The following is a 144,179-nucleotide window of genomic DNA, read 5'->3' as shown; positions in this document are numbered from 1 at the left end:
GGGCCTTTCTGCTTGCCAAGTTTCTGGAGTCTGGAGCAAGGAAGATGTATGGTCCTCTCGCAGGGTGCTCCGCCAGCAATCGGTTAGTGGGTGAATCTGTGTGTCTTTCTATGTCCTCAGCTTTCTCTATTTATGCATATGGTAAAGGGGTGTGTGTGCTGGATTATCCTAAGTGCGCCCCCTAGGCAGACAATTGGCTAGAGTCTCTTCTCCCCCTTGATTGGCGAAGAAAACAGGGTGTCACCATGATGATGTGGGTTTATGAGTCAGAGAATCCTCCCCTTGTTCTTTTGAACATAAAATCTTCTTTTGGTACAATACATATATACATGTGTACAATCTTTATAACAATCATATATATACACTTTACATATTTTGTGGAGCATCTACTCTTCCAATCCCCATTGTTGTAGGATCTTGTGTTTGCTTTTGACAGAATTCTGCCCTTTTTGTCCGGAACACAATATCTAGTTTATCCTAAATGTAGTGCAAATGTGCGCATTGCATATGGGCATAAGAGTATGAAGTTTCGTGCTTTTGGCATATATACATTTGGAGTAAAACCATATTTTCCGCTACTACTTGCCAGAACATCTTACAGAGTTCTGGCATCTCTTAAAACGTGAATCCAGAAATCACATTCACAAGTCTGTTGTTGACATATTTTTTACAATTATACACAGTAATTTATCAGTCTTTTTAAAAATGTACTTTTTCCTTTGTTAAACAGCAAATGGTAATTTGTCTCCTCCTCCTTCTGGCAGCTCAGAAGCAATCTCCACCCCCTTCCTTCTGGGAGAGGCCGTTTATGACTCTTCACACTCTGCATATCTTTTCAGCCAGAGGAAGTCCATTATCCCCTTCCCACAGCAGCCCAAATTCTCCTCCCACCCCTTAATCATCACATTGGTGTGAGTTCCTGGTGGAAAGAGAGGCCTGGCTTATTGGAGGAAGTTGTTATACTGGTTTAGTGGCTTTGAGTCCAGATTAAATTCAATGTCATTTTGTTACATTCTTTTCTTGGTTTAAAACAAACTTGCTATTTCAAAGCAAGCAGCTAGAACACTGATTCCAGATTCTAAACCATGGGATTTAAATAGTTACAACCTAGCTTACTCTCAATAACATGCCACTTAGTTTTCAGACATTAGATTTCAGTTGCACAAGTTTAAATCTCATGATTCAAGCTAGAGTCAGCTGTAATACAGGCGGCCACGAGTACTGCACCCAGATTTTGACATATTTCACAGGCAGGCCCATTTTTGCTGTGAATGTTTTGATGACAAATTCAGCTTTTCTGGACATTGTCTGTTTATAATGATTTCTTGAATGAAGTGACGTGTAACACCCAGCAAGAATATTGGATGTTTTATGGTGTTTTGGACCGGCATTCTGCAGTTTCAGCAACCAAGAAAAAGATTTGAAAACAAGATTCTGGGTTCCTTTCAGCAAAACACTGCTTTTAATGCAGTCTCCATTTGTACTTGTTGTGAAGCACTGTTACATGCTTCAGTGAGGTCTCCATTCCACCACTGACAACATGCATGGTAGATTTGGCAGCCATCTTTTCGTGTTGCAAAGTGCGATTTCCATAGGTTTTGGCGCGCATAGGGGTTTTGCGGCCATTTTGATAATTCTGGCACCATCAGCACACAGGGATGCCGCAGGGCAGAGCATAACTGGGTTAATACATCCCACAGGACTTATTGCACATCAAATTAATTGAGCTAAAACCCACAGCATGTAGTCTCCTTTTTAACCCTACTTGGTTACTGGAATTACTTCATCTCATCCTGGATCTGTGCACTATTTCCTCTAAAGACATACAAAAGCTTGAACTAACCACCGTTGAGAGTTCTTCTAATTGGGCATTGGCAACATTTGTTTCTCCCATAGTAGTGGAACGCATATGCAAAAATGCAAAGTTATTGCTGGAACTGGGATTTCAGATTTTAGTGTTCCAACCTTCACTGCAACATGACTCAGTACATGCTCATTCTCAGTATATTCTGTCCACATTAGGGCCAAAGCCGAATGCAGCTAAACAGGTGCTGCAGAGGCAGCAAGGGCATTGGTCTCAGGTGATGCAATTGCTATGCTGACCGACTCCCCCGGTGGAGGCCAGTCCTATACATCTGTTATCATGGAATTCCAGGGGCCACCGTTCGTTTCTAAACATCCTTGATGTGTTAATAAGGGCACAGTTCTTGTGTTTACAGGAAACTTGGCTAACCACTTCCTTTGATCTGGATGGCTATACTGTACTGTTTCACCCATCTATGCGTCTACAAAAGGGACACCCGAAAGGTGGGCTATGTGTTGGCGCCAAATCGGTCTACAACATATCCAAATGCTCGGTCACCAGATCTCATAGGATTTTTTTGTGGGCCCACACCAGCAATTTATTGTTTGGCCCGGGGGTTACCCTGGTGGCAACCCTGTATGATCTGCCAGGAGCTGGCTTTACAGCAGAACTGATTGAAGATGTGGTAGAGACTTTTAGAAATTGGCAAACTTTATTCCCTCAAGGTGGTATTATCCTCACAGGAGATTTCTATATAGATTGTGTCCATAATTTACAAAAGAATATGTGGGGTGGTATACAATTCTCTCAGGGACCAAGGGTAAAGAATGGCGGGTGGCCATGCCGGAGTTTGAGCTTACCCCTTTGATTGTAAAAGAGGGAGAATAACAAACTAAGTGGTCCACACGATAGTACAACAGCTGCATTGATTTCATGTTTATCAACTCTCTCTTTGCCAAGCATCGTCCTGAGCTAGGGACCAGTCCTAAAGCCTGTAGCGACCATGTCATTCTTTCTATGCACTGATCGGGGCCCTTTCCAAAACCCTGCCCTATTCTGAGCAGTAAACTGACAGTTAATATTCAGGGAAACAGGTTATGTTGGACATCAGCTAATATACGAACATTTAAATTTGCCTTAAAGGCTGTGATTTTAATGAGGAGGAAATTATGAGGAAATGTAATTGGGATTTTGAGAAGCTGCAGGAACTATATTGTCCATTGGAAAATAGTGTCAAGTAAACGTATGGGCAAGTCAGAAGTAAGTTTTGATCTTGGTATAGATAAAAAGAAAAAAGAGCTTAACTCGGTAGTGAGGAGAACCAAGTGAAGCTCTACACTGCCCGTGAGTGACAAAATAAAAATGATTGCTGCTGCTAGGTCTAGATATAAGGTATGGTTGCAGGGTTATAAATTCACATAGAATACTTCTGTCTGGAAACGTTTTAATCATCTAATCAGGACTCATGACATTAAGACATTTTGACACCTCATACGTAGCTATGGGGCTGGCAATGCTGCTCAGGAAATTTGTTGCATTTCAGAGGAGCTTTGGGGTATCTTCACTGAGCATTTGTATTGGTGGGACTCTGAACCCAGCTTTATGGAGAAGACCACGAATGCATGACTCGTTGGTTTGCACATATATAAGGGAGGTGGTCTTGGTGGCCATCATTGCTAAGGCCAAGGCTTCTGGTGCCAACCACCTTGATGGTCTTTGCAATACTGTCATCAAGGATGATCCCCAGTTTTGGGCCTCATTGTTTCAATGTTTATTTTTGCAACTCTGTTAAACTGGGATTATCTCTCGTTCCTGAAAATGCTTGATTCTGATACCAGTGCACAAGAAAGGTCCATGCGACCAACCGTCAAATTACAGGCTCTTGGCCATGTTGGACTGCAGCTCTAAGCTATTTGCTAATATATTATTGTATCTTCTTTCTTCCTGGGTGGCGGAGAGGGGCTTGTTGAATTTCCAACAGACAGGATTTAAAAAGGGTTGTGGGACCACTCATTCCATCTGGGTCCTCCTAACCTTAATTTCAGACATAGAGTGCTACCTTGGCACTGCATTATACCTGTGTTTTGTAGACTATTCTGCCGCGTTCAACAGTGTTTTAAGATCTAAACTCTGGGAAAAATCGGCAAGATGGGGAATAGACCCCTCGTTATTATACTTTATTAAAGTATTATGTAATGATACACAGGTTGGGGTTAGAATGTCTCAAGAGGGGGTTCTCTCTCAACCCTTTAGTAATAATAGAGGGCTTAAGCAAGGCTGCGTGCCCAAACCCCTGCTATTCAATCTCTATATAGCTGAGCTAGCCCTTGTGCTGAAGGCCGTCAATAACCACACGCCTCGTTATGGGAGTGAATTTGTCACTTGCCTGACGTACGCGATGACACTGTTATATTAGATTGTACAACTGTCGGTCTTCAACGATCTTTTGATGCTCTATACGAATTTGCTCATGAGCATGGTCTCAGCCCGAACGCTATAAAAACGAAGACTATGATGATCAGTAAAAGGGCATATGGCTCTGACATTTTTCTGGATCTTTGGGGGTGTCAAGCCAGAGAAGATTGTTGAATATAAATATCTTGACATCTGCATTAGGTCAACTATCTCGCCAACTCATTTGGCTGATGGGATTTCACTTGAGGCATGGAAGAATTGGCTGACAATTAAAAAGATCATTGATGCCTATGGGGGTCATACCATCGAGGCAAACATTAATGCTTATAGGATTTCCATTATTCTGGGCATACTGTACTGTAAGAGGATTCAATTCAGCACTACAGCCAAGTTAACGCCTAGTCTAGAATACTGAATGAAAACCCTTATTGATATATCTTTAGGTCCAGTTCATGCGTTCTGGATGACTACCCTTGTATAACACCCCTCTCTTGGAATCCCCCTGACCCCACTGAGCCAAGAAGTAATTCTGTTTTGCAAGTTTAAAAGGTTTATTTGATAAATTAAAATATATATCACACTTTTTAATAAATTAATAATTGAATATCACGCTTAATCTGATATGGTAAATATTAACAACGGAGAATCTGGCACTAGCACACTTCTTTAATCACTAATGAGTTGACATGAAATGGATAAGGTAGCACACTGGTAAATAGGAACAAAAGTATAATGTGGTAGAGGATGCTTTATGTAGGCTCAGGTGGATGCAATATTCAATGAATGCAGTACAGAAAATACGCAATATGATTTCAACCAAACAATGTAATCACTTTTCTCTGGCTACTCCCCTCCCCCCCTTGATGCAAGGCAAGGAAATGGAAGGAAAACACACAGTTCTCAGAAATTGAATCAACTGTAATTCAGTTCAATCCAGCAAGCTTAAACAGAAGTTTGAAAACACAGGCAAATGCTTTGATAGGTGCTAGCAATGAATGAGAAATATGCTGGAAACGCTCTTAATTCCCTTTTAGAGGTTCAGGATGAGTGGTATCTAGTTAATATTAGTCCAGGCTCACACTAGCAATGATGCAGGGATAGTTAGCAGGTTAAACGAATTTCTGGCAAATGAAATCAGGCAGCAGCAGTTTTTTTTACATGTGAAGAAATTGCAAATCGCGGCAAAATTCGCGGATGCGCCGAGCGCTATTACAAAGGAACCGCAAGGACTATCTCTACCGTTTTGGGGTCCTAGGAAAGCCTGGGATCTCAGCTTCCAAATGAAAGTTATTGCAAGTCTCTAGCCCAAACGGTTGCGGAGATATGAGTAATTTAGTAAAGGTCGTTTTTGGTTTTGTAAATTTTAAACGCACACTTTTTCAAAATGACAAATTTTACTAGAAATGACAGGTGACAGATAGGAGGCAGTTCTACTTAGGTTAAATAGATTGAATTAGATGAATTTAAACTAAGAGATGTGTTCTGAGTTTTGCTAAGTACTCACAAGAGATTTTGAACAGGAAAGCGACTTGGTCACGATCTTCAGTCTGGTCAGGTCTTTCCGGATTCTGCTCACAGCGCCTGGTCTGGTCTCGGCGAGGCACAGCACTGCTTTCTCTCTGGTCTGGTCTCTGCTAGGCACAGCACTGCTTTCTCTCTGGTCTGGTCTCTGCTAGGCACAGCACTGCTTTCTCTCTGGTCTGGTCTCTGCTCTGGATAGATTGAAGTCTCTAGTTTGGCTTTCTGGAGTTTGATGGAGGTAAGTATGGATTTTTCCGGCAGGGCTTCCAGCGGCAGATGAAATTGAATGTCTCTATGTGTCCTGACTCTCTGCTTTTATCTGTTTCTTGAGAATGGGTGTGTGTGTTGCATCACTAGACTTGCCCCTCTCATTCGTCATTGGTCAGGCTTCCATTCCTCCGCTTGATTGGCAAACTGAACTGTGAGTCAGATTGATGTCATTTTACAGCCTGCAGAAAGTCCACTCCTCCTGTCAACTTACACACAAATCTAGATTTGAAACAAATACATATTTGCAGAGGTACATATTGTTTTAAAATCATATGCACCCATCATGCATTACAGGATGTATCCCCTGTTCAAACTCTGCTCTTCCTGGGAGCTTGCATTCAGAACTGGCACATATTTCACTTTTTAACTGATTTTGCAATTTCTGACATGGACCCAACTTTACATACATGTGTGCAGGGAGTAGGGACATTAACTGATGAAGTTTCAGATTTTTAACATGCATACATTTAGAGTTATATCCACTTTTCCGCTAAAACCCCCCTGAACATACCACCGGTTCCTACCACGTCTTAAACTGTGGGCAGAAAAATCACAAGAATTATGGTATCATTTATAAAATTTTCACATGTCCGCACTATGAATTATCCCCCTTTTTATAAAACCATATCCTTGCTGCAGGGGTGTGTCTTTTCAGGTCACATGGTACAGAAACCAGTCTTTCCAGTTTCTGCCAAGCCAGCTTGCTTCTCACAGGCAGTGCCCCTCCCAGCTTCTCCAGGAGGAAGCCACTTTTTACGACGTCTGTAATAAAAACCTTTGCCTGAGTGGAGAGGGCTTTGTTCACTCTCTGGCAGAGCACAGGAAATTCAATTATCAGATAGATGGCATATCCTTAATGTGGGCAGCAAAAGGAACATTGGCCTGGGAACATAGTTGTGACTCAAGTTTCACTCCTGATGGGATCCGTTGCTAGGCAAAATCAAGTTCCTTAAGCCAGACCTTCAGCTAACTTTTTGTTGCTTTTAAAATAACTTGTAATTTTACACATGCAGCTAGAATGCTGATTCTAAGTGCAAAACTATGACATTTCAACAGTTACAAAGGCATGTGACACCAAACATAGGTCACTCATTTAATTTAACATTTTCGATTTTGGTGGTTTTAAATCCAGTTGCAGTTAGGCTTAAGCTGCTGACTCCATAGCATTTTTGTTATAAGCATTGTTTTTGGGCTCTTCATTTCCCAGATTTTGTAGGCACACAAAACTCCATTCTGCCAAATGTCTGCTGGTGTTCAGTGAATATTTTGCACATGTTGCAAGGTTTGAAATAGGCATTTTGCTTGCCTTCAGAAAAACACACAGTGGGTTTTAAAACGCCGGCTTTTGGATAGTGGTGAGTACTGGTACTGCACCCATTTTTGGGATTTTCTTGGATTAATGCATTCTAAACAGGAATGGTTCTTACATGGTAGTAAATCCTTGCTTAACATTGTTTTGATGGGGCTCCTTACAGTAAGATGGTTATGTGGAACCCCACAAAAAGGGTTGAATCTTTAAAGTGGTCCAATGAGTTACGATTTCAGCAACTTTTTGACATCAGTAAAAGTGGATTTTGTTAACAAAGACCTTTCTTTACCCTGGTGGGTGGCAAGTTAGGTAACCATTTTGGTGTGCGCACAACTGCGCAGCTTTCCTGGATTTCGGCGCACATGTGGGTTTTCCGCCATCTTGAATTTCCTAAGCCCACAGCACCAAATGTTGTAGCAGGGTAGCTTAAACGTGGGTCAGGACACCCTACAAGCCCCCCCACGTGACTGCACTTTGAGTTTGGGTCGATGGGGAGTCGCGTGCCCAAGGGTTTTGACCCACGCACCGGTCTGTCCGCATAATCTTCTTCCTCTTCTGTAGATGGCACAGTTCAGCATCTTCTTCTCCATCCGGTCAGATCGATCAGTTCTCCTCGCCGGTCCTGATGGGAAGATTGGGCGGTACCCCGGGCCCGTTGTGTCTTTGCTCCCGGTCTCCGGATCGTCCTTCTTGGTCATCCTTCATGGTTTCATCTCTCCTAGGATGATAAAGGAAGAGCGGCAATATCTACTCATAGACGATTTTTTTTTCCACCACTGTTGAGATAGTGGGGCAGCATATGCATTTCATCGTAACGAAATATTACATTCTTATTTTGAAAAAAAAAAAAACAGCATCACTAGAGACAGTTTCATGTAAATCACAATATTTTAGAGACTAGATGTGGTAGGTTTTATGATTGGAACTGAATTAGTCTGATACAGTACCCGCTAGGATTCCAGAGGATTCCTCCAGTTGTTGCAGAGTGTGCCTGGGATGGCAACATTTCAACTGGTTTATGTGGACCCACTTGTCTTCCCCCTCTGCCGAACCACCTTTGGGGATGCGGATCTTGTAGGCCACAGGGGAGATCTTATCGACGATCTCAAAGGGTCCCTTCCATGTAGGCAAAAATTTGCGCTGCTTGGCCTGGTTCCTTTGGAAGTTGTATAGATAGACCCGGTCTCCCACCTGATATTCCTTCCTGGAAGTTTTCAGGTCATAATGGGTCTTCATGCTATCAGCTGATCTTTCTAGATTCCGCTGAGCATAAGCAAAAGCATGTTGGAGGTGTTTCCTTAAATTCTCTACATACTCATGAGTAGTGGAGGCATTTATCAGTGTCTGCTCTTGGGTCCTGTAGAGCAAATGCTGCGGAAGCACCATCTTGCGCCCAGTCATCAACTCAAATGGTGACATTTTGGTTGCAGATGAAGGGGTAGATCTGATGGCCATTAGGACCAGAGGTAATCGGATATCCCAACTTGGCCCAGAATCTGCCACAAACTTCTTTAATATGCTCACAATTGTCCGGTTATATCTCTCTACTGCCCCAGAAGAAGCTGGTCTATAAGCAATATGCAGCTTTCTCTTGACCCCCAGTATCTCCCACATCTTTGTCATTACTTCACTGGTGAAGTGGCTACCTCTGTCTGACTCAATCCTTTGAGGTAGACCAAAACGGGAAAAGATGTGGTTAATCATCAAGGCCGCTGCAGTTTCTGCCTTGCAATTTGGGGCTGGGAGACATTCCACCCACTTGGTAAACAAGCATGTCACGGTCAACATGTACTTATTCCCCCTAGCCGAGCGAATCACAGGGCCTACAAAGTCGATTTGTAAATCTGACCATGGCAGTGTCATCCCCCGCTTTTGTAAAGGTGCCCGGTGTGTGAGGGATGTCGGCTGAAATTGTGCACACACAAGACAACCCTTCAAATATTGGTTGAGGTCCTGGCCCATGTGTGGCCAGTATGCAACCTCTCTTAAGATTTCCAATGTTGTGTGAAACCCCCTGTGACCGGCAGTGGCCGCATCATGGGCGTGACTTAACATCAGGCTTCGGAATGAGGTAGGAACCACCCACTGATCGTGGCCAGCTTTGGATTTCCTTACCAACAAACCGTCTTGGATCCGGAACATTTTTGGACATTTCATCAACACTCTTAGGTCCTCTTTCCCAATGTAATCGGTATCCGTCAGGGGAAAGTTCTCAGGGTCCTCAAGGTGCTGGTAAAATTTACCAATCATTGGATCCCCCTTCTGAGCAGTAATCAAATCATCATCAGGGGTCTCCTTACTCCATTGTGCAATTGAAAGGTCGTTGTGAGCATTTGTCTGGGACCTAGTGATAGCAGTGACCGGGATTTCCCCCAACAGGGACTCAATCTCAATTAGATCCCCTTGGATGGCCCCGGTTTTGGCCAGCTGATCAGCTAAGTCATTTCCAGTTTTGTCTGGTCCCTCTACTTTGGAATGACCCTTGATCTTTTTCCAGTAGATGGTCATCCCATTCGAGGTGACCAGATCATCAATGTTTTGGATCAACTTCCCATGTTTCAAGGGTTTGTTGTTAGCACATACCATGCCTCTGGTTTTCCAATTAACCAGGTGCTCCACGAACCCGTTCCGTACATAATCCGAATCTGTGATTATGACCAGTTCGTGGAGTTGATGCTGGACAGCAGTGAGGATGGCCTGATGCACAGCCATCAATTCTGCCACCTGACTACTTCGGGGACCAATTTTGTATCCAGCGGAGGGTTCTGGGGACTCATTCACCCATGCATTCCCTACGCCGGCCACCAGTTCTTTCTCCCCGTTGTTGTCGACATGGTAAGAGCATCCATCCACATACACAGTGGGCATTCCCTCACACTTGTCTTCTTCAAAGACTTTGTGGGGGGAATTAAGGTATGCCTCCATGTTGTCCTTTATTTTTAGACTTTCGTCCTCGAGACAGTTTTCTCTGGCACAATCATGCAAGTCAGCCAGACCTTGCGCGAGGGGACTCTTCTTGTTTTGGCCATATCTGACCTCCACAGGAAAGCCTTGCATTGACAGAATCCAGGAAGTAATTCGGGAATTACTCACATTTCCGGCCCGGATTCTGTCACTTTGGAGATATTGCAGAGGCTGGTGTGGAGTCTCCACTATGATGTGTTCCCCCTGGATAAACGGGCGGTAATTCTTCAATGCCCACACCGTTGCCAGGAGTGCCTTCTCACAATCGTTGAATTTTTCCTCCACAGAGGATAAAGTTTTGCTCGCATAGGAGATTACTTTATTGACCTTGTCATGCTTTTGATATAATACTGCCGTCAAGCACGTATTAGAGAACCCCGTCTCCAGGAAGAACTCCTTGTTTCTGACAGGGTAAGCTAGGCAAGGTGCTTGTGAGAGGCTTCTTTTGAGTTGTTTTACTGCCTCGGCTTGTTCTGGACCCCATTCCCACTTGACCCCCCCCTTCAGGAGATGAATCAGGGGTCTGGTGATCTCTGCGTAGCCCTCAATGAACTTTCTGCTGTAATTAGTCAGTCCAAGGAGGCTCCTTAGTTCCCGCAGAGTTGTGGGGTCTTTCAGTTTCTGAAGTGCTTCCACTTTCTTTTCCTGGGGACAAAGACCCTGAGGAGTAATCTCATGCCCCAAGAAATTAACACGGGTTCTACACCACTGTGCTTTCTGAAAGGAAAGTTTTGCTCCGGCGGCCCTCAACTGTGTCAGAACATAACGGATCTCCGCTATATGTTCCTCCACAGATGAACTTTTGATGAGGACATCATCTACATAAGCCAGGTTACCCCTTGCACCCAGGTCGGGCATGGCCTTATGTAGGAAAATATTGAACTCATTACCGGAGTTAAGGTATCCGAAAGGAGTCCGGGTCCATGTGTACTGCTGGCCCCCAAAGGTAAAAGCCAGCTTGTATTGGTCCTCCTTACTGACAGGCACAGTCCAGTATCCATTGGTCAGGTCTATTGCAGTGAATACCTGTGACCCCTGGATCTGGGCCAGCCCTTGGTCAATGTAGGGCAGAGGCCATCGGGAAGTATGGACCCGTTTGTTGAGCTCCCTGAGGTCGGCGCAGAGTCTCCACTGGCCGTTTGGCTTCAATATTCCCAGCACCGGATTATTGAAGGTGCTGTGGACTGGACGGATTATTCCCCGGGACTCAAGGTTCTTAATTATTTCAGTAAGGGACTCCATTGATGCGAGAGGCAAGCGATATTGCTTCACAAACACTGGAGTCATGCCAGGGTCCGTGGGGATTGTTGTGGTGTGGATGTCGGTGCGACCACAGTCTACCGCAAAGAGATCTTGGAAATCCAAGAAAACTTGTTTCAACTTTTGCTTTTGTTCCAGAGTCACACAGGCATCAGCTAGGTTGACTCTCTCTTCCACCATCTGCCTGAAGCCTGGAAAGACTTCTGGTTTGGCTATCTCCGCGGCCTCCTCCAGCTGGGTGGAGAAGTCCCTGGTCAGAGTGCTGATTTGGACCGGAGGCTTCAGGTGGGAAAGGCAGCCCTCATGGACCTGGAAAATCACCTCATCCCTCCTGAAGTCACAGGTCACATCTTCCTTACCATAGGGGCAGGAAGTGTACACCAGGAGGTTCCCCCCATGCCGGGTAAAAATCCTGTCTGGTGTTGTATTGTCCTCACTGTCACTGTCAAAACAGTCCTTAGGGATTGGTCCTAACAGTTCATTTCTAAGATCAATGGAGAAATGTCGGTCATCAACCGCCATTCCAATAATGGTGCCTGCGGCTAGAGTAATACTCTTTAAGTCGCTGTTATCCACCTCTATTAGAATGGGGTCATGTTCTATGTTGACTAATGGAGTCGGGTTTACCCCCAACCCTTGCTGTTGGAGAGAAGCATTTAGATGTATGTAAGCATCAGGGTTTTTCAACTCTTGTCCCCTTTTAACTTTCACTTCCAGGGAGAATTGTCGGGTCCTTTCTGGGATGGTGACTTCCTCTTTAACCTGAATTTCAACTGCATAAGGTAGCAATTGAGCTGACCTAATTGCTTTTTCTGGATCATCAAAGCCCATGGGATTATCCGCTAATCGGGACCAAGCTTTGAAGTTTATTAGGTCCAAACTAATGGCAAAGCGATTGAGAATGTCACTGCCTAAGTAAAAGGCGGCAGTGACGTCTCGCACGACCCAACAATTATGGACTATGCTCTTGTTGCCAATGGAGATTTTGAGCATACACCTGCTTGGCAGGAGATGTTTGGAGTCAGGTGCTTCCAGGTCCATTTCCCATTTGTCTATCAGTTTGAAGGTGGGAATGGCTGGATCTTTTGGGAGTTGGCGGAACATGGCTTCGCTGATGAAGCTCTTACCGTTGTTCACACACACTCGAGCGAGAACAGAGTCCTTCCCATCATTTAACTGAACAGGGATGAACAACTGCTCTCCAATTTGCTGAATATCAGCCAGGCTTTGAGCTGATTTCACATCTTTCTGGACTATAGGAGTGGGGGTTTCTGATTGTGGATTAGTATAGAATTTCAGAGTGTTTCCTTCCAGCGTGGAATACCACTTTAGACTGGAAGGAAGGTTGATTTTCAGAAATAGAGAGGACCCCCCATCACCAGTCTGTTGTCCTACTGCTATTACCGTCACGTCTGGAATTTGGTTGTTCTGGAAGTGAAATTCTACTTGGTCAGATTTTTGTTCAACCATGTGGCATGTGCCGTTTAAACTAACATGGTTGACACTCTGTTTTAATTTTATGGGTCGGCTAGTCTGAGTCCAGAGGACCTTGTTTACGCAATCTATTAGGGGTGACAACCTTCTCAGGAGGTCATTCCCTAGTAAACAAGGGGTGCCCTCTGGGGTCACAACTATGACCGGGTGTTTCAACTTATGTCGCCCGATCTTAATGTCCAAGTCTGCCGTCCCCTCGACGGGAATTTCCTTCCCATCAAAGTTCTGCAGTTGTCCAGGAAGAGAGGTGAGAGGAATTTGGTAATTCTCTCCCCTTCCTGCATTCAGTTCGTCAAAGGCCCTTCTGGACAGAAGGGTAGCTTGAGATCCAGTGTCCACCAGTGCTGAGATTGTACCCTGCCCCTGTACTTGTACCGGGGCATAATATCTTCCCTCCTTCTCCTCAAGGGGGCACAGATAATGTACATTTTTGGACAACTGGTGGGCTAACTTTCTGGTTTTGGACATCGCTAGCGAAGAGATTTGGGCAGAATTCTGTGGAGAGTCTTGGGAATCTGAAAGAAAAAGTTGGCAACTGGAGATCAGAGCCATTGTGGGTTCCCCTGGCTCCGGTTCTGGGCCGCCCCCCTCTTTTTGGAGGCAGTCACCAGGATGGGTTTGAACCAGGGGATTTTCTTGCTGTTGGTTCTGGGATGAGATGGTGGGCGGCGGTAGCTCAGTCTCCACATCTCCCCAGTCTGGATTTGCATCCCTAGGGACCCATTTTTCTTTGGGAGGAGTTCCCCCCTCTCTGAAGGAGAAGATCCTTTTCCCAGGATCCTCTGAGGATCCCTCTCCCTCAAATTGGAAGATCTGTACCTCCTCCTCAAACTGAGTCTGTTTGGGTCTTTTGTTTCTCCTACCCCCCCTCTGCTCCTTAGGAGGCAGACTTTCAGGGGCAAGAGATTTTGTTTCCGGTTCCTGGGTTTCCAGGGGCTGTTTACAAGTGAGGAAGGAAGCTTCCTCCAAGGCTTTACACCCCCCTTCCCTTTGTGCCTCCTCGCTGGGAACCGGTGAGTTATCGGGGTGCTGCCCCCGTCATTGTTCTGGGGCACCAGGTCCAGAGTTGGGTGCGTTCTGCGCCGGCATGCCGATCTGAGGGTTCTGCTGAGCCCTCAGTATGTGACCCAGATCCCGCGCCATGTTTTGAACCTGGCGCTCTAACTGGGAAACCCGCTCAGGCTGATACGGGGCCCTGTTTTCTCCCCTGGGCTGATCCCGGGAAGGGTAGCTGTCCCTCCTCTGGTAATACCCCGGGTTGGGAAGATTTGGGTACCCCTCCACCCTTGGCCTCCCCTCTCCCGGATTCAGTGGTCTGGGCTCAGGGAATTGGGGAAAGAAGGATGGATGGTTTTGGGGCTGAAAGTTGGGTGGATACCTGGGGAAAAAGTTCTGCCCAGGATTTGGAGAGTTTCTGCCCTCCGGTGGGAAGTTAGGAGGGAAGTTCCCTGGGTTAGGTGCTTGGCTGGATCCCCCCCCTTGGGCTGGAGGAGTCCACACATAACCCAGGATGGGTCTGTTTCCCTTGTAACGGGGACTTACATAGTCAGGAGAGCGAGGGACCCCATTTGTGGGGCTGCCTCCCTGGCTCCCTGTCTGCGACTGGCCCGAGGACCTTCTGGGCCTAGCATTATTAGGTGCAGGTAGGTTTTTAGGCCCCCCCATCTCCAAATCCAAAACGGGGGTGACCTTTACCTCTGCCACCTTGGCAGCAGCAGGGGTGCTGTTGGCTTTGGGGTTTTTCTGGGCATTGCTTTTATTTTCTATGGGCTTCTGCACCTCATAGATGCGGGTAGCCTGTTCAATGACCCAGTCTAAAGATCTTTTCTCGTGAAAATCCCTCACGAGCTGGGTCATGATATATTTGGGCAAGGCATGGAAAAACGTGTTTATAAATTCACGGCTATCCGTGCGTACCCTTCTTGTGGTCTGTGCAAAAGCCCGCTTTAACTCCTGCACAAATTCTTGTGGGGCCTGATCCTCCCCACATTGCAAATTGTAGGCTGCCTTGCGAGCCTCTTGAGGATTTCTGTGAACAGAAAAATGTTTCAGGATGGCCGCCTTATAGGTGGACCATCTTAAATGATTTTGGTCCTCCAGCCCCGCAAAGAAACTGGAGTATTCCGGGGAGAAGGTCCACTTTACATATTGAATGCAGCTTTGGCTGTCCTTCAAATGGAAAGTCTCCATCATTTGTTCAAACAACTCTAAGTGCTCCCAAACAGAATACTTAGCGTTCTTATGGTAAGGCGTGATGACGCTCCTGATCGCCTTAATCTGCTTTAAGGGGTCCTTGAGCAAGGCCCTTTTTGCCTTATTGGCCTTTTTGGTTCGGGTAACCCTTGTCCATTCTTCGTCGGACTCAGAGGCACTGCTCCCAGAGGTTCCCGTCTGTTCTTCCAGGTTTTCCCGGATTCTGCGAGCCTGGGAATGGCTGGCAGAATGTGGGGACCTGGTCTCCTGTGTCCTGCGCAGTTCAGAGGAGTCTTCAGATTCCTCCTTGCTGTCAGGATTTGATGGGTACCCCCTCCACTGACCTAACTGGGCAGAGGTTTTCAGGATGCCCTTAATGGGCCTACTCTCCTGGGGTTCCCCACTGAACTGTATTGTACTTGGGTGCCCATACCCGGATGCCCACCCCTCCATTCCTGGATGGTACTGGCCTATGAGCCCCATGCTTCTGGCTGGATAGTAATCTGCCATCCCTGTGGCCCTGTGCTCATGTGCGCCAGGGGACATGGGGGTGGCAGAGTCCAGGGACTGAGAGGTATGAGGGCCTCTGGTACTAGGGCTCCTGAGGTTATGCTCCGGAGTTTCCATTTCCCAGCGAACCTCATCTCTATCCGCCCCTGCTCCCTGTTGCAATGCAAGAGCCTGCATTTGTGCCTTCAGTTCCTCAGTTAAGGCCTTACTCGACTCTATCAGTCTCTCCTGCATCGCTACCTGCTGTTGGAGCCTATCATTGTGTTGACATAGGGCCTCATTTTCCCTCTGTGCTTCCTGGTTGGTCCTGGAGAACTGGGCCAGTCTTTGCTGCAGGAGGGTTACCTCCTGAGCTGTGTCCCTATTGGCCTGCTCCTTTCTTGCTAGAGCATCCTCCACCCTCCTGGTGTGCTCTAGCAAGTTCTGGTTTTCTTTTTGGAGGTCACCCAGTCCCTGGTGGGCCAGGTGATTTTCTTCCATTTTCCTTTTTAAATGGCAGACTTCCTGGCCTAAGGCGTCTCTTTCCTGACTAAGAGCCTGCATTTGTGCCGCCAGGTCGTCCCTTTGCCTTTGGAAGGCACCAGCTTTCTGGCGCTCCTGATCAAACTCTGCCTGGGTATCCAGGTCTTTCAGGATCAGTTTATTGCTCTCCTCTTTCTCTCTGTCTAGTTGGATTTGCAGGGTGGCTACCTGCTCTGTGCATGCCCTGTTGAAATTGATCTGTTGCTCCAGCTTTTTCTGGCTCTGCAGTAAGGAGTCCAAACTGTCTTGGTGCTCCTTCTGCAGGGCCAGAAATCTAGTATCCTGTTCTGACTTTTCCTTTTGCAGCACATCCATATCCTCCTTTATTTTAGTAATGTACAGTCTGCTGTCATTTTCTGACTCCTGGCTCCTCTGCAGCCTCTGCTCAGAAGAGTCCAGATCAGATTGGACCTTCTGTAATGCCATCTGTTGCCTATTTGCCAGATTTTGGCTTTCAGCACATCTATCCTGCATGTCTCCCATATATAGGTACAGGTATGCTGCTATCCTGGCGATCTTATTGTGTTCCTCTTTGGCTTTAGGAGCCATATATAGTTCACTCAGGGCCACATGTAAGGGACCCTGATCTCTATATATATCTGACCCTGTTTCAGTGACCTGTTGTGTGATGGCCTGCAACCACACATCCTGGCCCTGTTCGGTCCATTCACCTCTCACAAATAGCTTATGCAAGAGGTGCTCTCTGGCTATTTTCATGTCTACTAAGGTCGTCATTCTAGAGATTGGTCTCTGTCCTGACTTACAGAAGTTAGTATTTTATTTTTTCAGAACAGAACTTTTCTTGGAGTGTCCCTTTTGAGGAATGCTTCACAGCGTAATGCAGCGTGGTGATCCGACCGGGTGTATGTATCCCGTCAGTTAGCACACTGTATTAAGCTGCACAACTGGTAAATCTAACCCAACGTCTCGCCTCGAGCCCCCACTTTGTAAGAGGATTCAATTCAGCACTACAGCCAAGTTAACGCCTAGTCTAGAATACTGAATGAAAACCCTTATTGATATATCTTTAGGTCCAGTTCATGTGTTCTGGATGACTACCCTTGTATAACACCCCTCTCTTGGAATCCCCCTGACCCCACTGAGCCAAGAAGTAATTCTGTTTTGCAAGTTTAAAAGGTTTATTTGATAAATTAAAATATATATCACACTTTTTAATAAATTAATAATTGAATATCACGCTTAATCTGATATGGTAAATATTAACAACGGAGAATCTGGCACTAGCACACTTCTTTAATCACTAATGAGTTGACATGAAATGGATAAGGTAGCACACTGGTAAATAGGAACAAAAGTATAATGTGGTAGAGGATGCTTTATGTAGGCTCAGGTGGATGCAATATTCAATGAATGCAGTACAGAAAATACGCAATATGATTTCAACCAAACAATGTAATCACTTTTCTCTGGCTACTCCCCTCCCCCCCTTGATGCAAGGCAAGGAAATGGAAGGAAAACACACAGTTCTCAGAAATGCAATCAACTGTAATTCAGTTCAATCCAGCAAGCTTAAACAGAAGTTTGAAAACACAGGCAAATGCTTTGATAGGTGCTAGCAATGAATGAGAAATATGCTGGAAACGCTCTTAATTCCCTTTTAGAGGTTCAGGATGAGTGGTATCTAGTTAATATTAGTCCAGGCTCACACTAGCAATGATGCAGGGATAGTTAGCAGGTTAAACGAATTTCTGGCAAATGAAATCAGGCAGCAGCAGTTTTTTTTACATGTGAAGAAATTGCAAATCGCGGCAAAATTCGCGGATGCGCCGAGCGCTATTACAAAGGAACCGCAAGGACTATCTCTACCGTTTTGGGGTCCTAGGAAAGCCTGGGATCTCAGCTTCCAAATGAAAGTTATTGCAAGTCTCTAGCCCAAACGGTTGCGGAGATATGAGTAATTTAGTAAAGGTCGTTTTTGGTTTTGTAAATTTTAAACGCACACTTTTTCAAAATGACAAATTTTACTAGAAATGACAGGTGACAGATAGGAGGCAGTTCTACTTAGGTTAAATAGATTGAATTAGATGAATTTAAACTAAGAGATGTGTTCTGAGTTTTGCTAAGTACTCACAAGAGATTTTGAACAGGAAAGCGACTTGGTCACGATCTTCAGTCTGGTCAGGTCTTTCCGGATTCTGCTCACAGCGCCTGGTCTAGTCTCGGCTAGGCACAGCACTGCTTTCTCTCTGGTCTGGTCTCTGCTAGGCACAGCACTGCTTTCTCTCTGGTCTGGTCTCTGCTAGGCACAGCACTGCTTTCTCTCTGGTCTGGTCTCTGCTCTGGATAGATTGAAGTCTCTAGTTTGGCTTTCTGGAGTTTGATGGAGGTAAGTATGGATTTTTCCGGCAGGGCTTCCAGCGGCAGATGAAATTGAATGTCTCTATGTGTCCTGACTCTCTGCTTTTATCTGTTTCTTGAGAATGGGTGTGTGTGTTGCATCACTAGACTTGCCCCTCTCATTCGTCATTGGTCAGGCTTCCATTCCTCCGCTTGATTGGCAAACTGAACTGTGAGTCAGATTGATGTCATTTTACAGCCTGCAGAAAGTCCACTCCTCCTGTCAACTTACACACAAATCTAGATTTGAAACAAATACATATTTGCAGAGGTACATATTGTTTTAAAATCATATGCACCCATCATGCATTACAGGATGTATCCCCTGTTCAAACTCTGCTCTTCCTGGGAGCTTGCATTCAGAACTGGCACATATTTCACTTTTTAACTGATTTTGCAATTTCTGACATGGACCCAACTTTACATACATGTGTGCAGGGAGTAGGGACATTAACTGATGAAGTTTCAGATTTTTAACATGCATACATTTAGAGTTATATCCACTTTTCCTCTAAAACCCCCCTGAACATACCACCGGTTCCTACCACGTCTTAAACTGTGGGCAGAAAAATCACAAGAATTATGGTATCATTTATAAAATTTTCACATGTCCGCACTATGAATTATCCCCCTTTTTATAAAACCATATCCTTGCTGCAGGGGTGTGTCTTTTCAGGTCACATGGTACAGAAACCAGTCTTTCCAGTTTCTGCCAAGCCAGCTTGCTTCTCACAGGCAGTGCCCCTCCCAGCTTCTCCAGGAGGAAGCCACTTTTTACGACGTCTGTAATAAAAACCTTTGCCTGAGTGGAGAGGGCTTTGTTCACTCTCTGGCAGAGCACAGGAAATTCAATTATCAGATAGATGGCATATCCTTAATGTGGGCAGCAAAAGGAACATTGGCCTGGGAACATAGTTGTGACTCAAGTTTCACTCCTGATGGGATCCGTTGCTAGGCAAAATCAAGTTCCTTAAGCCAGACCTTCAGCTAACTTTTTGTTGCTTTTAAAATAACTTGTAATTTTACACATGCAGCTAGAATGCTGATTCTAAGTGCAAAACTATGACATTTCAACAGTTACAAAGGCATGTGACACCAAACATAGGTCACTCATTTAATTTAACATTTTCGATTTTGGTGGTTTTAAATCCAGTTGCAGTTAGGCTTAAGCTGCTGACTCCATAGCATTTTTGTTATAAGCATTGTTTTTGGGCTCTTCATTTCCCAGATTTTGTAGGCACACAAAACTCCATTCTGCCAAATGTCTGCTGGTGTTCAGTGAATATTTTGCACATGTTGCAAGGTTTGAAATAGGCATTTTGCTTGCCTTCAGAAAAACACACAGTGGGTTTTAAAACGCCGGCTTTTGGATAGTGGTGAGTACTGGTACTGCACCCATTTTTGGGATTTTCTTGGATTAATGCATTCTAAACAGGAATGGTTCTTACATGGTAGTAAATCCTTGCTTAACATTGTTTTGATGGGGCTCCTTACAGTAAGATGGTTATGTGGAACCCCACAAAAAGGGTTGAATCTTTAAAGTGGTCCAATGAGTCACGATTTCAGCAACTTTTTGACATCAGTAAAAGTGGATTTTGTTAACAAAGACCTTTCTTTACCCTGGTGGGTGGCAAGTTAGGTAACCATTTTGGTGTGCGCACAACTGCGCAGCTTTCCTGGATTTCGGCGCACATGTGGGTTTTCCGCCATCTTGAATTTCCTAAGCCCACAGCACCAAATGTTGTAGCAGGGTAGCTTAAACGTGGGTCAGGACACCCTACAGTACGCCCTAAAAGTTTTTCCGGAGATGGCAATCGCTCGGCTTCCCAGGCTAGAAGCCAACATTTTGCTGTCTTTACTTGGCCTACCAGGGATGGAGCCTGTGGAAGCTATACGACTTGAAGTAGGATTGCCTTTTTATTTTTTTTCATTATGGAAAACCTCTACTTGCAAGTTCTGGGTAGAAATGCATTATGTTTGCCTGGAGAAAGACAATTTATTAAGCCTGACGGTCAACCACTCTGGCAGATTCTGTAAAAGTGTATGGTGCAGGTAATTTGTGCGTATGGTATCTCAACATTTTACTGAAATTCGTTTGCACATTGTCCCGGAGTCGTGGCTGGACTTCAATTAATCTAAATTAGAAAAGAAATCCAGATTTGATGACTCTTCCCAGGCATTGGACCACTTGGTTTCCTACGCAGGTACACACTTTATTCACACCAAGGCTTCTGCATAGATCGACTATTGAGCTATCTCACTAAACTCTGTTTACCTGCACTGATTAGATTTATTTTATCTGTCTGTCTCTACTCTCTTCCTGTTTTAGAAAATACGGGTGCTTGGTTGGGTATTGCCTGGGGAAAGCGAGGAGACCCTGCAAATATTTTCACCCCTGTTCTCACCCAGTGCACAGAACTTAGCCCGGAAGGGGCACAATGAAGGGGGTTGTTGCAAATTTAAGCTTTATTCTGCTGGTCAATTTTGGAGTATGATTTCTAGTGCTGAGTCGCTGTTGGCTGCTGTGGCTGCCTATCACATATGACTATTTGCCGCCGATAGGCTTTTAGCCTTTTCTCAATTTTAATACCAGATTAATTATTATTTAATTGAAATGTATTTATCATAGTATGCACGGATTTTAAAACAGGAAGTTGAAGCTTGAAATGTATTCTGAAATTGACATTTCTCTATTTGATGTTGTTTGATTTTAAATACAGTGTGAAAGGTTTGACAATGTTCAACCAAAAGCACATAAATACAATTAAATAAATAAATAAATACATACATAAATAAGGCGTTCACTGATGGGCTGGACCAGGTGCTAACAGATTTCCGCTCAAGCTAATATCAAGGGCATGTGGTGGACCATTACCACCCTGATTTAGCCGGTGACAAAAGACATTATTTGCATTAGCATCCTGAGGTAACGTCCGGGTTGAATATGGCACTTTGCCTTTCTTTGGCATAAATGTAGTTTACATGAAAAGCAAGTGATTTTTCCTGTAAAACTGTAAAAAAACACACAAGCAGGTCACTAAAGAAATAGCAAAGAGGGCTGCCAGTGGAGTGCCTTTCCCATTACATGTATACGGCAAATGATGTGGTCTACATGAACAGCGTTTCATTTCCAGCTCTATGTGACGTGGCTGACATCTGTTCTTCACTGAAATACTCTATCTCTATAGAAAGCACGCACAGCCCGACTCATGGACGTTTTTGCACGGTTCAAGCTGACTTGCACAGCAAAAATACACTTTGCATAGTTCCATGAATCAGGGTTTGTGTCGGCAGTGCAAAGTCACTTTTCAGCAGTTTTGAACCGTGTAATAAATTCCATGAATCGGGACCATGATGTACCTCTCTACAGGATGAGAATAGACACTCTAAGAGCCTATTTGTATGTCAAGATTAGTGGTTTTGTAATTTAACAATGAGATTTCAAGAAAGGATTTCATAGTTGTGAACAATTGTTGTAAGGTATTTATTGTGGATTGCACTATATTCCACTTCGTGCACTTTGATACGATGGTAATAAGTTGATATGTATATAGCACTTTGATCAAAATCACTTTAAGTAGCACATATCTACATACATTTGTATTACCCAATCGAAATTGGTGCTACTTTATCAACCTCAGAAGGTTAAATGGCTTGGCTCGACCTTGCCGGGATTTGAACCTGCGACCTGCCGATCAAACACATATAACAACAACCAGCGCTTAACCCTCTGAGTTATCGTATCAACATTTACTGGATAAAAATACTTTATCTGTTGCACTTTATTCAAATGTTTGTCCATATGTATGGTCTATATCTTTTAGGAGGGTTACTGTGCATTGCTGTACAATGTTGTAATAACTGATTAAAAATATTGTAAATATGCATTAAAATCCTATGTAATGTAAAGAAATGCATTATTTATTTACTATAGAGTGGGTTAAAGGTTAAGAAACGTCTGGTTATTTAATGAAGTAAAGGGATGGTGTCAGCATAAATGAATTACTCAGAGCCAATACAGATGTTGCAGAGCCTAGGCGCTGGTATGCCTCCATCTGTAGGCACTTAACACTGCTTGGCACTGCCTCCTTTTTCACTCCTCTTAACCACTCCCCTTTCTCATTTATACACCCCCTATAGCACTTGCCGATTTAAGAGTCCCAGTGGAGGTTAAGACACACACATACAACTACCAGTGTTTCAAAATGCTATGGGGGCAATTCCTAAGGATCTGCTTTACAGAGGTGCATAGGCACTTGAACTTGACACTTCTGTGCCCACAGACCTCGCCTCACAAGTCCTCGATTCACGTAGGTAGCTTGCGAGGGCAAGGAGGGGCTGAGTGCAGGTGCAAGGGACCCTGCGCCATATTCTTTTGCATCCCTTGAGTTTGCACTGACCACTCGCCCTTGACGGGTAGGAGCTGGATCACAGCCCATCCACGTGGCGACAGTGACTGCATTTGCAGTGACAGACCTTATAGAACCGATCAATGTCAGTGTATTCTTGACATTTCTACCTCTGTTCGGAAGGTAGAACTAAACCGGGCATAGAAATGCTCATGTAAATCATGAGCGTTTCAGTTGAGTGCAGTGCGACCATTGAGTCTTTTGGGGCCCTGAAGCAGGGAGACTAATCACAGGGAAAACAGGGCTACATCTGCTTTGATGTGTGGCACACCTGCCTCTGCCTGCACTCTGACTTAGACTTGAGTTGCACAGGTGAACCTGAGCGTGCAATAGAAGTGACTTGCATGGGATGATCCCCTTAGGGACTCAGCCGAAACCCAGAATGTGTGATTATTCTTCACTTCCGTTTGCCCTGCCAGCAACACACTGGGGAAAGCATAGTGTTTTGTGAATCTTTTACCTTGCAATGCAGTTCATGTATGTGGGCGCCATGCCCCCTTCTCGCCCTTCTGCACCCGGATTCCACTGCCACGCCTGCTGGACATGTTTTGCAATCATTATTCCTACGCGTTTTCTGTTCAAATAACTGGCGTGTGCCAATTCAGACCATTATACCATTATAGGATAATCAGCACCAATACATCAGCATTAAAGCGGAAATGTCAAAGAGAACACGTGTGTAGCCAACAATATTTCCTACACACCTCAGGCAAAACAACAAAGTGTAGAGATCCTATGTGAAAATGTCGCCAGTAAGGCGTTTTTTTTTTTTGTTGCTGGTCCTTAAAAAGCCTTCCCAACATATTCGAAGACTGGTGTTATTTAGTATTTTAAACTTCAGTCCTAGAATTTTTGATTAAAGTCCTTGATTTCCTTAAGGGTGCAAATTTGTTGAAATGTGGTCCCCTGGCGACCATTTCCTTGTCGACAATAGCACTGGCTGCCAGTGTAGATAGCTCAGCAGGTAAAGTGTTTGGTTCAGTGTTGTGTATGTTTCTTGCAGTCCGAGGTTTGAGATCCAGCAGGTCTGACTGAATCTTTCATACTGCCCAGGCCATAACTTTAGCGTCGGAGAGTTGGCTAGCAGTAACACCTATTATTAACAGCGCTTAGACGCATAAGGAGAATACGTCATGCCCTACCAGAGAACTGCATCCTATCACATTGTTCTCTGTTTGTCTTCTTGATGACATAGGGCCCTATTCATGGAACTTTTTGCACTGTTCAAAGTGACTTTGCACTGCTGAAAAGTGACTCTGCACTGCTGACATAAACCCTGATTCATAGAACTGTGCAAAGTGTATTTATGCAATGCAAAGTCATTTTTGCAGTACAAAATTAACTATGAGCTGACTTTGCACTGTAAAAATACACTTTGCACAGTTCCACGAATCAAGGTTTGTGTCGGCAGTGTAAAGTCACTTTTCAGCAGTATAAAGTGACTTTGAACCCTGCAAAAAATTCCATGAATCGGGCCCTATAGTGTTCCTGGAGTAAAGTACTGCTGACTGTGTTTTCCCACACACTGGAGCAATGTGCGTTTACTTTCCCTGCATCGTGCCCATCGTGGAAACACAGCGAAGCTTTTGGCACAAACCACCTAGTCATAAGATCATACCTATTCTCAGGCTTTCGCTTTAAACACCTTCCTGACCTCCAGCATGATGTGCTTTGTTCCTTAAGAGAAAGGGTTGTGCAGAGTGAAATATACCCTGCTTGAAAATGCAATTCCCAGGTCCCGGATGGAAAACTTTTTGTCGCATCAGAGAAAAGGTAATAAATTGCAGAAAGCGAGCACCACTGAACCCAAGGAAAAGGTCGGATTCTCTCCTTGGCAAGCTTGCAAGCAGAAGTTAAGAGTGCTTGCCTTGTGGAAAACCATGCAAATAGATGTCAAAGCAAATCCCATCCAGGGATACGGTGGCAACATGAAGCATAACTGAGACTCACGAGCAATGAAACATTTCCTGTAACCTCTGGTATTGACACAATCCTGCTGTTAAAGATGGATGTCGGCCAGAACAAAACTCCCAAGTACTTGCTTCCCGAAATCCCTTGCAAATGCAATAGGCTTGCTGCCTGAATAGCTTGTTTTCTATAATAACGAATACTTAATGCCAATTTAAATCAATAGAGAAAATTAAACTGCATAAATGCCTCACAGAGCAAGTGACTAACAGTATAAAAGTGATATAATCACAAACACAAAACAACCAAATGCAAAAAAGGAAAAATAAGGGTAATATTTATTGCAAACACACACACACACGTTAAATCATTTATGGCACACAGTACTTCTCATTGACATATGTAATCTCAACTGAGATACGGTGAGAACTTTACTGTGATTCGATTGGTTGCATACTTCTTACAACGCAATAACTTTCTTTTTTGACTCACGCTGCTATGCTGAAGTAGAAACGATAGTCTTGGCTTCTGTGAATGGCAATTTCAACCATTAATTTGTACATCACATCCAGGGTTGGATTGGGACAAGAAATAGGCCCGGTCACCCAAAAAATGTGGCCCACCCCTTGCCTCAAAAAAGCAGCCCACCCCTCGCCTCACGACCCTTGACCCCGATGACATCGACCCCACCCCAAAGTGACATCCCGGGAAGCGATGAAACACGACCTTTCACCCTTTGACAAAACAGCAAGTGGCATCAAATGGCATTGTTCCTAAGTACACTAAATTACTGTGAATCCAAGCAGACGTCCAAGGCCAAATGATATGTTCTTGTATAGAACTTACGCTTAAGCTCTTTTTTTATAGAACAAATATGCATACAATATCACTCAACCTGTGCTGGTACTCATTTATCGACCTAAGAAGGATGAAAGGCTTTTTGAAAGTGCATTTTTTATTTCTTCAAAACCAGCCCAGGGATTGCGAGAAATGAGTTTATTGCTATTCGTAGCGGTACTAAAAGCATTTTTTTCAGTTGCGAAACGTTCTGGCGTTGTCCCGTCTTCCTTTCCATGGTGGCGTGTTTCAGATCGGGAGCGGAAGCGCTGGGGACAGGAGGGTTCCCAGCGCGTCTGCTCCCGAAAAGGAACCAAAAAGAAGCTAATTGGCGGGGAATGAAATCTGTGGGTGGGGTTGGAGGGGGGAGGGAGCACTTACCTCGTTCCATCTGGTAATCCCCCTGTTCTGAGCCTCCCAATTGGCTGGGAGGCTGCCACACCCGCCAACTCCCGCGGGGTACTAATTTTTGTTAGGCAATCTTTCCAAGATAGACAATCTGGTACACTCCTGTTGTACTGTTTGAAATGCTGGTTTGCATAAAATCAAAGAGCACTTAGGGAACATAAGAATGACCACAAATCTTACATTTGACAAATATGTCTGTGGTAAAATGGTTGTAAAGTACACAATGCATATTGGGCATGGTGTTCATTTTATTTTTCACAACGCTCTCCCTAACATTGAAATGTGTATAACCATCTTGAATGATAAGTAGTCATTTGAACAACCTTATGATTTGAATGTGAGATGAGAATGGCTGTTACATCTATCACCGAGTGGTATTTTCTCTCCTAAAACCTGCTGCATCACAGACTTTTTATAAATAAGGGTCGTGCCCAGTCCTAATGAACAGGCATCCTTAGAGAACTATATACCATATTCTATATTAATGGCATTTACACAGCACATGAATGCTGTTTGCAAGGTCTTCAGGTGCTGTTTAGGATATAAACGAGAGTGTGGTTGGGAAAGGTTCATGTGGTGAGAGGGAAAATCCAAGAGACTCATGCTGCGGTCTTGATGTGTGCAGTTCAAAAGTACCAATGTACTGTGTATGAGTCTGTTCCTAGGTGGTCTGTATCAAGGGCATGAAGACATTTGTGTCCAGATGGGAGCCTCAAGTGCCTGTGGTGTTAGGATGCATGGACGTGGTAGGGTAAGTACATTAGTGTCAGAGTTGTAGTGCTCTGTTGTTCTATTTCTGTAGTCGGGAGGGATTTTAAATTGGTTTGTGCGAGTGGTACAGCTGGTCTAAGTAAAGTGCGTTTGGGTGTGAAGCAGACAGGGACGTTGATTCACCAAAATTCTAGGGGTAGCAGAAGTGACATTACAGGCCTTATGACCTCAAAATAAGTGATGTCAATTGAACTTTTGACCCAGACAGCCTACGTTCCTCCTTAACCCTGGTGACATTACTGGAAATGGCTTGCCGGCGTAAAAAAGTATGTAAACATTTTAAAATACCGAATACGTTCTGAAGCAGACAAGAATATTTTAGATACCAACCACATTTTAACATGGGTGCTGCCTTCATATGGCATGGGATATTGTAAGGGTAGACCCTTTAGTACAACATAGGCAGAGGCAATATTGGTTCCACCGTCTGATTCGCTAGTTGAAGATTTGAATATATCTTTAAACAATAATTATGACGAAGCATTGAGTAATTTTGGGGAGTGCTGTGATTCAATTCTTGCAGAAACGGACCAAGACAAACTTACATTGATGGAAAGCCAGTTGAAGATGTACAACAAAATGAAAATTGTAAAATTGTGAAAGCTATGCAGGTAATATCATTGTATAAACTACAAAGGGAGCTAACCACACACCTGATGACATATAAGGAGATACAGCCGTCATGATGAGATTCCCAGGGCCGAAATATTTTTACATTTTAATGAGCTATTGTCTTAACTTACTAGGCTCCCTACAATGATTGGGTCCCATAAGAGGGATCCCTTGGCAAGAAAGAAATTGTCGGCTCTGTAAAAAGCCAGAGGAGGCAGAAAAGCTAAACATTGCCTGGTTGGCGGTAGCGCAACACTAGGGTCGAGGAAAATGTGGTTGTGAAAGTTTGAGGGGAGATTAGAGGATTTAAACAGTGAGGTCATGTGGGATAGGCTCTTCTATGGCTACTCTATCTGAATGACGATTGCTTTCGATATTTTAATAGTGATACACAAAAAGTTGGGAGAAAATGTTTTACTCAGTTAGTCCACATTAATTAAGTAGGGAAGGGAGTAATTTGTCAGATAGGTGGAAAATGTAATCTTGGGTGTTAGAAAGGTAGAGACTTGATAGTTATATAGTATATGATATTATACTGTACTGAATGGCTTAATGCCTGTAATGTTTTTTTCAGAATGTTGTGTCTGAAGTAATGTGTTGCCATTTGTAATGAACTAAAAGTTGTAAAGTATAAAGTTTGTAATAATCTAAAAACACAAAAGAAAATAGGCTGAGGCACTGCCATAGATATGCCACTTCAGCACTGTATGGCCAGTTAATTCCAGATTATGCCAATGATAGCTGCATGCTGGGTATTATCATCATATGAAAAGTAAATCCCTTACATTGCCAGTTGCTGCGATAATACAGTATCCAAAAATCTGGTAGGTGCAAGTTGCTTTCAGTTTACAGGTGCATTAATGATAATGATTTGTTATTTATAGTGTTTTCACCAAAGTGCTGTATATAGCACAGATTTACTTACAATTATCATCCCAACCAAAGTTGGTACTTATTTATCAACCTCAGAAGAATGAAAGGCTGAGTTGAACTTGCCATGATTTGAACCTGCAACCTGCAGATCACAGGAGTGAGTGCTCCACCCACTGAGCTAACTTACCGCTTCGCTATTAAAAATACAATGCCACCATAAGAAAGCATGTCGAAATCCGGCTGCACAATGTAGGCCAGACATGTAATAACACATCATGTTTGATGTAGCCTTGACGATGCACAGTAGAGAATGCCTTGACACAGTAAGACATACCTATACTAGCAGCACCAAAATATCAATCTGACCACATAATTACACTTGTCATGCTTACTTTATCATAGCGGCCCAGAACAATATACAGGGGCACAGTAAGGACTGGCTGCACCCAAATTCCAGTCTAGCCAGCTAATTACACTTATCATGATTGCTTTATCAGAGATGTCAAGTACAAAATATCAAGCCACAGTAAGAAATGGCTAGTCTAGCTGCAGCAAAATACTAGTCTAGACACGAAATAACACTTATGATGCTTACTTCATTATAGATGCCCTGTAACAATGGTATGCCACAGTAGTAAATTACTAGACTGGTTGCACCCAAATGCCAGTCTGGACAGGTAATACAATTTATCATACTTACTTTATTATAGATGCCCTGTAAAAATGTCATCCACATTAAGAAATGACTAGACTCGCTTTATCAAAATTCGAGTCTAGCCACTAATAAAACATATCACGCATGCTTTATCATGGATGCCCATTATAACATAGCTCACCCCCCCTCTTTCCCCACCCTCCTGACACATCCTCTCTTCCTCCCACTCTCCTCCTCCAACATGAAAATTAGCCCCTCGACCCAGTATTACCTTGCTGTTAAAAGACGTTGGTACGTGCTGATAAGGGACGCAGGGTACTTTATTCTCTTCCTTGAATCTTGCATGAAGAATACTGAACTATTGATACATCCGAAGAGTGGATGCATTCTATAAAGTCCGTAATGAATACTAAGGCAGCAATTTATACTGCTACTACACTGATGGAGATGGATTGACTATTTCAGAGAGCCACCCCCGTGTATTCTTGAGTAGAACAAGAAATAGCATTTTACTAGCCGCAACATTTGAAAGAAAAGCTGCTTATGTTTACAGTCCTGAAGAAGACGAATATCAGCGCCCAGTTGGGGGTTGTCAGATTTTACATCGTTGAAACTATGAGATAATGGAAGTCCTATAAAGATAGATAAGAACTGTTTATTATTCCCTGGGACACCGGTAGTTTACTATTTCAAATCAGTTGGCCAGAATGGGCTGCTATCATTTATAGCAGAAGGCTGCAACCTGTGTTTTATTTTAAATACAAAAAAGCTCATAAATCTATTTTTTTTACTTCTTAGCTTGGTTGCATTACTTTGCACAATGAAATGTTTTTTGCACAATGAGACAGCCCTTTATATTTTTAGGCTAACTGATTTGAGATTTATTCTCAAAAATGTATGTGAAAATTGAACATTGAATATTGTATTATATGTTTAATACTTTTTATGATGAATATTATATGATTACAAATAGATTTAATAGAATTGAATACATTGAGATGATGTTTGTTTTATCTGTTATACACTACCCACAGTCCAAGTGTTCCCAAACAGGTGCTTTCTACTATGTAATATATAAATTACAAATTTGTCTTGGTTCCATATGGCATCACCCCATGATTCTATATGTTAGTTCTACCCCCGGATGCCTTTGAAGAAGGGGATTCCCAGCACTAGTTTGAAGTAAATACATATTCAAACACAGTTTGTTGAAAACAAGTTTATTTGGGAGGGGGTGTGGTTGTGGGTTTTCTTTCAGTTTTATTTATAACACATGATATATCTTGTTCTGTAGCCACATTTTCTGTATTTTTACTCTCCATGATTAGTTTAAAATGTTCATGGTCCTTTTTCATTGCGTGTATGTTTTTTTGTATATTCTTCATTATTTCTTTTAATTCTATCAAGGAATCCTTAATCAGATTGGTGGGTCTTTGTTGTGGTGCTTCCATTGGGAATCTTCTAGACACTTGAATCCCTTCTTCATTTGTTTGAAAATATTTGAAACATTTTTAAGCAATTGAAGATATAATACACAATATTGTGGGTTGGTTTTATACACATTTCATAGTTTGACAATAGGTAGACACATGGTATGTTGTTGACTGATATTTGTTAATTTAAATGTAATTGTTAGTCACATTTTACATGAACATATACAATGTACTTACAAAATCCTGATTGTTGTGTATCTTCTACTGGATCATTGATTTGAGCATCTTCTTTTCTAATCTTTTCTTCTGTTGGGTAATTCTCCTCTAGCCATTCCATGTATTTTCCATTGTTCTAGTGGTACGGAGAAATACAATTTGTTGTTTGTTTGTGCCATCAACATCACCAAACTAAATAAAATACAAATGACCATTTACAAATACTTGTTTGAATGTTTCAGTGAGTCAAGAACACGCCCAATTGTCTGTGAGGGTCATGAAAGAATGGTAGCTGCCCTTTTGTGCTCACCTCGTCCCCATCCATCCCCTTCCAGTATCCTCCCTCCAGTAGTGGGTGGGCACCTCCGCTCAAGGCACTAAACACCATGCACAACTCAAAGGGGTCCTCCAGGCTCCCCTCTTCAAGACACCGTCCCTCAAATCAACATAGGTTTTCTTCCCTTCAGTAGTGTTCTGGGCCTTTTCCGCTTACCTAATGCCCATCCACCCCCCTCCAGTTTCAATGGCAGTTTGCACCTGTGGCCGTGCGCTCGCAAGAGGGCTGGGTGGGTGGGAACACTCAAGTTGCCAAACACCATGTAAACTTCAAATGGATCTTCAGCATAGGGACCATTGTTCAGATGGACTTCCCAGGCCCAGTGTCTCCAGACTCTCCTCTTCAAGACCCCGTCCCTGCAATCAACATAAGTTTGTGTTCCTTCAGCAATTTTCCAGGAATTTTGCGCTAGCCTCATGCCCATCCATCCCCCCTCCAGTATCAATGCCAGTTCACACCTGTGGCCGTGTGCTCCCAAGGAGGCTGGGTGGATGGGAACACTTAAGTTTCCAAACACCATTTACACTTGAAAGGAATCCTATGCCCAGGGACCATTGGTCTGGCTTGTCCTGAAAGTTCCCGTTTCACTAAACCGAGGTTGCCTTGTAAACTTCTGCCCATCATGTCAGAGTTTAGAAATCCATTTTAAGACCCTCCTCCAGCACTTGTATACCCATAGGCTCCTCCTTCATCCCCTAAGCACTAGCACTGATGATTGGCACAAGGCCTTGTCAGAGAATGAATGTAACTTACTGTTTCTGAATTATTTTTCACAAACCTGCTTTCCCATTTCGGCTTGTGGCGCTTTGAAATAGAATTTTATTGTCGAATGCGCGGTACAAATGTTCACCTTGTGCATCATGTGGCAACTTGACATGATAATGAACACACTGGAGACCTATTTAGTATAAGCACACAATGTCACCCTGTCTCGCATGATGGTAGAGAGGACTGCTTCAGGTGCGCAAGGGGAGTATGAACGGACATGCATGAATTATAGTAAGAGCCGTGCAATATATGCCAGAAGTGTAAGTAGCAAACAAATGCTTCAAGAGCTGAACAGGGACATAGTAATGATGGGCGGTAGGTATATAGCACACTAGGAGTAGGGGAATGCTTTGTGCCATGAAACAGTGCTGGACAAGGGAAAGGTGGGGTTTTGATTTAATTTTCTTACAGAGAGGATATATCCGCAGAGGTAATAGCAACACATAATTTTATGGACTGTTCTTTCTTTCCTGTCGCGAAACATATTTTACATAGCTGTTTGTAACTGTCCTTGAGTTTCTGAACCAACTTGCCCAAAGCAGGGTCTTGTCCAGTTTCTTTCACAAAATCGAAACCTAACCGTCTCTGGCTTCAATCACTGAAAACAGGCTGCTATTGTTATTTGGCATTGAGCGAAAGTCAGCAACTGTTTGAAGGACACAATTGGTAACATTACAAGTTAGCTGTTCCAGATATAACGGTGCCGGTAAAACCGTACCAGCACCGTTTTCCGGACCGGCTAACTACGTGTTCTGTGGCCGTGTGGTGGTACACCCGCCAGGTCTGACCTGGCGGGCGTAACGCCACATGGACACAGACGGATGCCGAAACACCGGCACCATTACAACATGGAGCCAGTGTTTCCACTTCCCCATTCCCGTGGAGTCCTCTGGGACGCCACGGGAATGGGGATTTACAGAATGCCGGCTCCAGATTTACTGGCTCACTGGGTCTGTAATGCCCCGGTAATTCCTGCAAATCCGGAGCCGGTAAATCCCTACTTAATGAGGCCCAATGTGTCAAATACCCACAAGAAATTAAAACAATTACTATATTGAAAGTGCACATACAAAAGTGTAGGTTCCATTTCTGAATTCTGTTGTTCAGAGCAGTTATTCAGCATGACAACGAGAGAATGGCAGTTCCTGAAATTATGTGAACTGAACTATGCATAATATTTGTGCGATTAAAAATGGCATGTTTGCTGTATGCATAATGACTAATTGAGTGACGTGCAAATGTGCAATTTGACCAAAAGAATTGACACAGTACGTTATGTTATGTTGAACGATATTTATACCGTAAACTGTAAAATAGCGAGTGTGTAACTCGCGGTTTGTTTCCCTATCTAGTAATGATTGTTATTTGTGTATAGCTTATAGAGGAGTGAATGGAGGTTTATTTTTTGGGAAGTATTGCTTACTGGCCTTGCACACTAATATAGTCTGTGCATAGTTATGAGTTGTTAGATGGACCATATTGTGAAGATTAATCAACGAAGACCCGCAACCACAACCTGTGTGCAGGTTAATGATATCTACACTGCTTTGTCCCATGGGATATGCTGGTGTACTCTTCAACTTTGCATCCTTGTGCACCATAAAGTGAGGTTTGGAGGGAGGGGCGGGCGATCAACCTTTTTCCTGGGCACTTGGTTCTCTTTTTGACCACTAATCTTACTACTTCCATTGAAATGCAATCGGTCTGTGGTTCAACTGAAAATATGAAGCGGGTGCATCTGGTTCTCCATCCCATTCAGAGCTATACCTACTTCACAGCACTAAACTATCATGCGCGTCGTGATGTCAACTACTTCCCCATGTTGTCATGCCTGTGTTCATTCTGTGTGGTTTGTGTTTATGATTAGGTTTCACCCAGTTCTGAATTATATGGTAACTTGTTATATTCTATTACAGAACAGGTACTAACATATATTCTTTTATTCTGTTATCAACACAGGTATATTGTACCGTTCTCTGCATGCCATAATTTCCAGGTACCGTCAGATGAATTCTTCAATCAACATTGGCGGCTAATAATAAACAGTGCTTATTTCATTACCGTTATGTGGGACGAACAACAGGGATCAATCTGCCTTTTGGCGGTAGCAGCAATAAGGAGCAACCTGTCAGCATTTATGATTTGAAAATGTGTGCTGAAGCGAAAGCATTGTGCTTGAAAGTGCAAAGAATCCATATCTTCTCACGAACGGAACACTATGTGCGTCATTAGAAAGTTTTGCTGGTGTAACATAAGGACACACAAGAATTGGAGTACAGGGATTGATCGATCCCTGATAGCAGCCAGAGTATCATGAGGAAGTTATAAAGAATATTCAAAACATGGGAGGCTTGCTAGCTATAACATGTGTTGCAAAAACATATTGTTCATTTTGTGGACTTAATCTTCTTGTGTGAGCGTTTAAAAAAATAAAAGCACTTGTTACATTGCAGACTATTGATGTTTTCTTAAAAATAAATGTTTTGCTCTCCTATTTGGGACAAGAAAGAAAGGTTATGCGCTGTGAGAGAGGATGTGTGTGTTTACCTTCCTGGTTCTGTGTTAAGTAACGTTAAGGCGTGAGTGATGACGGGGCAAGTTTGGCTACACTGGCCACGAACGTCATGAAAATAGGTGGAGCATATCGTTTGGACTAGTGATGTCAGTTTTAGGGGCGGGCGATCTGTATTCTGCCGGAAGGGCACTTGAACTTACGGCGATGCATCAACGGATAAGATTAGCACAAGATGGCTGCGCCCAAGCCGTTATTTTTGCATGTGTAAAAGTGAGGAAAGCTAAGGTAAGTTGCATAGGAACGTTTTTTAAGATTGATTACAGTATGCTTAAAATGACATGCCCAACCGATCAGGACAGTAACATATTTGAGCAAACTTCTGCTTTAAGGAGTTTGTGATGCAGCACTTAACCATTATGCTACAATGATGTTATTGTTTGGATTTTCACAAGTTTCATACCTATCCTTTTATCATTGAACATTATTAAATACATTTGGGGCTAAGTATGAAATGTATCCCCCATGAAGCAGCAAGCCATTGTGGACTAGTGGTTAAATGGTGGGCCATGAACTCTGGCAGACCTGGGTTTAAGGCAGTACGTTTTTTCTTTTTTAATTTAAATAATTTAATTTAATTAAAAGAAAAGCAACACAAGTGGGAGGTGGCAAGATTTGTTGCAGTGCAGTCATGTGATTTTATTTAACATGAGGGCACTTAGCCGTGGCTGCGAAGTCAGCCAGATTCAAACATCACATTGCTTGTCCCAAAATAACGGTTGCGGAATGGCTTTCGCACCGAAAAAAGGGCATGCCGAAATGAGTGCTGTGATGGAATGGCTATGCCAAATCAGTCCACGCCAAAATGGTGGTTCCCAAAAAGGGGTGTGCCGCTTGGAGAACACTGCTTAACCAAAGTGTGTGCTCCATGGCAAATCATTTTATCTCGCTGCACATTGCCTAAAACCATTGTGAGTTCTTAAAGCCTACAATCCGAAGGTCATGGCTAGTAGTCTGGTAGCATTTTAAAATGGACAGTGCATACGGCCGAAGGCCATGCCCACTGACCATGGCCAAAGACAATGCTAGTGGTCTGGAAGCATTCTAAAATCTATGGAATAACAAAACCCTTGAAATTCAAGGAAAATAACTTTAGTTGCAGGGACGTTAAGGTGAGAACGTAATGCAACAAAAGCCCTGAAATTCAGCTAAAGCCACCTTAACTTCGCGCCTCCTGTTGCGAAGCCTATGACCGCAATGATGATATCAGAGATCAGATCACTGATGACTTCACTAATTACATGTTGTAGGAGAACACTGATGACATTAGATGCCATCACTGGTGACAGCACTAACTACTTTACAGCAATAACTGTCCTTAAGCATGGCCTTCACCCATGGTCAGTGTGCATGGCCAAATACATTTTAACACATGAATGGGTACTAGTCATGGCCTTCAGTTATGGACAGTGGTGACAACCATAACCTATCTGCACAGCATATTTTAAAACACTAACAGTCTAGCAACCGTAGATTTTGGCCTTTACCAGCGGTACAGCTTAGAACCGCGTCCAGTGTATATCATATACACTGGTCGGGCACTAGCCATGGACATTAGGACAATACAGGCCAGTGGGCACTATCTTTGGCTGAGCTCACTATATATTCCAACATATAAATGGCCCACTAGCCATGTCCTTTGACCTTGAGCAGTTTGTACATCTTCTGGCCATGTCCACTGTATATTTGACAATAATAAAATGCAATAAGTGATGGCCTTCGGCAGTGCCCACTTTGTATTATACAATACTAACCAGCCACTAGCTATGGCCTTCGGCCAGGCCCACTGTATATTATATACACTAACCAGCCAATAGTCAAGGTCTTCAACACAATACTAGCCAGTGGCCATGGTTTTGAGCTATGCAAAAGCTATATTCTAACATACTAATGGGCACTAGCTATGGCATTTAGCCATGGCCACTGACTAGAGCCAGGGGTCTCACAGGAGTTGCCAGGGCTCACAATTGTGACCCCCCAATTGACGTCCCTGGAAGAAGAGAGTGTTAGTACAAAACATGCATACTGTTGGCAAGCAATTCATCTAGAATGCTAAGAAGCATAATTCATTGGTGCAATAACGAAACTAGGTCAGTCAGTTTGACTGGTGCCTTTGAACATGTGGACACTGCCTCTAGGGTGGGGGTCTTCAGTCTTTGTCCCCCAAGCACTACAGTTTGACTAGTGCAAAAGATTCATACAGTGCTGAGGCACAAACTACAGTGGGGCAACAGGTACAGTAGAGCAAACCATTCATATTGTGGTTAATGTATAGGATGTTAGGGAAGGAGCCAGAATCTAAGCAGGACCTAGGAGCCTCTAGTGGTCTGGGTAGAACAAAAGCTTGTATTTACATTTTTAGGCCTAGTTTACCAGGCCAACCAGCATATCAGCCCTACCTAACTCAGTAATGAAGTTAAGTGCTACTCGCCTCGAAGAACTCTATCATCCTACTGAACTGACCAACTATGCAACCTCAAATGCACAGGGGGGGCACTTGGTTCAGCAAGTTTTGCCCAAAGAATGAACCACCATACCCCTGCACTCAGATTCTCATTGATGGAATCATGTTCCCAGTTATGCCCCTACCTCTGACTCACTGAGGAATGCCTAAACTGGCCACCCCTCACAATAGGACATCATAGAGAATGGGGCCAGCTTCTAAACACTTATCACTCCAATCATAGAAAACTGGATTTGCCGCTCAGCACTTGAGCTATCATTAACTCTTGATGACGCTGCACTGGCATTTCAGGGCTCCATCTTTCCGGATTTACAATGGAAAAAAAGCTAAGATCGATGTTTACGTACTAGTCTACTGCAGCTTTATCTCCATCATCTTACCTTTATAGGGTTTAGTACTGCATATAAATTCTCTTTCAATAACTATCAACACGCCAATAAAAAACATAGCAGATGTTTTGGTTACATGTCTCGATTACATATGTCAGGTGAAAAAAGAGATATGTTTGCACAAATATAAAACATACCTCTCCTATGCAGCTCTTTGCCATCCATGCGGACTCTTTAAAGGAGAAATGTCTAGTGCCCATCTGTGATCATACTTCCCAGGCTCACTAAATGTCAGAACAGAGAATAGCCATTTCTACCCTATAAATAAAAAGGATGAAAACCATTGTTTATTAAAGAGTGGAATTTAGTATCAGGTCGCAAAGCTTTTTATTAAAATATGAGGTGTACTATCAGTTTGTCATGCTAAATCAACGATGGTCTACATGACAACCAGATTATATAGCATGTATTTTTGAATGAAGATGGAATAGATTATCAGGTCATAAAGCCTTCATTGAAAGGTATTACACTTTAACTGGTTGCAACATTTGGATACCATTGTCCTTGTGAATCACAGATAATCCAACATGGGTATTTTAAAGTGGTTGGAATGTGCTTTAAAGTCATAAAGCATGGGCCCTGTATCAATTAAAAACAACAAGGAAATCCATTTTACGTGGTTGTTAAGGCCTTCTTGATCAGAAAGAATCTTGAGAATCCAGAGTCGTTTTCTTTACATATCGACTGTGTTCTGCATCTTCCTTCCGATAGGTGGGTTTTACGCACACTATACTTTAAGTTGCCCACCAGTATGTTTGTGCATTGAGATTGCATGCCAATGCATGGATGTAATGGTATCACCCTGTCGGGGGGGAATTCTGCCGGGGTCGGCCGGGCCGTCCGCAGACCTCCAGGCAGGGAGGCCCCAACTCCTCCCGTGTATCCCAGTTGAGACAGAGTGCGAGACACACACAAGGAGCAAGGTGACTCTGCTGTTTATTAGACAAAACGGCAGGGATGGGTCGAGGAACGTACGCGTCCGTCCTGACACACACACAATCGTGGGGCTCGCAGGCCCTTTTTACTGCATTATGACGCGCTATTCGCGTCACTTCAGAAAGTTAAAAAAAAACCTATTGCCACTCTTAATTGGTTGCTCGAGTGGTAGGGTTAGTATAGCGCACATATAGAGGACAATGTTACTGGACAAAGGGTAGTCAGGTGATATATCTGGGTTGTCCCTACAATTAGATACATGAAACTTGTTACATGAAGACTCCTGAGGATTGGTTAATATTACTGACGTCTGAGATAAGAGCCCCATGTTCTGATTGGTGCACCCGTGAGCTTCCCAGCCTGGGACCACCGTTGTTCCCAGCTCTCGGTGTACCTGCGATTGCAACAATGTTTCAATATGGGTACGTGCAGACAATGTGAGGACTTATTCATAGTTGGAAGGCTGACCGCTCCCACTGTCGCAGATGTCCATTGAGCCTTTCAAGTGTATCTGCCTGTGTCTCGTAGCGAGGGATCCAGACGCCTTTTCTCTCCTGGGTTTGGCATCTCGTCAGGTTCGGCTTGGTCACGTGGGGAGGGACCGTGCTCGAGGCAGAATTCTGCACAATTAATATTGCTTTTCCACTGTGTGTCTGGTTTAATTTGCAGGTGTGACCTTAACGTTGGTGCGCGGAGTGCGAGGCTGCAACATTGTGCCTTTGATGCTTTGTTCTTGGAATGTGGGTTTGCAACATCGCGACCTTGGCTGGTTGTTTCACCGGGCCCATTCTGCAGGATCAGCAACCAGACTCTTGCTTGGTTAATGTCCACGGGAGCTCTTGTTTGAGGCCTACTTGGGCCTGGTGCATAAGTGGTCCGGTTGGTGCATGGGAGCTTTAAGTTATAGCAGCATATAGTTCCATGACCAGTATCGTGTCTTCATTATAGTTCTTATGGTGGTAACTGGTTTCAAGAGAAGCGTGAGCAAGCTTTGTAGATGAGTTCATGACGCGTCTTGCGTTTCTGCATTCTGAAAGCTTATGTAAAAATAATAAAGATGCACGTCCATGAATATGCCTGTCGCCTACGTCATAGCACTGAGTATATTCTTCGTGTAGATCGGTGTTGGAATGTCCAATGTGTATATTTGCACAGATGTGCTTCCCGTTGTCTAGGTCGTCATGGCATCTCTAACGACGTGTAGATTTTAGTCTAGTTGGTCCGCGCCGCAGGTGTCGGCATGGCCAGTGCGGGCTGTTGGGCAGGCAGATGGACACATCCGTATGTTCCTATACCAGGGTATTTGGTCATCTGGTAAATGGACAAACTCTTCTCGTGGCGGGTGTCTGGGTCGTGACCCTCTAGGCCAAGCGCGAGAGGTGAAGGACGGGAGCCTGGTCTTCCATTCTCCCACTTCAGTCCCCCCTCTGGTCGACTTGTCGACCACAAACATATCCTTCTCGTTGTCTCCTCTTACTCGCCATATCTTAGTTATTCCTCCTAGATGTCCATAATGGTTCACATGATCTTCAAATGACCAATACATATATTCACAGGTTCCTCCAGGTGTACAGTATACCCATTTCCCTATGTAACTCCTGGGGTTTCTCGGGTTCTCGACCTTGACTGATGGTGGGTCTAGATGGTTGGTGATTATTTGGGTGCGCAGCTTCTCCCTCTCCTGTATTATCACACCTGTATGTTGGCCATCATCTGCTGGCATCAGGGGGTGCATTCCCACCATTTCGAGCAACTCGTCAGTGGTGCGTGCCTTCCGGGCCTTCCAAAATCTAATTATGATCAGCGTAGCTCCAGCCAAAATAGTACAACCCACTATTATTTTCAGTCCATCTGACAGCCAGGATGGCATCCATGACCATAATATTGAGAACCAGCTCTTATCCTTGTTTACACCGTTACTTTCATCCATCATTTTGGTGTGCATCTGGGCCAATTGTGAAACTGCTTCAGTCAGTGTACCATTATCAGCATCGTTGGCAGGTATGAACGTGCAGCATGATTGTCCTATCTTTGCACAAACTCCTCCTTCCATTGCTGTGAGAAGGTCCAATACATATCTGTTCTGGAGTGCTACCATTCTTATAGCTCGCAGCTCCTCTTTTATTGCGTTAAACCCATTCACTGTAGAATTGATGGTCATCATTAGTTCCCATCTAGTTATTTGGAGCCATTTCGCGTTTGCGTAAGCCTGCAGTCCCGGGTGTATTATTGAAGAGAAGAACATTGCTGCTCTGCTGAATAGTCTGTGTTCTGGCGGTATGGAAGTTAGTTCCGTTTCCGACCTTCCCCACAGGTAATTTCCCGTCAATGGCTCTCCTTGTCTTTTCCTTCTATTTAGAACAGTATCATTGTTGTTGGTCCTGTTCCCTTGCTCCTCCTTAAGTGGTGCAGATCTCTTTTTTCTCTTGTCCCCTTCATCCATTTTGGGAAAGTTCGCCACGTTAACATGCTTCTTAGGTACCACTAGTGATGGTACATTGACGTGCACCATTGTGCACACACCATTCCACAGGGGGGGCAGTGTATGGTATGCCTTTTCTCCACAGGCCCAATAATGGTCCATTATTACTGCTGTTCCTGCTCCCCCCTCAGGTAACTCCGTCACACTTGCACAATTGGTGTTATATCCTACGTCCACCTCTCCTTTATGCTGGTAGCATACCTTGGGCGCAGTCAACGGTAGTATTGTTATTGGGTCTTCATCTGTTTCTACCCACGTGAGCATTGGTACATGCTTGATCCACGTCGTCCAACATCGGTGATTGTGGGCCTCGATAGTTGAGATAGTTTCTTTTGTTACCATGTTGCTGCCAATCACTCCTATCTCCCAGCTGTTGTCCAGATACACCTTTCCTGTTATCGTCACCAGCGGCCTCTCCCAACATCCTTGTTTACCCGGAACTTCGGTGGCGTACCAATCACATGGTAGATACTGCAATGTTACTTTCTTTGTTTCTCCTTTTGCAGGGCCACTTGTTATGTATCTGAATGCTTCTGCATGTAAACTGGTCTTGTGGTAACTCAAATAGGTCTTGAGGAAGTTGTTTTCATATGGATATGAGTCTCGTGTTTTCCATGTCATGTGCACTACCGTCCCTTGAAATCTTCCTTTCGTTTGGAACAGTGCCAAGTATATTATGCATTGTGCTATCTTTTCATCAATTTCTGTGGCAACAAATGTTCGTGAAGCACTCATGGCGTATGGTATTAATGAGCAAACGTAGCAGCTGTCCTCAGTTGTCTGTTTACCAATGCGGGTCATGTGTTGGTACCATATGTTGTTTGTGATGTGTGCTGAGTCTTGTATAAAATTATCAATACCTTTATTGTCTGAGTATGTGCTGCGTTTAACTCTATTTTGCTTGGGTGCAAAGTTACTACTATCACCTGACGTAACACCTGTTGCAGCATGGGACGGGGGTATGTTAGGTTTAGGTGCAGCAATAAAATTAATAGCATAGCTGTACTGCCATACAGAAGCAGCCAAGAACCCGGTGATCATCAAAATCCCTATTACCTTTATTACATATGCTAGTCTCACCGGCATTTTGCTCTTACCTTGCTGCAGTCCTGGCAGCGTATTCTTGCGACGTTAAAGTTGCCCGCCTGAAAATTCTCAAAATGCTGGTTACTAAATGTTAGTGTTTTGTTTCCTTTAAGCTCTCCCTATCAAATAGTCATTCAGTGCCCAGGCGAAGAGCTGTTCCCACGCCACTCTAAGTGATCTGTCTCTTAGGATCGGCAAGTATGGGCGGAGGTGGGGCATGGAATATTCTGTGGCCAAGAGGAATGCTGTGTAGTAGACACGCACCCTTCTCCTTTTTAGGTACGTTGGCCTTTTTATTTCGTATACAAATTGGTGTGACAATTCTTCTGGGTAGTTATCATCTGGGAGTACCATCTACACCTGGGCAGTGAACTTATTAGTAAGCTATTTTCTTAACAGTACAATACGCAGTTCCTGTATGTGCGAAAGAAAAAGAGAACATTCACGTGTTTACAGGTGTATTTGCGAGGCAATGTCTTTCAGGTCGGTTATGACTGAACTTGGGGGTCAATGGGCGGGGGTTTGGGCTCAGGTGGCGGAAGTATTTTTACTCCTTGAGCGTGTGACCATGGGGTGGGCAATATGGGTATCACTCCTTTCTCCGTCAGTTATTGTCTGCGGGGAAGTTGGGGAGTGACACGGTAAGGGAACAATTGGGTCGTTGTCTGTGGTAGAACTTTCTTCCTCTGTCGGGGATGTTGTTGCTGCTCTTCCACTGGACCTGTCATTGGCGCTGGGGCGGGTCTGCAGTTTGTAGATATTTACATCATGTAGGTGGTTCCAGGCACGCTTGTCTTTTAGTTTTACTGCTCTTGTTGATACGTCCTCTACCAGATGGGGGCCAGTAAACCTCTTATCGTTCCACTTCCTATTGAAATTGCGAAGTAGCACGTGGTCACCTTTGGCAAGTTTGCACAAGTTCTCCTTTTCTAATTCGGTACTGGCGCCTTCTTCTTGATTGCTGGTGGACCCGCCCCGTGTGCGCTCGAGCTGTTGAGACACAAACACAACACTAGTAATCAAAGAAGACACATATTGATACATTTCATCACCTAACACACTTGCTGAACTTTCGTGGTCAGTGAATGCCCTTGACGTTGGCGTTAGGGGAAGGCGCATTTGACGTCCAGTAACCACCTCGTGCGGGGTGAGGTGGTGGTCGGACCCTGGCCTATTCCTTAATTCGAATAGGGCTAATGGAAGGCAATACAACCAGCTTTTCTTTGTTGTTTGTTGTATTTTTGCAATTGCCTCCTTCAGTAGGCCATTCAGGGGTTCACATACACCGTTAGCCTGTGGGTGGTATGCACATGCAAATTTATGTTTTATGTTCAGCAAGGATGTAATATGCTGGAACATTTTGTTTGCGAAATGTGGGCCGTTGTCTGACCTTAACACCTCGCACACTCCCCACCTGGGGAAGACCTCCCTTACTAGGAATTTGGCTGCTCTAAATGCATCTGGGTGTGAACAGGGCCCTGCTTCAATCCATCTAGAGAATGGGCATACTACTACAATCATATACCTATTACCTTGACATATGTTGATCATATCAACATAGTCAATGTGAAGGTGCCGAAAAGGTCCCTCTGGCCGGGGTATGGTACCTCTTATCACCTTTAGGGTATGACCGGCCGTAAACTGCTGACATGTAAGACAATTGCTAATAAAATTTGACACATGAGAATTTAACTCAGGACAGAACCAATCTTCTCTAATTCGTGCTGCAATTATTTCCTTGCCTGTATGGGCTGGGTGATGTAATTGACTTAGGGCGGTGTTTAAAAGTGCCAATGGTATTACAACTTTCCCAGTGCTGCTCTGGCGCCATAATGCGTCGGTTGGTGACATTGTACATCCTCTTTTTACCCATATTTCTTTTTCGGCCATTGGTGCAGCCGCTTGTAGCTCCATAATCTGTGTGGCTGGAAGATGGGTGTACCCTTCTCTTATCAACATCTCCCTAGCCATTCCCCTCCCTCTCCCTCTCTGTGAGTCTGTAGGGTTCCATATTTCACCAAAGTATGCAGCATATTTCGCATGTGCGTCTGCTGCTGCATTCCCTTTTGAGATGTGATCTTCCCCATTGGTGTGTGCGGTGCATTTTACCAGGGCTAGTTCTTGGGGGTCATTTATTACTTCAATTAGTTCAGCTAATAAGAGGGCATGTTGCACTGGAGTGCCATCAGCTCTCCTAAACCCTCTTCTTCTCCATTTTGATAGCCCTGAGTGGACAGTGGATGTAACATATGCACTGTCGGAATATATTGTTACTCGTTTGTCAAAGCTTTCCTTCAATGCCAATATTAGTGCAACCAGTTCTGCGGCTTGAGCAGAATAATGCTGTGGTAATTGTACACATTTCATAGCCACACACACCGGCGCCTCCATCATTTTAACCACTGCTGCCCCCGTCCTCCTTATCCCATCTCCTTGATCAATAGTTGATGACCCATCAAAAAACAAAAGCTCACCTCCCTCTAGTGCGTTTTCTTCAACTTTTCTAGTACCCGAGTACATTTCAGTTATTTGGGTGCAATCATGGGCATAATCTACCTCCTCAATTACTTCTGCTAGGAACCTTGCAGGGTTAACCGTGCTGCATCTAACAATTGCTAGTTCAGCTCTAGACAAGATGATCTCATAACCTGATGCCCTTTGCGTTGTTAGTGTGGACTTAGGTTTATTCAATATTGCAAATAGTGCATGTTCCACAAACAGTGTAGTCGGACACCCCATGGTTATTGCTGATGCTTTTTCCACTGCAAACGCAGCTGCAGCGAGACCTTGTTCGCAAGGGAAGTGGCCTAACATCAAAGGGTCTAAATGACCGCTGTAAAATGCTACTGGTTTATAGCCCATGCTCGTTTTCTGGGCCAATACTGCCTTCATCACTGCTGAGTCGCAATGTGAAAATATAAAAAATTGACGCTCATAGTCTGGGGATGCCAGTACTGGAGCAGTTGAAATTGCGTCTTTCAATTCATCAAGGGCCTCTCTCATTTCCATAGTCCACCTCAACTTTTTCTCCCCTTTATTTGCTTCTCTCAAACCCTCAAGCAAGGGTCCTATGTATGAGCTGTAATCAAATACCCATGCTCTACAGTAGTTGCACAGCCCCAGAAATTGCTGCAGTTCTCTCACAGTCTGTGGCATTGGAGTGCTTGAAATGGCCTGTGCTCTTTGTGGTGCAATCTTTCTTCCATGTTGGGATATTAGTTGGCCAATGTAAAGTACCTGTTCCTGACAGTATTGTATCTTATTCATGTCTACCTTGTACCCTTTCTCAGCCAATATCGTCAACATTTTTAAGGAGTCCTCTCTACATTTACTTTCGTTTGTACTGCAAATTATTATGTCATCCACATACTGTAACACTGTGCTTTCCATTTCAACGTTACTCAAATCCATCTGTATTACTCTATTGAAAATTGAGGGTGATTCACAATACCCCTGTGGCAATCTGGTATGTTTCCACTTTGTATTTCGGTAAGTGAAGCTTGTCAAATCTTGTGAGTCTGGGTGTAATGGTATTGAGAAGAAAGCATTTTTAAGGTCAATCACTGTAAACCGTGATGCTTCTGCTGGAATGCCACACAATATTGTGGCCGGGTTTGCTGTTACTGGATACTCTGCTTCCACTATGTTATTCAAGGGCCTGAGGTCCTGTATGAAGCGCCAAGACCCCCCTTTAGCCTTGCGCACTGGGTACACAGCCGTGTTGCAGGGTGACTCTGAGGGGACCAATATGCCATTGTTTATAAGGGCCGTTATGGTTTCATATATGCCCTCATCTGCCTCTCTTGACAGTGGGTACTGTTTCACTCTTGGTAGTATTGCACCTTTTTTCAATTTTATCCTTACACCCCCTATGCTTTTTATGCATCCCACGTCATAAGGGCTGGTAGTCCATAATGATTTGGGCACCCTTGACATATCCTCCTCAAAGAAGGGGACTGGGGTGCATGTGGGTGCCTCAAGTGCCATTGCAATTTTCTGTGCTACTTGTTTGTGAGCCACCCTTAGCCATATTCCTACACTCATCATGAACACCATTTCACCTTCCTCCTTTTCTTCTGAGAACAGCTCCTCATCTGACACCTGGGTCAGCCTACATCCTTCCGCTAGTGCTATCACTGCCCTCCATGCTCTCCCTTCTTTATCTTGGGCAAGTACAGCAATATAGTCAGCTGTTGCAATAATGCTCTCAATGTCCATTACAAACACCTTTCCTTCTAGTTCATTAACAGGTGTTTCTGGTCGGAACAGATAGGCTGCTGGCCTCCTCCATATTTTCCCTTCTATCCCTGGCATCCATGCAAATGCCATGTCTGTTCCATACTGGAATAGCTCGCCATCTACTGGCTCCGCCCTAATCGCTGTCTGTCCACAGTATGCTTGCATAATCTGTCGTGCTGCGAGCATGTTAATCCCTGGAGTAGAGCAAATTATGCCATCCTCTGTAAAGGAGATCGTCATATTCAACCTGTTCATTATGTCCCTCCCCAGTATATTCACTGGGGAGGCACTATAATATAAAAGTGGAACTGACAGATCATAATCTCCAATAGATAAGGGAACGTTATCAGTAAAGGGAACCAACCCTTTAGCCCCAGAACATCCTTGGGTGTTCATGGCTTTGCCTGACATCTTAAATTTACCTTCCCTTATGCAAGACCGGGTTGCCTCGGTATCAACAAGGAATGATAATTTTTTGTCACCTATCGTTACCTCTATGCGTGGCTCCTCCGCACTATTAGGTGTTACTGACAGGATGGGACACACCAAGGCCGTCTGTGGGCTGTCCTATTGTGGGTACAATGATTGGCCATTCCCGGTGTAAGGGTTGTGTCCCAAGACCGTCACCCTACCCAATTGCGTTTGTTGAGTTTGGGGTTGCTGTGTTAAGGGTACTTGTTGTTGTGGCAGTGGCTGTTGTTGTGGTATTTGTTGTTGTTGTGGGTCACTTCCTTGTTGTAACGTCTGCTGTTGTTGTATGCCCTGCTGTTCTTGTGAGGTCCTAGGTTGTGCTTGTTCATTCCATGCTGGTGTTCCTGGCCTGACCCTACACGTACGTGACATGTGTCCTAATAACCCACAACTCCAACACACGGGTGGTTCCCTGCTTTGCCATGGGAAGCTCCCTGTGTTGTCCTGGTATACTGGTTGCCCTGTGGGGTAGGAATGTCTAAGTCCTCCCACCTGCTGTTGGGCATTATATCCGTATCCTCTCCCTCTCATAAATCCTCCTCTCCCCCTATTATAACTATAATACCCAGCTCCTTGCATTGGGTACCCTCCTCCCATGTTTGTTGCGTGTAATTGCAGTGGTGGGACTGGGGCTTGTTGTGTTATAATCTGTGGAGGTGCTATTTGAGCAGGATCTTGTGCAGCCACTACTTGTATTGGGCTTTGGGCCATTGGTGTGGGCGTAGTTATTAGTGCCCCTTCCATTGTGTATTTAGTAAGTTTTTTCTGTACTAGTTTAGCCTCTTCTGTTTTCCTGTCTTCTTCCTTTTGTTTCATCTTTCTTTGCCATGTCCTGCAGTGATGTACTATAGTCAGTTGTATTTCTGGCCATGGTTTTGCTTCCATTCCCACTACTTTCTTTAGTTGTTTCTGAACTTCTTCTGGGAGCCCTTGTACTAGTATATGATAAAATATGGCTGGTGTTTTGTCCCATTGTTCTCTAGTTTCCATGCGCCACTTCTCTTGGATATCCTGGATATAATCAACAGGATCCTCATTCTCACGCATCTTACGGGAAGTAATTGCTCCTATGTCTGATGTGTCTGGGTATTGTACTCTTAGTGCCTGCCATAGCGCATGTCTGCAGTTTGCAAATGGTGCCCCATCATGCGATGTGTTTGTTATTGTTACCCCATGGAATCCCGCTCTCTTCCAAATGTCATCAGCTCTATCCCCTAATATTGATATTAACAGGCCCTTTACATCTCCTACTGCTAGTTTCTGTCCTGCGGTGTGTTTTTCCATTTCATATATCCACTTACCCGCACCTCCACTTAGTGATGGGAGCCTACATTTTATATTTTCCTTATCCGTATGCTTCCAAGGGACGTACTGTGGTCTAACCCCTCCTCTCTCCAACAGTGGCATTAAGTTGTGTCTTGTGTCACCCTTTATGTTCCACAATATCGAGTCTTCACACCCCTCCTCTTCTTCCGGTTCCTTTACCTCTTCAATTTCGTCCTTATTACCCCTGCTCCTAACTCCTTCTCCATCCTTTCCCCTTTCGTCATTTCCTGTAGTTAATGTGGGCGTGTTTATTTGTCTGTCTTGCCTGCGACTAGGGAGGTCTCTAAGTCTACATGCATAAGGTGTCAGTTCGTCCATGAAGGGCGCGAGCTTTATTCTGCGCAGCGAGCGTGCGGTGGTTGAGCATGTAGGGTGCGATGGGGGAGGGCGTGATGGAGATGGGGATGGTGTGTTTTCATTGGTTTGTCTTTCCACTAATCCTTTCACTCCCTCCTCACTTCTCTCCAAGTCCTCCCTTCTCCTACTGATCCATGGCGAGTCTATGTTTGTTCGAGTGAGGTATAGCTTATCTAAGCTTTCCCTTTCACTCTTTCTTCCTTCTCTCTCCACTCCTTCTTCCTCCTCACTGCAAAAATCATTCATAAATGGCACCCCCCACTCTGCCTTTTTCCCTTTTATTGTTACTGTCTCTAAGTCTATTAGGTCTATTTCTCCTTTTCTTTTGCTATCAACCGCTCCCCCTAGTGCTGATGTTGTTGCTGCTTCTCTACTTCTATATACATCCCCCCATCTTTCACTCTCCCTACTCCTCCCTTCTCTTTCTCCTTCACTTTTCTCCTCCATCTCCCTACTATTTTCCTCCCTCTTCCTTTTCAATTCCTCCATCACTTCGTTGCTCATCTGTTCCAATATTCTTTCATCCTCTTTCTTCCTTTCCCATTTCACTCTTTCTCTCTCTACTATACTTTCTATTATTTTCCCCTCTTCATATTTCTTAGCTGTCTCTGATAGTACCCTCCTCTTCCATATTGCCATTTCCTTTTCTCTTTCTTCTTCTTCCTTCTTCTTCTCTCTCAACACTACTCTTGATACCCTGTCTGCTGCGGCTTTTACCCTTTCAGCTTCTCTCCTCTGCTCCTCATTTTGTTCCCTTAATTTTTCCAATTCGTTCTTACCTTCTTTCCTTTTCCTCACTCTCTCTTTTTCCTCCCTCTCAAGCTGTTTGATTAGTTCATTCTGCTCATCCCTTAGCTTCGCTAATCTTTCCTCTAAAATCTCTTCCTTTTGTCGTAATAGCTCCTCCCCCCTCATTTCACTCTCTCTTGCACTATCCTCGTCTGTTCTCTTTACTACCTCCCTCTCTTCTCCAGTTAGTGTACCCCGTAATTTTAATAATATCTGTGCAGCTACCCACTCATCATGTCCTATCTCTACAGTCTGCTCCTCTCCAATCTTCCCCTCTCCCATTGCCATTTTCCTATGAGCCACATATGGTGGAGGGCTGTATGCCGGGTTCGAGTATCCCTCAGCCGCCCTTAACTGTCCTTCTATTTCTCCTAATTCTCTTAACGGGTACAATCCTCCTCCCTCCGTTTTCACTCCCGGTGTTATGGGTATCTCGTTGTTCGGTTCCTTTTTTATGTCGTCTGATTTAACACTTTTTTCTCCTCCCTCTCCTCCGTTCCCCGTATTCTTTGTGCTTTCACGCCCCTGTTTCCCATCCTCTCCTTCTTTCTTAATCTCCTTTTCTTCCGGTGTTTCCCCCATAGTGAACATTCCATTTGGTCCCGGTCGGGACCCCTGGAACATCCTCCATAAGTTAAACACCTCCACATTGTTTGCCAACTTCTTCCCCTTGTATGTATTGTGCAGATGGTTTAGCAGTGAATGTTGGGCATATGGATCGAAACTCCCATTAGGTGGCCATGGTGTTAACATTTTGTTATCCGTCCCCTGGGTCCACTCTATGCTGTACTTTATTAACTTCTCCCTATGGGGTGGCAGTGTGGTGCATATGTGTTGTAATGGTGTAGTGAGGGTGTTCCCCCACCCTCCCGACCCTGTCCCGTATTACATGGTGACTCTCCACTTGTTACCCTTTCCTTCACTGGTAGTTTACAATATACAACCTTATATTGTTTACCTGGCCCCGTAAGTATGGGGACTTACGACAATCCGTTATGTATGGTTTTACATTTGTCGGTTCCCTTCTGTTACTACACCCTTACGGCCCCCTGCGGCCGAAGCGCACTCAGCCCCCTGCGGCTGCGTACCCTTTACGACGCTCTTATACAGTCGTCCTGTTTCCCCGTTCTCCTCCCCCTGTTACACTTGCCGTGGCCGGCGTTCTCCGTGCGCAGCCACGCCCCTTTCCCCTTCTCCTTTTCCCAATCCACTCGTTTATCGTTTATCTCCGCCACCGCTCCCTTATCACATTTCTCTTCCCCACCACTCCCAAAACCAAACTTCCTTGTGTTCGCGCTATCCTATTAAGTCCCTACTGGTGACGTCACCGATCTCTTCGAGCTACTGGTACATTCTTATTATGTTCTTTTAAGTTCAAAATACACTTGCAACCTACCCCCGCTAACCCTACAGCTGTCTTCCTGTCACTCCTGGAACAAGGTAATCAAATCAACAATATAATCGGACTGCGCATGCTGCGTCGCCTCGCGTGTGATACGCCCCTCAACAGGAGGGCTTAACCAGCCAATTATCTTCCGTATTGGGCAACTTAGTTAACTAGCCACCGCCTACAGGGAATCGTCATCTACCTATCGAGTTTCTTGCTCGAACAATAGGGATCCTCGTCTACTCATTGATCAATAAATGCCAAATCGTAGGAAACCACACACACACCCCCACCCTTACACGCAGTCACGACTTAGGCCAATCAGTGCCTTACGAGCTGCCGCACGTGATGTTTTCGTGCTCCGCCCTCCCTCTTCCGCGTAACGTAGCCGACTGCTCTCGCACTCGTTTCGCTACCATTCATTCCATTGGCAACACTAAGTTTTTAGACCTTCGCCGCGCATCTGTACAACACCTCCCTCATTCACTTCCTCCCCCCTCCCTCACAATTTCGCATTGCTTGTTGTGCGTGTCATGCTCACCCAAGTTCTCTCGATGCAGGGCCGCTCGACTGCGTGCACCCCTCCAAGCGGCTCGCCACCTCCCCTCGTCTGGACCACGTCTGGACACTCGCCAACCGCGGGCGGGATACTTCTCAACCGGCTCCCGAAGGCCAATATCCGGATTGCGCTGTCCGGTCTTCTCGCAGCTCCGCGATGGTCCTGTAGTCCTCAGAAGGGGGCAACGGCAGAGGGGGCCGCGCCGCCGGGCCTCCTCGCAACGGGAGTGCCTGGAAAAATTAAAAATAGAAGGTCGAAGTAAAAAATAAAAGGTCGATCTTAAACAGATCTCAGCAGTGCCTCCAACTTGTCGGGGGGAAATTCTGCCGGGGTCGGCCGGGCCGTCCGCAGACCTCCAGGCAGGGAGGCCCCAACTCCTCCCGTGTATCCCAGTTGAGACAGAGCGCGAGACACACACAAGGAGCAAGGTGACTCTGCTGTTTATTAGACAAAACGGCAGGGATGGGTCGAGGAACGTACGCGTCCGTCCTGACACACACACAATCGTGGGGCTCGCAGGCCCTTTTTACTGCATTATGACGCGCTATTCGCGTCACTTCAGAAAGTTAACAAAAAACCTATCGCCACTCTTAATTGGTTGCTCGAGTGGTAGGGTTAGTATAGCGCACATATAGAGGACAATGTTACTGGACAAAGGGTAGTCAGGTGATATATCTGGGTTGTCCCTACAATTAGATACATGAAACTTGTTACATGAAGACTCCTGAGGATTGGTTAATATTACTGACGTCTGAGATAAGAGCCCCATGTTCTGATTGGTGCACCCATGAGCTTCCCAGCCTGGGACCACCGTTGTTCCCAGCTCTCGGTGTACCTGCGATTGCAACAATGTTTCAATATGGGTACGTGCAAACAATGTGAGGACTTATTCATAGTTGGATGGCTGACCGCTCCCACTGTCGCAGATGTCCATTGAGCCTTTCAAGTGTATCTGCCTGTGTCTCGTAGCGAGGGATCCAGACGCCTTTTCTCTCCTGGGTTTGGCATCTCGTCAGGTTCGGCTTGGTCACGTGGGGAGGGACCGTGCTCGAGGCAGAATTCTGCACAATTAATATTGCTTTTCCACTGTGTGTCTGGTTTAATTTGCAGGTGTGACCTTAACGTTGGTGCGCGGAGTGCGAGGCTGAAACATCGTGCCTTTGATGCTTTGTTCTTGGAATGTGGGTTTGCAACATCGCGACCTTGGCTGGTTGTTTCACCGGGCCCATTCTGCAGGATCAGCAACCAGACTCTTGCTTTGTTAATGTCCACGGGAGGTCTTGTTTGAGGCCTACTTGGGCCAGGTGCATAAGTTGTCCGGTTGGTGCATGGGAGCTTTAAGTTATAGCAGCATATAGTTCCATGACCAGTATCGTGTCTTCGTTATAGTTCTTATGGTGGTAACTGGTTTCAAGAGAAGCGTGAGCAAGCTTTGTAGATGAGTTCATGACGCGTCTTGCGTTTCTGCATTCTGAAAGCCTATGTACAAATAATAAAGATGCACGTCCGTGAATATGCCTGTCGCCTACGTCATAGCACTGAGTATATTCTTCGTGTAGATCGGTGTGGGAATGTCCAATGTGTATATTTGCACAGATGTGCTTCCCGTTGTCTAGGTCGTCATGGCATCTCTAACGACGTGTAGATTTTAGTCTAGTTGGTCCGCGCCGCAGGTGTCGGCATGGCCAGTGCGGGCTGTTGGGCAGGCAGATGGACACATCCTTATGTTCCTATACCAGGGTATTTGGTCATCTGGTAAATGGACAAACTCTTCTCGTGGCGGGTGTCTGGGTCGTGACCCTCTAGGCCAAGCGCGAGAGGTGAAGGACGGGAGCCTGGTCTTCCATTCTCCCACTTCAACCCCATTACTGAGCTTCGAAAATACTGAATGCCAAAATGTTTGTTAATTTCGCAGCAGTTCAGTTATTTGTGGGGGGTGGGTTAGGGTATTCAATTATGTGAGGGGAGTATGGTGGGTTGTGAGGGGTCTCCTCCACACATAATTGTGCGAAAAGGAAAAGGAAATTGGATATTTCAGCATTTCTACTGAACAGCAGTGACATGGATCCGATTTAACCACTTGTTCTTAGTGCTATTAATAAACCATACGTAGCAATTATGTAGCCTCAACATAAAGTGAGCATTGTTCCTAAATGTGGACCTTACATAGGATTTATAGTGATGGCCTGTGCGAATACATTGCATACAATTTACCTGCAGAATGTAAAGGCAGATCACATATTGATCCAGGATGGCCTACACGTTTTGTCTCATATTCTTCCTGTAAAAAAGCGATGGGCTGCTACCCTCTTTTTTGTTTACAGGTGGCCTGACTCTAGATGGTTAAGTGTGACAGTTGAAATGTGCTGTCAATGTGCGGGCAGCACATTAACACTTGTATGTTACTAAGCTCACTCATTTAGCATTATCTGATCCTGTGTAGTAAATTACAATGACAATGACAGCCATACACGTATGTCTGTTTTTTATAATTATGATTTTTTAGAATAAACTTTGTTTTAACAGTGCTACTAATGTGCCACTGGGATCATATATGTCTAATGGAAATATCCCTTAGCTAACTATAGGTTGTGTCAACATTATCTGGGCGTCAAAGGGAGAGGTAGGCTTGACTAATTTTCCCTTCTGTTCTCATATTTTTCTTTACACAGCCAGGGGAGGAATTGGGCCAGAACAAGACGGAGCTGTGCTCTGGTAAAATCTGTCTTGATGGAGGGCCATTCCATGTTAACACCAGGCCCACACCCCCAAAGTTGTGGAAGCTCTCTGTCCCTGACTGCTGTGAGTCTCCTGAACTCAGTGTCTGAGAGACAGCGCTAAGGATACTGCAGTGAGTCTCATTGTGTCTGCCGCAGACGGCTGAGAGCTTCCTCGCCGCCAATGGGGAAGGGGTTTATAGTGCTCATTGCTTCCTGAACTTGGGGAGTGGGGGGGTCTATGGCGCTCACTGCATATCACCGCTCAGCACACATAGAGACACAGTGCCAGACACAGTGTTTCTATGTGTTCAGCTGAGCTGCAATATGCAACAACTTCACAGACTCTAAAAGTCATCCTTTGCTCAACATCCCAAACTCAAAGAATGAAGCCGTCGAAAGCTGCAAATATGTCTCCTGCTTTGCACACATTTTACTGTCACAGTGACTATTCTGACAGAGGAAATGAGCACCATATACATTGTGCATTGCATGCTCTGAAGGAATTAACGTTTGAATTACTAGCACAGGCAACACAGCGGTAATCCTATATTCAGTGCACACACATCATTCAACACTTAGGTCTGCTCACCCCAGTCTCGTCCCACACCACTAATGATAATCCGGCCCCTGTCCCGCCCGCACCTCACAATTATCTCTCCCGTGCCAAAGGGAAGGGAGGATAGTGGGGGGAGAGTTCCCCCAGAACGTTCTGCCCATTTCCAGCACTGTACATGGACATTAAGTAATCTATACAGCATGTTGAATTTGCAATGTATGTGCTTCCTGAGTTCTAAGACGCCATTTTATGAAAGAGTAAGGTCACGTTTGTTGTGAAAGGACATGAAATGCAATTGCCTGCCACAAGGTGAAGGTCCGGGCCCTGGGTTGAGGATACCATTATTGTGTTCATGTAGGTTATGGATTTTTGAATTGTCTGTTAGTCGGGCAGAATGTAAAAGTGCATTTCTGATATTGGAACCTTTTTAAATGCAAAAATGGGTTGTTCTAAGGTGATATCCGGCAGAGTCAAAATGGGTGAATTACTTTATGTTAGTTTCCGTAGAGTTCTGCTATTACTACAAATCATGTTAACACACGCCACCAGATCTTTTTTGGAGGCATTCAGATTTTTATGACTGTAGGAAAATATTCCTATTAATGGTTTAGGCTCATTTCATGGTTCCCTAAAGTAAACATACTGGAAATCTATGTCCCAAAATCCTGGGCATCCCTTTGGAAGACTCAGGGAAGAATATTTCCTTCCTTGAGCAATTGTATCACAATCTATGTAACTATTCATTGGGCAGTTTGCAGCCCAGTGCTCTGACTTGTTGGCTCGAATATCATAGTACGGCCTATATTATGAATGTTAATGTTAATGTTAAAGGTATTTATATAGCGCACTGTCACCAACGGAGTTGGTCCCCAGGCGCTCTGGCAGATCTGTAAACAAGAAGGAGGGCAGGTAGGGTTAGTCGGGTGGAGGGGGTCTAGGAGAGGCAGAGAAATGGTGTGCTATTGGTGACTTCAGTTCGGTATATAACGTGCGCTGAGCTTTGGAGTGAGTATCAGACCGTGTGAGACCTTGTGTGCTGTTGGTGCTGTTTATGTGTTGTTTATTTGTTGTTGATGCAGTGCGGTAAAGTGCATGTGGTTTGCTTAGCAAGAGATGGTTGTGTGTATTTTTGGATGGGTTAAGTATGCAGAGATTTGAAAGTTGGGCTAGTGGGGTCTGTATCATGGTTCTGGTACATGTTGTTCCATTTAGATTGTATTCCTATGGATGGGGTTATATCTTATTTCCTTTATTGGCCGTCTGACTGTTGTGTGTGATGTTGTGGCGCGCTCCCAGCTGTATTCTCATGAACTTTGTATAATGTGATTGGGTATATCTATTTCTCTCCCTCTGGTTTAGGGATGAGGGTTGGGAGCCTCATATTCCCTTGCTATCCATTGTGACATGGTTCTGTTGGATCTTGGGTGTGATTCAGGGCCAGGGTGCTATTGAGTAATCGTCCTAGTACTTCAGTCTTGATCTGTCTATGTATTCAGTCTTTAGTGTCCTCCTATCATGGCTATCTCTCAGTTAGTCATTCGGTATGTCGTGGAGTGTCTCCCTTAGATTCTATTTTTAGTTGATTGCTTGGTGGAAATAGGGATCTGTGTCTTCATTCATCATTGTTTTAGTTGTGTGTGTGTCCCTGTGGGCGGTCATCTAGTTACGAAGTGAAGAGCCAGGATTTGAGCAGTTTCCTGAAAAGTAGGTGGGTTCTTGTGTTGCGTATCTTCTTTGGTAGGTCGTTCCAATATTTAGGCGCCCAGTGAGAGAAAGAAGATCCTCTGAGTTTTCTTTTATTGTAGGGTTTTGGTTGCAGGCGGATGTCTTTGCTAGATCTGAGCGTTCTTGTTGGTTGATGTAGGCGTAGTTTGTCTCTCAGGAACTCTGTGCCTTGTTGGTGTATTGCTCTGTACGTGATGCAAATTGTTTTGAATTTTATTTATTGTTTTATTCATTGCCAATGTAGTGTTTTTAGCGCAGGTGTGATGTGTTCTCTTCGGGGTAGTTTGAGAAGCAATCTGGCTGCCGCATTTTGTATGCGTTGTAGTTTTTTTAGTAGTCGTTCAGGCATACCCAAGTACAGGCTATTTGCGTAATCTACTCTGGACATGACGAGAGCGATGATGTTGATTGTTTTGTTGGCGAATCACAGGAACGGTAGGATCCTTTTTGCTTCTCGCAGGCGAAAGAATTATTTCTTCAGTAGAGCGTTTACTTGAGGCTCTAGAGTAAGATTGTTGTCCATCGGGACCCCCAGGTTTTTTACAATCAACGAAGGTCCTAGGGTTGTACCGAGTTCCCTTGGCCAAGGGATATAGTGTTTGTCTCCTCTGTTTTTTGTGACCATCATTATTTCTGTTTTGCCTGGGTTGATTTTGAGGTGGTTAGAGTTCATCCAGTTGACTACATCATGAAGGCAGTTCTCTAGAGTTGAGTTTTTTTCTTGAGTGTCTTGCATTTTGAAGATTATTTGTGTGTCGTCGATGTAGTTATAGTAGGTGAGGCTGTCTCTTTTGATGATTTTGATAAGTATATATAGGTAGATGTTGAATAATAGCGGTGAGAAGTATGATCCTTGTGGTACTCCGCATGCAGAGTCTCTCAGGTTGGATTTGAAAGGTTTCATCCATATGGTTTCTGTTCTGTTTGTTAGGAAGGATTTGATCCACAGTAGGATGCTGTCTGTTATTCCCAGTCCTTCTAATCTCGTTATGAGGATGTTGTGATTAACTGTGTCGAATGCTGCAGATAGGTCTGGAAGTATCAAGGCAGTACTGTTATCCGAGTCTGCGTTTGTTTTAAGGTCATCCCATATTGAGAGGACAGCTGATACCGTTCCTCTCATTGGTCTGAAACCAACTTGTGCCTGGTCTAGTAGGCAGTGCTCTTCTATGAATTCTTGGGTTGGTTTTTATAGGTACGTTTTGAGCAGTTTGACTGTATACGGGATGTTGGAGATGGATCTGTAGTTGGAGAGGTCCTTTACAGTTCCCGATGTATCTTTGAGTAGTGGCCTAATGTAGGCTGATTTTAAGGAATGTGCCACTTTCCCTGTCGAGATTGAAAGGTTGAGGACGTTCCTGTGATATTCCATGGGAGAGCCTTATTTAAGAATTGATTTGTATATGTCCGGGGGCAGGGGTCCTCAGAAGAACCTGAGTTGTTGCTTTGATTTACCAGTTTGACAAAAGTCTCCACTGATATTTTGGGACAGCTTTGTAGTTTGTTTGGATGATCCTCGTGGGGATCGGTGGGGTCCGTAGTATGATTGAGTGGTCTGCTTTGTATGGTTTGTTGGATGGTAATGATTTTGTTTTTGAATGGTCTGCTAGGTCATTGCATAGTTTCATCGAAGGAATTGGCGTGTTGTTGCAGCCCGGTGGATCTTTTATTTCATTTATGATTTTGAAGAGTTCTTTTTGGGTGTTTGGTGCTTTGAAGATTCGGTTGTCGTAGTATTTCCGCTTTGCTTTTTGTATTTCCTTTTTGTATGAGCGGTTATGTTGCAGGAATTTCAGTTTATTTGCAGTGTCGTTTTTGATTCTCCTATCCAGTTCTAATTTTCATTTTATTCTTGTCATGATGCTAAGTAGTGGGGTGAACCATTTTTGCCATTGCTCTTGTACGAGAGGGTATGAAAGGTGTTTCTTCAGCGATGCCGTCGATAGTTATTGCACTCCAGGTGTGGAGTAGGGCTACTTTTTTTGTCCAGGTCAGCTTCTTCCATAACTGTTGGGTGCGGTTTGCAGCTCCAGGAGTTCAGTAAATTAAAATGTTTGATGCTTCTCCAGTTTCTTTTCATGGTGGTCAGTGGTTTGTTTTGTTGCTTGTTTATTGGAGTGGTCATTGTGAATACGAAGGGAATGATGAGGTGGTTGCTCCATAGTATTTAAATTGGGGGTGCAGTGGTGATGAGTTCTTTGTTGGCAAAGATTGCGTCAAGTGTATGCCCTGCCGAGTGGGTTGCTCCTTTGACTAGTTTTTGTAGACTCATTGCTGCTAGTTGGCTGGTTAGAGATGTTTGTGTGGTTGTGGTTTTTCTTCATAGAACAAGATGTTGAAATCTCAGAGGACGATCAGGTGATTATGATTGATGGCTAGGGTGGTGATTGCTTCCGTGAAGGCGTCTACGAAGGTTGCATCATAGGTTGGTGGTCTGTATATAAGTATACATTTCAGGTTTGTTTTGGGGTTTACTGATAGGCATAGGATTAAGGACTCACATTTATCAATGTTTAGTGGCTCTTCCTATTTGATCGTCAGGGGTTCCTTGTGGATGATTGCCAGTCCCCTCCCCCCTCCCCCCTCTTTCGGTTTTTCTGTTTGCTTGGACGCATTTGAAGTTTTCAGGGAGGCAGTTGTTGAGGGTGATCTTGTAGTTGTCTTCTAGCCGTGTTTCAGTTACAAATAGAATGTCGATACTTCTGTCACACAGGAGATCGTATATTTCGGTGGCGTGCTTGGACATTGACCTTGCATTGATTAAATTGCAGTGGATCTTTTTGGTGTAGTTATGCTTATTAGTTGTTCCTTGTTTTTGTTTGCTGTTGTTTGGTCATAGTGCTTCTGTATTGATGTTGATTGGATGAGGATGAAGATGAAGATCAGTGAAGGCTGCATCTTCATTGATGCAATCTGCTAGATTGATAGCTAAGATGTTCAATAGCAGTGCTTCCCTACTCATGCCGATTGGTTGAAGATCAGCAAAGGCTCATTCTTCACTGAATGAATGAATCATTTATTTTCTGAGGATAGATAAGTAAAGCAGGTGGGCTCAGTGGCAAATATAGCACAACAGAACCAGCTGATGTAGCCTCCTTAACTTCAGACAAGAAGCTTGAGTTGGCGTGTTCATGTATTGATCATGCATGCGCTTGTGCCATGCTCGCCCGACACTGGAGCAGCAGACCCATTTTAACCCCTGAGTCTACTGATATATTTCCTGACATCTGCATCCTGGCTCCAGCCTTTCCCTGCCATTGTCTGATCTGGAGTTTGGGGATTTGTTAGTTTGCCATCCTAGGCACTCCAGGAGGTCCGATAGCTGTGACACTCTGCAAGGATTTGTGTGTAATGTATTCAAGTATTTCTGTTTTTTTCTCTAACTCTGTGTTTCATATACTGTTTTGCCATATGTCCTGTTTTCTTTGATATTATGTTACATCATCTGACTTTTGTATTTATTCTATATGTATGGTAGTCATAGATGTGATTACATTTTGTATTTAATCAATCACATGATTTTGTATATTTAGATATATGATTGTCTCGTGAATATTAAATGTTGTTTTTATGTTAATGTATACAAGGTTTGTAATTCTTTTTCTGTATTTCTATTTGCATTATTTTAGGGTTTGTTGCACTACTTCGGTCTTACCCTAAATGATTTTAATATTAAAAAGCTAGACATAGTTTTTAAGTACTTGTTAATTCATCCAGAGGCCTTATATTTCTTTCTGTTCTCCTTTATAACTTTGCCCTATGTTGCTCGAGCTATTGGGACTGCCATCCATTGCATTACGTATACTGAGTGGCAAATACAGACATCCGGAAGCACCACAGATATTAGCTCTTCGCCATTGTATATCTAAGACCAGGATTTAGCAGTTTTTTCAGCAAGAGACCTCAAATAGCAATGTCTCCGAATTACACTCAATGATCGGGATATCAAATATTTAGACACATATGGTAGGATTTGAAGACGACCATAATCAAGCTTGCCAAATCTTTAGCAAAGGCACCCCACTTTCCTACCAAATATCTCTAAGTAGAAATTCCTTTGACAGAAGTAACTGCATTCCAGTGCAATGTCCATCATCAGCACTATAAAGTGTGTGGACATGGTTAGAGGTTGTCCCCTACTGTTTGGCCTTTAGGTATAATGTGGTATAAGGAGTGAATATCCAATATGCCCAGCGAGACAGTTGCCAACAACAAAGTTTATCCTTTCAATAGGTTGTTGATGACTATGTCGTCTTGCAGATACAATGCCTTATTTTTGCCAGATGTTGATGAATTTGCAAAGCGGTTCTAAAATGGGGTCGGAACCCAGTATAATCAGTTTTACCAGTGGGAATATTGCATGTTTATGCATATTAGGTGGTTAAATATACATGGATGGAATATGACCTGACTGGCATTTTATATATTTGTGACAAATGGTATGGATGATGCCCGCATGTAAAGCCTTCACCCAGCTGATGCAATCAGAAAGCTGATCCCCTCAGTTGCATCCTTGGTGAGCTCTTGATAATGTAGAAAATTGCTGAAAGACGCAGTACGGGATCTCTCCTCATACTGCTGTACAACCGCAACTACACCACCTTCTTCTGCAGGCTTGATAACAAGGGAGTTTCTGTTGAAAATGTGTCAATGTTCTTCCCTCAACTTTTGATCAGTTGCAGGGTAAACAGGAACCTCCTGAGAATTGAGTTCTCAAATCATATTACTGGGGAGGTATTGATTGACTAAGCAGATGAATGGGAGGCTGGCTCGGGGCCGTTACATATTGAATAATGATGTCTTCTTAAATGTTTGCTGATTTAAATAATGTATCTTTCACTTCATTTATGTTTATCTATGTAGTGTTTATTTGACTAATTTCGCTATGATTCTTGACATCCTCTTGAAAACTTTCCTGTATGAATCAAATTGAAGGTACAAGTACATACTTGAACCGTAAACAAAGTCTTGCTTGGATTGGTATATATCTGGTTTAATCAACAATTATTTATTGATTTGCTTTGTTGAGAAGTACATGTCACCATCGACCACTTGTTCGCCAGGTTCACCTGGCAGCTATGTATGTTAGTTCCATGAGCTGGTAGGCAAGTGAGTGTCTCATTGACTGACACCAATATCAGCAGGGTATTAGCATGGAGTCTGGCTGAGTGGCCTCCGGTTGATGGGACCAACATGGCTGCCAATCATTTTGCAGGGTTTCCATGGAATTTCTAACAAGTTCGATTTCATTTCTGCTACTCGGCCTGCAGGTTTACCCGTCAACAGAAAGCTGAATTTTGTATCCTTCATTCGCATTGAAACTCCGAGTTTGACAGTGTGGGAAAGTAGCAGTAAAGTGGCCTCAATTCTGTAACTGCTGTTTTACCACCATTTTTTCACACACCGCAAAACTTGTAATGAAGCCACATGTACATAGTGGCTTAATTACCCCAAGGAACTTACCTTCTGATTCCCCATCTAGCAGGCTAGGGGGTAAAGCCCGTAGGGTTTTTGTCCTGTCTGCAAAATGTGGGAGTGCTAAGAAACGGGTTAGTTCTCACTGCTAAAGCACTACATGAGCTGAACCATGCCTAGGTGCAGCCCACAAGAGGGGGCGCCAGTGTCAGGATTAAGATGTAAGAAATCTGTGAGACAGCGAGAGAGGACACAACTTACGGGGGCGAAAGCATCAAGACTTGCAACAACAACAACAAATCGTTCCTTACTGACGAAGTAAAGTAAAGCAAATTCATATGCAGCGTAGCGCACAGTGGGGTGCAAATAAACAGTGAACGCAGAGACAGCGGAATGCTAATGATCCCCCGGTAGAAGTTGAAACTACCGCTATGGCAGTGCCCCCCTGCCTATCAATGAGCTTCACTGTCTGCAAACATCCCCTGTGGTTAGAAGGCGCTGGGGTTGGCAGACGCTATTTTCAGTAACTCAGTCAACGCTGCTCTTGCCCCAGGCTTATTTCTGCTTTCAGTGACTGAAAGTGCACAGTTCCCTCCTCCGACTAAAAAAAGCATAGTTTCTGCCGGTTTTTGCCAGGCATCTGCAAAAAGCCCCACATTTCTTTCAGATTGTTGCCGTCCCGTCCTTTTTCCATGGACTTAAGACAAGAAATAAACGAACACCTGCATAGGATTATGGCTTTGAGGTCGATTGGTAGCTCAGCATTTGCTTCCCCTCTGCTCGCCCTACAACTGTTCCATTTCACTACATCAAATCGAGTGGCGTAAGCGAATATTCGACTTAAACTTTAGGAGAGCGCAGTGGCAGAGGCTACGTTACTGTGAGTCCCTCCTCGCCAGTTTTGAGGTAAGGACGTCACAGATTCTTGCGTACCAAGGACCACTGAGAGCCTACTCATGGGCAGAGCGAGCTGCCCACATGACTGCCTTGAGCTGGCAGATCCCAGAGATCAACACCTCTAGGTAGTGTGACCGGATCAAAAAAGAAACAAAAAAATGGGACAGGCACTAAACATAGAAGTGGGACTACAGTAAACACAAACAGGACTCTGATAAATATGTAGTCCTACTTCTAAGTCGCTGTCCTGTTATGGGGTGTGTTCACAGGCACACTCCTCTCATTGGAGGAGAGCGGCCAGGGAGGGGAAGGGGGATGAAAAGCATTCACGTGAGCAGGAAAAGCAGCACCGGGCCCGATTTCGGGACTTCTTAATCGGTTCCCGGCAAAAACCGGGACCGTAGCCACTCGTCCCTTCAATCCTGGGATAGGGTTTTAAAACCCCAAAAACTATTGGGATGCCAGAACCAAGGGTGACATTCCCAGGCGGTCTCAGCAAAACTGGGACGTCTGGTCACCCTACCTCTAGGCATCCACTCACTGCGGTCTAGCAATGCGCGTAAACCATTTAGCTGAAGCAATTCAGCCTCGTGTGTTATACCACCTTTGGGCCTTTAGTGATGCCCAGATTACTTATCCGTAATCTTCATTATTCTGAATCCAAGTCTTCCTTGTCACAATCCTTACTTACACGAGGCATCTGCTTCCAGACAGACTCTACACCCTTCCCTTTACAACCTTTGACAGAAGAATGACTAAAGAGGATCTCTCAAAGTCTCTCTTCTATCTCCTTTACACAATTGGCCCACTAAGAGGGCCCATACCCGTTCAACCCTTGTCACACAACTACTGTTCTTCTTCAAGCCTCCATAGAGTGAGCTTTTTGGGAGGTCAGAAATGAGGATTGTGACGAGGAAGGGTTGGTAAGTAATCAGGGCCTTACCTCCTTATGCGTCTTCAGCATCACAAGTCTTATTCATGTATGTGAGGAATTAACCAAGCAGTATCCTAGTAACATCCGAGACTAAGCCTTTTTGCTATGCACCAAATTATTTATTACAGTCTTGTGACAAATTAACTTCCGGGGCACCAGTGGTCCAGGGATGAATTTGGTTTCCAAACCACCAATCAGCCCCACACCTCTAGCGCACCAGAAGGGATCCAAACAGATTAGAAACACAAACAAATTATAAACCTCCTCGTACAGTTTTGTTAACGTGGACGGAACGGGAGGCTTATCATCGAAAAAGGTTGTGGATCGTTGGTTAGTTGGAACAGAGCGAAAATACAATTGTTACCCAATGATAAAAGGGACTGTCCAGTCAAGGTTGTATGCAAATATCTACTTTATTATTATCACAACAGACAGTTCGAGCACACCTCAAATACGACCCACCCTGTAAAGGAACACAGAGGACAGACAGTTTCAGAGAAGGAAAAGGGATGCACTCTGGATACTGATAGGAGGGTAGTCAGTATAGTAATGAATCACAGTAGGTCAAGGATACTTGGTTTCAACACAAAGGGAGCAATGGGTCATACAATGTCACTATGGGCACCCAAAAACGTAATATGATATGATATGATAGTTTATTTATATAGCGCCTATACACAATGTGTTTCATAGCGCTTCAAGGCAAGGGAGGGAACAAGGGATAATGCAATGACATTCTTACAGGCCATAAACAGTAATGATGTGTAATTAACTATTGTACTCAGCATGACAACATTTCAGATAGTGCAAGAGCTAAGACATAGATAAGGAAGGGAGGGGGAGAGTGGGAAGGAAATGGAAACAGACAGGCAACTACCATACTAGGCCTGACAACATTTCTGGTAGAGCCGGAGAAAAACAAAAGGTGAGGGAGAGGGGTGCAGAAAGGGAGGGGAGGACCAAAACAAGCGACTATTGTACTAGGCCTGACAACATTTCAGATAGTGCTGGAGGGGGAAGAAGCAAATGGTGGGGGGAGGAGACAGACCAGGTTGCTATCATACTAGGTCCAGGGACAATTCTGATAGAGTAAGTGCATAGAAGAAAGTAAGGGGAGGAGATAGGAAAAGGGAGAGAGGGCGAGGAGGATAGAACAGAGTGTAAGCAGTCAAAAAGAGTGCAGAAGCGAGCGGGGAGAGTGAATGCAATTGCAGAAGTCAGTAGTAACGCATAATGTTGCAAGACAGGATACAAGCTGACGATTTGAACAGCATGATTCAGGGCCACCATAAGCATAAGATGCAAAGGAAGTCCGGCATGAGAGTTGAGAAAGGGTGAAGCACTGTGAATCATTGAAGTCCATAAAAGTCAAATCCAGCATTGGCCACAAGATGGTGATGGTGAAACCAGAATGTATCAGGACAGAGTCCTGCAGAAGTAGGCTAGAAGAATCAAGAAAAACAGGCAACACCTGTGTGCGAGAATGGGGGTGGGGTAATGGGTGTGTCATTCATAACAGAGTTCAAATATGGGAGCAAAAGATGTGAAAACTAGAGTTTAAATAATTGCTCACCTGTCGGTAAGCTCGTTCTCCCGGTGCATGTTACTAGATGTGCCCAAAAACATGCTCATTTTGTCAGATACATCAAACAACGTGCACATCATGTCAGTTGCATGAAAACATTTGCAAATATCAGATTAGTCAATAATGCAACCACTTACTCTTAAAAACACATCAAACCAGGAAACACCCTCAGACACCTTTTAGAGATGCTGTATCGCACTTGAAAGTCCCAAAAGAAATCCAGAAACATCCAGGAGGATACCGTGCCATCCAAATGAGACCAGTGTAGCAAAGAGCCGGAACAAAACTTGACAGAAGCAGAGGTTGACACAATAGTGGACTCAATGACCCAGCATGAGGATATCCTGTTCAACCTACATGGCTGTCAAGAAAGCACTAAGGCAGTTTACGGACCACGCAAATTCACTGGGAGTGGCGCACTGGTCGACCAAGGTAACGAAGAAGCGCCGGGGTGACCTGAAGCGCCGGATCAGTGCGAAATCTAGATGACCACATCATGCCGAGGAGGCAGTGGGGGGAAGTTTACACCCACATCAGCTGTAGAAGGTATTGGTGGACCATACACGGCTGCTGCAGAACCTGGCAAGCACAACCAACAGTAAGTCATCACTGAATGCACTGAATGCACGAGTGAGTCCTTTTTGTAGTGTGCCTCAGTGATTGGTCAACATTGCTCCACTACAGTGCACCTATTGTAGAAAGAAATGTACTGTGGTCCATTGTATCTACCTGCAAGCTCCAGCATTACCCTCGTAGTTACTCACAGTCAGGGCGAGCAACAGGGCATTTGTCTGATTTGTCAGCAATTAACAGTGCAGAATCATGCACCTGGTCCATGTCAAATGTTGGTGACCGTGTGCATATCTGCCAGGATAGTACAGTGAGACCACACGTAATTGTATTCACACAGGAATGCAAAACATGATGTGTGTGAGCTTCCTTGATGCAAATATGCTGCAATATTTGGGGTCAAACAATGTCCCAACAATCCAGGTGTAGAAGGGAGCAGCGTAGGTACTAAACTGGGTAGGAAGTGTCCCGGAGGGACTCTTGTGTTAAGTATAGAACATGTCACGCAGACCAATACAGCCACGTATCAATGACCTAAACCTCATCTGTGCAGGCGCCGCTCCACGGGACACCCACTATTCTGACACTGACTCTCATTTGCCACGTCTGGAGGCAGATGGCATGGAATAGGATCAGGCCCAAGAGAACGCAAGATACAGACTGTGCTACTGGCAACCAGCTTACCGAGGGTATGCCACACCGGCAACGAAGAAGGGCCAGCACACAACCTGGATGGGCCTCAGGATACATCATCACCGGCTTCTGATGACAACATGGCAGAGAAAAGCAGAACACCCAGATATGCGGGGGCGGCCGCTGGGTAAAAATAGGCCCAGCACATCTCCCTATGCAAGCTGGGAGGAGGAAATGTCCCATCACCAGCGGGCAACCCCGAGCCACACACATAACAGGGTTGTAGTAATGGCTTGGGACCTCAGGTACTGTGTGACTGGCATACATGAACCTCAGTTAGCGAGCGATGTGTGCATCTGTGTTGGTGTCTGGTTTCATGAGGATATTGACATGTGTGGTATATGAAGGTGGCAGGAGGTCAGGTAATCGTGATGCATCCACCGTGGACACAGGCAGTGATGTTCACTGGTCTCTTTGAAGCCACATACATGTTCACAGTGGTTACGAGCATGGAATTTGGCAATATATATAGTAGTATCATGAATTGCCTGGTCAGCTGTATGAACCATGGCATGTCAGAATCAGACTGTTTGGCCAATGGCCTGGTGAAGCCATCATCATGCATGCACCCACATTACTGACACAGCCAATAGCAGGCAGACACATGACTACTTGCGTGAAAGCCCCCAGATCATCCCTAAAGCCTGCGGCCATATCCCTCAGTCCATCAACCACGACATGTTGGACCGACGGCTGTGGTCGCAAATCAGGACGGATATCAGTCTGCAGGCCACATCTGAGCGCAATATGGCACAGAACAGGTGACTTTGATATTGCATATGGTCAGATGGCCATGCGGTAGCACTCACCCCTCGAGCGGTCCAAGCGCCTAAAGCATGACGTGAATATTCCAAATACACGCTCTATGGAGTTCTTGGTGCGTGTGTGTGCAGTGTTGTAACTTTGCCGCCACCTTGTCCCTGGGTTCCTGAAAGCGATGAGTTGGTGTCTCCTCAAGGGGTACCCGCTGTCACCTGTGGTTAAGAGAGGCATTGCTTGGTGTGTTTTGCCATGCTCACACGTGAATATCTGTTGTGGGTTATGTGCATAGGCTTCTCAAGTGGGCTATAGAAAGTCCATATCTACGGTAGACCAGACATTCTGGACTAACTATGCTATTACACAAATATGTAGATTCGCAGAAGACTCCTCTATTTATGGTGTTTATCAATCTACAGAGAGCTTTCAATTCTGTGCCAAGCGACCAACTTTGGTCCGCTTTAGCTGATCTCGATGTCCCTTATGGGTCTGCACTCTACTACCTTCTCAGGTGTCCATTGGCGTTGTTGGGTGTCTTGACCCACGTGCAAGTAATCATGCTGCAACATTTGGTGCTGTGGGCTTAGAAAATTCAAGATGGCGGAAAACCCACATGTGCGCCGAAATCCAGGAAAGCTGCGCAGTTTGTGCGCCCACCAAAATGGTTGCCTCACTTGCCACCCACCAGTGTGAGAATGAAAGGCCGGGTTGTCATGAGGGAAATGGGTTGCCAAAGGAAAAACAGTAGCGCCGGTTAGCTTCAAAGCGCTTTAAAACCACCATTGGACTACCCGCACAGTAGTCTGAAACCATTGGGAATGGCAATGCTGATTGCCAAATGCAACTTAGAATTGTGGGGAATTCATTTGTTAAATCCCAAAAATGGGTGCAGTACCAGTACTCACCACTATCCAAAAGCCGGCGTTTTAAAACCACCCTGTGTTTCTCTGAAGGCAGGCTCAAAATGCCTATTTTCAAACATTACAATATGTGCAAAATATTCACTGAACACCAGCAGACATTTGGCAGAATGGAGTTTTGTGTGCCTCCAAAATCTGGGAAATGAAGAGCCCAGAACAATGCTTATAACAAAACTGGCTGAGCTATGGAGTCAGCAGTTTAAGTTGCACTGGATTTAAAGACACTAAAATCGAAAATGTTTAGATTAAATGAGTGACCTATGTTTGGTGTCACATGCCTTTGTAACTGTTGAAATGTCATAGTTTTGCACTTAGAATCAGCATTCTAGCTGCATGTGTAAAATTGCAAGTTAATTTAAAAAGCAACAAAAAACATGACAGTTAGCTGAAAGTCTGGCTTAAGGAACTTGATTTTGCTTGACAACTACCCCCATCAGGAGTGAAACTTGAGTCACAGCTGTGTTCCCAGGACTATCTGCCTTTTTGCTGGCCACACTAAGAATATACCATCTATCTGATAATTGAATTACCTGTGCTCTGCAGGAGAGTGAACAATGCAACTCCCTTCACCCAGGCAGAGGGTTTATTGAGAGGATCATAAATGGCTTCCTCTTGAACAATGAGCCTTTCAGGACCCAAGCAAATCTTATATTGCAGGGGTCGTAAAAGTGGCTTACTCTTGGCAGAAACTGGGAGGGGGAGAAACTGGAGACAGAAGCTGGCTTGGCAGAACTGGATAAACCAGTATTTCTACCTTGTGCTGAGAGGAAACCACACCCCTTTGGAGCCAGAACATAACTTTAAAAAGATGGATCATTCATAGAGCGGACATGTGAAAATTTTATAAATGATACCATAATTCTTGTGATTTTTCTGCCCACAGTTTAAGAGGTTTTTAGAACCGGTGGTATGTTCAGGGGGGTGTCAGCGGAAAAGTGGATATTACTCTAAATGTATGCATGTTAAAAATCTGAAACTTCATCAGTTAATGTCCATACTCCCTGCGCACATGTATGTAAAGTTGGGTCAATGTCAGAAATTGAAAAATCAGTTAAAAAGTCAATTATGTGCCATTTCTGAATGCAAGCTCTTAGAAACAACAGATTTGGACAGAGACATGGCTAAATTCAGCCACACCATGTATATGTAATTTCAAGCAACTGTGTAACTGTGAAATATGTCTTTTGTTATCAAATATAGAATGTGTGCAATCTGACAGAGGAGTGTCCTATCTGCAAGCCATAAAATGACATCACTCTGACACAACTTAGCTTCGCCAATCAAGTGAGGAATGGAAATTTGACCAATGACAAGTGAGAGGGGCAAGTTTAGTTATGACCAACATACCCACCCACTCTCAAAACACATAAAAGCAGACAGACAGGACAGATAGGGACCTTCAATTCCATTTGCTGCAACGCGCTCTGCCGGACCATACAACATCCAGAGATCCAGACTTCAAATTCATCAACCTCCAGAAAGCCAAACTAGAGACTTCAATCTATCCAGAACTAAGAGACCAGACCAGAGAGCGAGCAGTTCCAGAGACCAGACGCTGTGCCCAGAGAGAGACCAGAGCCCAGTCTAAAACCCTGACCAGATCCGTGATGAGGCCCATTTAATTCAAGAATATAGTGTGAGTACCCAGCAGAACTGTGTAGAACCAATCTCTTAGTTTAAATTCATCTAATTCAATCTATTTAACCTAAGTAGGACTGCCTGCTAGCTCCAAATCTGTCACCTGTCATTCTAGCTGCAAAATCTGTCACTTGTCATTTTGAGCTTTTAAAATTTCAAATCTGAAAAACGACCTTCACAAAATCGCTCATATCTCCGCGACCGTTTGTCTTAGAGACTTGCAGTAACTTTCATTTGGAAGCTGAGATCCTAGGCTTTCCTAGGACCCCAAAACGATAGAGATAGTCCTTGTGGTTCCTCTGTAATAGCGCTCGGCGCATCCGCGAATTTTGCCGCGATTTGCAAATTTCTTCACGTGTAAAAAGACAGCAGTTTTGCTTTTCCTTGCCAAAAACTTCGTTTACCTGCTAGTTACTACTAAAGCATTTTTTAAGGTGATCCTGTTTTCTGTAGTGTAAGCTTGCTGGGGTGAACTGAATTACAGTTGATTGCATTTCTGAGAACTGTGTGCTTCCTTCCATTTCCTTGCATTGCATCAAGGGGGGGAGGGGATTGCCAGAGAAAAGTGATTACATTGTTTTGTTGAAATCATAGTGAGGATTTTCTATACTGCATTTCATTCATTCAACATTCCATCCATTTGAACTCTATAAAGCATTCTCTATCACATTATTCTTCTTTTGTTCCTATTTACCAGTGTGCTATCTCATCCATTTCATGTCAACTCATTAGTGATTATAAAGAAGTGTGCTAGTGCCAGATTCTCCGTTGTTAATCATTATCATATCAGATTAAGTGTGATATTCAATTATTAATTTATTATAAAGTGTGATATATATATATTTTAAATTATCAAATAAACCTTTTAACTTGCAAAACAGAACTACTTCTTGGCTCAGTGGGGTCAGGAGGGTTCCAAGAGAGGGGTGTTATATAGGGGTAGTCATCCAGAACGCATGAACTGGACATAAAGATATATCAATAAGGGTTTTCATTCAGTATTATAGACTAGGCGTTGACTTAGCTGTAGTGTTGAATTGAATCCTCTTACAAAGTGGGGGCTCGTATCCGGGATTCTGGGTTAGAATACCACTTGTGCAGATTAATACAGTGTGCCAGCTGACCAGATACACATATCCGGTCTGATCACCACGCTGTGTTACGCTGTAAAGCATTCCTCAAAAGGGACACTCCAAGAAAAGTTCTGTTCTGCAAAAATAAAATACTAACTTCTGTAAGTCAGGACAGAGACCAATCTCTAGAATGACGACCTTGGTAGATATGAAAATAGCCAGAGAGCACCTCTTGCATAAGCTATTTGTGAGAGGTGAATGGACCGAACAGGGCCAGGATGCCTGGTTGCAGGCCATCACGCGACAGGTCACTGAAACAGGGTCAGACTATGGAGAGATCAGGGTCCATTACATGTGGCCCTGAGTGAACTATATATGGCTCCTAAGGCCAAAGATGAACACGACAAGATTGTTAGGATAGCGGCATACCTGTACCTATATATGGGAGACATGCAGGATAGATGTGCTGAAAGCCAAAATCTGGCAAATAGGCAACAGATGGCGTTAGAGAAGGTCCAATCTGACCTGGTCTCTTCTGAGCAGAGGCTGCAGAGGAGCCAGGAGTCAGAAGATGATAGTAGGCAGCACATCATTAAAATAAAGAAGGATATGGATGTGCTGCAACAGGAAAAGGTAGAACAGGATACCAGATTTCTGGCCTTGCAGAAGGAATACCAAGAAGGTTTGGACTCCCTACTGCAAAACCAGAAAAAGCTGGAGCAACAACTGGACTTCAACAGGGTATGTGCTGAGCAGGTAGTCACCCTGCAAGGCCACCTAGATAGAGTGAAGGCAGAGAGCAACAAACTAATTCTGAAAGACCTGGATACCCAGGCAGAGTTTGATCAGGAGCGCCAGAATGCTGGTGCCTTCCAAAGGCAAAGGGACGACCTGGCGGCACAGATGCAGGCTCTTAGTCAGGAAAGGGATACCTTAGGCCAGGAAGTCTGCCATTTAAAAAGAAAAATGGAAGAAAATCACCTGGCCCACCAGGGACTGGGTGACCTCCAAAAAGAACACCAGAACTTGCTAGAGCACACCAGGAGGGTGGAGGATGCTCTAGCAAGAAAGGAGCAGGCCAATAGGGACACAGCTCAGGAGGTAACCCTCCTGCAGCAAAGACTGGCCCAGTTCTCCAGGACCAACCAGGAAGTACAGAGGGAAAATGAGGCTCTCTGCCAGCACAATGAGAGGCTCCAGCAACAGGTAGCGATGCAGGAGAAACTGATAGAGTCGAGTAAGGCTTTAACAGAGGAACTGAAAGCACAAATGCAGGCTCTTGCATTGCAACAGGGAGCAGGGGCGGATAGAGATGAGGTCCGCTGGGAAAGAGAGATTCCTGACCATAACCGCAGGAGCCCTACCACCAGGGGCCTTCATCTCCCCCAGTCCCTGGACTCTACCACCCCATGTCCCCTGGCGCACATGAGCACAGGGCCACAGGGATGGCAGATTACTATCCAGCTAAGAGTATGGGGCTCATAGGCCAGTACCACTCCGGAATGGAGGGGTGGGCATCCGGGTATGGGCACCCAAGTACAGTACAGTTCAATGGGGAACCCCAGGAGAATAGGCCCATTAAGGGCATCCTGAAAACCTCTGCCCAGTTAGGTCAGTGGAGGGGGTACCCATCAAATCCTGGCAGCAAGGAGGAATCTGAAGACTCCTCTGAACTGCGCAGGACACAGGAGACCAGGTCCCCACATTCTGCCAGCCATTCCCAGGCTCGCAGAATCCGGGAAAACCTGGAAGAACAGACGGGAACCTCTGGGAGCAGTGCCTCTGAGTCCGAGGACGAATGGACAAGGGTTACCCGAACCAAAAAGGCCAATAAGGCAAAAAGGGCCTTGCTTAAGGACCCCTTAAAGCAGATTAAGGCGATCAGGAGCGTCATAACGCCTTACCATAAGAACGCTAAGTATTCTGTTTGGGAGCACTTAGAGTTGTTTGAACAAATGATGGAGACTTTCCATTTGAAGGACAGCCAAAGCTGTATTCAATATGTAAAGTGGACCTTCTCCCCGGAATACTCCAGTTTCTTTGCGGGGCTGGAGGACCAAAATCATTTAAGATGGTCCACCTATAAGGCGGCCATCTTGAAACATTTTTCTGTTCACAGAAATCCTCAAGAGGCTCGCAAGGCAGCCTACAATTTGCAATGTGGGGAGGATCAGGCCCCACAAGAATTTGTGCAGGAGTTAAAGCGGGCTTTTGCACAGACCACAAGAAGGGTGCGCACGGATAGCAGGGAATTTATTAATACGTTTTTCCATGCCTTGCCCAAATATATCATGACCCAGCTCGTGAGGGATTTTCACGAGAAAAGATCTTTAGACTGGGTCATTGAACAGGCTACCCGGATCTATGAGGTGCAGAAACCGGTAGATAGCAAAAGTAATGCCCAGAAAAACCCCAAAGCCAACAGCACCCCTGCTGCTGCCAAGGTGGCAGAGGTAAAGGTTACCCCCGTTTTGGATTTGGAGATGGGGGGGCCTAAAAACCTACCTGCACCTAATAATGCTAGGCCCAGAAGGTCCTCGGGTCACTCACAGACAGGGAGCCAAGGAGGCAGCCCCACAAATGGGGTCCCTCGCTCTCCTGATTATGTAAGTCCCCGTTACAAGGGAAATCGACCCATCCTGGGTTATGTGTGGACTCCTCCAGCCCAAGGGGGGGGATCCAGCCAAGCACCTAACCCAGGGAACTTCCCTCCAAACTTCCCACAGGAGGGCAGAAATTCTCTAAACCCTGGGCAGAACTTTTTCCCCAGATATCCACCCGACTTTCAGCCCCAAAACCATCCATCCTTCTTTCCCCAATTCCCTGAGCCCAGACCACTGAATCCGGGAGAGGGGAGGCCAAGGGTGGAGGGGTACCCAAATCTTCCCAACCAGGGGTACTACCAGAGGAGGGACAGCTACCCTTCCTGGGATCAGCCCAGGGGAGAAAACAGGGCCCCGTATCAGCCTGAGCGGGTTTCCCAGTTAGAGCGCCAGGTTCAAAACATGGCGCGGGATATGGGTCACATACTGAGGGCTCAGCAGAACCCTCAGATCGGCATGCCGGCGCAGAACGTACCCAACTCTGGACCTGGTGCTCCAGAACAATGACGGGGGCAGCACCCCGATAACACACCGGTTCCCAGGGAGGAGGCACAAAGGGAAGGGGGGTGTAAAGCCTTGGAGGAAGCTTCCTTCCTCACTTGTAAACAGCCCCTGGAAACCCAGGAACCGGAAACAAAATCTCTTGCCCCTGAAAGTCTGCCCCCTAAGGAGCAGAGGGGGGGTGGGAGAAACAAAAGACCCAAACAGACTCAGTTTGAGGAGGAGGTACAGATCTTCCAATTTGAGGGAGAGGGATCCTCAGAGGATCCTGAGAAAAGGATCTTCTCCTTCAGAGAGGGGGGAACTCCTCCCAAAGAAAAATGGGTCCCTAGGAATGCAAATCCAGACTGGGGAGATGTGGAGACTGAGCTACCGCCGCCCACCATCTCATCCCAGAACCAACAGCAAGAAAATCCCCGGGTTCAAACCCATACTGGGGACTGCCTCCAAAAAGGGGGGGGCAGCCCAGAACTGGAACCAGGGGAACCCACAATGGCTCTGATCTCCAGTTGCCAAATTTTTCTTTCAGATTCCCAAGACTCTCCACAGAATTCTGCCCAAATCTCTTCGCTAGCAATGTCCAAAACCAGAAAGTTAGCCCACCAGTTGTCCAAAAATGGACATTACCTGTGCCCCCTTGAGAAGAAGGAGGGAAGATATTATGCCCCGGTACAAGTACAGGGGCAGGGTACAATCTCGGCACTGGTGGACACTGGATCTCAAGCTACCCTTCTGTCCAGAAGGGCCTTTGATGAACTGAATGCAGGAAGGGGAGAGAATTACCAAATTCCTCTCACCTCTCTTCCTGGACAACTCCAGAACTTTGACGGGAAGGAAATTCCTGTCGAGGGGACGGCAGATTTGGACATTAAAATTGGGCGACACAAGCTGAAACACCCGGTCATAGTTGTGACCCCAGAGGGCACCCCTTGTTTACTAGGGAATGACCTCCTGAGAAGGTTGTCACCCCTAATTGATTGCGTAAACAAGGTCCTCTGGACCCAGACTAGCCGACCCATAAAATTAAAACAGAGTGTCAACCATGTTAGTTTAAATGGCACATGCCACATGGTTGAACAAAAATCAGACCAAGTAGAATTCCACTTCCAGAACAACCAAATTCCAGACGTGACAGTAATAGCAGTAGGACAACAGACTGGTGATGGGGGGTCCTCTCTATTTCTGAAAATCAACCTTCCTTCCAGTCTAAAGTGGTATTCCACGCTGGAAGGAAACACTCTGAAATTCTATACTAATCCACAATCAGGAACTCCCACTCCTATAGTCCAGAAAGATGTGAAATCAGCTCAAAGCCTGGCTGATATTCAGCAAATTGGAGAGCAGTTGTTCATCCCTGTTCAGTTAAATGATGGGAAGGACTCTGTTCTCGCTCGAGTGTGTGTGAACAACGGTAAGAGCTTCATCAGCGAAGCCATGTTTCGCCAACTCCCAAAAGATCCAGCCATTCCCACCTTCAAACTGATAGACAAATGGGAAATGGACCTGGAAGCACCTAATTCCAAACATCTCCTGCCAAGCAGGTGCATGCTCAAAATCTCCATTGGCAACAAGAGCATAGTCCATAATTGTTGGGTCGTGCGAGACGTCCCTGCCGCCTTTTACGTAGGCAGTGACATTCTCAATCGCTTTGCCATTAGTTTGGACCTAATAAACTTCAAAGCTTGGTCCCGATTAGCGGATAATCCCATGGGCTTTGATGATCCAGAAAAAGCATTTAGGTCAGCTCAATTGCTACCTTATGCAGTTGAAATTCAGACTAAAGAGGAAGTCACCATCCCAGAAAGACCCGACAATTCTCCCTGGAAGTGAAAGTTAAAAGGGGACAAGAGTTGAAAAACCCTGATGCTTACATACATCTAAATGCGTCTCTCCAACAGCAAGGGTTGGGGGTAAACCCAACACCATTAGTCAACATAGAACATGACACCATTCCAATAGAGGTGGATAACAGCGACTTAAAGAGTATTACTCTAGCCGCAGGCACCATTATTGGAATGGCGGTTGATGACCGACATTTCTCCATTGATCTTAGAAATGAACTGTTAGGACCAATCCCCAAGGACTGTTTTGACAGTGACAGTGAGGACAATACAACACCAGACAGGATTTTTACCCGGCATGGGGGGAACTTCCTGGTGTACACTTCCTGCCCTTATGGTAAGGAAGATGTGACTTGTGAATTCAGGAGGGATGAGGTGATTTTCCAGGTTCATGAAGGCTGCCTTGCCCACCTGAAGCCTCCGGTCCAAATCAGCACTCTGACCAGGGACTTCTCCACCCAGCTGGAGGAGGCCGTGGAGATAGCCAAACCAGAAGTCTTTCCAGGCTTCAGGCAGATGGTGGAAGAGAGAGTCAACCTAGCTGATGCCTGTGTGACTCTGGAACAAAAGCAAAAGTTGAAACAAGTTTTCTTGGATTTCCAAGATCTCTTTGCGGTAGACTCATATGACTGTGGTCGCACTGACATCCACACAACAACAATCCCCACGGACCCTGGCATGACTCCTGTGTTTGTGAAGCAATATCGCTTGCCTCTCGCATCAATGGAGTCCCTTACCGAAATAATTAAGAACCTTGAGTCCCGGGGAATAATCCGTCCCGTCCACAGCACCTTCAATAATCCGGTGCTGGGAATATTGAAGCCAAACGGCCAGTGGAGACTCTGCGCCGACCTTAGGGAGCTCAACAAACGGGTCCATACTTCCCGATGGCCTCTGCCCTACATTGACCAAGGGCTGGCCCAGATTCAGGGGTCACAGGTATTCACTGCAATAGACCTGACCAATGGATACTGGACCGTGCCTGTCAGCAGGGAGGACCAATACAAACTGGCTTTTACCTTTGGGGGCCAGCAGTACACATGGACCCGGACTCCCTTCGGATACCTCAACTCCGGCAATGAATTCAACATTTTCCTACATAAGGCCATGCCCGACCTGGGTGCGAGGGGTAACCTGGCTTATGTAGATGATGTCCTCATCAAAAGTTCATCTGTGGAGGAACACATAGCGGAGATCCGTTATGTTCTGACACAGTTGAGGGCCGCCGGAGCAAAACTTTCCTTTCAGAAAGCACAGTGGTGTAGAACCCGTGTTAATTTCTTGGGGCATGAGATTACTCCTCAGGGCCTCTGTCCCCAGGAAAAGAAAGTGGAAGCACTTCAGAAACTGAAAGACCCCACAACTCTGCGGGAACTAAGGAGCCTCCTTGGACTGACTAATTACAGCAGAAAGTTCATTGAGGGCTACGCAGAGATCACCAGACCCCTGATTCATCTCCTAAAGGGGGGGGTCAAGTGGGAATGGGGTCCAGAACAATCCGAGGCAGTAAGACAACTCAAGAGAAGCCTCTCACAAGCGCCTTGCCTAGCTTACCCTGTCAGAAACAAGGAGTTCTTCCTGGAGACAGGGTTCTCTAATACGTGCTTGACGGCCGTATTATACCAAAAGCATGACAAGGTCAATAAAGTAATCTCCTATGCGAGCAAAACTTTATCCTCTGTGGAGGAAAAATTCAACGATTGTGAGAAGGCACTCCTGGCAACGGTGTGTGCATTGAAGAATTACCGCCCGTTTATCCAGGGGGAACACATCATAGTGGAGACTCCACACCAGCCTCTGCAATATCTCCAAAGTGACAGAATCCGGGCCGGAAATGTGAGTAATTCCCGAATTACTTCCTGGATTCTGTCAATGCAAGGCTTTCCTGTGGAGGTCCGATATGGCCAAAACAAGAAGAGTCCCCTCGCGCAAGGTCTGGCTGACTTGCATGATTGTGCCAGAGAAAACTGTCTCGAGGACGAAAGTCTAAAAATAAAGGACAACATGGAGGCATACCTTAATTCCCCCCACAAAGTCTTTCAAGAAGACAAGTGGGAATGCCCACTGTGTATGTGGATGGATGCTCTTACCATGTTGACAACAACGGGGAGAAAGAACTGGTGGCCGGCGTAGGGAATGCATGGGTGAATGAGTCCCCAGAACCCTCCGCTGGATACAAAATTGGTCCCCGAAGTAGTCAGGTGGCAGAATTGATGGCTGTGCATCAGGCCATCCTCACTGCTGTCCAGCATCAACTCCACGAACTGGTCATAATCACAGATTCGGATTATGTATGGAACGGGTTCGTGGAGCACCTGGTTAATTGGAAAACCAGAGGCATGTTATGTGCTAACAACAAACCCTTGAAACATGGGAAGTTGATCCAAAACATTGATGATCTGGTCACATCGAATGGGATGACCATCTATTGGAAGAAGATCAAGGGTCATTCCAAAGTAGAGGGACCAGACAAAACTGGAAATGACTTAGCTGATCAGCTGGCCAAAACCGGTGCCATCCAAGGGGATCTAATTGAGATTGAGTACCTGTTGGGGGAAATCCAGGTCACCGCTATCACTAGGTCCCAGACAAATGCTCACAACGACCTTTCAATTGCACAATGGAGTAAGGAGACCCCTGATGCTGATTTGATTACTGCTCAGAAGGGGGATCCAATTATTGGTACATTTTACCAGCACCTTGAGGACCCTGAGAACTTTCCCCTGACGGATACCGATTACATTGGGAAAGAGGACCTAAGAGTGTTGATGAAATGTCCAAAAATGTTCCGAATCCAAGACGGTTTGTTGGTAAGGAAATCCAAAGCTGGCCACGATCAGTGGGTGGTTCCTACCTCATTCCGAAGCCTGATGTTAAGTCACGCCCATGATGCGGCCACCGCCGGTCATAGGGGGTTTCACACAACATTGGAAATCTTAAGAGAGGTTGCATACTGGCCACACATGGGGCAGGACCTCGACCAATACTTGAAGGGGTGTCTTGTGTGTGCACAATTTCAGCCATCATCCCTTACGCACCGGGCGCCTTTACAAAAGAGGGGAATGACACTGCCATGGTCAGATTTACAAATCGACTTTGTAGGCCCTGTGATTCGCTCGGCTAGGGGGAATAAGTACATGTTGACTGTGACATGCTTGTTTACCAAGTGGGTGGAATGTCTCCCAGCCCCAAACTGCAAGGCAGAAACGGCAGCTGCCTTGATGATTAACCACATCTTTTCCCGTTTTGGTCTACCTCAAAGGATTGAGTCAGACAGAGGTAGCCACTTCACCAGTGAAGTAATGACAAAGATGTGGGAGATACTGGGGGTCAAGAGAAAGCTGCATATTGCTTATAGACCAGCTTCTTCTGGGGCAGTAGAGAGATATAACCGAACCATTGTGAGCATATTAAAGAAGTTTGTGGCAGATTCTGGGCCAAGTTGGGATATCCGATTACCTCTGGTCCTAATGGCTATCAGATCTACCCCTTCATCTGCAACCAAAATGTCACCATTTGAGTTGATGACTGGGTGCAAGATGGTGCTTCCTTAGCATTTGCTCTATAGGACCCAAGAGCAGACACTGATAAATGCCTCCACTACTCATGAGTATGTAGAGAATTTAAGGAAACACCTCCAACATGCTTTTGCTTATGCTCAGCGGAATCTAGAAAGATCAGCTGATAGCATGAAGACCCACTATGACCTGAAAACTTCCAGGAAGGAATATCAGGTGGGGGACCGGGTCTATCTATACAACTTCCAAAGGAACCAGGCCAAGCAGCGCAAATTTTTCCGTACATGGAAGGGACCATTCGAGATCATAGACAAAATCTCCCCTGTGGCCTACAAAATCCACATCCCCAAAGGTCCTTTGGCAGAGGGAGAAGACAAGTGGGTCCACATAAACCAGTTGAAATGTTGCCATCCCAGGCACACTCTGCAACAACTGGAGGAATCCTCTGGAATCCTAGCGGGTACTGTCTCAGACTAATTCAGTTCCAATCATAAAACATACCACATCTAGTCTCTAAAATATTGTGATTTGCATGAAACTGTCTCTTAGTTATACTGTTTTTTTTTCAAAATAAGAATGTAATGTTTCGTTATGATGAAATGCATATGCTGCCCCACTATCTCAACAGTGGTGGAAAAACGTCTATGAGTAGGTATTGCCGCTCTTCCTTTGTCGTCCTAGGAGAAAGAAAACCTGGAGACGGGCCAAGGAGGGCGATCCGGAGACCAGGAACGAAGATCCAATGGGCCCAGTGGACCGCCCAATACTCCCATCAGGACTGGCGAGGAGAACCGATCGATCCGACCGGATGGAGGAAAAGATGCTGAACTGTGCCATCTACCGGAAGAAGATTATGCGGACAAACCGGTGCGTGGGTCAAAACCCTTGTGCACCCGACTCCCCATCGACTCAAATTCAAAGTACAGTCGCGTGGGGGGGCTTGTTGGGTGTCTTGACCCACGTGCAAGTAATCATGCTGCAACATTTGGTGCTGTGGGCTTAGAAAATTCAAGATGGCGGAAAACCCACATGTGCGCCGAAATCCAGGAAAGCTGCGCAGTTTGTGCGCCCACCAAAATGGTTGCCTCACTTGCCACCCACCAGTGCGAGAATGAAAGGCCGGGTTGCCATGAGGGAAATGGGTTGCCAAAGGAAAAACAGTAGCGCCGGTTAGCTTCAAAGCGCTTTAAAACCACCATTGGACTACCCGCACAGTAGTCTGAAACCATTGGGAATGGCAATGCTGATTGCCAAATGCAACTTAGAATTGTGGGGAATTCATTTGTTAAATCCCAAAAATGGGTGCAGTACCAGTACTCACCACTATCCAAAAGCCGGCGTTTTAAAACCACCCTGTGTTTCTCTGAAGGCAGGCTCAAAATGCCTATTTTCAAACATTACAATATGTGCAAAATATTCACTGAACACCAGCAGACATTTGGCAGAATGGAGTTTTGTGTGCCTCCAAAATCTGGGAAATGAAGAGCCCAGAACAATGCTTATAACAAAACTGGCTGAGCTATGGAGTCAGCAGTTTAAGTTGCACTGGATTTAAAGACACTAAAATCGAAAATGTTTAGATTAAATGAGTGACCTATGTTTGGTGTCACATGCCTTTGTAACTGTTGAAATGTCATAGTTTTGCACTTAGAATCAGCATTCTAGCTGCATGTGTAAAATTGCAAGTTAATTTAAAAAGCAACAAAAAACATGACAGTTAGCTGAAAGTCTGGCTTAAGGAACTTGATTTTGCTTGACAACTACCCCCATCAGGAGTGAAACTTGAGTCACAGCTGTGTTCCCAGGACTATCTGCCTTTTTGCTGGCCACACTAAGAATATACCATCTATCTGATAATTGAATTACCTGTGCTCTGCAGGAGAGTGAACAATGCAACTCCCTTCACCCAGGCAGAGGGTTTATTGAGAGGATCATAAATGGCTTCCTCTTGAACAATGAGCCTTTCAGGACCCAAGCAAATCTTATATTGCAGGGGTCGTAAAAGTGGCTTACTCTTGGTAGAAACTGGGAGGGGGAGAAACTGGAGACAGAAGCTGGCTTGGCAGAACTGGATAAACCAGTATTTCTACCTTGTGCTGAGAGGAAACCACACCCCTTTGGAGCCAGAACATAACTTTAAAAAGATGGATCATTCATAGAGCGGACATGTGAAAATTTTATAAATGATACCATAATTCTTGTGATTTTTCTGCCCACAGTTTAAGAGGTTTTTAGAACCGGTGGTATGTTCAGGGGGGTGTCAGCGGAAAAGTGGATATTACTCTAAATGTATGCATGTTAAAAATCTGAAACTTCATCAGTTAATGTCCATACTCCCTGCGCACATGTATGTAAAGTTGGGTCAATGTCAGAAATTGAAAAATCAGTTAAAAAGTCAATTATGTGCCATTTCTGAATGCAAGCTCTTAGAAACAACAGATTTGGACAGAGACATGGCTAAATTCAGCCACACCATGTATATGTAATTTCAAGCAACTGTGTAACTGTGAAATATGTCTTTTGTTATCAAATATAGAATGTGTGCAATCTGACAGAGGAGTGTCCTATCTGCAAGCCATAAAATGACATCACTCTGACACAACTTAGCTTCGCCAATCAAGTGAGGAATGGAAATTTGACCAATGACAAGTGAGAGGGGCAAGTTTAGTTATGACCAACATACCCACCCACTCTCAAAACACATAAAAGCAGACAGACAGGACAGATAGGGACCTTCAATTCCATTTGCTGCAACGCGCTCTGCCGGACCATACAACATCCAGAGATCCAGACTTCAAATTCATCAACCTCCAGAAAGCCAAACTAGAGACTTCAATCTATCCAGAACTAAGAGACCAGACCAGAGAGCGAGCAGTTCCAGAGACCAGACGCTGTGCCCAGAGAGAGACCAGAGCCCAGTCTAAAACCCTGACCAGATCCGTGATGAGGCCCATTTAATTCAAGAATATAGTGTGAGTACCCAGCAGAACTGTGTAGAACCAATCTCTTAGTTTAAATTCATCTAATTCAATCTATTTAACCTAAGTAGAACTGCCTGCTAGCTCCAAATCTGTCACCTGTCATTCTAGCTGCAAAATCTGTCACTTGTCATTTTGAGCTTTTAAAATTTCAAATCTGAAAAACGACCTTCACAAAATCGCTCATATCTCCGCGACCGTTTGTCTTAGGGACTTGCAGTAACTTTCATTTGGGAGCTGAGATCCTAGGCTTTCCTAGGACCCCAAAACGATAGAGATAGTCCTTGTGGTTCCTCTGTAATAGCGCTCGGCGCATCCGCGAATTTTGCCGCGATTTGCAAATTTCTTCACGTGTAAAAAGACAGCAGTTTTGCTTTTCCTTGCCAAAAACTTCGTTTACCTGCTAGTTACTACTAAAGCATTTTTAAGGTGATCCTGAATTCATAGAGAGTAGCTATCACTAACCCTGAACCTCTGAAAGGGAATTAAAAGCATTTTAGCATATTTTTCAATTCATTGCCAGCACATATAAAGCATTTTGCCTGTGTTTTCAAAACTCCTATCTGTTTTCTGTAGTGTAAGCTTGCTGGGGTGAACTGAATTACAGTTGATTGCATTTCTGAGAACTGTGTGCTTCCTTCCATTTTCTTGCATTGCATCAAGGGGGGGAGGGGATTGCCAGAGAAAAGTGATTACATTGTTTTGTTGAAATCATAGTGAGGATTTTCTATACTGCATTTCATTCATTCAACATTCCATCCATTTGAACTCTATAAAGCATTCTCTATCACATTATTCTTCTTTTGTTCCTATTTACCAGTGTGCTATCTCATCCATTTCATGTCAACTCATTAGTGATTATAAAGAAGTGTGCTAGTGCCAGATTCTCCGTTGTTAATCATTATCATATCAGATTAAGTGTGATATTCAATTATTAATTTATTATAAAGTGTGATATATATATATTTTAAATTATCAAATAAACCTTTTAACTTGCAAAACAGAACTACTTCTTGGCTCAGTGGGGTCAGGAGGGTTCCAAGAGAGGGGTGTTATATAGGGGTAGTCATCCAGAACGCATGAACTGGACATAAAGATATATCAATAAGGGTTTTCATTCAGTATTATAGACTAGGCGTTGATTTAGCTGTAGTGTTGAATTGAATCCTCTTACAGCGTCCCGCTGGGGAGTGTACCAAGCCCAGGGTCAGAAAGTGGTGTGTTTTGGCTCCCTTGTTGTCCTCACTATATATCAATGATACAGCAATAAAACGAAATAACCGCAAAATGGATGCACCCACTTGGGCGGGAAAGAAGTGGGCCCTTCTTTTGTGTTTGCTGACGATGCAATATTGATGTCTAAGACACCTGTTGGTTTACAGCAACAGCTCAATGTCTTCTTTGATATCTGTCGGAAGAGAGCGTCGACCATCAATACTGCAAAAGCAAAGTCAGTGTCGGTACCATAATTAGCTCCTTCCCCATTCCCATTATGCCCTATGGGGCAAAAATGGGAATGGGGAAGGGCCATGAAGAAAGGGGGAATTACCGGCCCGCCAACCTTGGAATGGGGTGGTAATTCCCCTTCTCTCCATGGTGGTACCGGTATGGTACCGGCGGCAACCATGGTGCTAATAGCACCATGATTTACCGCCTTTTGTGTAATGAGGCCCAATGACTTTCTCTTCAAATAAACTTGCCAGATGCTTTCGGACCCACTATTTTACAAGCAACGTTGCCATTGCGCAAGTTGATAGTTACAACTATTTATTGCTAGGATTGCATAAATCACTAAAATGGTGAGATCGAATAACAAAAAAGCACAAGAACCCTAACAAGAAGAGGCTTGGCTGTAACTCATCCCTTCTCTCTTTTTCTCTGCACTTCCACGTTCTGAATGCTCACAAGGCCTTGTAGGACCACATCTCTCTTTCATTGTTATATTTACTTTTCATTCCTATGTCCCCTCCCTGTTGCCCTGTGGGCGCTTTGAAACACAATTTACTTGATGTATAAGCACCTTAAAAATGTACAATAAATACATAAATAAATAAACAAATAAATAAATAACTTTCCGAAGCCCTTCAGTGATCGCACACTCTTGCATGTTATTGAAGCATAAAAGATGCAAGCAGCGTTTTACGGCAGTGACCTCTGGAGTGCACTCAAATATTACAACACTAGAAACTGCAGAGAATAACACCATGAAACATCTGTTGGGATTGTCCTGCAGTGCCCCATCTATTCCAACCAAATTGGAAATAGGATAATGCTTGAGAGTACCTATGTGGTTAAGCTTAAACCTTTACTCTATTGGCTAAAGTTGTGTAATCTCCCAATCCTCTGTGTATACTAACCCCACTACCGGTACACAACATAGCAAATGTTCCATGGCTGAAATACACGCAAGGAATGATGGCCACCCTAGGTCTGATTAGCCTTTGGAACAATCCCTGCATGCATGGGCTGTTTTACAAAACTGTGGTCCGTCATGCTTATGAGACACGGTAGTTGGAGGAGCTATTCAACACATGTACACACATCTGAGAATCAAACTGAACTTTGATTTGGAGACCTACTTGGATTTGCCATATAAGAAGAACACAAAAGCCTTGTTGACCATATTGAGATTGGGCATCCTACCCCTGTGTGCTTTCACGACCAACTGGTCCAAAGAACCTGAGAATTGCCCGTATTGTGATCAATGGGAGGAAGGCAGTAATCATTTCCTGTTTTCTTGCTCCTTGTTTGGGCATGCTAGAAGTCAGTAAACTAGTCCATTGCTAATCAGATGTTTTATCCAGAGTACTAGAGCTGCCCTAAAAACAATACTGGATGTGGCTCATTTAGAACCTATTCTGTTATGTTATGTTATGTTATTTTATGTTATGTTAAAGGACATTTGTACTGCACGTTATCACCGGAGTGGTCCCTTGGCGCTCTGGCGGATCTGAAAAGGAAAGGGGTTGGCGTGCGTTAGTGGGGCCGAGTGGGTAAAGTGCAAGAGAGCAGTGATGTGCTGTTGGCCGCTTCAGTTTCGGTTAGCACCGTTCTCTGATTTAGGTGTGCTTTTCGGTTGGTAACCATCGTGTTCTGTTGTGTGAAGCTGTGTGTTTTAGAGAGGGTTTGGTACACTCGAGTGCAGTTTTTAAATAATATTGCTGCTGGTTGATTGTTCTAAATGTGCACATGCAGATTAGAGTGAACATTGGGAACTATGGCATATTGTCAACTCGATTTAATGGATCTATATGATGCGTATGTGTCTCTGTATTTTTTTGCTGTTTTTTCTGCATTTATATTATTAATTAGTTGCCTATTGATTGTTTCTATCTCACTTTTAACTGTGCTACTTTTATGGCCTATGGCTGAAATGAAGTATTAATTGATTATAAAGCAACCATGTATCGCCCTTCCTCCTGCCTTAAACTGTTGGACTACAGCAGAGTCCTGGTAGATAAAACTGTTCTGTGTTGATCCTGGGAAGTTTGCATTCACATTCACAATAATATTTCCTGCATTCCATACCATTTGTACATTCCCAAAATGCCAGTGGTTCCCATTCCTACGCAGGTATTCTGTGGATGCAGGGGGGATTAGGGCCACAGGTGTGCAATCTATGGCATCACACACCCTAGGGAACCCGAAAATGTCATAGAAGTTTCTCAATATTCGAACCCTGATACCCACATCATGGGGCATGACTATGGCCCTCATTACGAGTTTGGCGGCAGCCATGGAGCTATTAGCTCCTTTACCGGGTTCCTGCAATGGGGACTTACCATGGGGACACACCCTAGGGAACCCGAAAATGTCATAGAAGTTTCTCAATATTCGAACCCTGATACCCACATCATGGGGCATGACTACGGCCCTCATTACGAGTTTGGCGGTAGCCATGGAGCTATTAGCTCCTTTACCGGGTTCCTGCAATGGGGATTTACCGGGCCATTCCGACATAGGAGGACCCGGTAAGTCCTCCTTGCAGGAACCATTCCCCATTCCCATTTGAGCCTCTATAGGGCTCAAATGGGAATGGGGATGGAGGGAACAACGGGCACATTATAAGTGTCCCGTTGTTACCTCCCTCTTCCCCTCGCGGGGCCCAGAAAAGACGTCTGGTTTTATTTTTTGTGATGTCATCTTTGATGTCATCTTTGATGTCCTGGGTGTTAGTCTTAGCAGTGCACAGTGATGGCGCGAGTTATGGTTGCTTAGTTTACCATAACTGGCGAATTTCAAGGGTTTTTTGGTTTTACTTTGAACCATAATGTCCCCTAAAACAAAGGTTTTTTTACTGAATTTGATAGGTTTTTAGTTGCGCAACTTAACCATGATGTCCCTTTAACAAAGTTTTTTTACTGAACCTCATAAGTGTCTAGTAATGGCGCGTAACCATAATGTAAACTAACATCTGACTTCATTGCACACCTTCCGGAAAATGCCACATGACCATATGCTGACGCACAGCGCGGTGACGTTTTCCCAGAAACCGTACACACTTAACAATAAGATCTATGCCTCGTGGACAGTGTGGAACTACATTTTCTACTGATGTAGGAACTTGTAACTTCAACATTTCCCTTGCACAGCTCCAACACCTATTCCTACTCAGCCATTAACAACGTAGTACACAGTACATGCTTTTAGCAAAAGTACTATTTATCTGAAAAAGACATGAGCTAAAGCCATCCCTCCTCCCCAAGAAACAGCACCACTGCTCTAATGAAAGAGCATGAGAAACACTGCCCCTAACTTACAAATAACACACGCACAACATTTTCTCCCGTCCACCTACCCCTCATATTACTGTTTGGTGCCTCTTTGCTAATTTCCATCCGCAACTGTCCTTCTCAGCTGTCCTTCCAAAAAAAAAGCCATCCGTAAACAAATTAAATCTTCCTTTAAGAACCACCTTTCACAGTTTAAAAATATGAATTAAAAAAAATCTCATACACTCCATCTACTTTATATTTCTCAGTAAAGTACATAGACGCAATAAGATTCTCCAACATTTCCATTTGCAGTTTGTGTTATGCTAAAGGAAATATTGTAGTGTTCGTCCTCCGTTCCAGGGACTGGAACGGTGAATAAAGGGCCAGCAGGCCAAGTTAACAGCCCAATCGAAGCGAGAGTGCATAACGCGATCTCTGGATCATTACCCCCCCTTCGACCCCTAAAATGGGGGATGAATGCCATTAACAATCTAGATTTCCAAAGCAGTGATCCGTACTACTAAAAAAGAGGATTTTGCGTCCTATTCCGGGACGCCACAGCATCCCGGATTAAAAAACTAAATCCTTTTCCAAGATGGGCACCATAGAAAGGGAAGGCGGTTGTTCCATACAGGGCCCCTCTTAGCTTTCCATGGCAGCCTGCAAAAAGCTAAAAGGAAACCCTGTTAACATATTACCGCAAGCACTTTTTTCTTCCCTTTCAAATGTATCCTAATGTAGAACACCTTTACCACAAAGCCAGTCCCAGGTGGACATGATCACTGTAATCCTATCTTTTCTCGTCATGGCCAGTAGCCACATTGTGCGGATCATGACCTTATATCATGACCCCCGACATTCTGCCCACTCCCCATGGCTACAGCCTACCCCTCAGTCAGTAAACGTATACTGCTGTTTTTTAACTACATTACGACACTTGTCTAATACGAAACACTCCCACATCTTGTCACATAACCAACCCTAATGATATTCTACACCTTTTTTGGATGACGTTCCTCCCCAGCGTAGCCAAATGCGCCCATAATCACCTACGTGCCGTGACGCAGAACCTGAAAATAAACACACATCGACGTACAACGTAGCACGACACATTTTGAAATAATAAACTGTTTTTTAACAGAAGACATTAACATTTCAGAATTTGTAAAGTACTTTTATTTCACAATAAACTGTCCGAGACCATCAGACTATCCCCGTTTTCATTCAAATAGTAACTTTGTTTCTTCGGTCGTCATCGAAAATATTAATCGTGAGGCACACTTTGTTCTTTTCCCATAAACAAATAATTTTTTTTTATAAAGCAACCGTTTCGATCGCACAGTGATTTCCAAGACGTCGACATGAACTTCGGCCTACTCCATCATAAAAGATGTTATGTTACTCCTAATGGCCACTACAGCGTACGGACAAATGGGTCCTGCGCGACTGTCCCACAAAACAGTGACAGTTAGACAACCGGTCACGAGTACGTGCATCTGAGGTGCAAAAAAACCATCACTTGGCATCTGGAATCCATGGCAGTCACAGTAAGGCTAGATGTAGCTGTTCAGAAAAAATAACAGAAAATACATATCAATACCCAACCTTTAGCAAACAATTTCAAAAAACACAAAAAGAACGTGGAAACTGATACACAAATCGATGTGGTCATACATGACATTTTAAAGAATTATTAGCTTTGAACATGGGTGAATCTAGTGATAGCCTACCAACTGCGAGAATCTGCACTCTCCATAACTAAAAAAAATTACAACTACACAGAAAGATAGTACTTCAGTCACATTGCTAAATTTAATATTCAGGTAATAAAAAATTAAATCTCCTTCCGGTATAGAGTCGTCAAAAGTAAACTTACACGACATTCACCATCTCCATTGTCTTTGTGAAACTCAGACAGCAATGTACTTCCACCAAAGAATCTTCTTGAACTGATATTACATGTGCCTTACAAACGTTTTGAATACATAACCTTATCAAATGATATTTTTTGCAAACTTTCACTCCCTGCATTGTTACGGAATTTTCCCTTTCGCTCAAGGTCAAAAAACAATTGACCCTTATGGGTTAAGTCGGATGCTTGGGCCTACTGAGCTCGCAACCAAAAAAGCAAAGCATGTGACCTTCGCTCAGAATGCAAATACATTTTGACTTTTCAACAACATGTCTCAACGCATTCATGAGAAGTGGTACTCCCATACACTTGCAGCCCCGCTGTTTCCATCAAACACTGCAGGTGGCTGCATCAGATTTCAAACTCTAGGACGCCAGTCTGACTGCAATATTATTTTAAATACATTGTAACACAGACACAGTAATTGTTCAGCAACTTCCAATTTACCGTATGACGTTGGTGACAAGAAAACACCACTTTTTGCCTTCCTGCTGCCACATCCCATCCCAGCCTCATTAACCCTCACCTTCCGAGACAGTATTTCCTAAGTTTAACGAGACCAATGTTGTGTTGTTTTATATGAGTTAGCGGCGATGTCCGTGTACACCAAAACACGAATGAAAGATGGCGGGCGCAGCGAAACAATCTGACGCACTTCATGCTATTCAACATCCAATCAGTGAACGCGCCACATGTCCGCGGACATGACGCTATGGATTAGCCAATCGGTATCTTGTCCGCGGAGCGAACAGGGAAGTGTGACCACGGAGCGGACATAGATATCACTAATTTTTTCATACATACTTTTTGGTCGTTTTAAAGAAAACTACTGGATGGATTGGCACCAAATTTACTAAAGCGGGACCAAGCTCCTGCCGCAAATTTGGTGAAAATCCGTCCAGCGGTTTGGGCTGTAGGCGTGCGCATAGTTTTCCCCATTCAGTCTATGGGAAAAAAATATGTTTTGGGATCCCCCCTATAACTTTCCCCCCCTGGACCAAACATCACCAAACTTTGCAAAGTTTGGTGAGGATTCGTCCAGCGGGAGCAAATTTATAAGCTGCCCAAGAAGTGCTCTTCCTATGAAAACAGCAACTTAACTATAACTACACAGCCACTGCCATGGCTGTGTAATTCACTGAAAACACTTTATTCAAGGGACGTTATGGTTAAGTTGTACAAATAAAAACCTATGAAATTCAATGAAAAAAACGTTATGATGTCATCTTTCTTGTCCTGGGTGTTAGCCTTAGCAGTGCACAGTAGTGGCCCGAGTTACAGTTGCTTGGCTTACCATAACTGGCGAATGTGTGAAGTTTTTCGGTTTAACTTGTAACCATAACGTCCCTTTCAACCAAGTTTTTTCAGTGAATTTCACAGGTTTTTATTAGTGCAACATAACCATAAATTCCCTTTAACAATGTTTTTTCAGTGAATTTCATAGGTTTTTACCAGTGCACCCTTAATTTCCTACAACTTACTAATGTCATGCTTACCTCAATATAGCATCATTTTTGTCCAATTTACAAAGTTTCACCTTACAACTCTGCCATTCTCCACCTTAAAGCATAATTTTCAGCACTTCTATACACTTTTTGCAACTTTTTCTGTATTTGTCGACGTGCGTGAGCATCTGACATCACAGACTTTCCGGACCATGTCAGGTGATCACGCTCATTAGCGTGGCATTATGACGTGTCCACGAACGTGTCCACACTTTGCGATCGGGTCTGTGCTTCGTGAACAGTTAAAAACTTCATTTGCTGATGTTTTAGGAACTTTCAAGTGCAAAATTGAGCCTACACCCATTCTTACTCATTATCAAATAATAATCCAGCAGAGAGTACATGCTTGCAAGAATATTAGCAAAACTGCTATTTATCTTAAAAATGGCATCAGCTATTACCATCCCTCCTCCGCAGGAGCCATGACCAGCAGCTAGAGGACCTACACAACAAAAAAAGCACAGTAATTCCAAAGACAATGAAGAGGACCAAGAAGATGAGGAACAGGAAGTGCATACCACTAGCACCCAGAGAGAATCATTGGTGTGGCAGTACTTTACCACTGTTGGGAACGTACCGAAAGCTAAAGCTACCAAAGTAAAATGCACCGAGTGCAATTTTAAGTGCTTTTGAAGCTGCAATCAAGGGGCATGAGAAACACTGCCCACTACCTTAGATGTAACACATGTGTTACATCTTACCCTGTCCACCTGCCCCTCCCTCCATATAAGTAGTTGGCACCTCTTCCCTCATTTACCTCCCCACCTTACTTTCTGACCTCTCCTGCAAAAAAAATAAATAAAGAATTTAAAAAAGGTTCCTTTTGGAAGCACCTTTCAGTTAACAAAAATAGAACTAAAAAAAAATAATCTAATAGAGTCCATGTACTTTACATTTCTCAATAAAGTATATAAACTCAATAAGATTCTCCAACATTTCCATTAGGACTTTGTGCTCTGCTAATCTGAATAATGTGGCCATACTCCCCTGTTCCAGGGGCTGGAATGGGAGATAACGGCCCGGCAGCACGAGATTTCGGCCCAAGTGAAGGGAGGGCGGATAACAAGGGCTCTGGGCCGTTATCCCCCGTTCCAGCCCCTGCAACGTAGGATGAATGCCATTAGCACCCCGGGTTGTCAAAATGGTAACCCGCGATGCAAAAACAAAGGACTTTCCTTGCTACAGCGGGACACACGTGACATCTCGCTATAGGAAGTAAAATTCCTTTTCAAGATGGCCACCATGGAAAGGTGAGGTGGGGCGGTGCGAAGAGAAGAAGTGTATGTGGCAGCGGCACCCGCCGCTGCCCATGAAATAAGGTAAGTAGGGAGGTTGGGGGGTAAAAATAAAAATAATAAATGGGACGGAGGGTTGGGGGAGATGGCGGTGGGGAGAGCCGGCCATCAGGCAGCTTTCAAAACGGGCTTATACCGGCAGTTCAAGCCTGCATTTCTAGCCACCCGATTGGCTGGATCACCCACCCAGGGTGCTAATGGACAATTGTATACTAGAGAAAAATATAAAAGGACAGAAACAGTGTTATGCCCAAAGTACTTTTCTCTAGCATACTATAAGGACCATAATCGATTAACCTTTATAACTATCCACGGTCTTCACAATCCCCTTTCCAGGCCATGGATCATTAAAAGACCCGGATGGCACGTGCATACCATCGCACAGTACAGCCCTTCTACCCTTTTTAATTTTATATTTGTAACACTCCCTCAATGCCTGCTTTCAAATAGTCACACATCCATCCACCAATCAATTCCAAAAACTGTACATATAACCCTATGACCATACTCATCTTCCACACACCAACTGCCACTTAACAATCTTCTATAAATCCTTTGCATATGCATTTCGCTTACTTATACGAAGCAATTGTACACAATGCTCCTATAAATGCACATAAGCATTGTGCTGTGAGAGAAGTGCATAAATAGAAGGGGCAATACGAATGGGCAAGTACTCATGAGAACCCGGGGGGGGGATGCCAAGGTATGCCAGTTGAGACGCCACTGCCTAACTACTGGAGTAGACTTGTCCCAAGGGTGAGATGCATGTTAACTGTGACATTACTTTAACGTTTGTTCTGTCAATTTAATAGGTTTTTATAACTCAAAATGTTTCATAGTGTTACATCACTGTATATAAGTTATTCATATTTCCTCTTTTCATACAGAGGTGTTGCTAGGGGGTGGGGGACTTACGGGACTATAGCCCCAGATCTTTTGGTTGTAGCCCCAGATAGAATCTCAGGGTCTACAACCAAAAGGCTAGCTAGCCCCAAGTCCCGACAATCCTGACATTAGTGTAGCTCCGGATCTTTTCCAGACCTAGCAACACCCCTGTTTTCATATATATGAAAGAACTATAAACCTCCTATAAGAAACATATTTTTTGCAACACATTCTTATGCATGTCGTTATCAGCAGCGCATGCTGAGGAAGGAAATCATCGTTCAATTGCCTACAGCATAAGGCTCCACCATGACCCCAACCAAACCAAACCAAACCACCACTGTTATTCACTGCTCCTATCCTGCATCCTAGCTCAGTGCCCACTATACCCTAATAATGTAACCAATGGCCAGTGCTCATGGCTTGCAGCTATGGCCAGTCTTCAAATCCATGGGGCATAGGCTTTCGGCCATGCCGCATTCCCCAATAAGCAAATCATAGCATACATTTGCGTTTGCTGAGGGCCAGGCCCACTACCCACACACCAAATGTATATCACTATTGTTTCTACTTACATTCTTACACTTTTGAAAAATAAAACAAAAGACAAGTTTCCGAAAACATGCTTTCAGGTCGTTTCTAATTCTGGTTGCGCATGTTTGATGTAATCTAGCCCACCACTTCTAACTGTAACAGCAAGCAGAATATTTTTTCCCATTCAAACCTACCGCTTCGGCCATGCCGCATGCCCCAATAACCAACTCACATACACATTTCTCCTTGCTAACGGCCAGGCCCTTTGACCAGACACCAATGTTATATCACTGTGCTGTGTACTTACATTTTACACATTTGAAAAAAATTAAATACCGGACATGTTTGCAAAACCATGCTTTCAAGTTCTTGCTGACCCTCCTCGTGCATATTGCTGCAATCCCATCCAGCACTTCAACGTGTACCCAACAGCACAATTTTTTTCCCATTCAAACCTATACTAATTTTGAAAATCTTAACCACATAGCTGGTCCCTGGTGGCCATGCCCACTTTAACGCCATTGCTGGTCCCTAGTGGTCATAGCCAGTAGCCAGGTTGTCCGGGTCATGACCTTAGGCCATACCCCAGACATTCTGGCAACTGGCCATGGCCACAGGCTATACCTCAGTCACCAAAGGTATATCACTATTTTTTGTACCTACATTATGATACTTTAAAAAAATAAAACATGGACACAGTTGCAAAACCATGCTTTCAGGTCCTTGCCAATGCTCCTTATAGGAGTTTGCTGCAAATCCGCCCATGTTTTTTTGTCAAAAATGTACGTATTTACAATAACACAGCCCCTACTTGACAAAATCCATTCAGACATTGCACAAACATTCCAGGTTGGGTCTACAATCTTTCTAAAATCTTTTGCCCCATTCGTAAAATGGCAACAAAGTTAAAAACCATCTAAAAATGTTGAGACCACCCTCTAATTGTGCCCCCTCTTGACAAAACCCCATCAAACTTTGCAAAAACATTCATATCTATGTCTAAAATTTATTTACAAACTGACGGGCAGATTTGTCAAATGGCACCACATTTATAAGCCTTTAAAATATTTTGGGACCCCCCTCTAATTTAGTTTATCTTTGCAAAACAGCACCACACTTTGCAAAACCATTCAGAGTCAGGTCTAGAATGAAATTCCAAAGTTTCATGCAGTTTCATTGAGTAGCCCCAAAGTTATAAGCCATTCAAAAACTGATTTTCACCACCCTGTAATGCACAAGTAAGCATAGATGTCCCCGAACATCTTTGATGTTTGTGAACATCACAGGACTGCCCCGGACTGTTTGCGGATATCGAAGAAGAAACAAGCCCTTTTGTTGGCTATTTATGGCCATATCCCATCCCATCCTCATTACCCCTCACCTCCCTACAGATTGTTTCATTAGCTTCACAAGTGTAATGTTGTGTTTTTTAATATGTTTATTGTGATATTTGCAGACAAGGGGCGCTGTCCGTGAATCCAACGTGGTGGGCATTTGCCAAAAATATCACACACCTCATGCTTTTCACCAACCAAACATCGGGCGCGTACAATATCCGCGTACATCAGGCCGCCCTCTGGACCCCTCGAAGGCCCATTCGTGGACCGAACAGGGAATGTCTGTGGACCAAACTTAGATATCACTCTTTTTGTTTTACCTACTTTTTGGCCATTTAAAAAAACGACTTGATGGATTTATACCAAATTTACAAGAGCACGCTTTGGGACCAAGCCACCGGTCCTGCAGCAAATTTGGTGAAAATCCGTCCAGCGGTTTTGGCTGTAGGCGTGAACAAAATTATTTTTGTTATTGCCTCTATGGGAAAAAACCACACATTTTGGGACCCCCATATAACTTTGCCCCCCACCCGCATGAACCCTCACCAAACTTTGCAGGATTAATCTGACGGGCCAAATACTTTATTTTGTGAGGATTCTAACAGGTGGGGCAATGTTATGAGCCGCCCAAAAAGTGCTCTTCCTATGGGTTGAGAAACTTAACCATAACTACAGGGCCGCTACCGCAGGCCCTGTAATTAAATTGGGCAATATCCTTTGTTGAACTTCGCCCATTACACGGGAATAGGTACAAAAAATGATTCTAAATGATTCTCATTCTAGTTGACTAAATTAATTAGGAACATATTGACAATAGGCGGTTAATGTGTGAACTTATTTAAAGTGTTCCTGAATGTGTTGTCATTTAGCATCACTTAAAAGAATCGAGGGTAATCCTGAGGGTTTTGTTAAATGACAGTGCACCAGAGGCCCAAAGCGCAGTTACTCTATAAGTAAGTCAGATCAGGCTTCACATGGGAAAGGGGTTGAGAAAAAAGACTCAGATGTAAGAAGTTTTTTTTAATTTACTTTATTGTGTTTGGGATTTGTAAAGTGCCAGCATCACAATTTACTTCAGGGAGCAGGATTTCAACAGTGCAAGTAGGCCTGGAGAGGTAAAACGCCCACTAGCACTTGCTTCTGATGTATCCACATATAAGGAGTCAGGATGAATGTAAGCTGGGGTGCAGATGCTGGATGACGGATGACAAAGGGGATGCATAAGGAAGAGAACCTTACAGTGGGCCTCAACCCGTGTCGGACTGTATCCCAGCAGTAAATGCGCTGGGATACCTCCCAAAACTATTAGCGCTACTGCAACTTGGCATGGCGCTTCGGCGCTATTACCGCCGGTGTTAATAGCGCCGGTGATAATATTGCTGAAAATGGGCAGAAGGGGGAGGTTTCTACCTCCAGCAAAAAGCTGGAGGTAAACTTCCCACTGTCTGCCCAAACTTGGGCTTGGGCGGAGCAGTAATGCGGTAGTAATAGCGTTACCACGGCATTACCGCTCCGCTCAACTCCTGATGAGGCACAGTCACTGCAAACTCACAAAAGATAAATTCTCCTTCTGCCCGTTAATTCGCATACCCAGTTAAGCATCAATAATAATAATGCAAATAATTATTTAAAAGGCCATAAGCATGTTTGTCCAATGGTGTGTTGCGCAGTCGAGGCTGCCCAAATGCACAGAATGTTCTGCTAGAGGGAGCTTTTGCCTTAGGATATATTGTGGTCCTATTTTGTTAATGAAAACCATCACTTTGGCCTGTGTATATGGGTTGTTACAATAGTAGTCTTATAAAAAGTTTCAATGCCAGATTGCTCCTGTAGGTATACCTGCAAAAACAGGTGTTATTTGTACACGAAAATCTTGGCGCAAGCAGGCGCAAGCATGAAAAAACCGACGCGCGTGTTTTCCTTGGGATGTGCGCCAAACCCGGGCGTGGCGCACATGGGCGCACACGTCATTGCAACAGCACAAACGCCGTGCGCAACGCGCACAGGGAAAGCGCACAACATCCGCGCACACACCAAAAACGGGGTGGGACACGGGGTGTAACACGCGGAATGGGGAACAACGCGTGAAAAAGAAGGCCTAACTGGGGAAGTACTGCTGGGAAGTACACGGAACGCCCACACGCACGTGAACCACACGTATTTATGGAATCGAATAGGGCAAACCCACGCACGGGCAAAGACACGCACAGGCCTAAACACGTCCGCCACACAAAGGTAGGCGGTAGCGTCCCTGCGCATTACAAAAGTGTGCGCAAATAAAAAGCACGTATATACAGCTATGATGAATGTCCCATACTGTTGCCCCCTAGGATAAATGACGTGCACGCAACACACAGGCACCCCATAAAAAGAAGAAAAAGAGACAAGCGCCCCCCAGTAGCCCACGTGCGTGCAAAAATGACACACGTAGTACGGTGTGGCAGCCAGGAGCCCAAAAAAAACGTACGTGATCAACAGGTAGGCGAGTATGGGCGTAAAAAAAGGGGTACGCGACAAACACGACACCCGCTGTGTGAAAAATAGCGTGTGCGTGTATTTCGGGGGTGCGCGGGAAGTTTTACATGCGAAAGGGCCCTGTGTGAGTGGGGTATGTGTATTACTGGGGTTCGCGGGACGTTTCACACGCGAAAGGGCCCTGTGCAAGTGGGGTACGTGTATTACTGGGGTTCCCGGGTAGTTTCACACGCGATTGGCCCTGTGCGAGTGGGGTACGTGTATTACTGGGGTTCGCGGGAAGTTTTACACGCAAAAGGGCCCTGTGCGAGTGGGGTACGTGTATTCCTGCGGTTCGCAGGAAGTTTCACAAACGATTGGCCCTGGGCGACCGGGATACCACTCACCTTCTGCCATGTGTGTAGAAGAACGCGTAACCAACACCCACCCGCTGTGAAGTAATAGCGTGTGAACCCCAACGGCTGGAAAACACATGCCTGCACCCCACGAAAAGCACGTACAGAGCAATGCAAAGCCACGTGGGATCTTCAACCCGTGCCAGGGCAACGCCCGTGCGCGATACATCACAGACACGCTTACGCGCCAAGGGCCTTTGGTCCAATGAAATCGCGTACGTGTGCTGACGCGCTTACGCGCTAAGGGCCTTTCCTCGGATTTCACACTGAGGTGCACTTTTTTCACGTACCAATTCACTCTGTATCAAGCTGGCCACGCGTACACACACGGAAGAACAGGCTCCTGCCCTGAAGGCCATTTTCCTGCCCCCCAGAGCCCCGAGCACGCTCCCACCTGCCATCTGCTGCTGCCTGACTGCCTGCTGCCCACGTGCCCTGCTATTTGGTGCCTGCATATCAGCCAGGGTTCCAGTTGCTGTGTCCACCCCTGCTGGAACAGAAGACTCCCGACTGGGATACCATTGCTCCACAGCCCAGCCACAGGACCCAGTTGCCCACCCACGTCTGCCTCGGGGGTCGCCATGTTGGGGCAAACACCATCTGAGACCACTGGCGACCCCCAGCCAGAGAGGCAGAGGGCCACCAGCTTCAGTGTGAAGGAAGTTGGTGTCCTGGTGGAGCATGTCCTGGGGCATTATGATGCCCTCTTCGGAACATCATGCGCCAACAAGGAAGGACGGGAGAGGATCTGGGATGACGTAGTGGTTGCCATCAACGCGGAGAGGGTGTCAACCCGCGACATCAAGCACATCAAGAACGCTGGGAGGACTTCAGCTCGAGGAGCCTCCACAAGGCCCGGCGCCTCGCAGAGTAGGGCTGGATCAGCATGAGTGACATCCAGATGAGGGTCCTAGAACACGTATGCCCAGCGCTCCACGCCCATAATATTGGGGGAATTAGGGGAATATTGTACTGTACCCTGATGCTTGTGTTCTATGTCTCCCTCTACGCAGCATCAAGTGAAGAAGAGGGCGGAGACGGCACTGTGGAGCCAAGCAGCGGGGATGCCTCCACTGGGCGGCGATGCAAGGCCCAGCCACCCTCCCAGGACTTGCCATCATCCGGGAGCGAGGGGGCTGATGCCGCATCTGCCACTACGGCTGTGGCGGAAGGGCCGGGTGAGCCCCCACAGGGGCTTGCAATGGCGGAAGATGGTACGGAGACATCCAGGTTGGTGGTCTACACAGAGGAGGAGGAGCCTGCTACTGAGCCGCACATGGGGCCTGGTGGGGGTAGTAGAACTGGTGCAAGTGGTGCAGTCCAGGGCCAGGGTCAGGAGGCAGCACAGGTCACTGCAGAGGGGCCTGTGCATGTCCCTGTCCTTGACCCTGTGACTGCACCACCATGCACCAGCAGGGAGGCCCCATCCCAGTCCCGTACGCAGGTAAGGGAGAGTGCCATGTCATCTGCCTCTCCACTACCTGCGGACGAGGGGTCCCATGAACGTATGGGCTCTGTCCTGATTGGTGTTGCGTTGCGCACGCGTGACATTCGTGATGACGCACGTTCTTCCTGGGCAGAGAATGCACGCCATCACGAAGAGCAGCGTCGCGACGTGGCACTGTTGGGAGGGGCCCTGGTTGGTGGGTTCCTACATGTGACGCACACTCTGGCGGACCTCTCCTCCTCTGTGGAGACTATGCGCCAGTCGTTCTCCCTGCCGTCTTCCGGCCCAGATTCCACCAGGGCCCCCTGTGGACCTGGCCTGACCAACACAGCCAGCTTGGTGGAGATCCCATCCCTTCCACAGTCGGGAGTCGGCGGGCCAGCAGGGGTGGACACCACAATTGGAGACCAGCTGATGGAGGATGTGCAGGCATCATCGGACAGTGCAAATGGACAGCAGCAGCAGCAGCAGCAGGAGCAGGCTCTAGGTGGGAGCAATGATGGCTCGGGGCCATCGACATCAGGGGGGCAGGCATCGGCCAGAGGGCAGGAGGACCCTGGAATGGATGTGTCTTCCGTGTGGCTGCGGTTGGGCCAGCGCATAGATGCGGAGCGGCGGCGGCCGGAAGAGGCGTGGCTCACCATGGTCAGGGCGGAGTTCTCCATGCGTCAGGCGTTGAGGCGGGCAGAGTGCCTCGAGGCGACTCGCAGGGAGTTGGAACAGGCCATGAGTGTCTCCCTGCAAGACCTTGGGGCCAGGGCAGAGGCCCGCCTCTGGGACATCGACATGGAGTTTGATGATGCCCTGGCCCGGGACACCACAGAGTGAGCCACAGGACTTGCCCGCCGCCATTGTATCTAGTTAGATAGTGTTAGGTTTCCTTTCCTTTTCTTTTTTATTTTGGTTGCACTTGGACAATGCACCACGTTTTTGTATATAGTTTTTTATTAGGTAGTATTTTTGGTAGGTTTCATTTCATCAATTGGGCTCATGGACCCTGGATTTTTCATTTGTACATAGTTCACCATTGGATTATTCTACTTTTTTTTATTTTCACCATGGAGCAATGGATTTCACTTTCTTTTTTCCCTTGGATTTGCTTTGTTGGACAGTGACTTTGGACACCATTTCTTTTGGATTTCTTTGGATTATGATTTCTTGTTTTTTATTCTTTTACGGACATGCATCATTTCTTTAATTATTCCCATTGTTGTGTGTTTTCTTTTAATTACATTCATGTTGTGTTTAATACATTTTGTTCTTCATACTTCAATGTGTGGTCTTATCTCATTGGTTTCATGCATGTCATGATATGGGTTTTCACATTCACTTGCACCCATTGTGTGTGTGTGTGACGGACATGTGTTCAATTACATACTTGCCTTTGGGGTTGTATCATGTAATTGCCTTTTCTATGTGGGTGGATGCAATACTTGGTTGGGTCTTTGGGCTGGGGAGGCTGGCCATAAGGGCCATGATTGAGGATCGTCATGACGTGGGGCAGGGGGACATGAGTGGGACATGAGTGGGGGCCTGCTGGCAGGTGCCCTGCACTGCAGGGGGGTGGGAGTGCAGGGGGTCATGAGTGGGGGCCTGCTGGCAGGTGCCCTGTACTGCTGAGAGGTGGGGGTGCAGGGGGACATGAGTGGGGGCCTGCTGGCAGGTGCCCTGCACTGCTGGGGGGTGGGGGTGCAGGGGGACATGAGTGGGGGCCTGCTGGCAGGTGCCCTGCACTGCTGGGGGTTGGGGTGCAGGGGGACATGAGTGGGACATGAGTGGGGGCCTTCTGGCAGGTGCCCCGCACTGCTGGGGGGTTGGGGTGCAAGGGGACATGAGTGGGACATGAGTGGGGGCCTGCTGGCAGGTGCCCCGCACTGCTGGGGGGTGGAGGTACAGGGGGGCATGAGTGGGACATGAGTGGGGGCCTGCTGGCAGGTGCCCCGCACTGCTGGGGGGTGGGGCTGCAGGGGGACATGAGTGGGACATGAGTGGGGGCCTGCTGGCAGGTGCCCTGCACTGCTGGGGGGTGGGGGTGCAGAGGGACATGGGTGGGGGCCTGTTGGCAGGTGCCCTGCACTGTTGGGGGTGGAGTGCAGGGGGACATGAGTGGGACATGAGTGGGGGCCTGCTGGCAGGTGCCCTGCACTGCTGGGGGGTGGGGTTGCAGGGGACATGAGTGGGGGCCTGCTGGCAGGTGCCCTGCACTGCTGGGGGTGGGGGTGCAGGGGGACATGAGTGGGACATGAGTGGAGGCCTGCTGGCAGGTGCCCCACACTGCTGGGGGGTTGCTGGGGGACATGAGTTGGTGATCAGTAGTGCAAGCTGACCTGTGGCTTGGCTGGGGGGCATGCCCATGGTGGATGGGCTGCCTGCGGGACATGACCAGGGGTGCAGGGTAGTCCCGTGTGGTGTGGGCTGCCTGTAGGGGCCGTGGAGGGTGTAGAGTGAACACCTGGGAGGATCCACACCACCAATTCACGTGTAGGACTCCCCGCGAACCACAGTAATACATGTACCCCACTCGCACAGGGCCAATCGCGTGTGAGACTTCCCGCGAACCCCAGTAATACACGTACCCCACTCGCACATGGCCAATCGCGTGTGAAACTTCCCGCGAACTGCAGTAATACATGTACCCCACTCGCACAGGGCCTATCGCGTGTGCAACTTCCCACAAACCCCAGTAATAAACGTTCACCACTTGCCGTGCCGGTACAGGGTTAGCGCAGCCCTTTCCACTGGATTGGGGATTTTGATGGCTTTTCGCTGTACGAGGGGTGTTCTTGGGGGCGTAACTGGCGCTGCTGCAGGGTCGCTGCGCTACTGTGTGCCATGACTGCTTTTGGTAGCTAAAATCCATGAATACGCTGTGCGCAGAAATGGATTTTGGCACACGCTTCTGGTGCAGAGATTCGCACGCACACACTGTGCGCCAGCCGCGTTCGCCACTTGTGCGCTAAATTCTATGAATTACCCCCAGAATGTCACTCAAAATATTTATATTGATCTTGAAAGGATGAGGGACTGAGATGGGGAGTGTGAAATTGCAGGAATTTGCCTTCACACTTTTCGTGAAGTTTACCGTAAAACTTTGCAAACTTCATGCACTGTAAAATTTTCAGAGGCGTCATTACATACCCAAAACGGGTTTTCCCGGTTTTAAACACGTATATACTATATCAGCAATATAAATGGTGCTCTCTGTATATTTTCCCCTTCTCAAACCGCTATATCTGAAGAATAAATTCCATTAACTCGTTACAACAAGGAAGTAGGCACTGAGAAATAGTCAAGCAAAACACTTATTTGCTGAAATTATTTATTACACAGACCTTACTTCCAGACCAAAAGGTTGATAGAGACAAGCATGCTATGTACTGCAGTCAGCTAGATTGACAGTACATTACTTCCTGTTTTCCTCTTTGACTACTCTGAAAGCTATGATTGACTGCAGCATCTTGACTGGAATAGTCTGTATGCAGTATTTGCTTTACTGTGTAATCCGTAGATATTGTATACCAAACATTATTAATTACTAATTACATTAATTAGAACTGATTAGTTTGTGTTTGGCTAACTTTAAACAAAAACAAGATTTTTTAGATGAATTGGGTTAAAAAGCCCATCCATTTTTATTTTTGATCTTCGCACTGCACACACAGCCAATCAGGGGAGACACAGGGACGGGGAGTGGCTAGCCCTTATAGGGCTTATGGTTGGTTAGCAATCTGAAAGGGGAAAGGGACAGTGCGTGTATCGACTGGAGCTACTGGAGCTGAAGACATTTTGTTTGCTCAGCCATTCTGTTTGTTCAGTTTGCATGCAGGCTAGCCTGAGTCCGAAATTAACCGGTAGCATTATATGAAAATCATTAAACATTGTACAACAAATATTCAAAGGTATATTTTTTATTCATTTTTAGAACTTTTTTGATTATGAACTAACTCTGATGTATTGAATTCCATGTTATCGTTTGCATTTCACACTGTGCCTTTCAATGATAACGGAATGGTTCGATCAAAAATTTGTATTGCCCCTACATGTCGGCCATGTGTTTTTAAGCCTAAGTCGCTCGATTTTAGAAAAAATTCCTATGGACCTTGCCCGAGTTTTCGTCCATTAAACGCACGCGAAAACAGGCATCAGGGTGCTGCCATTTTGTGATAATCCTATCACTTGCCGCATCGCCCTTGATGACCTGCTTTTGCGGCACTAAATCATATCCCCCGCCCCTGAGCCTGTCATCAGCAGAGGCGTACCGCCCATTTCACAATGCCAAAGCACGTCTCATGTCAACATTCGCTGCGCTTCAGCTAACGACGTGTCGCCATGGAAATGGCAGGACGCCTCTTTCCTCACTAAGTATAAACAGACCGTTTCACAACACACAGCAGCAGATTTTCGATTCCATTCCTCTCTCTGTCTTACTTTGAGTATTCTGTGACTCGGTTCTGTGCTCTGGTCAGCTACCTTCGTTGCTTGTAGCCCGTGTGAACAGATACCAGTACCACCGCTATAAATTATTTTAGTTTGTTTAACACACAATGGCTACAATAATGCCCTACATGTACGAGCCCGAGTATACCGAGGAGAAACTACTGGAAAGGGAAACACGCAAAAACGATGGGTCTTCGGACGGCAGTTGGGAGGACGATTCAACAGCTGAAGAGCCTGGACCTAGTCGCATGGATGGTGTTTCCACCTGGTGCACATGCAATCGGTGCGAGCTAATGCCAACCGAGGACGAGAACTGCTGCTGCTGTGAAAACTCGGGATGCGTGGCCTACATTTCGGAAGGCGAGCCACGACCGCAATGCATCACCGAGCTGCCAGACGCAAGTACTGTCTTTCAGGGAGATGCTGAAGCGTCCACCACATTGACAACAGCCCTAGATGTTCTTCAGCAGCACGAGGTATGGATACTGACAGCTCCATCGACCGTGATCATCAGGACTGGAACACTTGTTGTTTGATTGTTCTACACCATGTTTCATTCGTGGTTAGCCATTGATATGTACCTGTGCGATCGACACCAAGTGTGTGTTGTGTTTTCAGTATTGTAATCCTTAGTAATGCAAATACTATGTTTCAGGCAGTTGTTGAAGCCTCAACCCAAGCACTTGATGCGGAGCCTGACATTCAAGTAATTCCAGGGGAACCTGGACCATGCGGATACGAATCGGCGCAACAGCTTCCGGAAGTGCGCACCACATTTACAACATCCATAGATATTCTTCAGCTGCACGAGGTATGGATACTGACAGCTCCATCGAGCGTGATCATATAACGTGATTCCATTTGCTATACTTTCTTCCCTATTAACGCAAGTACTGTGTTTCAGGGAGACGATGGAGCTTCCACTACAATCACAAGATCCCATTTAGATGATGCAGATGTAAAGAAATCAGAGAAATAAGTCGATTAAATCTGATCATATTTAACTATTCCTTGATTCTTTTAGACAATGCAACATTTGTGGTTATCTCTTTATATGTACCTGTGCCGTCGACCCCAAGTGTGTGTTATGGTTACAATATTGAAAACCATACTAACGCAAGTACTGTGTTTCAGGGAGTTGCTGATGCCTCCTCTTCAATACAATCATTCGTGGCAGTCCATGCAGAGCCAGAGGTATGGATACTGACAGCTCCATCGAACTAGGTCATCACAGCTCGAATACTTGTCGTTTGATTGTTCCACACAATGTTAAAATTGTGTTTCGCTATTGAGATGTACCTGTGTGTTCGTCCTCATGTGTGTTTTATGCTAACAATATTTTGATACACAGTAATGAAAATACTATGTTTCAGGGAGTCGATGGAGCCTCATTCTGTGCTGTATATGCGGATACAGAAAATATAGTTGTTGCAGCGCAAGAGGAAGGGGAGACATGCGGATACGAATCAGAGCAACAGCGTGCAGATGTTGAAGGTCGAGTCAAAAACATTGCAAAGAAAAGAAACAAAAATAAGGTTAGTTACAAACAGTTCATAACTTTAGAAACTTTTTTGTGCTGGGGACTATTTTATGTTTTTTTCCAGTCAATTGTACTATACTTTATCTTGTGTTTAAACTGAACATCCCTTTTCCAATCTATCCTCTAGTTACCTGTGGGTGTCCGAACTATACATACACAGAAAGTGAAGCGAATGAGAGATGTTGCTTGCCAGACCATTTACACTATGGAGGAACTATTAATTCAGACGCCGCGTGTTGAGACTAGAGATGCTCATATCCAATGGCCAGAACATGAAATGAATGTGTCCGGAGAATCCAGCAAAGTTGTAAAGGAACATTGCTACAGTGCGCACCACCACAACAACATGATACTGGATGTATTGAAGATAGCTCTGAAGTAGTCGCAGATCAATTCACACAATCTACACCCGCCAAAAAATTGCTACCAAAAAAGCTGTCGACATTGTTGTGTTCTCCCATCAATGTTGAAGTAGCAGATGTTGAAATGACAGAGAATGAACCAGCAGCAGCATTAACCGACGCATCAGAACTTGATAGCAGCGATATTTCTTTCAAATGTGGTGATATGTCCTCAACGTCGCAGGCCGAAACAACTTTGATGCCGGATGACAGTCTAATGAAAGAGGGCAAATACATACTATTCGACAGTTGTTTGATGAATATTATAAGTATGCTGAAATGTGGGCATTCAGTTAGAGGCAAAGTATGTGGGAAGCCATTGATTCATGTGACTCGTCAAAAACAAGGCAGTAACGTCAAAATAAAGGCCGCCTGTAGATTAAATCATACGTTCTCATGGTCTGCACAACCGATGCTGCGGAAACTGCCAGCAGGCAATCTACTGTGTGCAGCTGCCTCACTTTTTAGTGGGTCCAGTTTTAGAAAGTTAGAGTCTTTCTTTCAGTTTGTGGGACTCCATTTCATTTAAAAAACACAGTACTACAAATACCAACATGATTATCTGTTTCCGGCCATTAATGATGCTTCGAAAATTGAACAATTGTCTCTAGCAAGTACATTCGAAGGCAAACGATTCAGGCTAGCCGGCGATGGACAGTGCGACAGCCCTGGATTTTCTGCCAAGTACTGCACCTACCACTTTCAGGACATGGATAGTAAGAAAATTGTGAGTTCGGTGGTCGTGCAGGTAATACAATGTACATCCTCAGTGGCCATGGAGAAACGAGGATTTATACAATCAGTGGAATATCTACAATCGAGGGGAATGCACATCGACCTCATAGCCACGGACAGACACGTTTCAATTGCCAAGACAATGAGAGAGCAGTTCCCACATATTAAACATCAATTTGACGTATGGCATCTTGCTAAATCATTCAATAAGAAAATCTCGGCTGCAGGGGAAAAAAAAGGTTTGGAAAGTATTTCAGAGTGGTCCCAGTCTATCAGTAACCATCTTTGGTGGAGCTCCAAAACTTGTGAAGGGTCAGTGGAAATACTACTTGAAAAATGGCGGTCACTGATGCACCACTGTACCAACGTGCACCGCTGGTCAGAAAACTTACATTTCCACCAATGTGAACATGGCCCTTTGTCCCCAGTGGAGGCATGGAAGAAGAAGTGGTTGATTCCATCTTCACCGACACACAAAGCCATTGAGAAGATTGTTTTCGATAAAACTCTATCAAGAGATTTGAGGGGACTGACAGAATTCTGTCACACAGGAGGTTTGGAGGTGTTCCACAATATGTGCCTAAAATACAGGCCAAAGCGCTTGCATTTCAGCATACAGGGCATGAGACATAGGACTCTACTTGCCGTCTTGGCCCATAACGAGAATCTCAGCCGTGAATAATCTAGGACTACGGGTAATGTAAGGATGCCTCGCTGCACTAAGGCCTTTTCAAAAAGAAGTAAGCAATGGGTGATCAAACCAGTCTATGAGGAAATGGAGTTCGACTTTGTCAAAAGCCTTATTGTTGCTGTATTAGAGAAGCACAGATAAGGAATTTTGAACATTTCTGTGCTGATTCATTGCCACCCAACATTGCCACTGTGCCATGTCCACCCAAAGGAGAGCTGGTTGTGAAGTACAAATCCCGGTTTAAATAATTGTAATATGATTGTCTTTTTGTAAATAAATGTTATTGTACAGTGTACATACAAAGTATGCTAACCCTAACCCCTACCTTCACCATCCTGGATGGCGAACAACCTGGGTGTCATCTTTGTATTCTCCATCTATTCACCTCATATTGCTGACCTTGTCTATATGTGTATGTATATATTTTTGTTGATGTAACTAATTTTTGCATTCTCATGTAAATGCTGCACACTGTTAACCGAGGGGAGGCTTGCGTATTGCAAATAATAAAACAAACAAACAATAAATCTCACTTTCAACTGAACTCCTCGGGTACTTTATACTTTCCCTTCCCCAAAAAATTAAAAGTCTCAATAGTTATGGTTCTTTGGGGCTGCAAAGCTCGCAGACAACGAGGACAAAATTGGGGGCCTTAGAACCCGCCAAGCGAGCCGTTGCAGATGGGAGAGAAGCCAGTTAGCATTTGCACATTGAGGCGCAGTACATAGATGGATTCGAAACTTCAAGTTCTCACAGATGGCTTTACTACGGGATGTTGCAAAGAAAGAATGTATGCTCATTTCTAGTGAAGTTCAGCGGCTTTGATTTTCAGCTCGCGGCCTGAAGAGGCCTACAACTCGCACTGGCAGTATAAGGTTCAATTGTTTTTTGACCTTGAGAGACAGGGACCATGGCGAAAGAACTTCATTTGAAGGGGGGGGGCAATAACGTAAGAGACGATAAGGCAGAAAATTCTGAAACTAGACCGAGTTTCATGTTAGTTCAGTATACGAAAAATCGTTGTCAAGAGCACAGTGGGATTTACGGACTGCATTACGCAGAGACACAATGGAAATTGCAAATATAATGTAAGTAACTCTTTAGACGCTTTTATACCGGAATGAAGAATTAATGAATGGATGCATGAATAAATGAATGAATGAAGAGCTAGGAAAACGTTTGTGGGATCGTCCTTGTAGCGGGCACATGGGCATGCAGGTCCACATTCCGTAGACAAACAGTCGTTTCTCATTGTGTGCTAACCTCGATTTATTATGTTACTTTTCGCATTGATTTTAGAGCTGAACATACTCCATTGCATCATCCTTGAAAGCAAACAGTTTCAGCTCAGCCATAATAAATAAAATGAATAATATTAATAAAGATCGGCTGGTGAGACTAATTATAATTGTTATGTTTTCAAAACAGGTATATCCTTTCCTACTGTGACTGTCCCTAGTTTCAGACCCCGGCAGACGGCTTCTTCTCCCGCCAGCTGCAGCTTCTTGTCAACAACTGCACCACTTTGACAATCATATGGGACGATCGCCAAGGGCCCATATGCCCTTACGAGGTACTAGCGGCTAGAAGCAACATATCAACCTTTATGCTGGCCTAGTGCCTACTTGATGGAACAGCCTTGCGGTTCACTGTGCGACCAAAGTGCTTCTTTTAACGAAAACCAACACCCTGTGTACCATAAAGGAACAGCGCGTGACTCACGATAAAACGGAACAGTTTTTGCGGATAGAGATGAAAGAAAATAAATGGCATTCCGAGTTCATATGGCAATTGCTGAATATTCTATAAACATTTAATGTCAAATAAATGTACTTTACCAAATGTATCGTGTTGCTGTTTGATTTTAAAGTACAGTTTCATATTCCGAATTGTGGCGCGCTGTGTTGTGAGTTGATCTGTGTTGGTTTCCGGGTTCTGTGTGAAGTCGCGTAGAAGACGACTGGGCGCGTTTGCCTACGCAGCACAGAAACGTCACGGAGAGAGGCGGGGAATATGAATGTTTTGATGATGTCAGGCTCAGGGGGGGGGGTATGATTTAGTGCCGCAAAAGCAGGTCAGCCAGGGCGATGCGGCAAGTGATAGGATTATCACAAAATGGCAGCTCCCTGATGCCTGTTTTCGCGTGCGTTTAATGGACGAAAACTCGGGTAAGGTCCATAGGAAATTATTCTAAAATCGAGCGACTTAGGCTTAAAGACACATGGCCGACCCGTAGGGGCAATAAAAAATTTTGACCGAACCATTCCTTTAAAGGTTCCATCTAAAGACTTGAAACTTTCTTTGAATGTACTTACCTTTTACTGTACTTAACAAAGTAATTGTGTGGCACAAGAAAAGTATATCTAAAGTATGATGTCATTTTATATGAATATTGCATTTTTCATTAATTATTACTATTTTGTCGGTTTAATAAGTATTACATTTTTCATGATGTATTACTTTTTATTTTTTGTATTAATAGTAACATTGTTTGGACTGGAGTGGGTGTAGTAAATGGAATCAGAAGGCTGAATGGCAGAGGAGCGTGGCATTTGATCATGGAATGGTAAATCAAAAGTGAGATAGAAGAAAACATGGAGACTGCCAATTTCATAAAATTTAAGGCAGGGAAAATGTTCACAAAATTGGTGCAATCAGTAATTTGTCAGTGTTTAGCTTCCACACAACATTTGCTGTAACCATTTCTAGCAGTTCTATCTCAAATGCATGCAGACATATGTAATACATGTATAAACAAATGTAGAATATGAACGTGTTGCGTGCCAAGGTTGTGTCCTTGCCCCATTACTTTTCCTTTTATATATGAATGACTTGTCGATTCAAATACCAAACTCAAATGTCGATGCCCCCTTGATTGGCAACAAAAACGTCCTATACTGTTGTAAACTAATTCTATTTTACTTGTGTTTATATTGTTCCTATTCTACTTGTGTGAGTGTGTTGCTTGTATTGGCCTACTGAAAGCAGTTTGTGGGAAAGGCCTAAAATAAAGTGAGCTCCATTATCTTGTATTTACGTTCACATTTTGGGAGTTTGGAGGGGCAGTGCATGATGTGACGCTGGCCCCATGCGCACCACCACACTGCTTTTAATTTAGCCACTTTAAAACTGTACTGATTCAATCTCTGCTGCTTTTGAAGTTGGCCACATTAACACTGTACTGATTTAATCTCTGCTGCTTTTGAAGTTGGCCACATTAACACTGTACTGATTTAATCTCTGCTGCTTTTGAAGTTGGCCACATTAACACTGTACTGATTTAATCTCTGCTGCTTTTGAATTTGGCCACATTAACACTGTACTGATTTAATCTCTGCTGTTTTTTGATTTAGACACACTAAAGCTGTCCTGATTTGGTTTCCATTATTTCTGAACTTGGACAATTTAAAAACTGTACTGGTTTATTCCCAGCTGCTGTTGAATGTAGGCATTTTAGGCGTGTACTGGCTTAATCCCTGTCGCTCCTGACTTTAACCATTTAGAAACTGTCCTGGTTTAATCTCTGCTGCTTTCGATCTAGCCTCTTAACCATAATTCTCTGATTCCTACCTGACTTAAATTCAGCCTCGTGGAACTTCTGCCGCTCTGAGTTTTGACATCCTGAACTCTGTCGCCTTTTGAAATTACCTCTGACAATCTATCTCTTCCAACCTCTGCTACATTTACACACATGACCACTGAAACGTGCCAACCTAAACAGTGCCACCACTGAGTTTGGTCTCTTAAAATGCTCCAAGAACTCTACTTCTGTAATCCAGCCACTTCTAATCTAAACAGTTTTCAATTTAGCCACCTTTTGAAACTCTGCGACCATTGAATTAATACCCCTTTGACGCTACCACCTTGCATCCTGTCAAACCTGCACTTTTTATTTTCACTGCTTAATTTAGCCACCCTAAACTTGCCCACTTTACTGCCATGACTCAAGCCACTGTATGGTTTCACCATTTCTAACTCACCCACCCCATAAATTATCAATACTAAACTCGAAGCCACAAAGCTGATCAACCATGAGACAATAACCACAAGGAGGCTTCCACCCCTGAGTGCTCTATTCCTTGACACTATAAGATTTTAGCCACTTCCAAACTTCACTACCAAGAAGCTGTGAGACTTCTGCCCCTAACTCAACTTCACCCACTACAACTACAACTATTCTGAAGCATAGCATGACAAACCTTAGGAAATTCCTGAAGCCAAGAAACAACTTCACCACAGGAGGGCTTTTGCTGCTGTAACCGAAGAGCAAACTAAGAGCATATGAGGCCCAGACAAACATGGGCCCCCCACCACAATCCTATGACCACAGCGAGGCATTCACCACTGTCTTAGCACAACAAACATGGTCGACTGACTCTGTATTTGCCCAACCCAACATCATAACCAGCGTGATTATAACCAACAAGACCTATCAACAGACGCACATCATGAAGAAGGGAGCCGACCACCGAAATAACTTGATGCACAGCCACAACATCAACAGACCACCAGCCCACAACAATCATGAAACATCCACAACTACAAAAATGCCCCAATTTGAGAAGGACAAATGAATGAGGATGGGAAACAAAACAAGAAAGTCAAATGAAACCACACCACCACTGGACAACAAGAACTACCTACCAGAATTCACAACCCCTCTAAGCCACCTCCAAACCTCTCTAAACAAACTAAAGATCCGGACAAAGACGAGAACAAAGACATCCTACATCTTCCGCTACCTATCTACCTGCAAACCAGCCACACCAGAAATAGAACATCCCACAACAAATGACCCAGGGGAGACTAGAGGAGCCCCCACTATACTACCAAACCACCAACCCCAACACACAGAACCCAACAATGGAGAAGACAACCTCGGAAAGACACCTGTAAGCACTAGAGCCAGAATAGAATCCCTCGTCACCCATACCCCTTACATAACTGCAGATTGGAAAAAGAATCTTCCTGACAACCAAACATCTAACTATGATCCAGGACAGAGAATCCCAACACGCAACCTAATGGAACTCCTCAACGATGGCTCTCAGACAACTACAAGGTAATCACTCATGAAGCCCTACCGGACAACTACAAACTATTGTAATCTAACAGAGAAACCAGAAGTGGAGGAGTTATTGCTTTAGCACACAAAAATCACATCAGCACCTCATCACAACCTTCAACTGATATAGAACACTGCAAATTACTCCTAATCAACCTCAAGCTTAACAACCAATTCAACTTACTCTAGCTTCTGATCTACAGACTACCCACCCATAACCCTACCCTTGCCACAAAACTCACTGATGCGATAGCTAACCTTTCCACAAATCACAATAACATAATTGTTCTGGGAGACTTTCAATCTGGTTCGAAAGAGAAAATGAAACCACAACAACCTCCCTCTGCGCCCTACTGGAAACTCTTCATCCCAAACAAATAGTGAATAGACCCATTCACAGAGTGGGACACACACTAGATGCAATTTTCTGCTGGGACGAACTATCGACCACCACCATTTCACCTTTCACCCTTTTGACCCTTTTCACCTTTTCACCCTTTCGACCATTCACCTTTCAATGTCAAAATCATGTGCTGCACGATGCCCGAAAACACAAAACTCCCAGTGACAGACAAAAGAATCTGGAAAATACTTGACCCTGACACTTAAACTGAAATACTAGAAACTAACATACCTGACACCTTTCACCTAAATGAAATGACACCAGACACAGTTGAAGAGAACCTTCACACCTGGATCACAGATGCATTAGACCAACAGACACCCTTAAAACTCTTCCAACCCACACTAAAAGAAATCACAGCAAGATGGGTCACAGAAGAACTACGGGAAGTCAAAAAAGCAAACCACAAATAAGAAAAGTGATGGTAGAAGCACTACAACCAGATGGACAAAATGAACTACCAATGACAAATTAGGCTATACAAATCGACAATCCTGAAAGCTAAGTCATCATAGTGAGAATACATTTGGCAGCAAATCCCAAAAAAGAAATGTTTGGAATCATCAAGGAAATAAAAAAAACAACTTCATGCAATGTGATGCTTCGCCAGGTATCGTCACTTCTCCCCATGAGGCTAGAGAGGTGCACCACCGACCCAATAGTCCCCCTAGTGGTGGTTTAATGCAGAAGGACCTCATGGGGAGGCACTGCCTTCCGGGGACAAGGATGATCGCCTAGGGTACAGTCCATTGACCAGTGCCACACACCAACCTTCTGTAACTTTCCTCTCCATTCCAAACCACTTCCCTGAGAGTAGGCCAATGTATTACTGTAGTACTTGGGATACAGAAAGTACTAGGACAAAGAAGAGCACAGAAAACCTGAGGATTACTGACTGTGCTAGGCATGAAGATCAAAGTGTCAAAAGAAACAAAGGACTTTGAAAATCTGCCCGGCTGGGACTGGCAACAGTGCATAAGAAGAGATGATGGACTAAAGAACTTGTCATGCCCAGCCGGGAGAGGCAACAGGTGTGGAAACCATCCAGAGTGGGAGTTTCAAATCTTGTCGGCAGACAAGAGACACAGGAAGAAGAACACTGGTGATCCTTTGAGGGAGTCCTTGTTGGGTCTGGTAGGATGTGACCCAACACCCAGCCCAGTTGAGAAAGGTGCTGGTGTGACCTCAGGGAGGTGGGCCATGAGGCTCGACAATGACAACGAGACTGTAAGAAACTGGGAGCCGTGGAGCCGCAGCGGAATGTACAGGGCACAGCAAGTCTTGTGAAGCAGACGAGACGCAGACTCCAGTCCTGGGAAGAATGTGCCAAGAGCCCAGAGAAGGTAACAGGAGGCACACGTGGACCGGTAGGGACACAGGGTAGTAAGAGGGTCTCTGCTTAGCCCCTGGTTAACTCGAGATAAGATGAACATTATGAATAAGGTCTCTGACCCACATAGTGAATATTTGCGCATCCTCATCTTAGTGGTAGCCCCAAGGCAGTTGACCCTCAGTGAGAAGATTTGTGCATCCAAGGAAAACATTGCCGTTTCTTTTTTTTTTTTATTAAAGCTTTCAGCATACAAAAATACAAGCTTTTGCATATGTACAAATGTTTTCCCTCCTCCCCATGCACAAGCCAGACCTCTCCCAAGTCTTCTCTCTTTGTTCTTAAGTCGAGGTTTGGCTATTTGTTTTTTTTTTTTAGTCCTCCTTGTTAATAATAAATTCTCTTCCAATCTCTTTAGCATTGATTCTAGGAAAATACCCAGACCTTTAACAGTTTTTTTACTTGGATCATCATATAAAGCTGACCACCATAAGTTGGGTTCCAGATCACATGATGGAGGCAATGTTGGTAATAGTAAACAACCCCTTTCAGATCTGAGTTCAGGGCAGAACAACATTAAGTGTTGAGACCATTCTTCTTCTTTTTTGCATAATCTGCATAATTTTTCCTTTGCCAGTCCGTATCTGAACAGGTTGATCTTTGTTCTTAAAATGTTCAGACGAAAGTGCATTATTAGGTCTCTGTGATTCCGATTTGCGCTTTTTTCTAGGTATCCAGGCAATATCAGTGGACATCTAGTCATCTTGTTTGATAAGGTGTGATGGTTCAAAGCTACTCTCGCACACTCTGTTTCTGCCCAGTCGATTGAAAATAGAAGTATTTTTACCCTCTTTGGATGTTTCAGAAGGGCTTCCGTCGTGACTTTTAGATTTTGCAGCAGATCGTTACATTTCGCTTTCCATTCATCCAATGGCCAAAAGGGCATTTTTCCTGCTTCCTTGTTCAGTATTTGGTATTGAGGTGGACTGCTTTCTAAAGATATTTTTCTGTATGTGGTCAGTGTTTTCCAGATGATTCTGGCTTGCATTGAATGCAATCCTAACTCATGTCGTATGATACTTATCGGAACACTTATCGGAACATTCAGCAATTTTCGCCAAAATCTGGCTTCAAGTTTATCCCATGTTTCCCAAGGGATTCTCAGGGCCATATCGCCAGCATATGTCACAGTGGGGATGACCTTTGCATTGTAGAATTCCACAATCGGGCGCATGGAGAATTTACAGAACTTTCTTTTCAATATTAATGCCTGTGATGTTAATTGGTCCATTTTCCTCTGCAAATGTTCAATCCACGGTTGGTCACTCCAATTGGCACTTACAATTGCTCCCAGGTATTTTGTGTTTTTAACTGTTGTTATCAGGTCATTCTCTATGTGCCATCTAAAAGATTTTTTACTTGCAGGACCTGCTTTTTTAATTATCATTACCACTGTTTTTTCAGGATTGATTTTTTGTTCAATTTCTTTTAGATGTATATTCAGAGCTTCTAGTTTTTTTTTGTAGACCCATTTCTGTTTTGTCCATCACTATGAGATCTTCAGCATATAAGAGATGACCAATTTTCATTTCTCCTATTTTAGGCGAGCATGCTCTTGGTGGTTCCAAGCAGTCCTTTACTTCTAAAATATAGAAGTTGTAGAGTGTAGACGCTAGTGGGCATCCCTGTTTTAGCCCACAGGTTGTTGTTATTGTTAAAAGTTTCCCTTTTGGTCCAATCTGACTCGCATCGATGTATTTGTGTGGAGAGATTTAATGGCTTCTATTATGTCTAGTGGACAGCCTTTTTCTTTCAATTTGGACCAGAGAATTTGACGGTCTACTCTGTCAAAAGCTGCCGCCATATCTATTGAGGCGATGAACAATTTTTGATTTTCATGAATGGTCTTTGCTTTTAGCAGGTTGAGGATTAGGAGGTTTAAACTGCAGTCTACATTTTCCACAAAACCTGCTTGTCTGTGATCGAAATTACCAGATCTTAGTATCCATTCCTTTAATCTTTTCAAGAGAATGCCCGTAAAGAGTTTACCTAAGACATCCAGCAGGGATATGGGACGATAGTTCTCCGGACAAGCTCTGTCTCCTTTTTTATGGATTGGAATAGTAATTGAAGTTGTCCAAGATTCTGGTATGTGACCCATTTTTACTATTCGTGTAAAGAGGAAAAAGCACATATGTGCCCATACTTCTGGAGCTTGCTTTAAGATTTCATTCGTGAGGCCATCCGGCCCTGGTGCTCGCGATCTACTTGCTTTTTTTATCAGTGCCAAGATTTCACTTGAAGTGAATTCGATATCCCAACCTTTTTTACCTTTGTCATCTTGTAGAATTTTGTCTGTTATGGGCTCTCGATTATATTTTTCTTGAAAATATTGTTGCCACGTTGTTTCATTTATTGGATTAAGTTGTTCCTCACTTTGTTGGTTTCCTTTCTGATTTAGCAGTGTCCATAGATATTTTGCATTTTTGTTTCTCATCGCCATTAACATGTATTCAGAGTCTTTTTGTAATAATAGAGCTCTATGGGACTTGGCCCAGTTTCGATAACCTTTTCTCAATTCTTTCTTTTTTGTTTGCATGTCATCATAGGCAATATTCTGTTTTTTTAAGGCTCTTAGATCTCTCGCCAGCTGTCGTTTTTTTTCCGCTATATCCTCATTGAAACAATGCGTCCTGCTTTTTGTGGTTCTTTTATTTGTTTCTGTGGTCACTTTAAAGATTTTAAGACACGATTCATACTCCACTTCTTTTCCTGTTACAGTAGCCCATTTATTTATTGAATCTGTTAACATGGGAATCATTTGTGTTGTTATCCTCAGTCTGTTTCGCCCCTCATTTACACTGACTCCAGTAGGCCAAGTATTCCTAGGTACCACATCCCTTTTATGCTCTATTGCTGGGTCAGCGCATGTGAGGATTAGTATTTTGTGGTTACTACTTTTTGTTGGTAAGATTTTTAAGGTAAGTATTTTGTCAAAAGTTTTCCGGTCAACAAAGAAGTAGTCTAATGTTGCGCTTGAATTATGTGATGACCAAGTCGATTGTCCTTCCAGATCTCCTTGGACATTTCCATTTGCTTGCAAGAGATCACGGTTCTCCATTTCCATCTGCCAATCTCTTGCTCTTGATTGTTTTTGTCGGTTGTAACTAGACAAATTTGACTGTGGATTTTTGGTTTTACCACAGGAGATGTTTAGATCACCACATATTATTAATGACGGATTATCATATTCTGACCTCAATTGGTCTATGTGATTAGTTAGTAATTCCAGGAATACTTGTCCATCTTTTGCTTTTGTGTTCCAGTATAGATTAGTGTGTTTTTTTCTTTTTGTGTATCACTTCCTTTTGAATCCTGTTGCGTAATTATTATTTGTATCAATGGTGAGGGGTGTATCGTACGAATTACATTTCCACCATATGTGTTTTTTATGATAGTTAATAGACCTGCGGAAGGTCTACCATTTTTTCCTTTGAGAGCTTTATTTAAATAACAAGTTGCTCCATGTATGTATGGCTGTTCTTGCAGCCAGCACTCTTGAATACAGCTGATATCTACATTTAGAATTTCTTTATTTAGCTTTTCAATCAAATGAAGGAAGCCTCTTGTATTCCAGGAAGCAAAACTTGTTGATCCTCGGGGTCCTAGTCCTAGTCCTTCGGGCTAATGTTTTTTTTCATTTATTTTCGTATTCAAAGTTTCCGCTAGCCAGCCCCAAGATTTTTCAGCATCTATTTTATTTACAATAGGAGGGTCATTATTTGTTTGCTGGACCAGATTCCCTTTCACATTTCCTTTAATTTTCATACGTAAAGCATTTGGGCCCCGTAATACTGTTGGTGAGAAACGTATAGGTCTGTAATCCACTTCCTCTTCATTTTGGTTTTTGCAGGCATTTTTTTGTTGTTCTTCAAAGCTTGTTTTCTTAATTGTGTCCCTGTTTATATCCTTTTCTCTCTGTTGCGGACATTCTGTTTTAACATCAAAGCCCAAAACCCGCAGGTCATCCGCCGCTAACCATATTGCGTTCATAACTGCCTTTGAATTGAAGTGTATGTGAATTCTATCTAAATATTCTTCGTTTGGAAATTCCACAATTCGTATATCTTTTGGTTCAATCACTCTCAATTGAGGCACGTTATGCAAGAGTTTCATTAGGTTTGATCTATTTAGGATCAAACCATCCTGTGCTCTTAGAACTCTCTCCATTCTTAGTTTTAGGGTGCTATTCTGATTGCCATAGGGTTCAAGATTATTCTTGTCACTTCTTTGGTCCTTCTTCTCTGCATTTTTATTCCTATTTTTCATTCTCGAGCTCTTGGGGTTTTGGGTGCTCCAGCTTTCTCGTTCTGATTGTTTGATCATATCTTTGAGCACCTGGCCTTGCTTTTTTTCCAAGTCCTTTTTTAGTCCAATCTGCATTCTTTTTTCTTGCAAAGTTCAAAAGGTCGAAGCTGGTACTTCAAAACATTCCGGAGCATTACTTTCCTGGCGCTCATGCTCTTCACATTCCTCAGTTGACTCTTGCGAGCTATCATCCTCATAAACCGATAAGAGCAACAAAGACTCTTGAACATAGGACTCATTTATGGAGCTTTCTAATGTACTCTCTAATTCCACATCTTTAATGAGTTCTCTTGCTTGTTTCTTTACTTGCTCTGCATCGTCCTTTTTTTTTTATTGGCGGTGCTTGTTGAATAGACTTTGTTATCTCTTTACCTATGGTCTTTAAATTTCTAATGAACTGCCGTGTTCCTTCATTAGTCATGCATTTTTGATTGGGCAATTTTTTAGTTTTTTTGTTCGATTTTTCCATGACATTTTTTAGTCTTTTGATTGATTTTTCCGAGGTTTCATTTAATTTTTCCATGTTATCTATTCTGTTCGATTCTTTAGGGTTTTCAATGCTGAATAATGGATAAGTACTGTTAGGCTGGTTTTCGCAGTTGTTATTGTCAATGACCTGTGTCGGTTGACTATTTATCAGGGACTCTCCCTGTTTTCCCTCTGTTCTTTGGGAGCCAGGTGCCAGTGTTCGATTTACTATAAATTCAGTCTTTCTTGTGTTTTCGGTTGCGATTTTTTTGTTCTGCTCAACCATCACATTTACCTTTCTTTGTTCCTCACTTGGCCTTGACTCTCTGTCCATTGTTTCTGTTGAGGTACTTTTGACCTCATATTGAACGTTGTTTTTGTAACTCTCTGTTTTAAGTAAGTTAATAGTGTCCCTGAAACAATGCAGAAACGCACTCTTGTCTTCCCGAGCTTCCTCAATTAGCTCGATTAGCGTCTTAACTATAACGCTTTCTGATGCTTTTTCATGTCTTTCTTTTTTGTTCACCCTCAAAATGTTTTTCTACACTTGTTAATTTGGACTGGATTTGAGCCAATAAATTCGATTGATCCCTACAATTTTCGTGCAGTGCCTCGTATAACTTCAGATACGGTGCAAGTGCTATAGTCATCATTGATCCTACTGCAGCTTGCATGTTTGCACAGATATCAGTAATTGGCCAAGGATTATGTGAAGGTACTGTTGCACTTTCAAAATGTTTTTCTTTAATTTCGGCCGAATTGAGACCCGGCACAGTTTGTTCTTCGTCTTCCAGCAGCAAGTCCGCAGATAGGGTGCTGCTTAGATCCTGAGGGACATCTTCCTCTGCTTTTTGAGAATTCAAAGTTAGGTCACGTTGATGTTCTGATGTGGATTTATCATTTGGGACCTCTTCGATACTTATGTCTTCTGTTCTTCCATTTTCGTTTTTTTTTCCATTTTTTCCGGACTCATGTGTGCACTCGATTTGTTTGCGTCCACTTCTTCAAAGAATTTTTTTACTCACGGTATCTGAGGAGTGGACATGTTTTTTGGTTCCTTGAAAGACAGCTTTTTAGATTCTTCCGGTTTTTCTGAATGTTTTTGTTTAGGTGCGATTTCGATTGTTGCAGGAACATTTGTCATTCCTATGCTTTCTGTGATCATGGCGTCCTTAGGTAAATTGCAGTTACCACTTTTGTCTGGTTCTAGTTGTGCATTGTCAGAGCTTAATTGCTCACATCGGCCGGACGCTAACAGAAGGTCATGATCTGACATTTCCATTTCGTCTAGTTGTTGTTTGGCGTCCATGATCCCAGTTGCCAGGCTCATGTCTTTCTGTAAAGTAGTTACATCTTTCTTTTTAAAGTGCCATCTGATAGTTCTTATCCCTGAAAGGGACTTTGCACGCGGTCTGAATTTCTGAGTAGCAGGTGGTTTCAGGAGATCGCCAGCCCCATTTAATAGATTGTTTGTTGTTTTTGTTTTTCCTTGAGTCGAAGTTTTTTGTGTGTTAGCTTGCAAATGGCCCTTTTCAATGTCACACATTGGCTCTTTATTAATGGAAGACAAGGTATTTGGTTTACTATCGCTGGCTTTCTGTGCATTTTGTTTTGTTGGGGAAGACTTTGTATGTGGTGCTTGTAAACTTTCCATGCCTTTTAGAATGGCTGCCGCTTCACTACTCTCATAGAGGATACTTGGTATAAATGTTTTTGGGGCTTTATTTTTTTGTTTGTTGATTGTTGTTTTTTTTTTTTTTTGTTAAAAAAGAAGCTTCTTCTTGCGGCAAACAGAAGACTTCTTTATTTGCTGCACTCGCAGCGGGCGCCGCTTCCCTCCAAGGAAACGAGTCGCCCACCAGCGGTATGCCCCCCAACGCACACGACAACTCCGTGGTTCCGCCTGGACTGCTCGATGGGACTTCGGCCCCATGCGCACGCGCAGCGCCACTGCACCCGTGCGCGTCGCAGCCGTCCCCATCACAACACACGGCCCATGGGAAGCCCCCGCTGAGCGCAGACCCGGGCAACGGCGGACCATTGGACTCATCCATCGCGGGTAAGGAAGTTTCTATAGGTGTGTGACAAGGGGGGCAAGGTGAGCAGGGGTCAAGGGGGAAACAGGGGGAGGATAGCGCGGGAGGGTCAAATAGATGGCAACTGTCATTTGGGGGCTCCGTGTGGTTATTAGGCCGCACGGAAGACACCCCAGCTAATCCAACATCGTTCATGGTGGTACTCACCGCCTCTACTTTCTCCCCTGCATTACCCCCAACAACAGCAGGCAATTTCATACGGCTACGGGTACGGGGTACCTGAGAAATCACTGCGTCACCAGGGATCAGGGCGGGTGTGTGGTGCATGTTTGTTCTTCTACCTCACACCACGCCGAACACTCGCCAAACACTCCGCAAACGCTCCACTTGGAGCAGTGGTATTATAGTGGTGGGTCCGCCTCCAGCCTCCAGCCGTAATACAGGTAGTAGAGCCACTCAGGCACAGGTCAGCAGGAAAGGAGTTGTGGCAGGTCCCAGGTCCAAACACTCGCCAAACACTCCGCAAACACTCCGCTTGGAGCAGTGGTATTATAGTGGTGGGTCCGCCTCCAGCCTCCAGCCGTAATAGAGGTAGTAGAGCCACTCAGGCACAGGTCAGCAGGAAAGGAGTTGTGGCAGGTCCCAGGTCCAAACACTCGCCAAACACTCCGCAAACGCTCCGCTTGGAGCAGTGGTATTATAGTGGTGGGTCCGCCTCCAGCCGTAATAGAGGTAGTAGAGCCACTCAGGCACAGGTCAGCAGGAAAGGAGTTGTGGCAGGTCCCAGGTCCAAACACTCGCCAAACACTCCGCCATTGCCGTTTCAGTGGCCAGGATAAGTTCACTGACAATCAGAGAAGGATCTGGGACCCCAATGCCAATGAAACAGACCTCTGAGAAAATCTTGCACTTCCCACGGCAAGGATAAGCTCAGTGAAACCCAGAGAAAGATTTGGGACTTTGCTAATATCATGAGAGAGTGGCAAAACAAACATCAAGGTGAAAGATATGGAAAAGAACTCTCAAACACCATTAGAAGGGAGTCATTCTCCTGGAGAAGAAACTGAAGATTTACATAACAATACAGTTCATCAAAACGTTATTTGGGGGACGGTAGAAACCCACTTGCAGCCCCCCAAAATAAGATCAACATGATGTGATAATAAGTCAAGTGCAACTTCCACCAAAATGAGACAAATACAAGAGATACTTTAGTCCCCCAGTTGTAGCTTAGGCCTGAGGAGCCACACACAGTGTATATATTTAGCCACTCTGTAAACCCTTTCTAGGTCTTCAGAACTTTTACACAACTCTTGGGCCTTACTTACAGTGTGACTGTCTGCAGATCTTGAAAATGGCCTTAAGTACAAAGAGCTTAGTTTGCAAGTTTTTGGACAGAGTAACAGGAAATGGTTTATAGTCTCTTCACAAGTGTTACATAGGGGGCATCCACCCACATTTTCATTGCCCCACGACTTGCAATACTTTGCCACTTTCAGAGTGCCTTGTCTAAAGTTGATATACATTGTGCGGGCATACAGAGAGTTGGCCATGTCCATATGCTTTTCAAAGCTAAAGTCAGATTATACTGTAATGTAATCAGGCACCGGCTTTAAACTCCTGCAGGCTGCCACCATTCTCTCTCTATAAGTTTCATCCTGCAATTCATTTTTGATACTTTTTTGACTTTGGCTTATTTTACTTATTGGACATTATATGGCGCCTATACATAGGTGTTTCCAGATGCCACAAGACAAGTCGGGGGTGGGGACATTGGAAATCATAAGAATACAACAAAGAACGATTATATTGGCCTTGCAACAATCCTACCGTGCAAGTGCATGACAAGGTGATAAGTGCAAGGGGGTTGGCTGAAGAGGGAGAAGTGCAGGAGTGGGGTAACCACACGGGTGGCGGCGAGTCAAGTGCTAGTCGGGCCAAGGCCGCAAGTGCCAGGGCAAAGAGAGGGGAGGGGAGGAAGAGTTCAGTGGATAGGGAGGACTAAGTTTGGATACCCCAGGAAAGGGTGCACAAGGGCAAGTGCTTGCAAAGGATGCTGGAGGGACCAGTGGAGGGGTGGTCTGGACCCTGTACGACTCTGAAGGGACCAAGCACCAGACGCAGTGGCAGATGGAGAGTTTAGCATAGGAGGCGGGAGGGAAGGAAGAGGAGAAATGGAAGGTCTTCAGAAGTTTCCAAAACTTAAGAAGATCCGGCTCAAGTCGGAGGGGTGGAGGGAGGTGGTTCCAGAGGGAGGCACCAACTGAGGAAAGGGATCTACCTCCCACTCTCTGCTTGGAGAAACGTTTGACCTGCAGAGAGTTGGAACCAGAAGAGCAAATGACTTTGGCTGAGTGGTGTTTCAGGTGAGAAAGTTGGATGTATTGATCGTCATTGGGTTTATCCAAGCTTCCTGTTCATTCTAATTAAGGAGGCCCTTCTAAACATGTGCCACCCAAGGCAGGCTAATTTCTCCCTCAAGAATTAGTAGATGTGTCAAATCATCCCTAAATGCTCCACGTTCCGGGAAGAGACATAGCTGTAACCAGCACGCAACAGGTTTCGAGGCAGCAATTCCTTGAAGCGCTTTGAAACACACTGTGTATAGGCGCTATATAAATAAAGGATCATATCATATCAATCACATGTATGGGACATACATGAGTTTTGAGATGCAGAAGAGCATTGGGCATGCTTTGTGGAAGCCATATAAGCCATGTAATGCTCTTAAGATTTTTTTTTCTACCACAGACAGTGATTTTAGATTCACATGCACCCAGAGCTCTATCCCATAGAGGGCAGCTGCTGTAGCCTGTTTCTTTTATAGGTCCAGGTGCGGAGAGATGGCTCCTCTCCCATGCCTCTTAAAAAAGGCATGTGCCCCGCCACTATGTTTTTCCAGAGTCACTGCAGACTTAACTAATTGGCTTGTCCAATGCCCACTCTCATTGAATCATGTACCAAGATAGTTGCATGACTTTACTTGTTCCAACTGCATGCCCCACGCACCAACATCGAGCTTCTGATGTTTATCAGAGCTGGGCCTGAACCTCATCTGGGTCATTTTGAGTCTGGTGGAGTGATTTTTTTCCGGTGCCCGGCAATGGGGTCTTACCCATTGCCGGGCACCGGAATATATGACTCCCCATTCCCATTCGAGTCCCATTGGACTCAATGGGAATGGGGAGGATGGATGCACCGGCACCATTCATGAGTGGTGCTGGTGCATCCGTCAAGGTTTGCTAGCGGGTGCCTTTCAGCACGCCCTGTCAGACCTGGCGGGCTGAAAGGCACCCGCTCGCAGAACTCGTAGTTTGGCGGTCCGGAAACAACGGTACCGGCAAGCTTACCGGTACTTTTGCTTCCAGGCCAGCAACCTCTTAATGACCCCCATTGTCTTTGTTTTCTCTGTGTTCAGGCTAAGCTTTAACTACACACATTTTCCTGTGAAGGACAATAGGGACAATCTCAGTCCCTTTGGGGTAGTGTACAGAATCACTGCATCGTCCACACAAAATGAGAACAGGGTATCGTCTATGGCCCATCTTTGGTAGATCTTTGCCTTCAACTAACAACATCTCAGTGACCTTCTCCATAAATACACCAAACAATAATGGATCCAGGACACGTCGTTCCCTGATGCATTTTGAGATGCTGAATTGGTCAGTAACTCCAACCCTTCAGACCAACTCTGACAACCACCTTATTTTCAGTGTACAACACCAGGATTATAGTGGTTAAACCGTGGGGCACGCTCCTTTTTTCCAGTACTGACCAGAAGATATACCTTGGTACACAATCCTAAGATCTACAAAGGTGGAATACAGTATCATGTTTCTTAATACAGTGTATTTTTGGATGTGTAAGAAACCTGAGGCATTTCTTTCAGGCTATTCCCGGGGATCCTTTGTTCAGGTGGCCAGGGGAGGTCCATCGCTCTTGGATCCAAACCCTGGGGGCGGACGAGCAAGGGAGGATCACCTGGGAAGGGGGTCCTTGGGGACTATGGGAGACATGCCCTCGGGTGAGACATGGTATTCCTCCCGTTCCGATACACCCCTACCCGACATCCCCTCAGTCTCATGGGATATTGTCAACAGAGTCCTATAATACCGCGGTACCTTTCTGTAAGAAAAAGGCAAAACCATCAGGGAAAACAAAGACCATCCCTAAATACCAACTTGAGTTTTACCCCTCTTTCCTAGAAACCCACTTTTCAACAACCCTAAATTCAAACCCTCTTTCCTGACAAAAATGAACATCTTTATCCTTTTTTGTAGAACACCACAATTCCCATAATCCCATTGCCCCAGGGATGTTGCCAGGGGGGTTAGGGGGGCTATAGCCCCTGATCTTTTGGTTGTAGCCCCGGATAGAATCTCATTAGCTACAGCCAAAAGCCTAGCTAGCCCCCAGTCCCAACAGTTCTGACATCAGCTTAGCCCTGGGTCTTTTCCTGACCTAGCAACTCCCCTCCATTGCCCTATTGAAATACCCAAGGACTGAGTCGAAGAAGAGAGGGACTAAGCGTATAAGGATTACCAAGGAAAAACCCCTTAGGAAACAGAAAACAGACTATCGCACCTTGACAGTAGGCTGTCCCACTAATGGAGTCAGGCAAGGTAAGGCAGACCTAAACCTGACCCAACACCTGCAACCTGTTAACATCTTCTAGGTGTATAAAGGAAGACTGCTGAGCAAGGAGGGTCAGTTGCTCTTTTGACATCAGGAGGGAGGCTGCAAGACTGAGTCTGGCAGAGGATCCCTACCTGAAGCCCAAGCCCTGGGTGAAATCAGTGGACCAGACCCATCACAGTTTCAGGGAGGCTACACAGTTGAGACCAACAGAGGATCCCTAAGTGTTGGTAGTCTGCAAGCCCGGAGAAGAAGGCGATACACAAAGGGGATCCACCAAGCAGAGAGCATAACCCCAGATCCTCTTTAGCCCAGGGCTGACTTGTGGAGAGACAGATGTGGAGTAGGGCAGGAGATCCTGGCAAGATCTGGTGGAGGCGGAGAGTGAAGGCTATCAAATCCTTCCCCCTACATTGACATGTTTGTGTTCTCTTGCCACAGATGCCTGGAGGCTGCCTGGTTCCCTCCCGGGTGAACGATAGAGTTGGGGAAGAGCAAGGCCGGCACCGTAGGCCCTGACCTAAGGCAAAGGCAAAGGTTGATAAGAAGGAAGGCCAAGACAACCAGTGAGTTCTTGTGTACAATGGGGGGGAGCCTGATTTGTGACATTTCAAGTAATTATCATAACAAGTGACTGTTGCATTGTGGAACCTGCAGTTCTAGAAAACAGTGACAGAGAAAGGGGAATTGTGATGTAAGGCGTTAAAATTAATTGTTGAAACCAAGACAGGCGCACCCCCAACTGAGGGAAGCATGAGTAAAGTTGAACTGCTGGTGAGTGATTGAACTTGAAATCAAACTACAATACCTTTCATTGAGTGGTCTGGCACCACGTGGGCGCTCAAGGTATCCAACTGAGGAGTGACGAAAGTAGATACATTTTATCCGAGCCTGGCAGAGGAAGATCATTTGAAAGTGAACAAATAAATGTGAATCGAAGTGGTCCTGCGATGGGTCAAGCAAAAATCCAGCGCACAGTCGAAGGTCTTGCATTTTGATGAAATAGAGAAAGTTCGGAAAAGTATGTGAAGTTGGTCCGAGACCGGCAGAGGGAGATCAACTAAAACCATTGTATCAAAGTGGGTCTGAGCGTGGCCGAGACGGACCCGGGGGAAGTGAAAATCACCCAAGAAGGTTTAGTGATAAAGTGGGTCTGAGCCTGACACATGGGGACCCCGGCTGAACAGTAAATCACCCGAGAAGTTGTATCAGTGAAAATCCTGATAAGAAAGGAACTTTAATGTTTGTTTGTCGCATCAGGCCCTCTGAAGTAAGAGATTTGAATGGCAAAGATATTTTGGCTCAGAAGGCTCTGATACTGAGATTTTGAACTGCATCCTCGTGCAAGAGAGGCCAGAGAGTGCTAAACTCCAGTGTGCCGCCTTGTCCCATGCTGAAAACATGGGCAAGGGAAGCCAATGGCTTGAATATACTGACATATTATTTCTTGAACACTTTTCTTTTACATAACCTTGTTTCCCACTCTATTTGTATTTAAGGATTGGTAATAGGTTTATTAGTGTAGGCCCTCTTACTTGAACAAGACTCTACTAGGACTGAGTTATTATTATTTTGATCTTGGTAGCTTGCTCCCATCTTTAGATTTAGGATTAGATAGGTGTTTTTCAAACCCTTTTTTATGTTCAATAAACACCCTTCAACTGTGATCACTTGTGTCTGTCGTCTTACTGTTGATACCATGGTTTCCTTGCCGATGATATTAAAAAGCTGGAAACACTGGTCCACTGTACCCTTCCAACTCTGGAAACCTGCCTGAAGCATGCCAATAATGTTGTTTTCAGTTACCCAAGCCTGGATGTGCCCTTAGATCATTTTCGCAAAAAACTTTCCTGAGCTCTCTAGCAGTGATATTGGCCAATAATTTACCGGGTACTACTTCCTTCCCTTTTTATAAATTGCCCTGATTTCTGCTGAACACCATGAGCTGGGAACAGGTTTCGTTTTACTATAAATGGAAGTCTATAGCAACCACCATGACACCATTGTGTCAGCTTCCTTCTTCAACACCCTTGCAGCAACACCAGCATCATACAACAACATCACTGCCCACCTAAGTTCAAAAATAGAAGCAATACAACATGCCATTGAGCACCCCGAGTATAAAAGTATATTTTGCATGATTACCGCCTGATAGTATACATTGGCCTAAGCTCATTCGCATCGCAATGTAAATCGCATTTGAATGAACATGAAATTGGCTGACTACACCACCATTTTAAGTTATCTGCCATTTTGATTAACTCCTGCTTTCTGTCCTGTGTTAGAATTTGTGTTTTCGGCTCCAGCAGAGCAAAATGAACTTTGTACTGTGTCAACATAGATAAACATGCTGAAGCTTCTGAAGTGGATTGTTTAGCACTAAGGAAACCTTGGAGCTAAACAAGAGCCAAGCAAATCAGTAATTTAGATGCCATCTGTACCAACAGTGTCTTCCCTGTTCAAATAGCGAAACAGAATGACGAATAGCTGAACATGTGCTTCTGCAGAAATCTTTGTTTTCACTCATTGAAACTAAGCTGACTTCAAACATAAGAACAAATGGTAGACAAATATAAGTAAATGAAATAAGGACTGCTACCTTTGTGTCCAATGTTTGAAAAACATATGAAGTGTTTAACAGAAAACAACCAGCTATTCAAGGATGTTTAAACATGTATTAGTTATGTGGAAAGGCAATGTACCCTAAGTAAATATGTTATATGAAGAGGGGCTGGAGGATATGTCCAAGATTGTGAGAAAAATGTATAAATACTCATTTTTTTAAAATGTCCAGCACTCTCTCATCTCATGTTGTCTGTTTGCACACATTGCGGGGTGTTGCGAGCCAGACAGCTGTTCTGTTAAAATAAAGTGTACTTGTCCCTTAGTACTCATGACTGGTGTATTTCTATTATGTGGTATTAAGCCTTGATATTCTTTTAATCTTTTAGATGGTGCCTGAATAGGGACCCTCAGAATGTATGTCACAACGTTAGACGAAGACGAGGCTGCCGGCCCGGGATCGGAGAGTGACGGGGCCCCTGCAAAGTGAGACACGATTCCTCTGCAGTACTGCACTCCCGATCCATTGATGGTGAGCAGCGTTTAGTAGGACATCACGACGAGGGTCCTCGTATTGAGGCCTGTTTTGCAAAAACCCCTCTTGAATTTTGAAATCAGGTGAGTCGTGCCCCGATTCTTAAAAGTCCTGATATTGGTTGCAGTTTTGTTTTTGCAAATACAAACGACGCCAGGTAAAGACAGTGATTTGATATGCCTGGGAAATTGTCATCCTGTTTCAGGGTATTATTCCGCAGAGAGAGACAATCTTTGAAACAAGGCCAACCAGCGGCACCCGATGTATTGTAAGTATGCCCTAGGAACTATCGTATTTAATGAAATTTGGCACAAACAGATCAGACATGTTTCCTAACCTCAGTGGCCAGTCTATGGTAGTTTTGAAATTGCCTGCCTAGAGCATTTAGAATCTGTATTGTTGAGAAAAAAGGCTAGGCCTGCAGCATTTTATGCAGTTAGAGATTGGAGGAAGGAAGCTATGCAGCAACTCAAAAGTAGAGAAAAGCATGCACGAAGACACATGACGAATGCTGAGAAAGCATTGTTGCATGATCAGCAGGTACAGTCGGAATCCATTAGAAGTATGGATAGGGCTTTTCAACTAGATGTGCAAAAGATGTATCCCTCTCAAGATTTTCATACATCAGATGAGTTACTTAATAAATTATTTAATGAACGTAGAACTGTTTCAACTGCACCACCTCCTTATGTGCCTCCTCCCTTTGTTGTTCCTCCTCTTCCCATCGTTGTTCCTCTTCCTCCGTTGTTGTTCCCGCTCCTGCACCTCCACCTCCACCTTTGCTAACAGTTTCCGTCCCCATAACTCAATCTGCACCGCCATCAGTATTGCCTACGCTATCTATTGACTCTTTGCCAGGTGGTTCTGCTCCACCTGTAGTGGTTGAAGGGGTGGGAGCTGATCCAAGAATAGTGACTTGTATCAGTATCTAAAGGCTGAAATAGAGAATTGTATACGTGGGCTAAAAAGAACATAGAAGAGAGTGATGAATCAATGACCAATGGGGTATTCCTGAACAGAATATTTTGACAGAACGGATGGGAACGTATTTAGTTGATATATGGTGTGATTTAACTGACATGAATATTCCACAGCGGTTAAGGGATTTGAATGTCTTTGCCTGCTCAAGGGACACTGCAGAGAAAATATATGAGCAAGTAGAGAAGGTAGTTGAGTTTAAAAGGGAGCTAGATCGATTACATAAAGATGAGATGGATGGTAATGAACGGCAAGCTTCATATGTGCAGAAGTGATTTCTTCCTCCATTGAAACCAAAGAGTGAAGAAATGCGCATTTGCACAAAAGACGCTCTTAGATGGATTTCTGATGTTTCAATTTCTCCCATTGAAGTGCATGACACGCTTAGGGCCTCATTAGGACCCAGGCGGTAAGGGGTTTACGGCGGCATAAACAGCACCGACCCTTACTGCCTGATTCCGAGGTCCCTTAGCGCCATGGCGGATTTAACACCTTCTTTTAGCAGGTGTTAAAATCCATGGCGCTAAGGGACCATGTTGTTAATTACGCCACCGTAATTTACGGTGGCGTAATTAACGCCTTCCCCACTCCCATTATGCCCTATGGGGCAAAAATGGGAATGGGGAAGGGTAAATGGGGATTAGGGACTTACCGCCCCACCAACCTCGGAATGGGGCGGTAAGTCCGCCAACCACCATGGCGTAAACGTAGTTTACGCCATGGTGGTAAAGGTACGACCCAGGCGGTAACTTACCGCCTGGGTCGTAATGAGGCCCTTAGTCAGTATGCTCCGGGAATGCTAAGGAAAGTGTACAGGTGATGCTAGAGTATGTACTAGATGAATTTATGAAGAGAAAGGAATGTTGTCCCGCAGATTTGATGGTTATTTATAAAAGAGCATTTTTGCCCGATACTGCTTTGACTACTTTGTCACTTGATCTAACCTTGTTGCTTAATAGACGTTCAGATTTGCCTACTTTACAATTGCCGATGAGGGAGTTTCCTCTGACATTTGTTCCAAAAGTAGAGATTCCAGCTAATGCTGCAGCAGGAACACCTTCCACTGTCTTACAGTTTGTACATGTTCCATTTTCTAGTCAGGAAGTGAATACCATTAGGCAATCAATTCCAGACATTAGGAAGAATCCAACAGGATTTTATAAAGAAATTGAATCTGTTTTGCATTTGTCCGTTTTCACGCTGGGTGATATAGATTTGTTGTTTCCCGTGATCCTTCCTGCTGATTTGTGGAAGCAGATTAGAACTGTAGACGATCAGGCAGGGTTTGGTGATACATGGGGTGCCTTAGTACGAATAGATGGGGAAAGATGGCGAAAGGAATGCCAGTGAGAATCCGCCACAGGTGATACTGATGATGACAGATAGAATAGTGACTAAAGAATAGTGGTCAAGACTTAATTACAGAACCAGGAAAGAGGCTGTTTGTTGATAGGTTTGTGCATGGAGTTTTGCCTGAAATCCAATCACAGATCATGACTTCCCATTGTGCATGGCAAGCGAAATCACAATCTGAAGTTTTACACTTGGCTCACTACTATGAAAATAGGGTTAATACAGAGAAGGAGAAGGTGGAAAAGAAGAAGGGGGATCTGAAAACTAGGGTATTATTGCAGCAAATAGCTAGATGAGCCAGAGGTGGGAATACACAGTTCAGAGGCCAATTTACACCACAGGGTGGCGCACAGCTGGGTCCCATACACATGAACCAGTGTGCATATTGTAGACAGGAGGGTCATTGGCGAGCACAATGCCCGATCCTCCAACAGCGATCAAACAGCACATATTGTGCTATGTGTAGACGATCCAGAGGCCGTCTTGGGATAGGGGGTCCTGGTAGAAGTCAGTTTGCACAGAATCAACAGACACCATCACAAGATCGATCAGAAAGGGCCCTATGTTGAAATGAAGGTGGGGAATAGGGAGCATCTCTTTTTTGATAGATACAGGAGCACATAAGTGTTATATTGAACATTCACGGTTCCAGATTTCCACTGTTAGGGCAGAACAACATTTCTGTAGGGTTCTCTGGTACACCAGAGGTAAGTCCGGTCTCTCTGCCGTTACCAATTTCACTGGGACCATTCACTGATTCTTGTACATTTCTATTGATGACAAATTGTGGCAAAAATTAGTTGGGATTGAATTTATTAAAGGAATTGAATGCTGTGATTTACTGTTCTCCAGATTGAGTGTACTTAACGATTTCGCCCCAACAAACTTCTGTTTTTACAATTTCTGTCTATCCCTTTACCAATTAAATTGAATAAGGTTCTGGCATGTTTATGGGCAGTTAATGATAATGATGTTGGTATTTTACAAATTGAACCCGTTAAAATTGTGTTAAAACCAGGAGTTAAATTGCAGCGTATTCCGCAGTATAAGATTTTGGTTGAAGGTGAACAGGCTTTGAAGAGTTCTATTTCTGATTCCGTACACCGAGGTGTAATTGAGGAAATTGCAGGAAGTGTGTGTAATAGTCCGATTTTACCAGTTTACAAGAAAGGGGATAATGTGATTCCTTTTCGTTGTATTATTGATTTGCGCACAATTAATAAGGTTGTTACCACAATTCTGACTGTGATTCCAGCCACGGCTACACATTTTTGTGTCGTGGATTTGAAAAACGCTTTCTATAGTATTCCTGTGCATGTTGATAGAAGCTATTTGTTCACGTTCACCCTAGGGGGACGCTCGTTCACATTCACTGATGTGCCACAAGGGTATACTGAGAGTCCAAGCATCTATAGTAGAGCATTGAAAGAACAGCTTTATATGCTTCAGTTACCTTCCACTTGCACGTTGTTGCAATATGTTGATGATCTACTTCTAGCTGATGATTCTGAAGTTGCTTGTAAAGAGGGCACCATGTTGCTGCTTCTTCATTTAGCAGAGCATGGGCACAAGGCTTCGCTGAAGAGGTTTCAGTATTGACGACAGGAGGTCTCCTATATGGGCTATCTCCTGTCAAAGGAGGGAAGAAGACTGACACCTGAATGGATACAAAGCATCTCTGATATGTCCAAAACAGAGGGGGGTCTGGGAAACTCTCTACCAGCACGAACACCGCCCATTGACTTGTTCTTGGGAGAGTCTCAACCAAGTCTTTAGCTCACTGTTCTTTTCACAAAGAAGAAATGTCCCCGCATATGATATGATATGGCATTTATAACATGCCTATACACAAGTGTTTCAAGGCGCAACAACATATAGGGCCTCATTACACGGTAGGCAGTAAGGGTTTACCAGTACCGGTATTTTACCGGTACCGGTAAACCCGTACCGCCTTACTACGAGGTCCCTTTGCGGGTTGGAGAATTTAATGCCTGCTTTTTGCAGGCGTTAAAAACCAACCCGCAAAGGGACCAGGGAGCTAATTACGGTACCGCAATTTGCGGTGCCGTAATTAGCACCTTCCCCATTCCCATTATGCCCTATGGGGCAAAAATGGGAATGGGGAAAGGGGGAATTACCACCCCACCAACCTTGGAATAGGGCGGTAATTCCCCTTTCCACCAAGGCGGTGCCGGTATTTTACCGGCATGGACCAAGGTGCTAATAGCACCTTGGTCCACCGCCGTCCGTGTAATGAGGCCCATAATCTTTGTCCTGCCCAGGAGCACTCCAGCACCGAAATGCTAGGCAATTCTCCCCTGAACAAGAGTACCACAGCAACCCCATACACGTGTTTCAGCCTAGTTGGGCATCATCGGTGAGGTGAAGCTGTGCCTCTCTAAGAGCAGTGAGCAAGGGATCCATGTCTGGATTCCCCTGGTAACTTAGGCTGAGACCCAAAGTTACTTGGTATGCAAAACAGAGGGGGGTCTGGGAAACTCTCTACCAGCACGAACACCGCCCATTGACTTGTTCTTGGGTGGATGGCGCCTGGGAGAGTCTCAACCAAGTCTTTAGCTCACTGTTCTTTTCACAGAGAAGAAATGTCCCCGCATATCAGTCTTTGACCTGCCCAGGGGCAGTCCAGCACCGAAATGCTAGGCAATTCTCCTCTGAGCAAGAGTACCACAGCAACCCCATACACGTGTATCAGCCTAGTTGGGCGTCATCAGTGAGGTGAAGCTGTGCCTCTATAAGAGCAGTGAGCAAGGGGTCCACGTCTGGATTCCCCTGGTAACTTAGGGTGAGACCCAAAGTTAATTGGTGTGCAAAACAGAGGGGGGTCTGGGAAACTCTCTACCATCACGAACACCACCCATTGACTTGCTCTTGGGTGGATGGAACCTGGGAGACTCTCAACCAAGTCTTTAGCTCACTGTTCTTTTCACAGAGAAGACATTTCCCCACATATCAGTCTTCGTCCTGCCCAGGGACAGTCCAGCACCGAAATGCTAGGCAATTCTCCTTTGAACAAGAGTACCATAGCAACCCCATACATGTGTTTCAGCCTAGTTGGGTATCATCAGTGAGGTGAAGCTGTGCCTCTCTAAGAGCAGTGAGCAAGGGGTCCACGTCTGGATTCCCCTGGTAACTTAGGGTGAGACCCAAAGTTACCTGGTATGCAAAACAAAGGGGGGTCTAGGAAAGTCTCTACGAGCACAAACACCGCCCATTGACTTGTTCTTGGGTGGATGGCCCCTGGGAGAGTCTCAACCAAGTCTTTAGCTCACTGTTCTTTTCACAAAGAAGAAATGTCCCCGCACATCAGTCTTTGTCCTGCCCAGGGGCAGTCCAACACCGAAATGCTATGCAATTCTCCTCTGAACAAGAGTACCACAGCAACCCCATACACGTGTTTCAGCCTCGTTGGGCATCATCGGTGAGGTGAAGCTGTGCCTCTCTAAGAGCAGTGAGCAAGGGGTCCACGTCTGGATTCCCCTGGTAACTTAGGGTGAGTCCCAAAGTTACTTTGTATGTAAAACAGAGGGGGGTCTGAGAAACTCTCTACCAGCACAAACACCGCCCATTGACTTGTTCTTGGGAGGATGGCCCCTGGGAGAGTCTCAACTAAGTCTTTAGCTCACTGTTCTTTTCACAGAGAAGACATTTCCCCTCATATCAGTCTTTGTCCTGCCCTATGGGGCCGAATGGGGATGGGGAGTCTCTTATTACCGGTATCCGAGAATGGGCAATTACCGGGTCCACCAAACTCGGCATGATCCGGTAATTGCCCATTCGCGGGTGTCGGAAAAAAATGGATACCGGCGGTAGCCGTGCCTGTAGTGCAGCATGGCTACCGCCAGCCTCGTAATGAGGCCCAATGTCTTTCCACGGTCACGTTAGGATAGCTTTTACTCCTATGCAAGTGATTCTACTGGATACAGTTGCCTGCCTTTGTTCGAGCAAGCTAACACTCACCGGCTTCTGTCTTGCTCCCTTCGTGTGCTGCAGGGCTTGGGCTGCTTCTGGCTTCTCTTGCACAGACACCCCTCTTCGGTAACAGTGTTTTTTAGTCCTGCCATGCCATTAAGGAGCTCCTCTTACTTCTGAGACCCTCTGCTGCATAAGTTATTTCAGCCACAGACTCAAGCATGTTAACTGCTGAGCAAACCCTGCAATCAGGTTCACATGGGAAAAAGCAATCTTCCTTCACGCCTTCTCCTGTGCTACCTCTGCGCTTCAGACTTTGGGGAAACAGGACCCTCTCAGAACAGGCAGTTGAAATCTGCTTTTTTAAAGTCCTGGTGTCTCTTCTGTTCACCCACTTGTTCTTGGATTGCCAGCACTGTGCTCTACTTCCGTTTCTGCTACTATTGCAACAACTGACTTCACAGCTCAATCTCCTTCTGCAACTAATGGCCTGCACCTGAGGGGGCCTTTTAAGCCTCCCTGCTTTCCTCAGGTGTGGGCCATTAAGCTTAACAGGCTTACCTGTACTGCAACATTGCTCTTGAGCCCTCTTCCTCGTCCTGGTATTCATGGGATTATGGGACTTGTAGTCCCAAACAACAAAATTAGGGTTTCTTGTCAACTTCTCATTTCTAAATGCATAGTTATTTTTCTTACATGCATTTAAATAGGAAGTATTAAAGTTTACATGAAAAGCATTAGGCAGTTAGTGTAACCCAATATTTATAGGTTTCCTTTCGCTGCGAGTTAGGGGGGGTTTTTGATCTTCAAAGTCTCAAACGATCTTCCTATTTCATGTTTTGGCACCTTTAAAAGGTTCTTTCCTTTCAAGGATAAATACTGTGTCTCATCGCACTGGATCTCCTCACTTCCCTGTGGGGCCTTGTGTCCTCTCAGGTGATCCTCCTTCAGTACACCACCCCCAGGTCAGGATCAGAGAGCATCTGCCTTTCCCTGGCCACCTGAGAGGAGACTTTAGGCAGGGTTTTAGCGAGGGATCAGCATGATTCATCACACTACACCCACACGACAAGGACCGTTACCCAGGTGGTCCACCCCCCCCTCTTCAAATCTCTCAAAACATGAAACCTCTCCCTAGAACGTAGATGGCGGACTGACCCAAACCATCCAAATAAATCAGCGTACGCCCATCAACATCAGATCTACAAAGCTGAAATCCATAAGGCCCAAAAATCCTTTTTCAAGAATAGAATTGCCAATGCCCGTAACAACAGCAAGGAACTTCACAAGATCGTCACATAATGCATGCCACACCAGCACTTCTCCCCAACACATGTCTCTCAATCCCTCTGCGATGCCCTCTCTGGCCATTTCCATAACACAGTGCTAGAAATACCATGGACCATCATTACGAAACCGGCAGCACTCCCACCACATTTACCGGCTCCCACAAACAAACTCACCAACCAGCCCACTCCGCCTCCTGTCTTCTCCTCTTTTTCGCCCATCTTCAGACTTGATTTCCTCAAACTATTGACTGAAAGCCACCCATCTGGATCTCTGAGTGGCCCATACCCCACCTCCCACTCAAGGAAATCTTTGCATCGACTTGTGTAGGCAGCATCGCTAGATCCATCCTCAAAGCCTCCCTCACCTCAGGCATTTTTCCAGAAGCTTTCAAAACATACCATGTCAAACCCCTGCTTAAAAACCCATCTCTTGATCCCTCCAACCAGCAAACTACAGACCAATTTCTAACACCAGTCTCTTAGCCAAACTCATTGATCGGACTGCCTACTCCCAACTCAGTACTTTCACAGAAACCAACCACCTCCTCGACCCTGCCCAGTCTGGTTTCACACCCTTCACGGAACTGAATCATCCCTAATCTCCATATGGGACGATCTCAAAAACACTGCAGACACAGAGGGCTGTGCCGCACCCATACCACTTGAGCTCTCAGCAGTATTTGACACCGCACCATTAACCAGAACATCCTCGTTGACAGGTTCCACTCCCTTAGCACTGAGTTGGATCTCCTCATTCCTTGCAAATGGACACCAAATCACCCACCTCCATATCCATCCTTTTACCCCATTCTCTCGACCCATCCGTAACTGAGTCCCCCAAGGCACCTGCCTATTCCACCTACTCTTCAACCTCAACATGAGCCCTCTCTCTGTACTTATACATGCACACAACTTCACCTGCTACAACTACGCTGATGACACTCAAATCATTTTCAGATTACCTAAATCCTCCTCGGAACCCCACACCCCCCAACTAGACCTTTCATCCTGGCTCACAGACATTGATAGCTGGATGACGATTAACCACTTCCTGCTCAATATCGGGAAAACAGAGATCATGATCTGTGGAAAAACAGTCTCCTTCCTGCAACCTTCCCCTTGGCCTCCCTACCTAGGCCCCCCTCTCCATCCACCATAGTCAATAACCTGTGATGCACAATGGTCACTGACCTGACTCTATCAGAACACATTCACACTGTGTCAAAAGCCTGCTACCTATATCTCAGTATACTCAGACACATTTTCCCTTACCTCGCCTATCCTCACAGAGTGATGGCAATCATGCCCATTCTCCTCCCATGACTAGACTAAGCACACACTCTCTCTATCTGGGACCCCTGCATACTAACTCAGAAAGCTCAAAAGAGTCCAGAACTCTGCAGCTAGGCTCCTCCTCACCCTTGACCAAAGAGAACGCATCACCCCCAACTTCTGCACCCTCCACTGGCTCCCAATCGGATGGCGGGTCACTTTCAAACCATTACACAAGACAGGCCCTAAATACCTGCAACAGAAAATCTCCCAATATCACCCCACTAGAAACCTGTGGTCAGGCACTGCTCTCCTTCCAGTGAATCCCCCTTTCCATCCAAGCCCTCACTATCTGGAACTCATTGCTGCGTAACATCCAACCAATGCCGGATTATCCATTAGGCCAAGTAGGCACCAATCAAGGGCCCCACTCCTTTTAGGGGCCCACGACAATGGATCAAAATAAAGTGGTGCAGAAAATTAAAAACGTATTAGGAGATAACTTGCAAGGGGGCCCGACATTTCGACTGCCTTGGGGCCTCAACAGGGTTTAATCCGGCACTGCATCCGATGCATAGATGACCACCTGACCTTTCAGAGGGCCCTCAAGACATGTCTATTCCCCTCAGCACCATGAATAACCCCACTCTCACCCCTAAACTAACCACATAATACCAGGAGGACTGCGGAATAAACAAATCACCAAAGAACGGTGAGCCAGTGTGTTGTATCTGGATGAGACGTGGGGCTAGCCTATGTGTTGCACTTGGAACTGAGGGGGAAGTCAGTGTGGTGCTTCTGGGTGAACTTTGGGGGTAACCAGGGGATTGGATTCAGATAGATTTCATGGGGGTTCAGGTGTTGCACCTAGCTGAATTTTGAGGATAGCTAATGTACTACATTTAATTATATTCTGATCAATTTGAGAAGACACAATATATTGCACTTGGATTCATTTCCAGAGTGGACAATGTATTACACCTCGATAAATCTGATGGGAGCAAATGTATGGCACTAAAACACACCTATAGGGTGGCCACTACATATGCATCTAAAAGAATCTAGACGAAGCAATGAAGGCAAGCAATACTGTATTATTGCAAGGGAATCAACACAACCATTAGAATGCAGCTATCCCTGCAACAATTTTTGGTCTAGCTACTCAGATAATGTCTCTCCTGTGTCACATACTGTGCACAGAACCTCTACCATTAGAATGCAGCTATCTCCCATGATAAAGTTCAGTCTAGCTACACACATAATGTCTCTCGCGCATACTCTCCAGATTACCCAGCACCCAAGCACTACTCCAAGACACTTTGCACAACACCTAGAATGCAGCTACCCCCGCATGATAAAATTCCACCTAGCTGCACACATAATGTCCCCCGTCCCCCGGCTTCACATATTTTGCACAACACCACTGCCATTAGAATGCAGCTTTCCCCCACAGTAAAATCCGGCTTAGCTGCACCCTTTTGGCCCTCATTATAAGGTTGCTGGTAGGCCGGCAGTCGTACCGGCAACCTCGGTTTACCGTTTCTGCCGCTCAATACCGGAAGATTAAGGGCGGCAGAGGAACTGTAAGTTCCCATTCCGTGGAGGACTTCACGGAATGGGAACACTGAAGCACTGGCACCGCTACTAACGGTGACAGTGCTTCGGTGAAAAAACCACTGGTAGGGGCTTGAACTACCAGCAGATCAGGCCTGCCGGTAGTTCACTGCCCCTACCAGCAGGCTTGTAGTTTGCCGGTCTGGACAAGTTGCCGTAACGTTGTTACCGGCACCTTATTTTCAGACCAGCAAACTTATAATGAGGACCAAAGTCTCTCCAGCTTCTCATACTTTGCACAGCACCTCTGCCACTAGAATGCAGCTATCCCCCATGATAAAGTTTGTTCTAGCTACACACATACTAACTCTCTCACATACTCTCCAGACTACATATCTGGACCCACCTACATGCCTGCTCAACATGGGTGACTAGCAGGTTCGCCACCCCACCTACCTTCATGTTGGCTAAAATGCACACACGCACACCACAACTCTCTGAACAATTTCCCATACTTGGACTTCGGTCGCCAATTGCATTCAACGCACAGCGCCTTGAGACCATACCAATGGTGAAAGGCGCTATACAAATCCCCATTACATTAAAAATATATTGGCATTTTTTCATGATTAAGTATTATTTATATTCAGGACATGACAAAGAAATGCAAGAAACAATACATGTACCTACGCATGTTTCTATTTATTTGTTGCATATTGTGAACACGAGTCCTGTTTGGCCATTTAGAGGCACCTTTGGTAGCCTATGGATACATATTGATATAGATTATTATTCCAGGTAGTCTGAGTGAACAGGACCACCAGTCCAATCTCTGGGAGCCCCATCCGCCCTAGGTTTCAGCTGAACCACTGGCTATTTAAAGGCAAACCATTAATATTCACAGCATTCAAATGTATTTTGTGTGGGTATACTGAAAACGTGGACTGGGTTTGACTCTTCAGGGCTGGACTCGGAGATAGGACATCACTAGAGTGTTGAGGCAGGAGTCTGTGCATTGTGTCTTCACGGAGGAAAGCTTGTTGGGATGGAGCCTGCTCCATGTCCAGTATTGCTTTGATTGGTGCAGGAAATCTGTTATATGGTGGTGGGGTATGGAGTTGGGAGTGGCAATAGGAAGGTCCCACAAGGTCCCACAAGATACACAAGCGTGACCTTCGACCTTCAAGCATGATACCTTTCATTATCCACTCATTAAGAGCATGCTCCATTCATTTCCATGCATGCGCTCAGTCCATGTTCTGCAAAGGTCATACAGCAATGCACTGGCAGTCTAGTTTACAGCGCTACAAGGGCAATCCCTCGGAAGATGGGCGCTATATAAAACGAAATCTACATATCATTACTTGTTTGCAAACTTCCATGATGCTATTTTTCCGATGGAGGACTATATGTTGTTCCCCTGAATGGCGCATAGGCAGACCAGCGGCTAACACAGCCGTAAACCAGTGTGTACTCTTCAATTGCCTCTCTGAGCCACAGCTTAACATTGACATACAGAAATGCATTATGGAAATTACACGTCATTTATATGCAAATGAGCAGCTGATTTATGGCGCTGTAGAGTACACACACTGTGGTGTAATTATTTGGGCTGCGCAAGATGAATGGGGACATAAGGTTTACAAGAGAATGTGACTCACATCTATTGATGAATTCAAGAAATAGTGAAAGGAGTAGTTATGAGCGCGACGCTGTGCCTAATGGGCTGAGTCCTGAACCTGCGCGGATGATGTTCAGGCGTAACAGTGGGCACCTACCTAGCAACCAATGGGACCAGAGCAAGAGGTCATTTAAGAGGGAGGGCGTGGGCCTAGGGCAACAGCCGGTCCACTTACATTCCATCCGATGGAACATTTCGAAATGTAATCTGACTGCTGCCACATGCGCAGGGCCACAACTCATGGTCCCCACCAAACTGGATACCCCATTTAACACAGGCGATCGGGATTCGTCTGCCGTGAGGTGCACAGCAAAGGATTTCGCCGCACAAGCCTTCCGCAGTTGGAGAGTGCAAGTCACATTGCTGCCAAGGGGCAGCATCTGCTGTCACCTTGAGGCACTCCTGGCTCTGTAGTCAACGGCGCTAAGCATGCAGGGTTCTGTAGGCCAATGCTTGAGATAGTGACACTGGAACTGGCTGTCCAATAATGCAAAGTGCTGCTAGTCAAGAAGCCTCGCTTGACTGGCAGCAGTAAACATGGCAGGCAGCTACTTGGCAGTGATTGATAAATCCAATCCAAGCAGGTACGAGTCAGAGCTCCTGCAGCACTAACACAGACCGGGAAGGTAATCATCGGGACAGCATGTGCGAGTTTCCCACAGAATTCCTACAGGAATCCCGAGGAAGTGCACTAAGCTTTCTTGTAAGCAGTGAATCCTGCGTAAAAAGGGGAGGGCTGAGCAAATATATCCAAACTCCCAGTGGTGGAAATGGAAAAAATGTGTAGGGGGATTGCATCAGTGGAGTCACCAGAAATCAGTATTAGGGGGGGCACACTGGGGGGCAGAAGTACAACATGGTGGGTGAGGTGCTGGCACATCGAATAAGGATCTATAGGCCAAACTAGTTTAAGTATAACCTATATTTTACCAATCTGGTTAAAAAACGTGTCGTTAAGCATGTTCAGAGTAGGCTTAATGTAATAAACGTTTTGCATCAAGTTAATATTCATCCTAAAAGGTTTAACCATGTTCAACAGTTGCACAAATGCCCTAGCAGTCACCAAGAGACTGTATTTTTGTACTTCAAGCAGACATGGCTCCCAGCACAGCTTCAAATAATGTGTAGTTTGAGGTGGTATTTAGCAGAAGAGATATCACTTCCGGCTTTTCTTTAAATAATAGCTAGTCAAAAATAGTCAGTTTGACAGGAGAGATATCCTTCATACCCCACTTTCAAATGATAGTCAAGGCCAGATGAAATATAACATGAAGATGAAGAGTAAAGGGGGAAATGAGGCAACTGCTCACTTGGGTCTTCGGCAATGGTTGCAGGAATCTTACTTTGCCCTGTAGAATTGTTCACAGTTTTCAATTTCTGGCTGTACACCCCAATGGCGGCTGGTAATTTTTTTAATGGGAGGGGAATAAAAATGTCCCCCAAATATGCCAGTGTGATGGAGCGTAGAGAGGGTGCTCAAACCAATTAAGAGGTGTAGGGGGGCTTCCCACCCAGAGAATTGTTTTTAAATAATGGCTTGAAATGGTGCAAAAATTGACTAAAATGCCAAACAGTTTCTATTGGTTTTGTACTGTAACTCATGAAAAAATTCGATAGATGCAAGTTGCCAACAGTGCAGAGGAGTAGTTCCAGCACATTTTCAGGTTGCTTTTGCCCACAATATATGCCAGTATAAAAAAAGTCACTCTGGCTGCGCCCATAGATTTCCATGCTGGCTGCACCAATATATGCCAGTATTCCCAATTAAGCACATATCCGTGTATGCTTTATGCATAATGTCAGTAATGATACTATAGGAAACCATGTCCATGCTTGTTCTGCCAAAATATTACAGTATTCCCATGTAAGAACATACTCTAGTTGGCTTTATCATTAAACATGCCCTGCAACAATATGAAAATATGTCCAAACTGGCTGCATTAAAATGCCATTCTAGCTATATAATAAAACATTTCATCCTTTCTTTATCAAAGATACCCAATACAAAATGTCATGTTACAAAAAGATATGGCTAAACTGGCTGCACCAAAATGCCAGTCTAGCCACATAATAGCACTTATCATGCTTGCTTTATCAAAGATGCCCAATACAAATGCATACCACAATAGGAAATGGCTAGACAGGCTGTATCAAAATGTCAGTCTAGCCACATAATAATACCATGCATGCTTTATCAAAGATGCCTAATACAGAAAAGGCATGCCACAGTAAGAAATGGCAAGACTGGCTGCATTAAAATGCCAGTTTAACTACATAATAACAATTAACATGCTTGCTTTATCATAGATGCCCAGTAAAAAATCCACGGCTACCCTCTGGTTCCCCCAGCGCCTCCAACACACACAATGTGATAATGTGTGCAAGCGAGGTGCTGGGGGGCTCAAGGAGTAGACATGGTATTTTTTACTCGGCATCTATCATAAATGGCTAGTAAAAGAAAATGCCATGCCTGACCCCGTGGGCCACCCAAGCTCCTCGCACGGGTAGCTGATTTTGGCTGATGCACAACCCCCTACTGTCAAAATAAGATCCATTTCCCAGTACAAACACACATTGGGCCTCATTACAAGGTTGGCGGTCCGGTAATAACAATACCAGTAAGGCAATACCGGCATCTCTTACCGTGCCGGGCCATCATGACCTGCTATGCCAGTCCTACCGGCATCGACAGGGACCTGATGTGACGGTGCACCACCGTACCGGACTGTGCGCGGACACGCGGCCGCCTTGCCAGTAAAACCGGCATGCCGCAAGGAAGAGGTCATTATGAGTCGCATGGACATGCGCTTACCGGCATCCAGATGCCGGTAAGAAGGGCCACCATATTGCTGTTACCACCAGCATCACGGGACAGGTGTTAATGGCAATCTGCTGTGCTCAGACCTGCCACAGGTGCACACAATCAGCACAGGTGTAGGCAATGGAGTCTGGCCCAGCACAAAAGGAGCACACCCACACACCACATCCCTTCCAAGACCAAAATGATTCGACTAGCCGTTGCCATACAGGGGCTGGAGTACATGTCTGCAGTGCTAATCATTGAGCAAGCAGTACACCAGGACTACAGAGGAGACGCAGGAGGAGGAGGAGGGTGAGACTGGCCCAGCAAATGCCACAAGTTCAGGGAGTGGTACTCCGCAGGCAGCCACCAATCCCTCCCATAAGGGCCAGTCCATTCAACTTAACCCCTGCACAGATCCACACCCTGTAGACCTGGATAGGGACACCATCACCACCATCGTGGATCTCTTACATGATGACCTGGTTAGCCTGATCAGCATCCGCACCACCATCCCACCATTGCTGAAGGTAGTGTGTGTGCTCCACTTCCTGGTCACAAGCACCTACCAGCACACAGTGGGGAAGCTGCATGGCATCTTGCAGCCATGTTTTTCTGGTGTGCTGAACCAGGTGCTCGATGCACTCCTAAAGCACGCAAGTGCCTACATATGCCTACCACGGACTGCACAGGAGGTGAATGACACCAAAATTGTATTCCATGCACTGGCAGGCATGCCTAACGTCATTGGTGCCCTTGACTGCACCCATGTGGAGTTGGTAGTCCGGCATGCCGTGGAGGTGGTGTACCGCAATCGGAAGCAATACCACTCTATCAATGTCCAGATGGTGTGTAATGCAAACAAGATGATAACACATTGCTGTGCCAGATACCCAGGATCCACACATGATTCAATGGTGCTGTGGAACTCCATGATCACCCGCTACATGGACACATGCTGTTTGACGCGCCTGGCTGTTGGGTAAGTCTGACCACAGGCCCATAGTGATAATTTGGGAGGGGGGGCATATGCATATGGAACCTGTCTGCTTCTAGGGCCATGGGGTACATTGGGGGGAGTACCAGCATGCCAGTTGACACCATGCATCAGTAAAGGGACGAATCCCTACAATGGTGGACCATACCACCAATCACATCGTGCCATGGTCAAATCGGTGAAGGTGTCGAGGGACATGTGCAAGGCGCCATTGAGTCATTGAAAGCATGATGGTCAAACCCACCTGTATCATGTAGGACATGAGCCAAATGCATCATACAGTGCTTAACATGCATTTGGTATCATTTCCTGCCACACACCCCTCACATGTGAGTGCAACATGGACCATCACACTTCATCTGGGTGACTGTTGTGTCTAATGTCAAGGTCCCTTAGTAGTGTGCATCACCCATGCCCCCCACCATGGCTTGCCGAGATGTACACAGGCCTGATATTTGCGCAGATGTGATGGCAATAGCTGACATTGGAAATATGGACATGAAAAATGTACAGGCAGTGCACACATGGAATGGCATGAATACTCACAATCACAATTAATTTGCTCCCATGCAGGTGACGCTGGCTATCCCCTGAAGCCGTGGCTCCTCACCACTGTCAGGCATCCACTAAACCGGCATGGAGAGAACTACAATCATGCACATACATGCACTCGTGTGGTGATAGAGCAGTCCTTTGGCCTGTTGAAGGCACGGTTTTGCTGCCTCAGCAGGTCGGGTGGGGCACTCATTTATGAGCCTGAGAAGGTTGGCAAGATTGTATTGGCAT

This window comes from Ambystoma mexicanum, chromosome 13 (genome assembly GCF_040938575.1).
Source record: "Ambystoma mexicanum isolate Mex_15411 chromosome 13, UKY_AmexF1_1, whole genome shotgun sequence".
NCBI classification, from domain to species: Eukaryota; Metazoa; Chordata; class Amphibia; order Caudata; family Ambystomatidae; genus Ambystoma; species Ambystoma mexicanum.
Note: the sequence above shows the minus strand (reverse complement) of the source record.